Source organism: Marmota monax, unplaced genomic scaffold, assembly GCF_021218885.2.
Source record: "Marmota monax isolate L192 unplaced genomic scaffold, Marmota_monax_Labrador192_F-V1.1 WCK01_AAM20220418_F8-fsc00070, whole genome shotgun sequence".
In the NCBI taxonomy this organism is placed as follows: Eukaryota; Metazoa; Chordata; class Mammalia; order Rodentia; family Sciuridae; genus Marmota; species Marmota monax.
Window position 1 is genome coordinate 6037707 of NW_026692116.1, and position 144179 is coordinate 6181885.

General features: G+C 37.4%; 1 long non-coding RNA gene and 1 other non-coding gene across 3 annotated transcripts; both read left to right on the plus strand.

Annotated features, from left to right (window-relative positions):
* Nucleotides 1-13574: 13574 nt before the first annotated feature.
* LOC131424859 (uncharacterized) lies at nucleotides 13575-92485 on the plus strand. 2 transcript variants are annotated; one of them, XR_009228442.1, is made up of 4 exons: nucleotides 13575-13703; nucleotides 64357-64469; nucleotides 64732-64806; nucleotides 92028-92485. It is a non-coding gene; the product is annotated as an uncharacterized LOC131424859 (long non-coding RNA). The 2 variants fall into 2 exon arrangements; XR_009228443.1 differs by lacking the exon at nucleotides 92028-92485 and adding an exon at nucleotides 90918-91060.
* Nucleotides 92486-141814: 49329 nt separating this feature from the next.
* On the plus strand, nucleotides 141815-141921 carry LOC124105530 (U6 spliceosomal RNA). Its single transcript, XR_006855763.1, has one exon. It is a non-coding gene; the product is annotated as a U6 spliceosomal RNA (small nuclear RNA).
* Nucleotides 141922-144179: the final 2258 nt, after the last annotated feature.

The following is a 144179-nucleotide window of genomic DNA, read 5'->3' on the forward strand; positions in this document are numbered from 1 at the left end:
TGGACATTAGGTTTGTTTCCAGTTTTTTTATTATTACAAAAAAAGCTGCTATGAGCATTTACATATGGGTCCCTTATAAAGTTATGTTTCATTTATCTTGGGTATCACCCAAGACAAAGAATTGTGGGAATTAAGACAAATGTTTAACTTTATAAGAAATTGTCAAACTGTTTTCTGAAGTGGTAATAATACCTTATATTCTCACCAGTAGTATATCAGAATTCCAGTTTTTCTTGCCAGCATTTGACATTGTCACATTTAGTAGATGCATGCTAGTGTCCCATTATTTTAATTTGCATTTTCCTGGTGACTAACAATGTTGACTATTTTCATGTGTTTGTTTTTCCATTGAACATCTTATTTGTGGATCTCTCCTTTCAAATTTTCTGAACATAGACACAAAAATGGTAAATAAAGTACTAGCAAACCAAATCCAATAGCACATTAAAAAGAACATTCACCATGATCAAATAGGATTCATCTTAGGGATATGATTCAATATTTACAAATCAATAACTGTGATTCACTATATCAACAGAATCAAGGCCTGAACCATATGATCATCTCAATAGATGCAGGAAAGAAATTTGATAAAATTCAACATCCCTTCACAATAGAAAGTCTAAACAAATTAGGTATTGAAGGAAATTGCCTCAACATAATAAAGGCCATATATAATTAGCCAATAGATAACAGCATACTGAATAGGGAAAAACTGAAAGCTTTTTCTCTAAGATCTTGAACAAGATAATGATGCCGACTTTGACCCCTTTATTCAATATTACTGAAAGTCCTAGCTAGGGCAATCAGGCAAGATAAAGAAATAAAGGACATTCAAATTAAAAAAGAGAAAGTCAAATTGTCATTGTTTAAAGATGACATGATCATGTATATATCTCCAAAGCCTCCACCAAAAAACTATTAGAACTAAGAAATTAATTCAGCAGGCACAGGATATGAAATCAACCTAAAAAATCTGTAGTGTGGCTATACGTGAATAGCTAATTATCAACAAAGCAACCCCATATAAAATAGCTACAAAATTAAAAAAATAGGTGGACTATCTCTATGATTCTCTATGATGAAAACTATAAAATATTGGTGAAAGGGAGGGAAGAGAACACACAAAGTAATAGAAAGACAGGATTGAATGAATCAATATTGTTAAAAGATCCATACTATGCAAAGTGATTTATTGATCGGTTGCAATCTGTATTAAAATAACAATGACATTTTGCACAGAATAAGAAAAAATAATTGTGAAATTTTGTAAAGAAACAGACACACACACACACACGCATGCACACACACACACACACACACACAGTCCTTCAATAGCCAAAGCAATCTTGAGCAAAAAGAACAAAACAGAAGGCATTATACCACAAGACTTTAAACTATACTACAAAGTTGCAGTAATCAAAATAGCATCATTGGTGTAAAAACAGAAACATTGGTGAATGGAACAGAAAACAAAACTAGAAATAAACCCACACATGTATTGCCAACTAATTTTTGACAAAGGTGCTAAGAACTCACAGTAGAGAAAATAGAATCCTTTCAATAAATGGTCCTGGGAAAACTGAATATTCACATGTAGAAGAATGAAACTAGATGCCTGTCTCTTACCAGTTACAAAAATCAACTCAATTTCTTTTTCCTGTCTCTTATGAAATTGCTGTCATTCTATGCTATCATCACTAAATGCATTTTTACTATTATTTTTTGGAACAAAATTGTATCTTTTAAAATCTATTTGAGAATAAGAAAAGTGAAAAAAATCATTTTTATTCATATATTTCTTCTCTAATACTCTTCCATTCTTGATATAGTCTCAAGCTTCTGACCATTATCCTTTAGCTTCTTACTGAAGAACTTCTATTAACATTTCTTGCAAGGCAGAAGCAGTATAATATTATTTCAGCTGAATTTCGGTGACTTGTACATTTATAATGTGAATTTTAGAGAAACCATGGGAAAAATTTATAAAAAGTCTGTTTTATAAACTAAAAGAATAAAAACAAAAAATAGAATCCCATAAAAAGTTCAATTAAAACCAGAGAAAGCAAGAGGTAAAAAAGCCAGTTCAACATAGAGTTAAATAGTAATAATAATATCTGAAACTCTGAAAGTACTAGAAGAAAATATGTGGAAAATGCCTCAGATGGGTAAGAATATTTTTTTTGGGGGGGGGGAAAGACCAAACAACTAAAGCAAAAATAGACAAATATATCAAACTAAAAAGCTCCTTCATGGCAAAGAACACAACCATCAGAGTGAAGAGGAAATCTACAAAATGGGAGAAAATATTTGCAAAATACATATGTGACAAGAAGTTAATATCCAGAATCTTTAAGGGACTCAATATAATAGCAAAAACAAACGAACAAACAAACAAATAAAAAACCCACAAATAACTAGATAAAAATTGAGCAATAGATCTAAATAAGCATTATTCAAAAGAAGACATATAAAAGGCTGTCACCTATATAAAAAATGCTCAACATCATTAATCATCAGGGAAATTGATACCACAAAGAGAAAAAGAGAAATCATCTTTCTCAGGAAGAATGATTGTTATGAGGGAGGGAGGGAGAGAGAGAGGGAGAGAGAGAGGCAGAGAGAGAGAGAGAGAGAGAGAGAGAGAGAGAGAGAGAAATGCTGGTGAGAATGTAGAGAAAGGGAACACTTGCACACTGTTGGTGATGTCGTGAATGACAGCTATTGTGAAAACCAGCAGCCCCACCACTGGGTATATATTCAAAGAAAATAAAATCAGTAAATTGAGAGACATCTGTACTCCCATGTTTATTGCATGGGAGTTCATAATAGACAAGATACAGAAACAACCAAACTGTCATCAACTGATGAATGATTAAGAAAATGTGCTATATATACACAATGAAATATTATTCAGACATAAAAAGAATGAAATCCTGTTATTTGTAGCAACATGTATGGAACTGGAGATCATTATGTTAAGTGGAATAAGGCACAGAAAGACAAATATTCTCATTCATAAAAAAGTTGATCTTGTAGAAGTTGAGAGTAGGATGGTGACTTCCAGTAGGTAGGGAGAATAGAGGAATGGATGGGGAGAGATTGATCAATGTGTTCTAAGTTACAGTTAAGACTATACAAAGTTCTGGTGTACTGTGACACAGTGCAGTGACTATAGATAATGTTAACATAGGGTGTACTTCAAAAAGCTAGGAAAAAGGATTTTGAATGATTTTACCATAAAGAAATGATAAGGTTGAGTGTATCTCGATGTTAGATTGTCCAGCATGTGTGAGGCCCTGGGTTTGATTGCTAGCACTACATAAACAAACAAATAAAATAAACAAATAAAATAAACATTTGAGAAAATATATTTAATCTGATTTAAGTATTACAAATATGGACACATATTGAGACATTAATCACATGTACCCCATAAACATGTATGATTTTTATGTATGAGTTAAAAGTATTAAGAAAATCAGGTTGAATGCTTTTTTAAAAAACTTTTTTTTAGTTGTAAGGTGGACAGAATACCTTTATTTTTTTTATGTGGTGCTGAGGATCGACCCAGGCCTCACACATGCAAGATGAGCACTCTACCGCTGAGCCCCAGCCCCAGCCCTTGAATGCATTTTTATTATTGAGTTGTAACAGTTCTTTATTTATTCTAGATAAAGGTTCTTTATATTTTATGTCTCTCAAACACTGGTAGTCTTACCAATGGTCTTATTTATGCACTATTTTCTGTCTCTTTGTTATGATTTGGATGTGAGGTGCCTCCCAAAAGCTCACATGTGAGACATCCACAAGAAGGTTTAGAGAAGAAATGACTGGGTTAAGGAGGGCCTTAACCCAATCAGTGAATCATCCCCTGTTGAGATTAATAGAGTGACAACTGAAGGTGGATGGTATGTGGCTAGAGAAGGTGAGGCATTGGGGGCATGGCTTTGGGGTATATATTTGTATCTGGTGAGTGGAGATCTTTCTCTCTCTCTCTCTACTTTCTGATGATCATGTGAGGGGCTTCCCTCTGCCACACTCTTCCGCCTTGATATTCAGCCTCACCTCCAGCCCCCAGGAATGGAACCAGCCTTCTATGGACTAAGACGTCTGAAACCATAAAATCTTAAATTAACTTTTCCTCCTCTACAGTTGTTCTGGTTGAGTCCTTCAGTCTAAGCAGCAAAAAAGCTGAAATGTATAATTCTGTTAGGGAAACAATACTGAATTATGAAACACTTAAAGAATACAGAAATATCAAATGAACCATGAAACTGTTGCTAAGACTACCTATACAGTTGACATTCATCGGAAGAAAAAACAAGAGCAATATGACCTTCATGGAAAGTGTCTTGGAGACAAAATCTGAATCAGCATTTGAAGGACAAGAATAATTTCACGTGGGTTATGAACTCCCAGGATCTATGTTTATTACATATTTTTGATCATTTGCATTTCTTAAATATTTTCAACTTGTCTAATACTTTTACAGTAGTGTACTCTGATTTCCTAGTCTACTTTCAGAAAGTAGCTCTTGGAAGAAGGTTAAAAGTTGAGTATTAGCAATTTTTTTCTGATAGTGCATGCAAAGAAAAAAAAAGTATTATTGTATTAGCAAATGTATTGGTTGCAGAAATATTAATGATTATAGAAAAAGTAAATGTCTATTAATCTAAGCATTCTAAATTCTGAAGTAGTAATGGATATTAAAGCCAAATATTATGCATACTTTAAATATGTGTGATAAAATATAGTCCAATAACATTTAAACAATTCTTTTTTTAAAGATGAGATTAATTTCCTATTTGTTTTTCATTTTTATAAATGTCAAAGTATAATGTATTATGAAGAATGAAGAGAATAGAATTTTTGAAATATCCTAGAGCATTCATAATTTTTTTCAGAGCTGTCTTCCCCCCTAAACAGCTTGGTATTTTTGGAATAAAGCTATAAAAAGAGTATATTCAAGATGCAGGTAAAATGTTGCCTGGGCTCAGGAAGAAAGGGAGATTTGAAAGCTATATGACATGTCTCCCTGGCATTTTTCATCTCCCATTTTTGAACGTGCTTGCATGTCTGTTCATTCATTCCACAGATTTCTGCTCTATGCTGGACACTCTTCTAACGGCTGGAAATATAGTCATGAAAAAAATACTCCCGTCTTTATGTGAGTTTGTAGTCCAGAGGGCAGGCTCGTGGTGGAAAGACAAAGGGAAAACACACACTATGTTAGATAACCGTATGTACTGAGGAAAACTAATAAAGCCGGGAAAGTGTGACCAGAGGGGACATCCATGAGAAAGGGACTCCAAGTAAAGACTCAAAAGAAACAGTGTGCAAGGCAGGTGGTTATCTGAGGAAGGACATTTGAAACTGAGGAAATAGCCAGTATAAAAAGCTTAGGCAGAATCACGTTTGGTTTGTGGAGGAACAGAAGGAGGCCAGTTTACCTGGAAAGAGTGAGTTGGTCAATAAGATTTTCATCCACCTCCTCTCTGTATGTTTTGAGCTCTCTGCTGGAAGACACAGAACCTAACAATTAACATTTGCCTGCCTTCACTAGTGGTTCCAGGTTCTAGCCAGCTGGAAAAAAAAAGGCAAAATGTATTCAGGCAAGTGTTTACTTACTTCCTATTCCCCAAAAGAGTATCATTTCTGACATGAACTAGAATGAAATTAATTGGTCAGTCTATTCTTTGAGCTTGATCTAGAAGGAAGTTTTTAGCTGGGTACAGTCGTGCCCACCTGTATCCCAGCTACTTGAGAGGCTGAGGTGGGAGAATTACAAGTTTAAGGCCAACATTGAACTTAGGAGGATCTTGCCTCAAAATAAAAAAATAAAAATGGATGGAGATGTAGTTTAGTGTTAAAATACCCCAGGGCTTAATCCCCAGCACCACAAGGAAACAAAGCAAAACATACAGAAGAGAAAAATAGTTTTTGGAGAAATGAAAATCTGTAATGCCTTGATTAAATTAACTAAAATATTATAAGAAATTTGGAAAGCAAAATACACAAAAAAATTTAGAATTGATATTTTACCAACTCTAATTTTCTAGTAGACTTTTATTGAGATTCTCTAAGGTAGAATTTTAGTGCTGGTTAATTTTCTTAATTCTAGGGATTTTTAACCAAAGAGCCTAATAATCTGTCCTAATTATACTGTTTCTTGTATCTATTACTTTTCTCTGAGAGTCTTCCTTAACTTGCTCTCAATCTGTTTTCTTTCTTTCTCTTTCCCCCTTCCTCCCTCCCTCCCTCCCTCCTTCCTTCCTTCCTTCCTTCCTTCCTTTTTTTGTGGGGTAAATACCAGGGATTGAACTCAGGGGCACTCAACCTCATGCCCAGTCCTATTTTGAATTTTATTTAGAGACAGGGTCTCACTTTAGTTGCTTAGTACCTCACTGTTGCTGAGGCTGGTTTTGAACTTGTGGTCCTTCTGCCTCTGCCTCTGGAGCTGCTGGGATTAGAGGCATGCACCACCACACCCAGACTCTCAATCTGATTTCTTTGGAAAAAAACAAAACTATGGGAACCTTCTATGCCTATAAGAATTGATAGACATTAAATATTGTTCTCAACTGGTTTTGGAAGAACAGTGGTGAGATTTCTGGTGTTCTTCCTTAGATCCCTGTGTGAGGATATGGTTCCTCAATTCCAGTAGTAGTTTAATGTTAAGCAACTGAGCTTTCTTCTGAAGGAATTATCTAATTACTGTGAGGGATAAGAGATAACCTGTAACAGTCCTTTCTCTGACTATTATAAATACTCTGGTTCTTCTCCTTTTAATACACATTTCACTTCCCACGATTGACTTTGCTCTCTCTTTCGGCCAATTTTTGGGATTTCTACCCAATAGATTAATATGTGGGTACATTTTAATAGTTAAGCATTTTAATTTTAAAACTTTTAGATTTATTTTTTTAGTTCACAAATAAAGGTTATATATTTATCCTGTGCACTGATGTTTTGAAATATGTATCCATATTTCAAACTTTAAAAGAAAGTTTTATTTCTCAGAGTGGATTGGTGGAGATTGTCTGGGTCTAATGTTGAGTCCAGAAAGAGGGAGAATGTTGGGAATAGAAATGAGAGAGTATGGGCAAATAGCAGTTGTGGAAGTACCTTTCCCCTGGTATTGCTGTGCTTGGCTGGTGCAATCCTCATCCCCCAACTTGCTTCTCAAATTACCCTTCATAATTCTATGCATTACATTACAAGAACAAAGCATGTGCAGTATAGGTCCTTGAGCTACCATATCAAAGCAAATTTTTATTATTTGGAAGGAAATAGTTACCTACTGTGTATATAAATGATACAAAAGAGGTGCAGATTTATGATATTTAGATTTGGCTATGCTTTGAATGTTTATGTCCCTCCAAAATTCATGTTGAAGTTTAATCCCCAATGTAACAGCTATTAAGAAATTGGGCTTTCAAAATCAATCAGAAGAGACAAAGAAGATCACTTCTTGCTGAGTAAGGGAATCATTCAAGAACAAGATATAATGATTTAAAATATTTATACTCCAAATATCAGTGTACCTACATATGTAAAACAAACCCTTCTCAATATAAAGAATCAAGCAAACCACAATATAACAACACTGAGTGCTTACAACACATGAACCCTTCAGAACTAAAAAAAATACTATTAATCAAATGGACCTAACAGATGTATATAAAATATTTTATCCATTGACAACTGAATTCATTGTATTGGTGGCATATGGAACTTTTTTCCAAAACAGATCATATTTTAGGGTACAAATTAAATCTTAGCAAATACAAAATAATAGAGATAATTCCATGCATCCTATCAGATTATAATGGAATGAAATTAGAAATCAGCAAGAAGATAAAATAAAAGAAACCAGTTTAATACCTAGAGATTAAATAATGTACTTTTCAATGAGAAATGTTTCACAGAAGAAATCAAGGGAGAAATAAAAAATTCTTGGAAAAAATGAGAATAGAGATATAACATATCAAAATTTCAGAACAGTATGGAGGTGGTTCGAAGAGGAAAGTTTATAGCACTGAGTTTCTACATAAAAAATAAAGACACCAAATACATAATTTAATGTCTAAAACATTGGAGAAACCAGGGATAGAAGGAATTTACCTCAACATTATGAAGGCTATATATGACAAACCCAAAGTTGTCATCATTTTAAGTGAAGAAAAACTGAAAGCATTTTTCCTCTTAAATCAGGAACAAGATAATGACATCCATTTTCATCATTCCTATTCAAAATAGTTCTTGAAACTGTAGCCAGAGCACTCAGGCAAGAGAAGAAATTTAAAGGGATACAAATAGGAACAGAAGTCAAATTATGTGTTTGCTGATGACATGCTCCTATATTTAAAAGAACCAAAAATCTTCACCAGAAGACTTATAGAGCTGATAAATATATTTGTCAAAGTAGAAGGATATAAGATCAACATACATAAATCAATAGCTTTTCTATACTATAATAATAAATATACTGAGAAAAAATCAGAAAAACTATCCAATTCACAATAACCTCAAAATCATACTTGGTAGAATAAATCTAACCAAGGAGATGAAAAACCTCTGCAATTAAAATTATAGAACACTGAAGAAAAAAACCAAAGGAGTTCTTAGAAGACGGAAAGACCTTCCATGTTCGTGGATAGGCAGAATTAATCTTGTCAAAATGGCCATTCTACCAAAAGCAATATACAGATTCAATGCTATCCCAATCAGTATAGCAATGACGTTCTTTACAGAACTAGGAAAAACAATTCTAAAGTTCATTTGGAAGAATAAGAGACCCAGAATAGCCAAAGCAATCCTAAGCAAGAAGAGTGATGCTGGGGGTATCAAAATACCAACCCTCAAATTATACTATAGATGGGTTGACAAAAAAAAGTGTGTCACATTAGATTGGATAGAGAGAAATGATGGGAGGGGAGGGGAGGAGTAGGGAGGATAGGAAGGGCAGCAGAAATAGAATAGACATTATGATTGCTGTATGTATATAGGTGACTCTATGACCAGTGTGATTATGCAATCTGTACAATTAGAAAAATGAGAAATTATACCCCAATGATTCAAATGTATGAATTGCCAAAATTATACTATAGAGCTATAGTAACAAAACAGCATGACATTGTTGCCAAAACAAACAAAGACCAATGGAATAGAATAGGAGACATTAGGAGACATAGATATAAATCAACATAGATACAGTCATCTAACACTCAACAAAGATGCTGAAAATATACATTGGAGAAAAGATAGGCTTTTAAGAAAATTGTCTTGGGAAAACTGGATGTACATACACAGAAGGACAAAACTAGATCTTTATCTCTTGTCCTGCACAGAAATCAACTCAAAGTGGATCAAAGACCTAGGAATTAGATGAGAAATTCTGCAACTGTTAGAAGAAAACAAGGGCTCAACACTCCAACATATTGACATATACAATAACTTTCTTAACAAGACTCCTAAAGCATAAGAAACAAAACTAAGAATCAATAAGTGGGACAGGATAAAACTAAAAAGCTTTTGCACAGCAAAGGGAACAATTAAGAGCATGTAGAGAGATCCTACAGAATGAGAGATCTTTGCCACAGGTTCTTCAGACAGGTGATTAATATTCAAAACATATTAAGAATTAAGAAACTTAACACCTCCTCCCCAAAATAACAACCCAATCACTGAACAAGAAAAAGAACTAAATATATACTTCTCAAAAGAAGAAATACAAATGGCCAACAAATATATTTTTAAAATGTTCAACCTCTCTAAGGAAATGCAAATCAAAACTTCATTGAGACTTCATCTCACTCCGGTCAGAACAGCAATTATCAAGAATATAAATAATATTAAATGCTGGTGAGGATGTGGGGGAAATGTTATACTCATACATTTTTGGTGGGACTGAAAATTAGTAAAACAACTCTGGAAAGCAGAATGGAGATTCTTCAAAAAGTTAGGAATGGAACTATCATATGACCCAGCTAGCCCACTTCTTGATATTTAGCCAGAAGAACTAAAAGCAACATACTACAGTGATACAACCACATCAATATTTATAGCAGTGTAATTCACAGTATAAGTCATGGAACCAGCCAGATGTCTATCGACAGATGAATGGATAAAGAAAATGTGGTATACATATACAGTGGAATTTTACTTAGTCATAAAAAAATAAAATTATGGTATTTGCTGGTAAATGGATGGAACTGGAGAACATCATGCTCAGTGAAATTCGCCAGACTCAGAAAGTCAAGGGTCAGATGTTTTCTCTCATATGTGGAAGTTCTACCAAAATAAGGTGGATAGAATCCCATAAAAATAGAAGAGGATATTTAAGGGAAAGAAGGAGGAATGGGAAAAGGAAAATATGATGGAATGAAATTGACCAAACTATTCTGTGTATGTATATGTATATGTATATACTACAGGAAATTTTACCTTTATGTATATACACAAATTACTAACTAAGCAAACAAATATATAAAACAAAACAAATAAACTGTAAGTAAATAAAAGGAAGACCAATAGAGGAAAGGAAATAAGAGAGGGAGGAAGGGATGGAAAGTACTGGGGACTGAACTGAAGAAAATTATAGTCCATGCTTGTATAATTATGCCAAAATGAACCTTAATATTTTTTCTTTTTTTTGTTTTGTTTGTTCATTATAATTGTACATACTGATGGGATCTGTTGTTATATATTCATACATGCACACAATTCATAACATACAATATAATTTGGCCATTATAACTCTTCAGCACATTCCCCCTCCCTCCCACCTCCTACCCCTTGGTGCCTTTCTTCTACTGATCTCTCTTTGATTTTCATGAGATCTGCCCCCATCTTTCTTTTCCTTTTCCTCCCTAGTTTCCCATATAAGAGAAAACATATGACCCTTGACCTTCTGAGTTGACTTCGGCTTAAGAACTTAATGTACTTAAGTTCCATCTATTTTCCTGCTAATGACATAATTTCATTTTTCTTCATGGCTGAATAAACACTATTGTGTATAAACACCATGTGTTTTATCCATTCATCCGTTGATGGACACCTAGACTGGTTCCATAGTTTGGCCAGTGTGAATTATGCTGCTATAAACATGGGTTTACAAATGTATCACTGTAATATGATGATTAATTCTTCAGAATAAATCCCGAGAAGTGGTATAGCTGGTGAACCCCAATATTATGTATAACTCTAATGGAGAGAGAGAGAGAGAGAGAGAGAGAGAGAGAGAGAGAGAGAGAGAGAAACTTTCAGGAAGGGATTAGGCCACGAGGACTACATCCTCATAGCTGAGATTAGTGCCCTTACATAAATAAGACTTGAGACTCATGTTTACAGCAGCATAATTCACAATAGCCAAATTATGGGGCCAGCCTATAAGTCTGTTAATAGATGAATGGATAAAGAAAATGCAGTGTAATATACACAATGGAGTTTTACTCAGCCACAAAAAAAAAAAAAGAATGAAAAACTATGTCATTTGGGGAAAAACAAATGAAATTTGTGACATTAAATTTATCAAAATAAGCCAAACTCAGAAAGCCAAGGGTTGTATGTTTTCTGTCATATGTAGAAGCTACAGAGAAAAAAAAGGGGGATGGGGAAAGGTGGTGAAAGGATCTTATAAAAGTAGAAGGGAGACCAGTAGGATACAGTAAGGGGGAGAGAAGAAGGCAAAAGGGAGGAATTAGGGAATGAAATTGACCTAATAATATTAACAATATTATTATATTGTATGAATGTACACATATGTAGCAACAACCCAATATTATATATAATTATAATGCACCAAGGGAAAAAGTTCCTCAATTTGCCCTACCATTCTGCCATATAAGAATGAAGCAAAGTACCATCTTGGAAGCAGAGATTAAACTCTTACTCCAGTACCTTGAGCTTGGACTTTCCATCCTCCATTACTATAAGAAATAAGTTTGTATTATCTATAAGTTACTCAGTCTAAGGCATTTTGCTATAGCAGCCTGAATAGCACCAAACAAATTTGACAAATAGATGCTCTTATTAATGTCTATTTCTGTTACATGGAGGTGGAAAAAGGAAAGAGGCTCTTTAAAAATTAGTCTCCATTTTTCTTTATTTTTCTAAAAGACTAATTTTCAAAGGGATAATTTATATGTTAAACTTTTATTCTCACATATAAAGTTCTATTAACAACTATTGCTAAACTACCCCTGCTCTTTGTTTCAAACCAATAAATGTTTGAAACAGAATAGACTAAGTTAGATTTCAATAGGAAAAAGGCTATGTAAAATCATATGTGATCATCTATCTATTCCAGACCTCTTGCTTGATGGATGATCTATGGTCAATGGTTATCAGTAGGCAGGTTGGATATCTAAAAACCAGTTAAGTTGCAGGTCTCTGAAAAATTGTAACGTTAATTTCTCACTTTCTGGAATGCATGTTTCTAGGGCACTTAAAGGCCCATTAAGCACAATTTCATCAATGTAGTTGATGTTGTGGTATTCTGTAAAATGCCAAGATGATTATGATCTCTGTGGACTAGATTATGGCAAACAATGGAAGAGTTATTTCTGAGACAAGACTGTGAAGGTACATTGCTATTCCTGCCTGGTGAAACAAACTACTTGGGGTGGAACTTGCAATTCAACAGAGATAAAATGGCATTTTCCTGGTCAATAGCTATATACTAGGATCTCATTATAAGATACCATAGCTGGAGCAACTGCTGAAGCTGAAATTGTCACCTGAATAACTCTACAAATACCCATGTTCCAAATGACTTATATATAGGTTGAAAAGGAGAGTTAAATTGGACCCACCCTTGTGGAAGTTGTAGAGGAATATTCTAGAATATGATTTTGGCAATCCTGAATTCGCTTTCTGAAAAGGGACCCCAAACTTTGAGCCTAAGAACTTGCTTAGAGATGAACTGGGTTAAAAGACATGCTTTACTGTTGTGGTGATCCAAGTCAGGTTTCCTCTTAATTTAGTTCTTCTATTCACTATATAAATACATGTATATAATTTCTGGCATCTCATCTTGATTAAACAAAGTCATCTTTTAGTCCATATCTCAGATAATCAGCCAACCTATTGGGATCCTTCATAGTTCCTTCATTCTCTGGGAAGTTAAGTCATAATAATGTATTTGATTTGACCTAAGTTTATATTTAATCATATATATATATATATATATATATATATATATATATATACACACACACACACACACACACATACACACATATACATACACTAATCTGTATTGTTGAAACATTGTGATTATTTAGTCAGTATTGAAGACCTTACCTGCAGGTCAAACATGATTGTTCATTATGTAAATCATACTTGTTTTGTCTTCAGTGGTTAAATGCTACTATTTGGCTCCTACCTGTCCATTTTCCCCCCTAGCATCCTTAGCTTACAAAGACAGCCACTCAATACAGGATTATTCTAGATTAATGTTCCACCCAACATCTATCTAGATGCCTTAGTGAAGGGAGCATACCCTGGATATTCTCAAGGAACAAGGGGAGGGTGGGTAGTCAGGTTCTCTCCAACGTTCCTATCTTCCTAAGTTTTCTTTCTCGTTTCTGTCAAGGAGCTTCTGGAATCTCATCTTGATTGAACAAAGTCACCTTTGAGTCCATATTTCAGATAATCAGCCAACCTGTTGGGATCCTTCACAGTTACTTCATTCTCTGGTAAGTTAAGCCATAATAATGTATTTGATTTGATCTAAGTTTATATTTAATCATTCTGGATCTAATACCCTTAGAGTTCATTCTCACATCTATTTTCCAACTTCATGCCAATGTATATTTTCAACTTCTTGCTATTCTTCTGCACTATGAACTCTCTTGCCCCAGATATGCCTTGGTTATAGCCTCCCTGGAGCATGTTGAGGTTTAACTCTGGATACAGATCTTGAGGTAGTGACAGGTGATAAGGAGAATAGGCATACTTTTCAAAGGTAGCCATCTTATATGAGGTTATCACAAAGTATTCAAGTAAGGGGAGATGGCTGCACTTGAAATGTGGTAGTCATTCTGCTAGCAAGTGAGGTCTAGGAATATAAGATTAAAAATACTCAACCTTGTCTTCTTCCAAGTGTCAGGCATCCATTCTTTCCAAACAACATGTGAATTTTCACACAGAAACTTGGTCTATTTGTAAATTCATCTTATTATAATCCTGTGATTTACATAATTATATTATAGGTTTGATTTTTAGTCACTTCTCCCTTATGACTCCAATAAATAAGAGGTTCTTTTATGGGCACAAAGACACTTTCTGGTCTCTGTGGCTTGATCTCAGAAGAAAGTTCATCCCCAGTTCTTATAGTTGTACTTATTTCTGTAACTGTCAAGTTCTTCATCCACTTTGTCACTCAAAGCCTTGCCTTCAATAGACAACCCATCTCAAGCAGCCACAGGTAATAATTTAAGTCATCTTGATTCTATTGCTTGCTACAGATTACCAGGATGCCATCAGCCATTGGCAAGGAGATTATAGCTGTGTTCAAAGTTAAAGAGGTGAGCAACCCAATTACAGAATCTTGTCTTTTGAGGGTCAGTGTCTTAGCACTATTCATGGTACTAAGTATGCTATTAATCCAGGACCAACAAAAAACCATGATGGATATTTCAAAGGAGGACATTTATAGAAAGAATTGGCTACTTGGTGTTTTATTTATTTGTTGTCGTATACCTCAATGAAAACAACAAACATATATTATCTTGCAGTTTCTGAGGTTCATGAATCAGGAGGACTTTAGAATCTCTCATGACATTGCAATCAAGTTTTTGGAATTGGAGTCATCTAAAGACTTGGCTTGGATGTGGAGGATGTTATTTCAAGATGACCCACTCACATGGCTATTGACAGGAGGCCTTGATTTCTTGCTAGCATTTGGCAAAAAGCCTCAGTTCCTTTACATGCAGACCTCTCCACAGAGCTGTTGGAGTGTTCTCATGACCTAACAGTTGGCTTCCCCCAGAGTGATCTAAGAGAGAAAGCATGAAGAAGCCATGATACCTTTTATGACCTAGTTACATACTATCATTTACATCATAGACCGGTCATCAGAAGCAAGATCCTAAGTTCTCTCTACACTCCAGGAGAGATGAATTAAAATCCATTTTTTTTAGAGAGAGAAGAGTATCAATGAATTTCTGATGTATTTTAAAACTATAACAGAGTAGCATCAGATGTTTGAAGGGGCAGAAAGGAATGCTGATGTAAGTTCAAAATCAGTACCTGCAGATAGCAGGTTCCTGAAGGAACAAATGGGGGCTGGTATACTTAGCATCTCAGAGGGCTGATCTGTGTAGTTAGTGCTATGATTTTAGAATGGCATATATTATGTGGCTGTTGGTGGATCACTAAAGAAGGCTGCCACTTGGCTGATGTTCAGACCTCTGAGGGAAAGATGGTGTGAGACTCATGCTCTTTGGAGATGGCATGGTGTCACTCATACTCTGTCGCTGAAGGAGCACAGACAGCTGGTGGTTGTGCCTCTGGAAGTGTAGCTTCACTGGTACTGTAACTATTTTATGCTTCTGGAGAAAAACTAACAGGAACTACAAGTAGAAAAAATTCATTCTTCCCTCCCCCTGCCTTCCAATTTCACACCAGTCCCCTTTACTTGACAGAAGATAGCAGGAATCCATCTGGCAAGAGAATATTGAAAATCTAGTGCAAAGGAGCAGAGTATGGACGGGTTGGCTTGGTGCTAAGAGACAATAGGCAACCGACTGGTACAATTCTTTTATGTTTTGGAATTGGAGTCATCTTTTGCAGACACTTCTTTCTCAAATCACTCTTAATTCTTCACATTTAACTATGAAGAACATCTTACTTCTTCCCTGTAAGTAGCTGGTGCCTGTTATGAATTAGATACTCCAATATTTCAAAGTACACAAGACATGCAGATTTTTGATAAATAGATTTTAATGAAATGGAGACTTGAAAAGTTGAAATCATTTATTTCTTAGTTGAAATCTCTCTATTGCCCCAATGGCCAATTGGCTGTGTGGGAATGGAGAACATACATAGGTGGGATACCTAGATGTCTCTATTAGGTCACCCATTATGTTTTTTTTCCTCTTTTTTTGGCCTCTTTCCTAGTTTCTTGGCAAATCTGGTAAATATGCTCCAGTTTATAGTTGTTCTTTAAATTTGCTGAAGCCAAAGCTTGACCGCATGACTTTCTGGTTTGTGGCTTTGGAGAAGGTTGTAAATTGGGCACTCTTTTAGATCAATACTAAAAAAGTATTGTCACTATATGAATAGTCAAGAAACTCACCCTTCTCAAGATATTCTTTGAGTAAAGAGCCCCAAGTAGAAAAATTCTTCCCACTACCTCTGCCAAAGAGCCATCAGATCCCATCTGCTTTGGTATCCTGGGAAAGTTTTGTTCCCAGTCTAAACTCCAAGAACTGTATGCAGGAAATCTAAGGGACTCTGAGATTTGGTATCCAGGTGTCTATGGCCCATGTGGGTAGAGCAGCTTAAATACATTTTTGCCACATTAGCTCACATGCATTCTCTCTTCACATTGCCATCAGACATATCTTTAAAGAATGTTTAATGCTCAAATACATTTAGTAGACACAATCAAGAATTTAATGGAAAATGAATATTAGAAGCTAGTGGTCGGGTAACATTTTTCATTTTCTTCTGATTTATGATCTTTCACCTGGTCTGTCCTCTCATTTCCCAGCCAGATTATGAGGAAGGCAGAACTTGACTTTGCCTCTGCCTTACTTTAGCTTCAAGGGACTCTCTTTCTTCTGCTCAGGTGCTATTTTTTTTGTCCCACACTGAGAGTGCCTTTGGGATTGGATAACCTGATGGAATGCACACCTTCTCAGAGCATCTATTTCCTTTTTTTTTTTTGGCCAGTTAGCTCTTCTCCTTGGAATCTATCAGGGACATCACATTTATACATCTATAACACCCCAAACTGAGCTCCTAATCGTCATCATTGCTCTAACGTGCTCTCTCTTCAGTCTCTCCATTTCACTTAATGAAAACACCATCTTTCTTGCTTAGAGTCATTTTTATCTTTTTTCTTTCTTTCTTATTCTTTATCATTAATCTGTTAGCAAACCTATTGGTTCTACTATTGATATATATCCATAATCTGTCCACATCTCACAAATCCCACTAGGGCCACTGTGTGCATACCATTAGCATCTCTTGCCTTGATTAATGCAATAACCTTCTTCCTTTTTTATCTGCTTTTGTCTTTCCTGCACTTCATTCTGTTCTCCACATAGCAGCAGAAGAAGCCTCTAAAGTTTAGAAGAGCATGTCACTCTTTGGTCCAAACCTTTCATTTGCTTCTCATCTCTCTAGTAGTAAAATCCTGTCTTCACAAAGGCCACAAGGGCTGTGTGATGACCTGGCCCCGTGCTGATCCGCTGAACTTTATCTCTTACTTCTTTCACCTTTGCTCACCCTGCACTAAAAACTCTGTCCTTATTGCTCTTTTTCTTTTTGTAAAGAAATCAGACGAATTCTTGACCTTTATACCTTCTTTTCTTTCTGAATAAGATGCCTCTCTTGCTCAGAGGGTTGCCCAGTGTGCTGTTCCCTTCCCTCAAGCCTTCTCTTCAGTGATAACTCCTCAGTGAGGACTTCTGTGATCACTGATATTAAAACTCCTACCTGCTCAACTTCCTGTATAGCATATTCTATCCCTCCTCCTCATTATATTTGTATCAATAATACTAATTACCATTTGATATACTCAAGCAACCAAGTAAAAAATACATTTAACTTAGGTGTTGTTGGTTGTTGATGCCTCCCTAATACCTTGTGAACCATAAGAAGGCTTGGATTTTCATCTACATAGTTCATTCTGTGTCTCAAGTTCCTGGAGGAATGTTTGGCACATAGTAGGTCTTCAGTAAATACTGGTTGAATGAATGAATGTATAAATATACATAAAAATGAATATCTTAAATGTGATGCAAGAATTTGACTAGGCGATATTTATATAAATCTCCTTTAGTTCTAAATCTATGCAGATGAGTCTTGAGGTGGGGTCTTCAGGATGCAGTTGTAGGCTCTATGTTTAACATTTGGTAAGAAACTAGCACTGAATAATCAAGACTGATGTCAGTCATGAACAGCCACCCCAGCATTATTGATCACATATACAGGCCATACCAACCTGCTTCTACCTAGAAGTATTTGCATTGTAAAAGGATTCTTGTAATGATTCATAAGCCAAAGGTTATCATTTTCTAATAGAAATCTCTTAATTCTAGTGTGCCAGTAGTAGGAAATACTTGACAGCTTATCTCACTTCTAGAAAGTATGTCTATTCTGTACTTTCCTAAGTATAACTTTGAGTTTTTTGTAGATCTTAGAGATCTAAACTTACTAGGAATAGATGCTGTATGTTGTTTTCTCCCTGGGTTAGTAGAATTTCCCCCTGCCTTTGTTTATCTGCTGTTTGGCAGTTGAGTAGAAAAATAACACAGTTTTTCATTTTGAGTGCTTAAGAGAGTATTTAGAAGGTTGGCACTGAGAAGAAAGCCCCCAAAGAGTCTTCAGTAGCAAAAACAATTAGCCAGCAAGTCTGTCTTGTATCTGTGTCAGCACTTGATAGTAATATGATACATACTGCCCCAGCCTGCTTGCACAGAGGTATGTTAGGAAAAAAATACTCTGAGAAGGAGAACATAAACAATAGTGACCAGACCTCCAGTTCACTGAAAAAAAATGAGAAGACCATTTATTCATTCATTCAACAACTATCTATTGATTACTTACCCTATGCCAGATACTATAATAAGCATTGTGATACATGAAACTCCTTTTCATGGAGCATAATTCAATAGTTCACCCGCAGAAGGTTGATTGAGTGCCTGATGTGTACCAGATACCAAGGTTCTGGGTACATAAGATAAATAGTCTTGGACCTTGTCACCAGGGGAGATTTCTTTTCAGGAAGAAGAAAACCGGTTCTAGATATTTGGGCAAAGTGCCGGGAGAGGGCGCAAGGAAACTGGTGGGCAGTTCTATCTTAGGAGTCTGGGAAGATCAGTAAAGAACCCCCAGAGAAGGGGACATCTGCAATGAGTCTTTGCAAATGGTAGTTATCTGTCAGGACAGGAGGTTGGGGATAGGGGACAAAAGAATCCAGCAAGAGTAAAAGCAGGGAGCTAAGAGACCATAAGGAAGAGTCAGAGAGTTGTAAGGATTTTAAGGTCAGGACAACTGCTAGGCCAGATAATTTAGAGTCTTCTATGACACTTTAAGAATTTTGCTCTTTCTTCTGTAAACTACAGAAAGCCTTTGAAGGATTTTAAGAAGGAGAGTTACACAATCTCTCCTGGTTTTTAAAGATCGCTGTCACTTGGGTAGCACTTGGAGAATGAATTAGAGGAAGTGAGATTAGAGCCTGAGAGACAGTCAGGTGGCTACTTGCACGTTTAGAAAAAGGTGAGGCAGACTGAACTCTGGCAATCAAAGGGGGAAGGCAAGGAGGGAGCAGGCCTGAGAAATAGTAAAGACCTGGAGTCCACAAGGATTAGTTGGTGGGTCTGGGGGACAGAGGGAAGTAAAGTAAAGGGGGAAATAAAGAATGAGTTTTGCTTGCTAGCTTGAGTCTCTTTTACAGAGTCAAGGGAACATGGGGGAACAGATCTGCAGTCTTGGTTTGGTGTAGGTTCACTATGTGGTCTGGCGAGAGCTCTGCAGGCTCCCTTCACCAGCACAGGTGGCGCATGGCTCACCTCATAGCCCTGGTAAGCTCCTTCAGAAGGTATTCATTGGTGAGAAGAGTTTGGGGATTGGCACCATATTAGAGTCAGCTGAGGAAGAATCTGTTCAAATATCTTCCCTAAAGGACTTCCCAAAACTCTAACCAGAAATTAGTTCATCGCCTGAAATAGGTTTTCTTTCTTTTTCTTTTTCACTTAGTATGTTTGAATTGAGATCCCAAAACTGTGGTTCAAAAGAGGAGAATGACGTAAAATGACATAAAGTGCTTCTAGCCAGTCAATCCCATGGCTAGAAGCAGGGGGAGCCTTCTCTGGCTGAGGTGACCATCATCATGGGACTTGGGGCCCTGACAGGGGCTGGTGAGGTCCTGGTTGTCCTTGTCATGCCCCCTCCTCATTGGTAAAGACTTAGGATTGAAGCATTAGAACTTTATTCCTTGAACTTGAAGCTTTAACCACTAAGTGGTAGGGCTTAATGCTTTCCTCATAATAGATATTTTAATGATAACAACACAATTTCCATGACTTCCCTCCAAGATAATTGCTTCCATATCTGTGACTCCAGAACATTTGATTAACACCTCTATCTAATCTAACACTGCTGATGGTATGACATTCTCTATCAGATTGTGTCTCTAAGGACAGAGACCTCATCTCATTTGTCACTGAACTCAGCATCAAATATAGTAGATGTTCAGTTAACTTTTGAGTTAAATGAATTGCCACTTATGGGAATAGCAACGGATTGGCCTTTTAAGTTTCAAGCCATTTTATTTTGTTACTGTAATGTGTGTTCTCTTTGGAAGGAAACCACTTGATCATCCCTATTTAACACAGGAGGAGTGTGTCCCAAGTGACTTTATGCAGCTTGGAAGAGGAGGGACTAGAATCTGGCTCTTTTTATAGGGTCCCTCCCCTTCTCCCTCTGCATGGTAGATCCTTCCCAAGAAAGGGCTCTAAAAGGGGTGCAGACTAAAAGCACAGAGCCCTTCTGAGAAGTGCAGAGTAAATGAGATTTTGTCTCAGAACATGGAAGCTGGGAATAGAGGTGAAAAACTACATCTACTGCCAATTTTGTCTAGAGTAGCCTTGAAAGCTAACATTTTATAAAGACACCACTGAGCTCAGATTTCCACGGAGGGCAGGTCAGCAATAATCCTGGCATTATGTGCTCTCAGGCCTGTGACCACAGCATAAATGCCAGGGAAAGAAATCTCACAGTCCTTGTGCACTCCACTTGAAAATGCAGGTGTGGTTGTAAAGGGCCAGGGACAGAAGGGGTTTGAGTTACCAGGGTAGATGCTAAATATTCATCTTGGAAAAGCTCATTGGGGCTTAGAATCTTATTGACTACATTCCAGCTTTATTTTCTTGGTTTGCAGAAAGCTTCTGCAATTGTAAACTCCAAGTTTTAAAAATTTCATGTTGCAGGGAAATAAATGTTATTCCTAGTGGAAGTTTCATAAGCTTTTAATAAGGAATAAGTTAAGTGAGTTCTTAGAAAGTAAGTGGCGTGAGAGTTAAATGAGTCTAATGGGATATGCCCTGTATCATTTTGGGGGGAAAGAGCTCCTTCACTTAGGCTCTGTGGGGGTAGGATATAAAGATGGGGTTCAAAAGAAAAGGAAGGAGAAAAGAATGTTGCAGGGTCAAGACTTCTGATCTCTGTGAAATACATAAAACTTCAGCTCCTATGCCCATCTCCAAGGTGCTAAGAGCCATAGCCAAGTAGTATGATGCATGGCATTTTTGGTTGAAAGGTGACGCCAGCTAGCCATTGAGATGATATGATTATGTTAAGATCTACATTCATATGGATATTAGACCCCTGCTGTCCACCTCGGCCTGCTACGGGACTCCTGGAGAGTTCCCATTGGTTGGGGAAGTGCCATAGGAGGGAATTCCGGAGGAGGGATTTTCTGTTGGGGGTTCGGGAGAACGCTGCGTGTGTAGGTCGGCATTTTTTCCGGGAGCATAAGGGGCATTGGCGGCAGTTTCAAAAATAAAGTTTGTTCCTGCTTGAGTGGCTTGTGATTTTGTGCCCAGCCAGACTGCGGCACAAGGGAATGCCAACTCTGTTGCATGAATGCATTTGGGTGAGTCCCCTCCTGGTTCCCAAATACACTGGTATATATTACACAGTACGGTGAAGTTTTAAAAATGACATCATCTCAAGAATTGGAGCCACTCTGTTTTCTGGTGCTCACATGTATGCAGTGCTGGGTCTCTGGCAGGGACTATGATCTCTCTATTTGTATGTGTAACAGTTTATTGTGAATCCTTGCATTCACTTGTTCAGTTACATCTCTCAGGGCAGATGCTTTCTTGCAAAGTTTCTTTGGAAAAAAAAAGGAGTGCCAATATGTGCAGTCATTATCCCATAAAAGAAGTCGCCGAACGGTGTCACCTCATTTCTTCTTCCCACTGCCCTTGCTTCATCTCCCTGACGACGGTTTCCAAGCACACACCTCCCCTTGGTTGGTTCTTTCTTTCACTGGGGTCCCCTTCATTACTCACCAACAAGGAACAACAACAAAACCTGGGCATCTGGCCAAACGACCTTTCCACTTGTCTTATAATTTTTTGTCAGGTCCCATTCTATGACAGAATGGAAAATCCTTGAAGGCAGGTGCCATCCTTACCCAGAATTTATACTTAAAACCAGGCATCTTTTGGATATTTATTAAACTTTCTATATAAAGCACTGCAAAACTTTGATGGGATGACTCCAGAACTACTTTATCCTCTCTTTCTATTTTATTATTATTTTTCTTTTTTAGTGGCTGGTGGAAATAGGAAAAGGGAGGGTAGTCATTTAGGTGGGGAAAGACATTTCTCTAAATGTCAATACTTATGAAACGCCATTTTAAACCTTTATAAATGATTATCTTCCTCGGTACTGATGAGGCCGTCTCACATTGCTGCTCAATTTATTTACTCAGGAGACCAATTTATTTCACTACCTCTGTACTAACTGTTTGCATTGACATCTAGGTCTGCTTTGAGCAAGCAACTGTGACAAGTTGTTTATTGAACTGTAAACAGGTATTGTCTGAATCTAAACAATGGCTTTATCTAATTAGGAGACCCTGGGCATCATCTTAGCCCCATGCGGCTATTCTAACCCAGTCTCCGCATCTCCTGCAGATTTCCCATGCCTTTTAAAATCTTCTTGCTCACAGTGAAACCCTTCATCACAAAGTGAAGAATAATCCTTATTTTGTCCTGTAACTGTACAGACTTGGTGTTTTGTGCAAAAAAGGAGACTGACTGTAATAAACTATACAAGGGTGGTCCAATTTAGAATGGTTGAATAAGAAAAGGGAAACATGAATGAGATATAAAAAGACAAGGAGGATGAATAAAGATGAAGTAGGTCTGTTGCCTAGGCTGTAAAAACGCCTTGTATAAATTAGAAAACATTTTCCTACCAAAAGAGGGAAGTCAATGAAATGATGTTGATGTGAGTTTTCAGACAAAAATACAGGTATGATTATGGAAAGCATAATAGGAGAGCTGAGGGGGGAGAAGTTAATTTTCTGGACTTGGATTGAAATAGAACGTTGTAGGGAAAGCACTTGGAAAGCCTGTCTTCCCGCCATTGCTTTGTGTCTGAAGATGCTAATTGAGTGCAGCAATCAATGTCTTTTGTTTTCAGCTGTCAGCACTTTTCTGAAAGGCTTGGTCCAATCCTGGAGGGAGGAACTCTTAACCAAGCTCCACTTTGTGCTAGCTATTATTATTACATGTTCCTCTTGGAAGGAAAGAATTAATTGCAATTTTGGAAAAAAAAAAAAAGTGTCACCACAGTGAAAGTTTTCAAACATGAGGCCAAACATAGATATCTTTCTCAAAAAAATTGGCCCAGGGATGCTCCACCGGCATATACATTGAAAAGAAAGCTGCATACAAGTGAACAGGGCGATGTATTTTTTTTGTTGTTGTTGTTACTCTATAGGCACTATGTTTATTTTATCATAAAGCTGTATTTTCACATTCTTTTTGTCTCTCCTCAGGCGTTATGAGTTGCTTTCTTGGTTGCTTCTTTAACGGTTTGTGTAATTGCTTTCACTCACTGAGGCCCAGTTGGTGGGTTCATGGTGAGTGCCTCATGAAATATGAATCTATTTAAAAATTAATAGTAAATCAATATTAATTCAATAAAATATTTTAATCTGAGGTATGAATATTTTATACCTTCACACAGACATGCAGATTTCAAAAGCCATTTTCATGTTTCTGACAGGCTGTCCGGTTTTGCCACCGTGACATGGAAATTATTCCTCCTTGTGCCGTGGGGGCGGGCTCCAGGCTCTCTCAGCTAGAGCCGCCCAGGTCAATGGTTATGTTTATTCAAACTGCTGGAGGAATGCAAATGAGATGCATGCTGCAGAGGAACACGGGAAGGTTTACCTTATTTAATCGAGTTTATAGTTTCTCCTGTCTCGGCTTGGAATATAGTTAAAGGGAGTCTCACACAATCTTACAGGTTAATCCTTGTTCACACTGGGTTTGACTCATATCAAACCTGGCATGCTGTGGCACCCGAAGGCTTCCCTGACAAGGGGCTCTAAAGAGATGGACTGCCACCGATCTCGTGGAAATGAGCCGGTTGCACCTAGCTGATAAAACCAGAGATTTACTGGAGCAGACAGGCCCCAGCTTAAACAGGCTTCTGTCTCTATTGAAACCCCTTCTGTCACTTGAATCAGTCATCTCTCCTGTCAGGCATCATCAGCTAAAACAATGGAGTGGTGTCTGAGTTTAGTTGAAGGGAAGGCCATGTCAGGGAACAGATAGGAATGTGCCCTTCTGATCAGCGGGACAGGATCCACTTGCCTTTCCTTACCTGAATTCGGAGAAGGTGGTTGCTACTCCAGGTGCAGAATAAAGCCACGGGGAGACTTTAGAGCTCAAGTAATGCTAATAAATTAGGAAGGGGAAAAAAAAAATGGCTTCAGCCCTGATTCAGTACAAGAAGTGCTAGGTAATGGTTAAAATATATGTACCTCCTGTTGGGGGTTTCCACTTTCATTTGTCTTTAATATTTCTGTGTTACCTGGTGCCTAAGCTATATTGGTGGACAGAAATAAGCTCCCAAGGAAGAAAATGTAAGCTGAAACGCATTAAAAATTCGTTGGTTATGGCTTCTTCTTAAGGGAGCAATGGTAAATGAGGCGATTGAATTACTGAGTGTTTCCTGTGCATGGCTCAAGCCCTGGAGAACGAGTCTACATAGGTTAGAATAGCCCCAAACTAGGAAGCAGATATTACGAACACAGTAGAGGATTGAAATCAGATGCCTAACAGACAAGAACTGAGTCCTTCACATCTCCACATGTCCCCAGAGCCCCCCGAGTCTTGTATGTAGTAGGCCCTCAATATACATTTTGCTGAAGGAATGAATATGTATGTATTCCTTTTTGACATTTATTTAATTTGCCTTTGCAGTGTTCTCTGGACTCAGGCTAGGTGTATTTCAAAACTGTACCTAAGAGTGATATATACGCTTAACTTTTCAGTAAAATTTATTATTGTATTTTTCTTTTATAAGAGAAGGTTGCAACTTTGTAAATATGTACTGCAGTCGTATGTGGAAGTGAAGGGACTGTCACTGCATCTATCAGCCCAGAGCAGGGCTCTTTCCTCTGTGTGTGGGCGTGCACTGGCAATCAATGTTCCTTTGGAGGTATCCCCTGGCACCCCTATTACTCTCTTCTATTTCCTATTATTTGATAAGATGGTTTATTTCTGAGTGTTCCTGAGCGGGTTCTCTGGTCCCCTTTCCTAAACTTACTGAGTGGGAGGTGTGCATCAGTGCACACAGAGGGGGCACACGTGTGCTGCTGAACCAAGAGGTGTCCTCAAGAGGTTGATCAATTGTCCTGCTTGGCCAAAGACTTATCCTGGTGTTTGCACTGAAGTTTCCAGAACCTGAGACATCTCTTATTCCCAAGCAAAAAGAGACTGTTGAAAGCACTAGCCTAGGCACCTGAGATGTTATGTTTTTGACCTTAATGTTGTAGGTTTCAGGTGAATGCTGAATTTCTGGAAGTTATATGAGTTGGAAGATTGAGAAGGACTCTGATAGATATTATGATTTTGCTAATAATAATAATGGTATGTAAAACGACAGTTACATAGTTAAGAAATCACCCATCTGGTGGTCTTTTATACATCAATTTTCAATTGACATATACTAATTGTGCAAATTAATGGGATTCAGTGTGATATTTCCATATACACATGCACTGTGTGTTGATCATATCCAACCAAACTTCTTCCAGCCTTGCCTTTAGCACTCTTCCCAGTCCCTAAAAATCACTATTCTATTTCAGGTTGAGTTTTTATTTCTCTTCATTTTTTAGTTTCCAAATATTATTTTTGACATTTTTAGCAAGTATTTTATTTACCGTAATGTTCACCAGGTCCGTCCATTTTGTTACAAATGACAGAATTTCATTTTTCTTTATGGCTGAATAATACTCCATTGTGTATATATATTTTCTTCATTCATTCATCTGTTGATGGGTACCCAGCTGATTCCATTCTTGGCTATTATAAATAGTGCTACAGCAAACATGGGCACGCAAGAATCTCTTATATGCAGATTTCATTTTCTGTGGATATATAGCCAAGAGTGGGTTAGAGATCTATGGTTATTCTGTATTTAGTTTTCTGAGAAACTTCCATATTGTTCTCCATAATGGTCCATTCAGATTCACAAATCACACTTGGGACCAGTTTTCAACATAAATGTAGCTTAGAAACCACAGTTTGACTAATAGTGGGACTGGTGGCTCTGTTCAGTGGGAAGACAGTACAGCTCTGTGGAGGAATCAAGTTTCAAGCCTGAAATACCTGCTTCTAACCACTCAGCTGGGGGCCACTGTGGTTAACTGTGATGGAAAGGATCAATTTTGGTGTGCTCATTTTTTTGTTTATTAATGTTTTCCACTTGAGCATACCATCCTTGTGGGTAAGAATCGGGCTGTATCTAGCCTTGTATCTTCCCCCTGACTTTGTGGAATGGGTAGACTTTTAGCACTTGGGGAGACCACCTAGGCATTTGCTACTGGAAGTTGGTACATAAGAGCCTCACAGTTGTGATGCTTTCCTCCTCACTTTTCTTCCTCTCCATCTTCTACCTACTGTCACCTATGGAGTCTACTCTGGCTCTCTCCCATGGTAAGTGCATGGGAGGAAATGCACTCATTTCCATGGGGACGAAAAATCAATTCTTCTTAACTTTTTGTGTGTATGTGTTTGAAGGTTTGTGCATAGGTGAGGACACACATGGCCCTACTTATACTCCTATGTCTTTTCATATAGATCTTAACACCCGAGCACTTGTCTATTTCTTCTAAACCACCCAGATCTACTCAGAGAAAAATATAACTAATTGTCCCATGGCTTAAGTAACTCTTCCAGATGTTTGGAGAGAAGACATGTGTTAACATCCCAAAGTTATGATGCTTTAAAAGATAGCACTTTGATAATACATGTTTGGATTTCCAAGAATATAATTTCTTTGGAAGTTGGAAGCAGTATGGCATATTAGGGAAACCAAGAGTGGTACAAATGTTAGCATTTCTGTGATCTCAGGTGGGCCAATTAAGCTTCATGAATTTTATTTTTCCTGAATAGGAAGTTACATAATGCCTATTTTGTAGGGTTTTGTGAGGTTTTCTTAGAAGCGTTGTATAAAGTGACAGTATCTGGCACATCACCATGGCTCTATAAATGATAGCTATTAAAAGTAAGAAAAATTAGTTCAGCTTATGAAAGTACTGCCTAGCAAAGAAACAGGCTGCCTTGGGAGTGGGTAGGCTCCACATCATTGCAGGCATTGAAAACAAGGCTGGATCATTATCTTTCCGGGATACACTAGAGGGAATTTCTCTACAATGTAAAGATTCTCATTATTTAATAGGCCATATTAGTGGTTGAGAAATTCTCACCTAAACTTTTAATAAAATACTGAATCTAAAAGAACACTTTCCAATAGTTTTCATGGTAGATATGTGAAATCAGTGCACAAAGCTGAAAAGCATAGACAAGAATTTGTTCCCAGGCAGAAGGACAAAAAAAAAAAATGATGTTCCTTTAGAATAAAACTTAGTATCCCACTTATCAAGCCTGTCGTAGAAGGAATTGGGGAACCAAAGCGTAAGGAACCTGAATGTCTCTCCCATCTTGTCCTCGTGGTACCTTGACTTTTGCAGCTCTAGTCCCAATATTTTCTCTTCTGTCAGAGGGCTGGGGTTCCTGAAACTAACAGACTAGGATGCACCTTGGGAAGTGTGTGGTAATTCTGAGAAAGATAAGACTGAAAAACTTGAAGAGCAAGGAAGAAATAACCTCAGATGCTTGCATATGTTGAGAAATATTTGCCTTTTCTTTATTATGACAATTTTTGAGGGAATTTCCTTCTTACAAGGTGTTCCAGATGAATCTACCTTTGATGACCTTTGGGTGTTTTCATATGACATGAAACAAAGTTAATGTTTCTCTGAAGTTAGTTTGAAGAACATAGTTTTGCTAAATTTTAGTGTTCCATGTCTCCTGGGCTATAAGCTAAGGGACTGTTGGCTAAATACCGAGGCAGTTTTCCCTTCGGTTTTGATACCGGAAAATGTGAATTTCTTATAAAAGATGATTCTTTAAAAATTGTTAAGGGACATAAGACCTCAAGTTACATATGGGAGAACTTTAAAAATCTGAAATATAATTAAAAATTTGAAGTATAAAATTGTTTTCTTTAAAATACATGCGAGCCAGGCATCGTGGTGTAGGCATATAATCCTAGTGGCTTGGGAGGTGGAAGAAGGAGGATCGCCAGTTCAAAACCAGACTTAGCAACTTAGCAAGGCCCTAAGTAACTCAGTGAGACCCTGTATTTAAATAAAATACAAAAAAGGGCTGGGGATGTGGCTCAGTGGTCAAGTGTCCCTTGGTTTAATCCCTGGCATCAAATAGACAAATAAGTGAATGAATGAATGAATGAATGAATAATACATCTGGATTCTTAGGTTTTAGGAAAAAATTAAAGCATTTTGAGTTTGTTTGTTTTGCTGTTTGTCTGAGTCCAAAGTATTTGAAAACCATTTGGCATACACCTGTAATCCCATTGTCTCAGGAGGCTAAGGCAGGAGGATCATAAGTTCAAAGCCAGCCTCAACAACTCAGACAGGCCCTAGGCAATTTAGTGAGATCCTGTCTCTAAATTAAAAAAAAAAAAAAAGAAAAAGAAAAAGAAAAATTTTAAAAAGGGCTGAGAATGTGGCTCACTGGCTAAGCACTCCTGGATTCAATCTTCAGTACCAAAACAAAACAAAAGAAAACAACAATAACAAAAAAACACCATTAGATCAATATCTAATCTCTTTCTTCTTTAAATAATATCTTAATTTCTCTGATATAAGATTTAATGGAGTTTTAAGTCTGGGCTTTCTAATTTACCCTCAAATTCTCCTTTCTATCAATCTGGTGACTTCCATTTTATGATTTCAATTTCAGTAGGAATTTCTTTTTGTAAAAATATGAACTATGTCCACTTTTTCATAGTTTTAACTGTGAAAATATATAAAGAATAGGATTCCAAGTAGATGCCAGGGGTTGAAGAAGGAAAAGATGAATCTAATATCAGAGTTATAAAGCTAGTTTGCTCATGGATCTAAGATATTTAAGATATTATTTACTCTAAAAGATTTACTGGTAGAAGATTTTAGATTTTTTCTGGGTGTATCAGTTAGGATTCAGTCATGAAATATAATCCTCTAGATGTTTCAACAGAGAAAATTTAATATTGAAAATTGCTTCCACAGATGATAGAAGGGCTTAATAGTCACACAGGAGATATGGCTTCTCAGTTAGTAATAAGAAGAGAAAGTCACTGTTCCCAGGGCTGGGACAACAGAAGTTTGGTGTGACCAGAATCCAGAAACTAGGAGAGGAGGTGACAACACAGCAGGAAGAGTCTATGGAGTAGGATCCAGTTCCTTTAGGGGGAAGATTTAGTTCCTGAGAGAGACTCCATTCAAAAGAATCTGGGAAATGTGGTTTAATGTAATTCCAGGAAGAGGAGGAGAAAGGCATTGAATTTATTTGAGCACATTCAGGCGAATGACTAGAACAACGAGAATAAACATGTATGTTTGATGCATAAAGATACATGACCTTTTGGGTATCAGAGATAAGAGAGTTGGCCTATTATCAATGTGTACCTTAGATAGCACCTCCAGAATGGTGGCTGATTGCCCTGAATTACTCCTTCCTCACTCTCTATTTTGTAAAGGTGCAATGTAACCCATTCATAATGGGCATAAGATCATTAAGCAATTTAAGCCCAGGTGTCTGTAGTGAGGGAGTGTTGCATAAAAGCATAAGACACCAGATATTCTGCTCAAACTAGGTAAAACTCTATTCATCTCAATAATATGGTGCTTGAAGAATACACTGACTGGCAAGCACATTGATTCCTGAAAGATAGACCAGATAGATTCATCAGAGTGGGATGGATTGGGGAAAATACACAAACTACAGTTGCAGGCAAAAAAACGTAACAGGCATTCTGAAGAGAGATGGAGGAGGAAGTCTTGGATCTCAGTTCTTGTGGGGATCTGACCAGTTACCACAATTTGGAAGAGGAGAGCCAGAGATGCAGTTATTGAAGATGGAAAACTTCAAGTGCAAACTTTGAGCAATTACTTCACAGGGGCTCAGAAGTCTCTGATGACAGAAAACAACTCTTCCAGCTTTTGATGGTACAGAATGCAGAAGAGAATCTGTGGATCATTTAGAAAAACAGTAGAAATAGAAGCCTGCCATGGTGGTGCATGTCTATAATCCTAATGACTCAGGAGGCTGAGGCAAAAGGACCACAAGTTCAAGAACAGCCTCAAAAACTTAGCAAGTCCCTGTCACAATAAAAAAAAAAATTAAAAATTAAAATGGCAGAGGATGTGGCTCAGGGATGGGGATGTGACTTAGTAGTTAAATGCCTCTAGGTTCAATATCTGATACAAACAAACAAACAAACAAAATGGGGGTGGGGGGAAGAGGATCCAGATGGAATCAGAAAATTGAAATTTTTTCTAAAAGAGTCATTGATTCCTGTGAGAAAGGATAGGAAGGCAATGCCTGAACAATGCTGCCCATTTTGTTGTTTATATTTTAAAGATAATTTAAGTTATTCATGCATTATTTGATTTATTCATGTATTCAACAAATATTTATGAATATACACTCTGTGTTAGGATAAAATAACAAACAGGATAGACGTGATTCAGGCCTTCTGGGAGCTTATCATCTGGAGGAAGATTCAAAGTAGTGACCAGAACTCCAGAGAAACAAGAGATGCCATCACAGAGGATTTGAAGGGTCTAGGGGTGTATTTTGATGGATCACCTAATCCAGGTAGGGTCAGAAGGAAAGGAGTAAAGAAAAGCCAACCACAGTGAGCCCTGAAAGATGGGTGAAGCTAAGGGTAATTGGAGAATATATTCCAGGCAAGAGAAGAACATATACAAATTCTTATAGACAAGAAGAGCTTGGTGTTTTCAGAATCTGAAATAAATTTAAACTGACCAGTAGGTAAATGAATATGTACTAAGGGGTAAAATAAATCCCCTCCCAGTGGGCACTCTGCTGATGTGCAGCACAACACAACCTCTTTTAGCGAGTTTGTAGGGATAGGTCGAAGGCTCCTGGGAATGGCATTGACCACCTGAATCTGAGTCCTTTTTTCCTCATACCCCTGTCCTTAATCTTGCTGGGTTTACTTCCAGAATATTCTTCTATTTGTAATATTCTTGCTATTTAAAGTTCTCCCCGTTCAAAAGCTTATTTGCTTCCCAAAGATTTTGGATCATTTCCATTCTGCACATACAGTATTGGGTAACATATTGACACTTTAAAATGCAATTTTATGATTCTATGGACATGCACATAGGTTTCTCAGCATGCTGGCCACAGTGAACACATTTCCATAAGTAAAGGCAAGGTGCATGGACAGCCCAGATGTTAGCTAGTTGAAGAGACTCTCTAAACCTCAGTTAAATGACCTAATGTGCTACTTTGGAATTACCATAATGCCTTTGGGAAAGACATTTATCTAGCTATGTTTAATTTTCTAAGGCTATAGCTTCAAGAAAAAAATAATAAAAAATTCAAGGGAAATTTATTTGCTTAATACTTTCTGTGGTGGTATTTTTATTTTGTTTTAAAAATACATACTATATAAATTCAGTGCTTCTACATTTTATCATAGTTTAGAAATATTTAAAATATCACATACTATCAGCATAAGCATAGAACTTGTTTACTGAATTTCTTCCTGAGCTGAGTCCAGACACTTAGGACAAATCACACATACAAAATGAAGATAAAGTGCCAGCTTCCAGAGCAAGGCAAGTAAGTATTGTCATGAGCACAGCTAGCATTGAGGGAAGAGCACCAGGCCCAGAATAAGAAAAACTGGGTTTGCAACCCAACTTTTCTAATTAGTTGCAGTGGGACCATGGATAAATCTGAACCTTGCTTTTCTCATACAACTGGGACAATGGATTCATGCTTTACTTCCTTTTGTATTTGTTCATTTATGAATCCACTCACTCATTAAGCAAGTATTTACTGAATGCCTATTAGGGGTAAGTATTTTGGTGAGTAAGCAAGCGCAGCCCCTGTCCTCATAGGTTATTGTACAAATCAAATGCAACAATCAGACCAAGTGTTACTACTTACCAAGTTTTACTATTTACCAAGTGCCGTGGACTTTACCTTATTATCTCTGTTACACCGACATCATAGACTGACTGATGTGGGTATATGTGAGTCCTAAGTCAGTGCTCTTACAACCCATTTCAGGGAGTTCTTACCCTCAGCATACAACATGAGATAAGCAAGGTACACTTAAGAAACGAATCCAAAGTTTGATAACTAATAAGGGTCCTGAAAGGAATGTGAACCAAGGTGGGCCTGATTCAAAAGACCCAATTTCCCAAGGAAACCCATCAATTTGAAAATTTCTTTGTAAACATGAGGTGCCAATAGGGGAAAAAATTACTATTTCTGTTATCTCTATTCATTTTTGATCTTGTAAAAACAGACCAAAACCAAAACAGAAAATGAGGGTTTAGTCATGTTACTGTGGGGAGTCTTGCTATTATGCTCTTAGTTCCTGGTTTTGCACTTAGAACTTTCCATTCTCATTTTAGTCAGTGAGGACATCTGATGCCATTCTTTTTCTGTCTGCAGATCATGGATGAGATGTTGGTAAGCACATTATTTAAAAAAAAATGCAATAGTTTTGTCGGAGAATCACTGTGTCAAGGAGGTTGTGCACCTCTTTGATGATGAAAATGCCAATTTCTCATAAAAAGGCAAAACTCTTCATTTCAAAAGGTTGAATATAATGTTATTTAACTAATTTCAAATGGCTACCTTTAGGTCACTGAAAAAGTACAAATATAAGAATAGTCTCCGAGGGCTGTAACATTTTCATTTGATTCAAAAATGGCTATGTTTTAATTCATTTTAACCTTTTGCCTTTTGGTATTTGGCTTTTCTGACAGGAAGTGACTGTCCAGTCCACTGTGAGATGTCTTAGAAGAATGGCCCACTTAATCAGGAATCTATTTTCATTACATTCTTCAGAGCTAAAGAAGCCCCCAAGGTTTTGACTCAAAGAACACATACTATTTAAATAGATTCATTGGAAAATTTCTTGAAATATTAAAAAAGTATTATACAAATTATAAGTGTATTTTAACAAAATAGAACATTATTAGTACCCCCAAACTCCCATTCATGCCCTCTTTCAAGTGTCCCATACCCAGAGGTAACTGCTATTCTGATTTTATTATAACAGGTTTCTCTACTTAAGAACTGGAAATAGAATCATATAACATGTAGCTTTTGCATTCATTAAATATTATTATTTATGAGATTCATCCTTTTTTTTCTTGTATGGAAGAAGTGTGTTCATCTTTATTACTATCTTTAACTGTGTTAATATGCCACAATTTATTTCTTATTCATTCTATATTACATAAGTATTTGGGTTGTTTCTAATTTGTGGCTGATAAAATTAGTGCTGCTTTGAATATCTGTGCATATGTCATTTTATACATGTGTGTACCCTTTCTCTTGGGTGTGTACCTAGGGTCGAAATTACCAGGTAAATGGATATTGCTATTTTATGCTTTTGTAGACATTGCTAGTTTTTCAAAATGTTTGCATAATTTAAAATTCCCACTAGCAATATAGAAGAGTTTCTGTTGTTCTGTATCCTCATCAGACTTTTAAATATTAGTTATTCTGTTGTAGTGGTATATCATTTAAATTTATATTATCATTTAAATTTATATTTCCCTAATAGCTGAGGTTAGAACACTTTGTTGCATTGTAGTGACTATTTGTATGTCCTGTTTTGTGATATGTTTTATAGTAGCTAGAAAAATGTCTCCTTAAAGATGTCTACACCCTAATTTCTTGACCTGTGCATATATCAGATTGTATGACAAATAGGAATTATGATCACAAATGGAAATATGGTTGCTAATCATCCGACTTTAAAACAGAGATTATGCTAGATTATCTAAGTGATGCTGGTTAACCACAAAGTTCTATAAGAATGAAAGAGGGGATCAGAAGACAGAACCAGAGATGGTGGTGTGAGGACTCAGCCTCATGTTGTTGGCTTTGAAGATGGAGAATCAGGTTGTGAGCCCAGGAAAGTAGGCAGCTTAAGAAGCTAGAAGAGTAGAAGGAAAACAGCCTGCTAACACCTTGATGTTAGTGAGGGGAGACCCAGTTCTGACCTCTGGACTTCAGAAGTGTAAGATAATAAATATATGTTGTTGTCTTTCACTAAGAAAATTGTAACTTGTTTAAGTAACAATAGGATACTAAAATGTGTCTTCAAGTCTTTCGCCACTAATTCTTGCAAGTCTGTTCTTTTGATTTGCAGAGATTCTTGATATATTATGAATACAAATGCCTTGTTAGGTTTATTTAATATTTTGCATCTGTGTTCTCTATGGATCCTATATTAGTTCAAGTGTAATTGAGGAATAATTGATAAGTAAAATTATATGAATTTAGAGTATATGACATGATGCTTATATATATGTATACATTATGAAATGATTACCATAATAAAGTTATTTAAAACATCCATCACCATTTATTTATTTTTGATGACAAGAGCATTTAAGATCTACTCTTAGAAAGTTTCAAGCATTCAATACAATGTTATTAATTATAGTTGCCATGCTGGACATTAGGCTTCCAGAACTTATTCATCTTATAACTGAAAACTTGTAACATCTTCCTATTCCCCACCCCTGTTCCTAGAAACCACCATTCTGTTGTTTCCATGATTTTGACTTTTTAAATATTCCACAGACAAGGGAGATCATATAGTATTTGTCTTTCTCTGTCTGACTTATTTCTACAAGTTTTATCCATGTTTTTGCAAATGGCAGGTTATTGTTCTTTGTTTTGGATGAACGACGAAAATCTATTCATCTGTCAACAGAAACTGTTATGGTTTGGTTGTGAGTTGTCCCACAAAAGCTCATGTGCAAGACAATGTTGGAAGCTTCAGAGATGTGAAAAACTGGGTTAGGAGAGTCTTAGTCCAATCAGTGAATTTAAGCTCCTGATAGGAATTAACTGAATGGTAACTGAAGGCAAGTAGGGTGTGGCTAGGTCATTGGGGTATATATTTTGTATCTGGCAAGTGGAGTCTCTCTCTGTTTCCTGATTATCATGTGAGGCACTTCCCTCTGACACAGTCTTCTTCCATGATATTCTTCTGCCTTACCGTGAGCCCTGAGGAATGGAGCCAGCTGTCTGTGGATTAAGATGTCTGAAACTGTGAGCCCCCAAATAAACTTTTCCTCCTTTACAATTATTCTGGTCAGATTTTTCAGTCACAGTAGTGAAAAAGCTGACTAACATGGACACTGAGGTCATTTACACGTCTTTGTTACTATAAACAATGCTGCAATGAATGTGGGAGTGCTGATATCTCTTTAAGATACCAATTTTATTTTCTTTGGGTTTATACCCAGAAGTAGAATTGCTGGATCATTACAGTTCTATTTTCATACTTTTGAGGAATGCCCATCCTTATGTTTTGCATAATGGTTGTACAAATTTACATTCCTACCTGAAGTGCAGAAGGGTTCATTTTTCTCAGCACCCTGGCTAGCAATTGCTACCTTCCCTGCCCCTTACATTCACACTGCTATGCATTGAACCCAGGGCTTCATACCTACTAGGCAGGCACTCTACAACTGAAGTACATCCCCAGCACCAAATCTGTTTTAAATACCCATCTTAATTGTGTGAAGAAATGAATATCTCATTGTGGATTTGATTTACATTTCCTTGATTAATGATGTTAAGTACCTTTCATGTACCTGTTGATCATTTGTATATCTTTTTTTTTCAAAAGTTACTATTCAAATCCTTTGCACACTTTTTAATTGGGTTATTCGTCTTATAACTAGAGTTAGATAAATTCCCGACATATTTTTTTGTATCAATTTCTTTTCAGATAGATGGTTTGCCAGTATTGTCTCCCATTCCATAGATTGTCTCTTCTTTCTGTTGATTTTTTCCTTGGTTATATAATTTTTTTTTAGTTTATTTTTGCTTTTGGTATTAAATAAAAAAAAATATTATCAAGTCTTATACCCAGGAGCTAATTCCCTATGTTTCCTTCTAGGAATTTTATGTTTTCTAGTCTGACATTTAATTATTTAATCCATTTTGTGTTAATTTTTGTGCATGTTTCCATATGGGGTCAAATTTGGATATTCTGGATATTCTGTTTTCTCAACACCATTTATTGAAGAGACAGAGTAACCTTTCCCCATTGCATAGGCTTGGTGCTTTTGTCAAACATTATTTGACCATGTATGCATGGGTCTATTTTTGGAATCTTGATTCTGTTCCATTGGTCTGTGTGTTTGAATGGCAATATCACTCTGTTTTGATTATTTAAGCTTTGTAATATAATTTGAAATCAGGAAACAATGCATTTTATTCTCCTTTCTTAAGGTTGATTTGGACTTTGCGATATTTTCTGTTTTCTTGTGTCAATATTTTTCAGAGAAATTCACATAATCTTTCATTCTTGTAACATCCTTTGGTAACAAAGTTTTGCTGGCTACATTGAAAACACTTTGGAATGTAGTCTCTCATTTTTTTATACGATGAGTGTAAGATTGTTGTTCTGTGTTTCTCAAATGTTGATCAAGTTTACCAATAAAGAAATATGGATCTGGAGTTTTATTTCTGGTAAAACACTTTAGTTGCAGGATTAAATTTGTTTAATAGGTAGGATTATTCAAAATTTCCAGTTTTCTTATGCAAACTTTGATAACTGTGTTCTTCAAAAAAATTCCTTTTAAAATTTAAAATTAACTTGTATGCAGTTATTCATAATATCTTCTTTTAAAAATATTTGTGAGATGGGCTGAGAATGTTGCTCATATGGTAGAGCACTTGCCTAACATATGCAAGGTCCTAAGTTTGATCCCCAGCATAACGAAAACAAACAGTAACATTATGAAATAGGTAGTAATACATTTTTACAGTCTTGAATTTTGTAGATTTTGCACTCTTTCTTTCTTTCTTTTTATATTGAAGAATCATGTTAGAACTTCATCAGTTTTATTTTATTTTTTTTTAGAGAATAAGCTTTTGGATCCCTTGATTTTCTCTATTATATGTGGATTTTGTTTCATTATTTATGCTCTTTATTATTTCCTTCCTTCTAATTTGTTTGCATTTAATTTGATGTCTTCTTTGAAGAAGGAACTTAAAATTATTTAGTTGTAGTTTTTGTTGTCTGATACACATACTTTTTGAGGCTAAACTTATGCAATAACTCTATTTTTGCTACAAATTGTTAAGTTTTGATATTTTTGTTTCGTTCAGTTAAATTTTAAAAAATTTCCTTTGTGACTTCTTTCATTCACGGACCACTTAGAAGTACATTGCTTGCTTTCCAAATATTGGAGATTTTTGAGTTATCTTTCTGTCATTGATTTCTAGATTAATTCCCTGTGGAGTATATTCTTTTTGTTTCAGTCCTTTGAAATGTGTTGAGATGTGCTTTATAGCCAAGCACAGTGTCAATTTTGGTAAGTATTCATTTTGCATTAAAATAGTGTGCATTCTGCAGTTATTGTGAGCAGCATTTTACACATCTCAAACAGATCTAGTTGTTAAAACTATATTGTTTAAGTTCTGTGTCTCTATGATATTTCAATATCTTCGTATCTAGACATTGAAAGATATGTGTTAAAATCTCCTGTTAGGATCATAGATTTATCTAGATCTTTTAATTCTGTTAGTTTTTGTTTAGATTTTTGAGACTACCTCAATTGGACTCTTTGTCTTGTAGATTTAAAGGATAAGTTCCAGGGACAAGCAGAGGCTAGAGTAGCAAGATTTATTTAAAACAGAAAAGGCTCCCACAGAATGGAAGGGGTCTTAAGCAGAGATACCACTGTTCTCTGGGGCTTTTAAAGGCATATATGATGGCTCAGCACAGAAGACTGGTGGAGCCTCAGTAAATGAGGGATGGTCCAGTCAAGCTCTTCAAGCTCTGAGTTTAATAGACCACTCAGAAGTAGGCCTAATAGGTTATGCACATTCAATCATTTATTTACATTATCAAGAGGAAAGCCTTGGGATTGGATCCCTCTGTTGGTGAGAAGTATTTGGGGTAAGGATAGATTTGTGGTTGGCCGTTGCTAGGGGTAGCTAAGGAAAAGCTGTTGACGTTGAAGCTGTCAGAAGCAGCAAAAGGATGTTATCCAGGACCAATGTCTCCTAGGATGGCATGGTCTCCTTATCTCCTTTCCTCCAAGTCCCTTATCCTATCTGCCTATAGGGAGTCTACTTTCCTGTCTCAATATGTGTTAAAATCTGCTATTATAATCATAGACTTATCTAGTTCTTATAATTCTATTAGTTTTTGTTTAGATTTTTTAAGACCATATTAGGTACATATATTTATGTAATTATTTTATTTTCCTTAGGTATTGACTGTTAACATTATAATGTTCTTTCTTATCTTTACTATTGTTCCTTAGTTTCAAGTCTGATTTGTCTGATATTCATTTTATTATGTTTACTTTCTTTGTTTATATTTTCATGGTATATTGGGTATCTCTTATGAATTGTCTCGAATTTTCTTAGGTTTGCATTATGATTCTAAAATTAATTCTGATTCCAGAAGTAATTATACAGAAATAAAATAGAACAATTTCTTTCTAATATAAACATTTGAGGCTGTCTACCAGCTGGTCTTATTTTCTAGTATTACCAGGAAAACATGGCTAGTAATCAATACCAATATATAACCTAGTGCAGTTACTGAACTTGAAGGTTAAGAAAGTAAATGGGCATCAAAACAAAGTTTGTCATGTGCAGAGGGAAAAAGTATCAGGTGGCTTTAGACTTTTCCCTACACATTCAATATTAGAAAACAGTATCTATTGCATTCTGGTGGTATGATTGCCCTAATACTTTTCACATTAGCAGGTTGTCCCCACAGCAAAACATGCTTGTATGCAAGGACATTAGGAACACAAAACTTATAAAAACAATAAGTCAAATTTAACTGAATGACATAATTCACTCAACTAAGAGATGAACCAAAATAAAAAATTTTCAAACTTAGGGACACCCTTAGCAACTTGGGAGAGACCCTGTCTCAAAATAAAAAATTAAAAAGAGTTGTGAACACATAGCTCGTGGTAGAGCTCCCTTGGGTTCAATCCCTGATACTCTCCCAATTTTTTTTGAAATGAAGAAAATATACTAAAAATTACTAGTGATGAGAATTTCATTCATCTAAATATGGAACTGAAATTTGAAATCTGCCTCAATGAATAAAATGCAAATATTATAAACCTTAACAATAGACAAATAAAATAACAAAGTGATCAGAAGGAGAAGGACATCCAAGTGTGTCTATTTCATGCCTGCTTATAGCTGGAATCAATAGATTCCATCTAAAATTAAAACAACAAGATTAAACACTTTTCATAATGCTTTTAATTAATTTGAGAGATATTGTTAAGGTAATATTGCTTGTGCTGAGGAAACATCGGAGCTTGAACAATTTCATTTTTACTTCTTATTCAGTTAATTCAAGTATAATAAAAATTATCACTGCCTACAGGAAGAAATAGATGTCCAAAACAATGATCTCCAGTTATTAACCATGGCTACTTGGGGATGGTTGGATTATTTTTGTATGTGTGATTTCTCCTACTTTTCCATTGTTCTTTTTCTTATTACTTGACTTTTACTTTTCTTATAATGAACATGTATCATTTTTACAAAATCTATAAAGTCATTTTCTAAAAAAAGCTAAAAAGAGAGAGAGAGAGAGACTACCAGAGCCATCTTTAGCTAGAGGATTTTTTTTTCTCACCTTTTTCTAAATTACTTTTACAAAGAAACTTTATATCTTATCTTAAAAGAAACCACTGATTGAATTATTCTTTGTCATGGTGAGCCTAATGTGATCAATTTTTATTTGGGCCTCGCTAATGAAGAGTGAATTCTTTTTCTCTGCAACTCCTAGCATTCAGTATCACTCAGTATAACCTTTCATATCCCAGCCTTCTTCGTTTCAAGTCAAGTCTGTCATCTCTTCTTCTTAGATCTAGGAACAGACAGAGTGTCACCCAAAAGGACACTCTCTGAGGAGCAGGATGGTGGTGGGGTGTTACTGGTTTGAAAGCTCATCAGATTGACAGCCATTCTGCCAGGAACTACAACAGAGTCACAGAATTAAAATGCAGAGTCTCTTCTTTTATGATGGAAGATGGCCGAGGACAGGAAAAAAATCGGCTCACTTATTGAGTACCTCATGTATGCTCAGCTTGGTCATAGCAACCCTCTGAGTTATGTGTTTCTCATCTCATCATATATGTAAGGAAAGAAAAACTTGGAGAGGTTAGATTACTTACATGTGGTCATGTGGCTAGCCAGAACCACCCCCCGACATTGAAACCTCTGGGCCAATGTTTCTAGTGATGCTGTGGAAGTGTTCCTATGAGTTCTTTTTTTTTTTCCTATTTTATAATTTTATTTATTATAATTACAAGAATCTTACAAGTTTTACTTTTGATGCATGCTGCAAAATTTTGCTCCAAACTAGTTTATAAGAATTACTGCAAAGACAACAGAAGCAGATAGGTCTAGCTAGAATTGAAATTTAGTGGCAAAAGAAAATCAAACCCACAAAGAGTTAATTACTCTAGCACTAATTAAGTGTAGTCTTCTTGGGGGGGAAAAAAAAAAGCTTACTTTATCCTGGCAAGAAGCCTGTAAAAAAGGGACGATCTGTCACAGACTCACAGAACACAGTAATTAAGGTCTGAAACGCTTCCCAATCAAAGAACAGGAAGAGTTCACTCTAAGTTAACTGTTTAAACAGCATCCCTTGTGAAATGGCATTGCCACTGTATGTTTTTGGATTGAATTGATTTAATTTCTTACTGTGGCTTCTAAGTAGGAATTAGAGCCTCCATTAGGAATTGCTAATGTTGCCCATTCTGGACTCCCTTAGCCCAAGACAGAGAAAAGGGAAGGACTGACTAATCCAGTGTTCATGCTATATAAGCCACAGCCGGAGCTGGTCACAGGGCTAATTTTGCAACAGGCAGGAATAATGAACAATTAATGAACTCACTTCGTGCTTACATATCTAATTTTGAAACTAATCATTTATTATGCTCTAAGTAAGATGTTATGCTTTCACGGAAGCATGAAAATGCACAAGTAAATGAAAATATGTATTTTGTTCCAAAAATATGCTACATTTCACATGTTTCATTTCCTAGTAGGGGCTCAGTCAGCCGACACATTCATGGAGTGACACCTGTAATTCACACATGGTGGTTTAATTCAGTAACAGTTGATTTCCTTTCATAATAAAACAGTCACCTGAACTCAGCTTCACATATTCTTTCATTGTTCTTCCTTGCTGTCACTGTTAACCAGTATTTAAGCTTCACCCAGGACATCTACTCTGTCTAAAAAGCATAGCAAATGAACGAAAATGTTGAAATTGTCACTTTTACCATCATGTGAGAATTGTAATTTTTCTTACTTCCCCAGAATTTTTTTAAAAAAATATGCCCACCACACAGTTATTCATTATTTAAAGGACCAGTTTGGTGAATTATATTAAGTTGAATGTAGCTAATGAATAGGGAATTTTTATTCACTCATTAAAAAATGATTATTTCAGCTTCTTGATAAAAAATAATAGCTGATACTTGTTGAGATTTTATTTTTTCTGAGGTACTAAGCCCTTTTGAGGACTGGACTTCTAAATTATCTCAATATCCATATGAGGAATACATTATAATTATCCCCAGTTTTATACATGAGGGACCTAAAATTAGGTATAACACCTTGCCCAAGGTCAAAAGAGCAGAGTTTTATACTCAGGTAGTTTAACCATGAAGCCCAAGTTTTGATTTCAGTACTGCATATCCTCTTTGGAGATATGAGTGGCAGATGTACTCAGTCTTGCTCTATAAGAGTGTCTAATAACTAGAAAGGAATAGAGCAAATTTTAAGGATCTAACATTCCATCCTGGGAGTGGCAGATTAAGTAGGAGGACACATCTCTTGTCTGCATTAGCAAATGTCTAGATCACTTAAATCAGTGAAAAGAGAGAAGGATGCTTTGGGTTTTACACCCCACTTCTCTTCTCTGTTACAAATGGAAATCAAATGGAGGGATATCTTTTTTCTTCATCTTATACCCTCCTGTTTTGCTCCTCTTTTAAAAATTATTATAAATCCCATCGCCTAACTATGGGTTTACCATTTTCCTCACACAGGCAATTTATTTTCCACTGGAAACGGTTTGTCACATTGGACAAATTGTGATATTCAGTGAACCCAAACCATGATCCATTTTGTACTTCCTAGCATGATCCAGAAGTCTTTGGAGAAACTCTGGCCTCTGGCACAATATTTTCACTCAAAAGAGTTTAGTTTCCTATGATCTCAGTGGTATTTAACAATAAATCCTGAACTACATGTTTAGCAAAAGCAGTGGGAAAATGGATGTCAAGTCCATTAATCATAGATGAAGAAAGTTCTCTGGGTTGGAATGTCAACCAGGCATTAGCTGTGCCTTGCACTATGAAATCTATTCAAATGACCTCCTGATTCAGTCAACTGTTCTACTGCCTCAAGATATTTTAAAAACAGAGACTGGTAGTGAGAGTATCATAATCCTGATGATACTTTAGGCTGTGTGCAGAAGGTATCCAGCCACAAGGACAGCCGATGCAGATCCTGTAAAACGTTTCCCTCAGCTGTCGGTTTGACCAAATCACATACAAAATCGATATAAAACTGCATGTTCTGTAAAGTAAATATCTCCATTAGATTAGAAAGTATTTCAGGGTAATTTAAAATAGTCTGAAAACACCCATTTGTAACTGAAGGATTTATTTAAGATTGATTTTGGAGAAAGTAAAAGTAAGCCAAATGGTGTTTACTTCTTACATTCTAGATAGAGGGAAGCACGAGGAAAAAAAAATTCTGAATTGTACGTATCAAATGTGATATGGCAAAATGTGTGATGTTGGCATTTGTGACTAAATTGGAAATGGAGTGATATTAACTGCTAACCATTTGAAAGTTGCAAATGCCCATTTACGAATTCCTGGTGTAAATGCTCAGCCGCACCATCAAGTGCATTTACAACCTGTGAATCACTAAAGACTTGGGAGGCAGCATCTTGTCCCTGGCAGATGCTCTCCACATGCCTCAGCTCTCCCCGTGGCTTTCAGAAACAGGGGCTGCTTCTAGAGAGAAGAAGAATAAAGACTCCAAAAAGCTTAAATTAGAGTGGCTTTGAAATGAAATGCATTTTAAAAATGTACTTTAGTGTTGCTGTAAATGATGCTATTGTTGTGTTTGTCATACTTCTGTTAAAAATGAGGCCATTTATACAGCAGTAGAGACACTGAATGGGGAAGGAGAATTGGGAGATGTTGGAATGTTTGATGATAATCTCTTCTTTCCTGGGCACTGGGAAATTCCACAGTTGTCATTCACATTAGGAGAATGTAGAACATCAGCTGAGCAATGCCAGGGTGCCCTCATGGGAGGAACCAGGGCTACTTTGCCCATCCCGTTTACCCCCTGAGTGCCATAGTGATAAAGGGTTTAATGTGCTTGGAGGGATACAAAAGAGGAGTTATACGAAACTTCTCAGTGGGAGTAAGAATCTACAAAAATATGAGGGGAAAATCCAAAGAACAGGAATAACATCATGCCTAGGGACAACCTCTGTTGCCCCACAGTTGTACCACCCAGAAGGACATTTTTTTTTCTTTTCCTTTTTGTATATTCCAGTGTAAATGTGGGTACCCCGGAGACTGCCAGCGCTCCCTACCCTTCCCACCCCTTGCACTCTCCTCTGTGTTCCTTGTTGGAAGAAATCTTTGGGAGACAGAGAAACTGAAAAGATCTATTTGTTCATGGCTAACCCATTCAGATCTATACTTCCAAGAAATAATTTCATTTGTTATCTTCAGACTCATTTCTTTCAGAAGCCCATTTGTTTTTATTTCTAAGGTTTTATCTTGCATGGGTCCTGGAGTTCTTAAGTTTGAAGATGATTGTAGTTTGTATGAGTGTATTCTTAGTGACATATAATTTATATATTTATTTTTTAAAATGATGGGCATGTCCAATTAACCAGTAACTTTGCTTGGAGTGGAGAAGGAGCAAAATACAATCTCAGTCCTCCAGTGTCTCACACTATAGAGTTACAGTTAGCATATCTGTTTGCAAAACAGTATGTATAATTTCTCCTTAATTTCCCTTCCCCAAAATTAATAGGAAAAAATATGGAGAGTACTCTACCCTCCAATCTAAGGAACAGAAATAGAAGTATTTAAAAAGTTTTTGATTAAGAAAGGAGAACAGAAGTCCTTTCTGTAAAACAGCTCATGATTGAACAAAGACTTATCCTGTTGGTCTTAGAAGAGACATCACATTTAAAGAATATTAAGTCTTCTAGTCTAACTTTGTGTATTCTCTCTGCTTCCTTAATATACAACTGTGCTTTTCATTGACACTTTCACTTACTGATAATTTGCTTGAATTTTTCTGTTGATCCCCAAATCAAGAATGCCACTGTCTAATGGAGGAGAAAGATATAAGTAGACAATTTTAACACTTAATTAGTTTCTACCAGGAGGGGATAAAGAAAGTGCTATCAGAAAAAAAGAGGAGGGGAAAAATGAGCACAGTTTATTGAAGAAGTGAGAGAGTTCTTTTTGGAGAGAGATGGTAGGAGTTTTGAAAGCAAAGCAAGAGAATAACAAGCCAAGCAGAAGGAATAGTATAAGCAAAGACTCAGGATTTGACTGATCTTGCAAGGTGGAGGAAATGTGGCCCTTTGCAGGTCTCCTGGGAGTCCATTCCCAATGTGAAAAATGAGGTTGGGAAGCTGAAGACTCTGTACTCTTATCACCAAGTACATGAATCTGCACGTTCCTTTTCAAAGAAGGAATTATGGAAGGGTTTTGGCATGACCCAACCAGGGTCACATTATGAAGGGTAACTTTATAAAATGCAGAACACTGAGAAGAAATAAAAAGAGAAATAACATTTGTGCTTGTATACAAAGTTATGGGTGATGAGTTGTGTTTCCATGAAGGAACCTAGGAAAAGGAAAAGGGGAGCCTGAACAGGGCAGTGATTGTTTAATTAAAGAAGGCATATATGGCGGAGTACATGTGAGTACACGTGGGGACCAATTTGATAGTTTGTGTGAAGGAAGAGAGGGGAGACAAGAATGACTTTAGATTTATCAGAGTACCCAACTTGGTAGATGGTGGCACAAAGTAGAAAAATAAAAACAAGCAAAGAAACCAACCTGTTAAAAAGAACACGTGTTGGGGACAAGGTGATGAGTTTGATTTGGGCTGTGTTAAGTTCCAGGGGTCTGTGAGGAATCAGAAGCTTCTAGGCCCCTGGGGCCCTGTCACTGCATCCCAATACATAGTGCCTGTCAATGGAGAGCTGTCCTGCTTTCTGCATGCTTCTCAGTCGCCTCAGGAATTCTGGTTGGTTGGATGGGCACAAGAAGTAGAAATATCAGGTTAGCAAGGAGGAAAAGCTAACTACGGCCTCCTTTTGCTCTCAAACTGCAGCAAGTCTCAGCTAAGAGAGTCAAGAAACCACAGCTCTAAGTTGAGCTTAGACATTGACTAATAGACGATATTGGTCCTTTTAATTTCAGATAAAAATCTTTCAATATCTTCTTATCTGAGAAAAACAAGAGAATAGTTGGAATAATCTTCTAGCAGCAGGAGAAGAACTTGTGTGTCCCAGAAGAAATTTTGTGAGGCCATGGGTGGGCCAGAATGAAGCTGTGTTCCTATCACCATTTCTGAGACAGGAGGCTGCCCAGGGAGAAAGAGCAGGTCTCACTCTGAAGTTGGGATCACACCAACAGAAGAGGCCCTTCTGGAGGAGAAATTGCTGGGGGATAACAAATTCCACTTAGTTACAGATTTCACCTCATAATAATGGGTTTTTATGACTGTCTTTTCAGATTAGTAACCTGAGTTTAGAGAGGGAATCATTCCCCCAAAGTCACACAGCTAGTGTGTGGCAGAGCTAGGATCTGCACACTGTTGTGACTGATGTCAAATTCATTATGCCAACTATTTCCTAAATATTTAAAAATCATGACTTTTGAATTACAAGGACACTATCAATAATATCTAATACCACTACTGGTTCTTTATAAGAATGAGCATTTCAAAGACAGGGTTGGTTATAATCTGATGCTGATATTCAGAGTTCCACAAATAAAATCAGCATATGATTCAAGATACAGTAAGTCTTCTGTCCCAGACCTTTATATCACAGTGGTGCCTCCTGGCTAATGTCTACCACAGTGTGGGCCGGTGCTCAGCTCAGGGTCTACGGTCAGCTGGCAATCTGGAAGGACCTTGGTGACCTTCTTGTTTTGCAGTGGCCCGGGGTTGTCAGGGAGGCCCAAGGAGACTGACAGTTGTTTCCATCTACCTTTCGTTCACACTTCTTTTTAGAATTGAAAAAAAAAAAAGTTGTGACGCATTGTTATGAAAAACTCTCTGAAGAATAATTTTACATTTGGGTTCCAATTATGTACTGACATGACGATCTTTAAACAATGCATTCATTAGAGAAATTGAAAATATGTCTCTAAGGGTTACTTCACCTATTTAAAAATATGCTTAGAAGGGAAACCCAAAGCTGATTCAAGAAATGTAGGATTTGCTTGTCATTTTAGTTGTCATTACTAATTATATAAATAAGAATAAGGGCGTCCAATTAACTGAAAATAAGTGCAGAGGAGGTGAGCCATGATCTGAGAAACGAAGCTGTGGCCGACCTTCAGCAGCGGGTCTGTCATACCATTAGTAGGACCTTCCTCCCCCTCTCCCTCCTCATCCCTATCACCTTCCCTCCTCCCCCTTTTCCTCCCCTGCCCCTCTTCCTCTTCCTCCTTGACTTCCTTCTTATTAATCCAGTCTTCACTCAAGTTGTTATTTTGGATTCTATTTTTTTTTTTTCTGAGAGAAAACTTTTCTACAGCCGTGAAGATAGAGTTGCTTCTTTTGATTACTGAGATAGGAGAGCCCGGCCCCTGCCCATATCAGTACAACCATTATGCTGTTCAATTGGAAATGTGAGGCCGTAGCTTCCAATTGTTCCATTCTCTGGTCCTATGTCCATCCTCTATACTTACACACTTGCCAATGTCATCTTGTTCTAAAGAAGACTTTGTGAATAGTAGAACTTCCAGGTAAAGTCTCTTTCAAACAAATCTCTCTTTTTCTCTCTCTTTTTTTCTCATCTGAATTCATAATAAAATGAGGCTACTTTGCATGACATTTGCCCTGAATATACACCTGACCACCAAGGGAAGACTCTGTCATGACGTCAGCAATACTTGTTATTTGATTTCATAAATTAATTTTTTATTTGTAATCTCAGGTTTTGTTGACCTTAGAGAACCTTTGGAAAGAGCAATTGAAGAGCTGATTTCAGTGTACACACAGAACCATGGGGGGAAAAGAAATAATAAGATACTCTGATCAGCAAAATTTTAGATTTGTATTTAGAGGTCAGAAGTGCAAATTCCAGTAAGATTATTACTTAGAATAAAATTTCTTTTAAAGCAGTTTTTATTCATCTTTATCAGAAATCCATAAGATTATCTATAATCCAGAATATTTCCTATATTGGGAAAAAAAGTTGAATTATAAAATCAAATATTATATATATATATATATATATATATATATATATATATATATATATATATATATATATATAATCACACTAAGCTTCCATTGATTTTAATACAAAACAAGGGTCCAGAGGTGAGTAAACAAATTTGCAATTAAAAAATGCTTCTTTGGAAAAAAACAATGAAACAATATAATTTTGCTAACAGAATTTCTGCTAATCTACTGACATGACATACTTTTGGTTTTGTGTAAACTCTGGAATCAGAGTGTAAATGTGCTTGGGGAAACTTAGAGAAGGAATGAGTAAGGAAAGGGAGGAGGGAAGTTCTCCCCTAAGTTGTGACCTCCCTGCCTTGTTCTATCTGGTTCATGTCATCCGTGGACCTGGGTATTTAGGTGTGTCCTGCCTTCACTCACCTTCACTCCTTATCCCACAAACACATGCTTCACGAATTAAATCACTCTGTGATCTTGAGCAAATAACAGGCCTGTGTCTCAGTGTTCCAGTTTTCTCAAGGGCTCAGTAGTGAATTTCCAAAGCCAGGCAGGTAATAAAATGAAAAAAAATGAATGATATGGGTTGAGCTGGACTCAAGTCCTATAGCAAACCGTGTGGGGCATGCCTCAAGTAAGCCTTTTTATTCATTTATTTTATATTTCTAACTGGTCCTTAGGGAAGTTTTGCCATACCTAGATGAGATGTTCTAGATTATCTTTAGGACTGAGCTCTATGAATAACTGCAGGACTGTCGTAAAGCTTGTGTTTTATCCTCCTTTTCCCATTCCCTAACACTAAGTGGAGACAAGGAGTTCTGTTCCATTCTGTTTTACTTAAAATATTTATTTAAGTTGTTCTGGAATTTTGGTTAATGAGATTGAATTCTATTCTTTCAGAGAAATTCCTTGAACTCATAAAGTCTATACTAGAATTCATATTATTTGATCTGAGGCAGATAAGATTTGGGAAATATGATAAGTCAAAGTGCCCAGTGAGGTATTCAACTCTAGATGTCTTGACATTTAATATATATGTACATTTATAATATATATATATTATTATAGTTGTATTGGCTCTACCTTTTCTAGAATCAGAAACCAGAATATCACAAGATTATTGCTGCTTGATTAACTTTAGTGGTGTCATAATGCAAGAGCCAGTAAAGTGATCAACTCAAAGAGAACTTAATATCTGTTTATTAAAGATGTGTCCAGAATCCAATGATTACACAAAATGAGACTTGTCTATGATAAAAGTTATGAGATTATTTCACAAGATTTTGTAGTCTGTGAAAATTTTGTCCCCAAATTAGGTAGGGCTTTGTCATTAGGGTGTTTTTAATGCCATGAATAAACTTAGAATCTGGGACAATTAATTTTCAAATGAACTCTCTGTTTGTGTGTGTGTGTGTGTGTGTGTGTGTGTTAGTTCAACCAAGCATGACATTCCCTGCCTAACATCTTGATTGTTGTCTCCTGGTGGTGGGATTGTGTTTCTCAGTATTTTGTTTCCTTTAGAATAGTGACAATTTCATGATAGGCCTCCTGGTTTTTCTGGGTTGGATCAGGAGAGAGACACTTAAGGAGAGGGTATCAAAATCTCAGTTTCTGGTTCATAATCCTTAATTATGGACTTGCTGACCCTCAGCAACATGAATCTTTTTCTGGCCCAGGATCCCTGGGAGTTCTCGAAAGGATGTGTGACTGTTATTGTCTTCTTTGCTACCAGAAGTTTCCTCTCAGTTCTACTTCATTCTGGTGCACCAGCCCCTTATTCTGTAGCTCACACTTATCACAAGGCTGTCAGCATGTGACCCTGGCAGTGACTTCTGGGTGGCTTTGTGATGTCACTGACAATAGTAGAGATCTGCCACTTTCCATTCAATCACAGTGTGCTGTAGGAGGAAAAGGCTTCTTTTCCTTTGTGCTCATAATTCCTGGGCTTCAGTACCGAGAGGCTGTGCTCTCTGTATTCTACCTCTAGTCCTAACAGAGGATTCTTTCTGTTCATTTGGAATTTGTCACATTTTCCCTTAAACTGAGTTTTAGAGACAAACAAAAGGATTTTATATAATACCATGCACCAATCATTCCTCCCAACCCATGTTCCTTTTAGGGTCCTTAAGAGAGTGGAATCCTGAATCTTCCCTCAAGAATTCCCATCTCCCTCCTCCCTCATTTTCTTCCTTTCTTATTCCCGCTCTTCCTCCTTCTTTTTCTTCCTCATTCTCTCATTCTTCCCTCTGAAAACTTATGGACATGTGGGAAAAGACCACAGGAAACAGTTGAGAAGGGACCCTTGGCTGGGGGCGAGGGAGTGTGAAGAGAAGGAAGGTTTATGTGTTGACAGACAAGTGCTTCACAGTGGTGCCTCCGAGAGCTCTCAGGATTCTGAGACGGAGCTGGCAAGCATTTTACTACACCTCTTGCTGCTTGGGTAACCATGAGGCTGGGAAGTGGTGGTCTTGCTCCCACAGAAATGGATATAGCCCTGCTGGAACACACACTTGGGGAAGGGGCGTCAGTAGCAGGGGGTTGGGGTACCACGCTTTTATTTTATTCTACCACAAATCACTCAGAATGGGGCCTATAGTATAAAATGAGGATGTAGGGGCAAAATATAAACCCCAATTCTTAATTTATCTGCCAGTCTCTGTGGGTTTAAGTTAACCCTTATGAGGCAGTCCCCATAGTATTATTTTCTAATTAAAACATATATATGCCTAATGAGTTTTCAGAATAATAAGGCATTTATAATACTTTAATGAAGGGCATTCTTTTCATCTTTATTTACTTAGCAGCATAATCAGAACCAACTGAGAAAGGTTAGATGTGGTCAAAAGAAATTTATGAAGAGTGGCTATTAAGGGATAGAGCATATGTACGCAGACTGTGGTTAAATAACGGTAAGTAGGACGTGTTTATTAAAATGATGCAGGGATTTTATCCCTTCATTCTTGATGTCTCTTAGTACCTGACATTATACTGCTATGGTTTCCATGGAAACAGCACACACTCTTCCTTTCAGCTGACCTGAAGTTCAAGCCCTGCTGTTGCAATAGAAATTCTCAAAAACACTTCCACTTTTATTAAAAACAAAAATACCAAATCTATGCAAAAAAATAAAAGCAAAAAAAAAAAGAGGGCAAGAAAATCCATTGGCTATATTGCAGAAGAGAAAAGAGAATGCACAATATTTTCATTAAGACGGAATCAAGAAACAATTTACTATGCTGGAGGTTGAGAGTGTCTGTCATTTCCTTCCCCTAAATTACCGTAGAATTGATCCTCCTGCGCCTGCCTTAACATCTGCACCTTTCATTTCTAATTCAATATGTTCTACTATTTTTAGTTTTCTGGAAGTATCTCTTTTACTGATTTAAGAACTTGCTTTTCTGCCACTCACCAAAAAAAACACGTTGATTTGGTGCATAACTTGTATTTAATAAAGGAAGGTCAACTTTTGGGAGGAATTGTTCGAATAATACATTTCTCACACATAAGAGTGACAAACTGGGTCTCTTGTCCACAGCCCCCTTTTGTTTGGTTTATTAGATCAGATGCTTTCAGTTTTAAACAACAGAAAGCTCAACTTCCATTGGTCTAAATAAGAAGGTGGGTTCATTGGCTTCTGTCACCAAAGGATCCAGCATGGTTTGATTTACTGTGGGTCTGTTCCTCTGGGATTTTCTTCACTCTGACCTCTGTGTGCTTATCCACTCCTCAGGTTGTCTTCAGCAAAATACCTAAAGCAGGAGCCCAGATCATATCAGTCTGCCATATCAGAGCAAGAAAATAAGGATGATCTTTTTCAGAAATCTCTATAAAATAGCATCTTCAGTGTCATTGTTCTGGGTGGGTCAAGGATATACCCATGAGTCAATAACTAGGCAGGTCATAGGATGATGTTGATTCGCACTGAGCCTGAATCACATGTTTGATTTCTGGGCCAGGCAGAGTCAGTTTCCTCCAAAACATATGAGCATACAGGTATAGGCATCAATATGAAATTTGGAGAAATTACCAAGAGAAGAATGGATGGATGGTGGAGAAACAGAGATGTCCATTGTAAAAGGCAACTCATGCTAGAACCATGAGTCTCAGGCCAAATTTTCCATGGTGCTCAGCATTTATATATTTCCCTTCATTATCTGAGGGAGTCTCTTTGGAATCCAAATCAAATCTCGGATTTGTTGTCTAGAGTGCAATCCTACCTTCTTTCTTATTTATAATTTCACCCCCTCAATTTAACCTTATTTAAATAGCAGCCTGCCTTCCTAATCACATTATCTTGTCTTATTCTACATTTTCTTTCTACCATAGCACTTGACATTTTTGATCATAATATAAACTTTGATATTTGATGTTTATTATGTTTATTGATGAATCCCAGGCACTTGGTGAGTGTCTGGGATATAGTAGATGTTCAGTAAGTATTTGTCCAGTGAATGAATGAATAGCTGGCTGAATCTGGTCAGATACTTTGTGGCCATGTGCTAACATAATTGGGTCAACTTGTTTTTTGATAACTGGAGACTGTTCAGATCCCTTTTTCTAAATTAGCATTTTGCAGGGATTTTGTAACTGCAAGTTGTGCTTCTGTGGGCAGGCAGCAGTAGCACCAGCTTGAGATGGACATTCTGAGGGAGCTGTGTTTCTTGGCTCTTAAAATCCCTTTACTTGCTTTAGAAGGAGAAAGGTAGACTATATGAAAGGTAAAATTCTAAAGTAAGGGCTATAAATCTCTGCTTCAAAAGGCCAAGATCATTCTAGGCTTAAAGGAGTTAACTGTGCCTTAGAGGAGCTCCCTGGGGCCACTTAATATGCCTGTGGGAATCTGGGAACACTTGCCTTCAAGCCTCTTGGGACAATTTTGCAGTTTAATGGAAACCTGAAAGTAAGATGTTTTCCTCAGGTTAGGACAAAACCCACCTCTTTTCTGGACTATGGCTACCCAGCCTGAGTAGTGGGGCTCAAGGACCATCTCAGCAGTTTCCTCACAAAGCACACTTTGAGAGCACCACAGAGGAAGGCCAAACTGGGGAAGAGGCCTGACACATACATTTTCTTCTTTGGGCAGCTGCGGAGGAGGGATGAAAAGTCATATCTGCCCTCTTGTGAAAAGGCTAAAGTTTACAGAGCCACTTAGTGTCGACACTGCAAACATTTTGATTGTTAATTTTCATTTTGGCTTTGCTATGGTTTGAATGTGGTTTGTCCCTCCCTCTCCTGAACTCCTGCTGAAATTTAATCTGTATTGTGAGGTATTAAGAGGGTAGAAACTTCATCTAACGGATGGTGTTTAGAGGTAGGGCCTTTAAAAGGTGACTAGGATCCCAAAACATCATTAGCATGGACACCTCAGGATTGAATCCTAGAAGCTTTATAAGAAAAGTGAGAAAGACCAGAAAAGGCACATACTCATGCCCTCCCTGTTTCTTACCAGTCATCTCCAGATGCCACCTCAGTCATCACCAGATACAGCTCCTCACCGTTGAACCAGAGCGATGAGCAAAATAAACCTCTTTTCAGTATGACTTCCTCAGACTGTGGTAGAGAACAGATTAATACAAGCTCCTTTGATAGATCAAGCTTGTTCTGGGAGTCACACAGGGGGTTCTACTTCAACACTATGATTCTCTTATCCACCACAGGGTGTTGGAAGGAAGCCCACTGAAGAGTAAATCCCTAGCTCTGGACAGACCTCCATAAGAATATTCTAAATGAATGCCTGTTCTGTGGGCTCTCTCTCCCTGAACCCGAGAGTCCAATGGCTTCCAGAGATAACATCAGACTTGCTTAAAGTCACATATAAACCAATAATATGAATAAATATTGAAACTCCCAGTGATCAAATCTTTGTGTGTTGTTTCATGCAAGGAAATACAACCTAGAAACAAAAAGTAAGTACACATATTTGGAAACATGTTTTAGTCTTCCTGAGAAATGACAAAGAAAGTATATTTCTAAAATGGGGCTAAAGCCACCTTCTCTTTCCAGTGCTTTCTTTCTTGCTCTTCTACAAGCCACTCTATGTCCCTCGTATTGCTCTAAGGTATCCCAGGAACCCCTCATCACTGGGTGGGTGCAACAGCCTCCTTCCCTTGCTGAAAGGAATGCTGTGAGACTGTGCAATGGAGTGCAGGCAGGATTAAGAGAGGTTCCCAGGGATCAGGAAGTCTTGTCCTCCTGTCTATCAACATAGACCTTCTGATTTCCCACCAAGGAAGCACCTGAGCCCACTGAGAATTACAGTTCTTCTCTCAGTCTATCTGCTTTCCTATTGAGGAATCAGTTTGAGAAATTTCAGTTGAATAAAATTCTGAACCTCAAAGCACCTTATAGGACCTGGAGCCAAGACCAGACCCTAGGGTTGCTGGGCTCTAATGGACTTGGAGTGTATGTCTCATTCGTGCCCAGCACATTGTAAATGCACAGCAAATATTTATTGCATAATTTTAAATGAATAATTTAGGAAGAAAGGAATATCAACAAGAAAAAGGAGAAAGGTTTCTGTTCTCCCTTCCTTTCCTCTCTTCTTCATTTCTTTTTTCCCCCTACCAGAATGATTTAGATTGACCAATTACATAGAAGAGAATCCATTGATTGATCGTTCTATTCTTCGGTTCACTTTGGGCAGACCCTTTGTAATTTATTTTTATGTTCAGTGTCTGTTTTCTCTTCCTGTCACTCCCCGCTCCCCCTTTTCACTGTATGCATGGGAGTAATTTTCCATTATAGTGTTATTTCCAAAGGTCTCTGACAGGGTAGCAGTAAAATGACACAGCTAAGTGATACAGATTTTAATGACTTAATGCTATCATAATTTCTAATAGAAACATAAGTAGCGACAGGGGCGATGTTTTAAAAGACATAAAAATGGAAAGTGGATCATGGAAAAGATGGTCATGAAAAACTGCTGTGGCAGAGAGGGAAACCAGACAGGTAAGGGCAAATTTGGTAAAGGTGGGTCCATAAAATAGCTGCTATTAGCGAAGGGGAAAAAGTCACCAAGAGAAAAATAACATTTTGAAAATATGTCAGAAGGAAAAAAAATTTTGACAAAGGGAAAAGGTGGACTGGCTTCTTAATAGGGAAAAAGAGTGAATAGGAAATTACAGAAAAGGAAGGAAGGCTTGGCCTGTCTTATGAGCCAGGCTTGTGACAAAGGGTAATAGCAAGAAGAATACTTAAGGTAATAATAGTCAATGAGGGAAGACAGCGCAGAGAAGCAATGTGCCTCAGAATACCCAGCGCAGGAAAATCACTGTAGAGCACAAAAGGAGAGATGGAGGGAGTGCAGGCCAGCTGGCAATTATTTTTGAAATCTCATGGAAGACTTAGGTTCCTAGGAATTTGAAAAGGGGAAGGCAGTACAAAATTTTTATTTTTAAAAGTGGGATGAAAATGTGTTAAAAAGTAGGTCACGGAGCAGACATGGATTTGGTGGGCTTCCTTGGTACCTGGGTAAATCTCAATGAAACTAATAAAATGGGTGAGTGAGCAGGGCTAGGCCAGAGGCCCACTGGCTCAAAGGAGGGCCTCTCCAGCCCAGGTCAGAGGAACACCCATCACCACCGCCCCTCCCTTCTCATATCCCTTCACTTCTTATTACCAGGTTGGCTAAAAATCCACCTGTGGTGGGAGTTAGCCCCATTTGCTGATACTTTTGCTCTTTCCTTTCTCATACTCATGGGGAGGACTGTGCTTCCTCATACCTGTGAAGATGGGCAGGAGACTCTGGGTAGAGGCATCAAAAGGTGGAAGAGTGATTCTCCATGTTCCTTCTCACTCTGTGTCTTAAAAAGTGGAATGTTAGTAGAAAATTAAAGTGTACTAAAGCCAAAAGGTCAGGAGGTGATCGCCTTAGAAAAGATAGTTCATTTCTCGCGGTTCCCAGGAGAAAAGGACTTCCTGCTATGGGGGAGCCACAAGAGAAGCACAGGTGTGGGTCATGAAGCAAAGGAAGAGGAAGGAACTGTGAGCAAGAGCTTTTCTGTTCTTCTGAAAAGAAATGCACAAGGCCTGGTGGGCAGGCTGAGGGTTAGCTGCTACAAATGATTTTTTTTTTTAGAGAGAGAGAGAGAGAGAGAGAGAGAATTTAAGCGCCCCGCACATGCCAGGTGAGCACGTTACCGCTTGAGCCATAGCCCCAGCCCCTGCTCCAAATGATTTTGATGGGTTCTAGGGAATAGGGGTTGTCCCTAGCTTTGCCTGACCCTGGGGTGATTAGGACTGGAGTACACTGCCCCAGAGTGTGAGATGTGGACTCAGCTTTTGTTGCTTGGTAACAAATCTGTTGCTTAAAACTGTGCTCCTGGGGTGGAAGGATTCTTCCAGGGAGAACTGTGCATGTGTGTGCGTGCATGCACACATGTGCACGTGTGTTGGGGGCAGGATGAAGGAGTTATGGTCTGAATGTTTTGCGTCATCCCCAATTCATATGTTCATATCCTAATCTCTAGGATAATATTAGGAAGCAAGGTTTAGGGAAGTGATGAGGTCACAAAGGTAGAGTCTTCATGAATCAGGCTAGTGCCTTGTAAAAGATGCCCTTGTCCCTACTGCCAAGTGAGATTATAGCAAGAGGACAGTCACCTACCCACTAGGAAACTGGCCTTCACAGGAACTCCATCCGGCTGGCACCCTGATCTTGGACTTTCAGATTCCATGAGAAACATTCTTCTCTTCTCTGTAAACTACCCAGCTTAAGTGACTTTGTATAGCAGCTCTAATGGACTCATTAGATTGTGGGTAGGATGATGTGGGAAGCAGGAGGCCACGAGAAGATGACTCAGACATATTATTGTGTTATCCAGAGCAAGGAGTACCCAGCATATGCACATGGGGCAAAGGTTAGAGCATCAGGTTTACAGAGGCTAGAAACAGGGCTAATGTATCTTGCATCAGTTGTCTGTCATGGCTACACAGGCTGATAACAGGGTGCTGCATGATCAAAGAAATAAACTTTTGTTGTATCAAGTCACTACGATTAGGATTTTTTATTTTCACAGCATAACTTATCTGATCCTCACTCATGTCCAACTGCATCAATGGTGGGAATTTGGTGAAGTAACGCAAGTAAATCACTTCCTGACACACAATATAGTCTCAGTAGTGTTCATTAGTAGCTAATATTTGTAATATTGGCTAATATTTTTCTGCCTAGACAGCTGGCTTCCTTTTTATCTGATGACTGATGAATTCACACATCTCAAAAAAAGATCATCTGACTTGTAATATATAGCTATGTTCTTAATAATCCTGACAATATTTATTTTCAGAACAAAAGAGTAAGATAGTTATTAATATACTTCTCCTACAATAATAATTGACAATAACATTTTAATATTATTATAGAATACATTATATACCCTAACCCTAATATAATATTAAGAATAATCATAACAATTATTATTTTTTTAGTTTTAAAAGAATCTTTAAAGATAGAGAAGTTTTGTAACTAACCCAAGGTCATACAGTTGTCAGGTAGTTAAGACAGGACCGAATCCCAAGCCTGTCAGACTTGACTCCTAGTTCTAACATCCATGTTATACCACTTTTAGGATATTTCACATATTGGAGAGATTCAATACAATGAAATATTTAACAAAAAATATAAAAGTAAAGACTCTTTTTGGCACCAGAAATAGTTTTCTGCTAGCTTCAGTTTCTAGCTAGCATCTAAGATTCCCCCCAGGCAACTTACTCTCTACCCTAACCTTGGGGAAAATCTAACATTGACTGTGCTTCTGGGACAAGATGGCAGAGTCATTCTTCCCAACACAAGGGCCATATTTCAATATGATGGCTTCAAGTCCCCTCTCCTTCAACCTCCTCCCTCCCACCTGCCTTCAGTCACTCCCTTGAGTCCTACTGATTGACTACTGTCTTCTTTCATTACTATTTCTGCTATAGAGGTGGAATGTCAGATAATTCCTTGCTCAATCTCCTTGAGAACTAATGGTGTCCAAGAAGCAGAGGAAGTCTCATGAGGGGCTTCTGGGAAAGATATTTTACTTCCTCTTGAAAGAGACAGATGCAAGAGGGGACAGCTATGATAATACCATTTTCCCCTTGTCTTTACCCCGAAAACAGATGTGATACCTTGAAGCACAACAATCATCTTGCTACTATGAGGCAAAAAGTGTGATTATTAAAAAAAAAATTTAAAAAAAGTGAAGAGTTGTCGGTGACAGTAAACCATTAGAAAGGCCTGAGTTCTGATGTTATCACTGAGCAGCTGCACTGAAAACTGTGACCTCCTGCCTACTGGGCTTTTTGTTAGGCATGAGGAACAACCTTCTCTTTGTTGAAGCCATTACTGGTTGAGATTTGTCTTATTTTAAGCAGACTGTGCTCCTAAGTGAAATATATATATATAAAATAAAACACCAGAATTGAAATATATTCTAATTTACATATCTTAATTTTGGATAATTTGGATCACAAGAACATTTTCACCAATATAAAAAAGTTTCGTGTTGAAATCTTCATATATAAATACTTTTCCATATTTATAATTATTTTATTTACTCTGGAGGAGTTTCCTTAGTAATGTAAGGCTATGAATATATCTTATCAGAAGGCTTTACAAAAAGTTTACACTGATTCTTGGCATTCTGTCTCATTTTAAACACTCTATTGTGCAGACCCTATTCTTGCTTCATAAATGAAGGAAGCAGACAACCTAATCAAATCAAAATGAAACTCTGTCACTCTAAATTTTATGCATTTTCATCTCAGAAAGAACTGCCTTGATATGTGTTTCAATTTGTTTGACAAGTATAAAAGAATAAAATCTTATATAAAAATAAGGCATCACTGTTATATAATAGCTGTATATAAATGACATTTTTCTTGTATTTACCAAGGTGCATGCTCTGGTAAGGGTTTGCAGAAGTTTTTATATGAATAAAAGACTAAAACATAATCATATAGCTTCTGCATTGGGACAGATCTTAGGACTGTATTTGTGACACACTGGTGCAGGGTACTAGGGTTGAACGGTAGGCTTGGGATAATGTACCTGGTGCATAGACCTTCAAGAGTGTTTCCAGTATGCCATCTCACTTTACCGTTTGAATTATCTCATCACTAGTTCCATTTTACAGATGAAAAACACTGTGGCTTGGCAACATTAAATACCTTGAGTGAGGTTGCAGCGAGAGTTTGTGGCATGTCAGGGATCCTGTTGACATCATGTTGGATTTCCACATCTCTGCACTTTTCATGCCTCCCCACCTATAAAGACAGGTAAAACAGTGCATGGAGAGGTGCTAGTGCTTTCCCCATGCAAAGATGGGTCTAGAATCCATGTATTCCATGCCTTGACCACTCAAGGGAAACAGTGAGGACATAGTGAATGAGAACTCAGCAAAGGAAGCCTTTATAAGCCTGTCAATTCATCAAGTGACATTGGTGCTGCTGAATATGTGGTCACATACTCCTTACCAAGTTTTGGGGGACAGAGACCACCTGATGAAACTTCCAAAAAATCTTTGTGGTGATGAAGGAGTTTTTCAAGGCAAGGGTATCTCAGGGAAGTACTGTGAAGCTGAGCTTTTAAGAGCAAAATAAACCAAACCCCCAAAACCAAAGGCTGAATGTACTGTCTGATAAGCAGATGCTAATCCATAATGGCAGGGAGGAGAATGAAGGAATTTTGGATTGTGAAGATGGGAGTGAGGGGAGGGGAGGGAGTGTGGGGATGGGAAGGATGGTGGGGTAAGAGGGACATTAATACCCTATATACCTGTATGATTATACTAAAGGGGTGACTCTGCAGTATGTTCAGCCAGAGGAAGGAGCAGTTGTGCTCCATTTGTGTACAACGTGTCAAAATGCATTCTACTGTCATATATAACTAATTAGAACAAATTAAAAAATAAAAGAACAAAAAGTACAGTTCTGAGTCTAACACATCTAGGCTCAAATCCCAGACCCACCTGTGCTAAACTACCTCATGTAGAACTGTTACAAAACCTTGCTATGTCTCAGCTTTCCCACTTTAAAAATTGATATAATAACAGGGCCTACAGCATAAGGTGTTTAGGAGGATTGAGACCCAAAATGTGGCTTCTGACATATAGGTGGCAAGTACCTATTAGATCAGAAGAGTCCTGTGTGGTAAAGGTATTGCCAATGGATCCAGTCACTTCTTTTTCCTTTTAATGAACTTCTCTTTACTGAATTTCTCTGACATTCTCGGGTTCTCACTGCCTCTCTGAACTCTGGGACTCTGGGTTCTGCCTAGCAGACTGAATGGAACACAGCTATTCTGATTCTTTTTACTATAAGGGTGCTGTTTCAGAAGTTTTAAAGGAGGTAAACCTGGTGGACTTCTAATTTGCCAGGCTCCACTTGCATTGAGTTGGGGCTGACCATTTCTGGCTCATGAACTTCAAGTAGACATGACATGTATGCTTCTGGGTCTGGGCAGTTAGGAGCCAATTAGTTTCCTCTCCCATCTGTCTCTTTCCTTGTTGAGGTAAAGCCACACATTGCAGATGGTGTAGCTACAAGATAGACAAGGCTTTTCCAGATCAAAATCACATAGACTTTCACATAGAGCTCAAAAACCAAAACAAAAAAAACTTCACTGTGGCATGTCACTCAGAATTTGGGGTGTATATTTTACTAGATTAAGATAAAGCAAGTGGTTCTCAAAGTGTGGCCCAGGAACCCCTAGGTGTTCCTAAGACACGGTCAGACTGTTTACTAGGTGAAAATAATTTCATAGTGATGCTTTGATGTTCTTTTCTTACCTCTCATTGAGTCAGGCCATACAACAGTTTTCCAGATGCTGTGTGAGGTGTGATGACATCCTTGCTCTCAGAGCTAACAGAAAGTATTCTCATTCTTCTGTTTTAAAAATTCTGTTTTAATTTATATGTGTTAAATATTTATAGATATAAACCACAATAACAAAAGCTCTTTGAGAATCCTCAATAATTTTTAAAGGTGTAAAAGTATCTGGAGATCAAAACACTGAACTGGTCTAACTTGCCTTTTACAGAATTGACATGGGCAGAAGGAAGTGGGATGTAGTAACCCTAGATTCTTTTGTTTTAAACCTAATTTTAAAAACATTTTTAATGAGGGAAGTACAGAAGTACAAAATAAGACATGAATGCATTTTTAATTTAACAAGTTTTTGGTTTCACTTTGGCTGGAGGTGGGTGACTGAAAGGGATTGGGAGTTAATGGAATATTCAGAAGATGGGTACAGAATTGAAAGCCCGGATCACAGGTAAATTAATAACACAAAACAAAAGAAATTGTGTAGTGGCACATTTTATTGCTGATCATGGTAATCAAATGTTGGTTGATAATTTCTACCCATAATATTAGCAAAAATTTTAGTGAATAAATTATGCAAACATGAACAGATAAGTTTAGGAAACTGGTTGTGCTCTGTCTTTCCTAATTAATTATTAAAACAAAAGGATTATGATTTTGTAAACACCTGTTTTCTGCTGTATCCTTTATATTTTAAGGGTATAAAAATATCTGGAGATCAAAATATTTGAGAAACATTTAACTGGTCTACCTTGCCTATTATGATTAATAATTGCTATTAATCCTTATAATCCATATAAATTTCATTTATAATCTCCTTTAAATATGAAACTGACATTCACTATCAGAACCAGAATTTTATTTATTTATTTTTTTCCTAAGGTCCTTATGTTTCTATAATGCCAAGCTGATTTGATGAAATCAAGTCAGAGACAAAGAGATGTGATTATCATGGAGGTGTGGTCATGGAAATTTTTCTGACAGTTTGGTTTTCAACTGTCACCCCCACAATACCATTTCTGCTTCAGAAGTTTAGTGCAATATTTGAAATAGATGTGTTGCTCATTTCTTTCTTCAGATTCAATTCAAACACCTTCAGTGGTTTCTAATTCTGTACCACCATTGATGGGTCTTCTTCATTCATTTAGTCACCAAGTATGTACTGAGTTCCTCTTACCTAGGTGATACTGTTCCAGATGCTGGAGATACAGTGTTAAACAAAATCCATAAATGTTCATGCCCTCCTGGAGCTTACAGCCCAGAGAGAGCTGGGAGTAAATAAGATAAGTGTATAACTTACATATGTTAGAGTGATAAGGACTAAGAAAAATACATTTTAAAAGGAGATTTGTGGGAGTCAGAGGAAGAGTGCAGAGTCCAGTTCTAGGCAGGATGGCTTCAGGAGGACTCACTAGAAAGGGGAACATATAAGAAAAACAACTTAATAACTCAAGAAGCTGCTTGGTTATCCAGAGGAAGAGCCTCCAGGAAGAGTGGGTGATAAGGGAGAGGGTGGGCACTGCAAGGAGCAAGGAGCCTGCCTCTTGCTGAATCTGAGTGAATGAGAGCTTGCACGGCCATTGCAAGAATTTGGGGGCTCTGCTGTGAGCAGGATGGGTGCTGCTCTCTTAGCATTTTGAGGAAAGACATGATCTGACTTGCATTCTAATAGAATCCCTCTGGCTTCTGGGTTGGGGATCCTGTGTGCAGGAGAGCAAGGGCAGAAGCAGAGACCTACCTATGAGAAGTAGTTAAATCTGGGTTGTACTTTGAAGGTAAATTATATGAGATTTTCCCAGCACTTGTTTGTGGGTATGAGAGAAAGAGAGGAGTCAAGGATGAGCCCAAGACTGAGGCTCTGGAAGGAAACAAACCATATGGGGGAAGATGGAGAAGGAACAGGTTCAGCAGAGAATACCAGGACCTTAGTTTTAGTTCTTGTTCAAAACTGAATGTCTGTGCCCCCTCCAAAATTCATACATTGAAATCCTGTTCTCCACCCGCCCAAGTGCAATGGTTTTTAGGAGCTGGGGCCATGATTTGGTCACGGTGCATGAATGGGATAGTGCAATCATGAGAGATTCCAGAGAGATGCCTCTCACCTTCCACAGTGTGAGGACATAGTAAGAAAGCACTGATCAAGAATTACACTGTCACCAAACAGTGGATCTGCTGGTGCCTTGATCTTGGACTTCCAGACTTCAGAATTGTGAGAAATAAATTGTGGTACTCTGTTATAGCAGCTCAAACAGACTTGGAAAACACTTTGATTTTGTGATGCCTGTCAGGCTTTGGTATAGATGGTATGCAGGCAACTGGATAGACAAGTCTGGAGTTCAGGGTATGCACTGGAATTGTGAGATTGGAACTTATCAGAATAAAGACAGTATTTAAAGAATGAGTAAGATTATTAAGGATGTAAATGTGAATAGAAAATGGAAGCAGTCCAAGGACTGGGCTCTGGGCTGCATAATTTAAAGGTTTGGGTTGGGAGGGAGAGAAAATCTGGAAAAAGGAAAAGAATCTAAGAAGGTAAGGGCTCAACTCATCTCTCTCATAATCTCACCATCCTATGTATGCTTCCCTAGACTGTGTGAGATCCAGCCACCTGGGTCGTATAGGACCAGCTTTTCTTACCTTCTTATCCACACTGGTATAATGCCCCATGTCTACTCCTTTCTTACATTGCTTTGTCCTGGTCCATCTTTAAGGAACATTTTCAATGCCTTTCTTATATCCCCAAATCTCTCCCATGTCTTTGTACCTATTAGCACATTAATTCCATATGACTCTCAACTATAGTCCTTTGTGTACCTATTTGTTACTTGTCTAAACTGCAAGCTTTTTGTACGTAAGGACCATGCCACTTTGCAGAATGCCTTGCCCACTCACTGTGCAAACTTGCATTTCATGGAGTGATTGCTGGGAAGGTATAGGCAGGAGGAAGTGAAGCAAAGAAGCAAAGAATGTCTTACACTAAGTCATAACTTCATTTGGATCAGAAAAATTATGTGTTGCTGTGGAAACACAGATCTGTTATTATATTTTTATAACAATAAGCAATATTTTAAAAAAGGATTCAACTCCTTTGGGAATAAGATTGACATCACTGCCCTAACTGCTTTTTTTAACTTTTAAAATTCTCCTTAAAATTGAATGATTGAGAGAGAATAAAAAAAAAAATCCACAACAAATAGATATGATACTGGAATATGATAATTTTAATAATACAGGAGATACATTATAGTTATTTGCAAGTATGCCTATATAATATCATAATATCAAATATGCTAGAATAATATCATATGCACATGACCTGCAGTCTAAAATGTCCTTGCAGATCTGCATTTGCTTCGTTGGCAGGGTCGTATGCCCTCCAGGGTGACGACAGGGCCTGTTTCTTACTGTTTTGTTCAGGGATGCTTTAAACATTTACTTTACCTGCCATAGTACCACTGTGTTTCCCAGCTCTATTTATTTATTATCCCCAGTTCAGCCTAATGTGCAAAGTGGTGTGGATGAACCATGACTTCTGGCTGCACAATGCAATGGGCAGTCTGTCCAGCTCCAGAGGCATTTGAGTATGTGACTGTGGCTCAAGTGAGTAAGTAACAAAAAAGTCATTTCAATTTTTTAAATCAAGCCCTATCATTGCCTGGTAAATAATGTACCTTAAGTGTTAGTTGGGTTAGGAAAACCACTAGTAATGAAGAATAGGAAGGTTCTGGCCACACGAAGGCGGAACCAAAACAAATAAATAAAAAAAGGGTGAGTTCTGTTAAACTTCAAAAAAGGGCTTATTCAGGAATGAAAGTTTTTATTTTTGTTTGTTATTGACTGGCTTGATTTCCTTGTTTCCACTTTAGGTTCTTTTTTGCCCTGGAGACTCAATGATTTTATGTCTGGTGGTTCATAAGTTACAAGATATCTGGAATTAGGTGGTAAGTATTTTTCTTTCTTTAGTGTGAGCCTATAAAACCTCAGCAGTTTGTATTTTAAGGCAATCAAAACTAAGTGGAGTCTTGCATAATTGGCTCCCTTTTTCTAATGTTTCCATAAAAACAAAATACTATAGACAACCCCTGAAAATATAGAGACCTTTTTTCTTTTCTGAATGTAAATGGAATGAAAATTAGGTTGAGAATAATTGCCCTATATGTGTACTCATACACATATGAAAAAATAACACCTTTGAGTCTGTTCACATATTATAGAGTGATTGGAAATTGGAGGAATATTTGGAATAATTACTCTTCTTAAAGATGAAGTACCAAAAAAATAACTTGGATTGCCTGAGCTTTTAGAGGACCAAGCTGATGATAATTTGTTACTATTGTGTGAACTCCCTTCAAAATATCTCTGAAAATGAAAAGGATGAGAGATAAGACTAGTGAAGCCTCAGAACTTTTTATTAAATCACCCATCTTTTCATTTCTATATCTTAAGAAGAGTCAGCCCTTTCACAGCTAGCACAAAATGACCCAACCAAAGTGTGCAATGGCTTTTTTTTTTATCCTTTTATTATAAGAAATATCTCCCTTTCCTTTTTACCTTCTGGAGGTCTTTGGGCCCTAGAACTTCTAGAAAATTTGGAAAAAAATACCTCAAGGAATAATTGAAACTGATTTCACAGATCTGGATGTTGATCTGGACAATAGGCTCTGATGTTGAGTTAAGAAAGATTAGTTTGATGGAAGATGTTGTTTTTAGGATTAGATATGGTACTTTAGAAGAAATGGAAGTATAGCATTTGTATCCTAGAGTGTTGCCACTCTGATGTGGCCAGGCCAGGGCAGCATTCAGGAAAATGAGGGCTAGAGAACATATCTGGCAGGAAAAGCAGCATAGTGAACCTCCCAGTAGAAATGGGCTTACGGAAGGTAGTTGAAGATGAAGACTGTGGAATCAGGGTAGGAGATTATTCTAAACACTAGTAAACAACCCCAGATATGGCATCGAATAGAGAGCTGAGAACTTAACAGAATTTGCTTCAGGGAAATAAAAAAGACCGAGAGAAAGGTCAGGTGTGATCTGGTAGGAAAGAAAATAAGGACAAATGTGAAAGTGAGAAAGGATTTAAAGAGACTGACCAAGGGGAAGGGCAAATGGAATTAAATGACTTGGAAAAATTAATGGCATAGCCTTATAGAACTGCTCCTCCTTGTTGGATGTATACGTTTCCTGGAATTCTGTGCCAGACAGGGAAAGCATAATGTAAATTAGGCTAACATGCATGTTCTTGGTTATTAAGTAAATTAAAAACCCAGAAGTCCTGATATGTGACTTAAGTGACAGGAAGTATTAAGATTGTCATATATATATATATATATATATATATATATATCTTAATACTTCCATATATAGTGGAAGTATTAAGATTGTCATATATATATATATATATATATATATATATATATATATATATATATGTATTAAGATTGTCTCCTTTGTATTCTATAATACAAAATTTGGGAGGAGGCTCTGTATGGAAATGACTAGAATAAATTCAATTCACCTATGACTTAAATATCTGGAAAAGACACAAGCAAGAAAACTATGATTTTTGAACTGGTCAAAGCAAAAAGCTTATTGAGAGCGAGGAGGATTTTCCAATCTGTATTTTGGAGTGAGATTGTTACTAGTATCTGAGAAAAGCTGGAAAGTAGCTAAAGGTGGAACAAAGAAGGAGAAAAGGATAATTTTAAGTGTAATAGGGATATGTAGGATTCAGCTATTAGGGGAGAAATTGATAAAATTCAATCACATGTCTATAGCAGAAATAATAATGCAAATAGAACTTAATTGCCTTAATTTAAAGGTTCAAATGGGCAGAGAATAACTGTAGAACACTTTCTAAAATGAATAAATTTACCATAATTTCATACATTAAGCAGAAGAATTTAAAATTAACTAAAGTGTGACTTATAAGGCCTGAAAATCACATTATTCCATTTGCTTATTATAATTGGTAGAAATAGTTCCTGTCTAAATAGGGGATGGAGTAGAACATACAAGGCCCATGGAGCCAACCAGAATCCATTTTTCTCACATAGTGTTCATTTAAATACATTAGACCATTGGTATTTGCAAGTGTTGAAATAACTTCACATTATATTTGCAAACCCCTTGGTATTTGTTGCATTATTCCTTCTCCTCCCTCATTTTAGGAATGTTTCTAGCAAAATTTAAGATGAAAAGGTAGAATTTAATACTGAAAATTGTGAGTAAAACTTTATACTTAAGATGATTAATAGTTAAGATTTAGATGCTATTCACATGGAGATATTGAGAGATGGGGAAAAACACTTGAGATTTCATAATACAGTAGGAGATTTTAATGACTCCACTGCTATAGAAGATTTAAATTTTTCACCATCATTAACTGAATTAGAATAAGATATACTCCATGTTTGTATAAATATGTCAAAATATACTCTACTGCCACATAAATCTAAAATGAACAAATAGCTGGGCATGGTGGTGCATGCCTGCAATCCCAGTGGCTCAGGAGGCTGAGGCAAGAGGATTATGAGTGGGCTCAGTAACAGTGTGGTGCTAAGCAACTTAGTGAGACCCTGTCTCTAAAAATATAAAATAGAGCCAGGGATGTGGCTTAGTGGTTGAGTGCCACTAAGTTCAATCCCTGGAACCCCCCCCCCCAAAATAACTAATTTACTAAATAAATACATAAATACAAAAATAAAATGAACAAATAAAAATAAAGTAATTACTGATCAGGAAAGAATGAAATAAATTTAATTAAAAATAAGCACTCATAAAAATAATGTAAATAGTTATGGGTTTCTTCTAAGTATGTGTTTTTCAATTTGCTATTAGTGCTCTGAATGTGCAGGAGGCTAAAATGCTGTTCACTGGACATCCTGTTGAAGGGTCAAACATTTAAGTTCTCCCTGGTATGCCTCAGGCAACTTCAGTCACATCCTGAGCTCTTATGTGCCATTTTCCTTTGTCCTGGACTATGTGTGGCCAGTCTCCTTATCGTGTCACTCTTACTCCAAACTGGAAGCTAATCCACTCCATGCTTTTTAGAACTAGTAATGGAACCATTACTAGTGGTGAAAGATTAGGTCAACTTTCATCCTTAAAGAATATCACAGATGAAAGGCAACGGGGGATGAGAAAGAATGCAGAGGCTGCTGATTAGGAGAGACATTCTGGGTCTGCTCATTCTGGCTCTGTCCACCCCATGTAACGTACATCTATGTCACTCTGCCCCCTCCCACAGTTTCCCCCCATTCATTGCACTTAGTTACACCTGGTATCACTCTGTATGTGTCTGTTTATTCATTCATTATTGTCTCCTCCCCCACTAGAAAGTACAGTCGTCCCTTCTTATCTGCAGTTTTGCTTTCCATAGTTTCAGTTTCCTGTGGTCAACTGCAGTCCGAAATTAGGAAATGGAAAATTCCGGATGTGAATAATAAGTTTTAAATCATGCACCACCCGAGTAGCAGATAAAGTCTCATGCTATCCTGGTCTGACCTACCCAGGATGTGTGTCATCTCTGTCTTCAGTGTATTCTTGCTCTCCGTGCCATCCACCAGTGAGTCACTTAGCCTTGGTTATGTTGCTTTTTAACAAAAGCTCTGAGGACCCACCTACCTAGGAAAGCAGCTTAACAAGGACACTGTGGTGACTTGCACAGTCTCCTGTTCTTCTCACTGCCTCTCCTTTTCTCCTTACATTTCATTCCAAGTAGCTTATCCAAATTTCTATTAACTGTAAACCATCCTCTTCCCATCTTCCCAGGGATGGGATAGGGTCCATTATCAACTGGTTCACCATGTAGCTGTTTATCTTCGTTCTTTAACTTAGGAATGTCTTTAGTTCTGTTGTGTGGGAAATGAGTTAACTGCAAATATTTAGGGCTAAATTTTAGGAGCATTATTAGGTAAAAAAAATTATGAAGTGTGTTAATGTAGAGTTGACAGGATGCATTTTTATTTCTTTGCAATGTAATCATGTAGGAGCCAGTGGCTTTAGTGTGTGATGCAGATTATTTCATTTTTATCTTCATGATGTCCAGTGTGCAAGCAGCTATCTCTGAATTGCATACGAGGCAACTGAGGTTCACAAGGGTAAGAATTTTCTCAAGTTCTGGCACTGATAAGTGAAGGAGTCAAGACTGACCAAGACCAATGCTCTTGCCACTGTCCAGTCTGCCTCAGTGTGAATTTACATTCAGTGGCAGGAATAACTGGCAGAGATGGACATAAAAGAAGTAAATGTATCATTGAGGAATGAGTATAGCTGGTACTATTCAAGAATTGCGTGACTGGAACACACCTTATTTCTGTCTAGTAGCTTCCATACCACACCTAGAACCATTTATATGTTTTGAAATATTGAGGGATTACTGTGATTTGAGCACCATGCCTGACTTGGGGATATGGCAGTGCAGGAGGACACAGAGCTGTTGATATTCTACATCTTAAACCTAGTCTTGCCACTAAAATAGAGCTTTTGCCTTCACATGGTCTTACCACCCTTATAGCCCCATAAATACACCACATTGGATGCCTCTCCTCCATCCCACCTTCCATTCTTCCGTCATTTCTCCTATATCTGGCTGGCTCCTGCACTAACCGAGGCCCCTAATACACATTGCATTCCTCTGGGAAGCTCTAGGTAGAACCACATAATGAATTCCTGGGTCCTTGTTGCTTCTGCCTTCAAGGGCTCCATCCTCCATTAAAAACAACAACAAAAATTATAATGATTTTTTTTTCATGATTGCCTTGGTATCAAGATGAATATATTAACAGTACATGTTAAAAATTTTCTTTGACCTAAGAGATCTTCTTTTGTTTTTTTTCCTGTTTTTAAAATAAAGTAAAACCTTTTCAAGCACCCTTAAAAGCGTTATGGGAGGGCTGGGGGTGTAGCTCAGTGGTGGAGCACTTGCCTAGCATGTGGGAGGCTGTGGGTTCCATCCCTAGCACCACAAAATAGGGGGGGAAAGTGCTATGGGGCCTTAGGTTGTGTATGTACTGTGTCTAATGGATACATTGATTGTGGGTCTAGGCACCATCTGGCCAAATCTATTGCTGAGAGAAAATCAGACAAAATTAGGAAGATATACCCTCTTTGGTTTATTATGATCTGTCTGTTAGTGGCTTTTCTGGGAGTTTAAGACTTCTGCCCTTTTGCTTTGGCTGCTATAATCATCACTTAGCTGTCACTTGGTAATTGCCTAATTATATTATTTGGTGATAAGTGAAGTTTTTAAGTGACAAACTCTTCCAAACAGCTGCGATTGGATTTGCTTTTGATACTTTATTTAATTTACAATTGCATTTGTAAAATCATGGTCTAATTCATCTAATGACCCCCATCACAGGCTGTAGAATATTTTCCAAGGGTGTTTTTCATCATACACGAATCAACACCATAATTTTAGAGGGTTCCAGAGAAGTGGGCATTCACATAATTCCTGCCATTGGTTCCCAGCCAAGAAGTAACACACTCCCCCCCCACACAGTAAGAAAGTCATTAATGAATACAAAATGTTTTACCAAAAGGTTGAATTCATCTAGTAATTTAGAGATATATCTTTCTCTTCAGAAGTTTTGGAATCTAGTCCTTGACCTTTTCTATTCTGTGCCCAGTATAAATGTATTTCTTCAGATAAAGTTAATGATGTTATAACTGATCCTGAACAAAAGGTTAAGTTCCTATAAGGGCCACAATTGAATTTTTGGTTAATCTTATAAAAGTGGTTTTATCTGTGTTTTGTTTTTCCTCTAAATTTAAGTGTCTCTCTTAATCAGCTGTCTCTTGGAGAGAATTTGTGTTTTTTTTTTTTTCTCTTTTAGAGAGACCATGATGGTGACATTTGGAAGAATCTGAGTAGGGATGAGTGATGCCCGATTGTGTTTTTCTGCTTCGTAGCAGGTCAGAGTTCTGAAGAGTCTGGGTTGTGCAATGAGAAGTTTGTGTGCTTAGTGAAATGTTGTCCAATTGGCCAATCCTCTAGGTCTTGGGAAATGTCCTAGAAGTTTGGCAAGAAGTTGTTCTCAAGAGAGCACAAATGCTGCCAATTTCCAATTGGCCAAGACACATTACAAGGACCACCTTCTCTCCAAGCAACCTGGCATTTCTATTCCAGGGAAAAAGCAGGATGAGTGAACCTAGATCTATTTTTATACATATATACAAAGCATTGAACCTGACTGTATGGTTCAAATTGTTGCTAATAACATTTAGATCTGCTGTGTGAGGCAACCTGCCTGTCATATTGGCCCTTGCTCAAGTGGCTCCCACCCCTGATGCATATTTGGGAAATGGTGACAGCTGTGCTCTTTGCCTGGCTGCTTCCATTTATGAAAACATGGGGGTAAATGGCAGTCACCCCCACAGGCCCCTTTACTGCAGATCTTCTTTTCTAGCTACAGCCAAGAGTAAAAGCCCCCTGCAGAATTGAATAACAGTCATTCAGAGCCTACCTCAAAGAGGACTAATTTGCTTTATACAACAAAGATCTCAGGAAATTAAAAAAAGAATATATTTCCTTTATTGGAATTTATTAACATTTTTGTGTTTTTAAAACAACTCTCATGTTATTTTAAACTCAGCCACTGGTGGTAGTTTAGGTAAGCAAGACAAAAATAGTCAATTATACCAAGTGGAATTTCCCACCTGAAGTTTATTTCCTGGGTGTGGCTGGGGAAGGATTAGAAAGCTTGGAGCCCACTATATGCCCCTTTGGCAAATCTGGCCTCATTTTATCTTTTAAGCATGGTCAACAGTGTCACCTCTGAAAACAAAGTCTAGTGGCCAATTAGCTGTTACGGTTCCTTCAGAGTGGGTTAATTCATCCTCATTGGTAGAATGCTAGGTTCCTTCATCACCATGCTCATCAGTGCCTGGATCTTTCAGAGTGCTTCTGGAGTTTTGCTCGTTCTTTGTCTTCCCTTCCATATGCACACAGCATAGATGGGAGCCAAAGAGACTCTAGAGCAAGCCCACCACATTCCCCAGGTCTGTCCATGTTCCTATGATCTGAAAGCTATCCTTTGAAAACTTCCCCTGATTCTATTTTCCACTCACTGCTACATTCTCATTTCTGTAAATCCCTCAGCCACAAAAATGTCCAGCTAAAGGAGCTTAAGTGGGTGAAAATGGCTATCAGATGACTGGAGAGGGAAGTAGAGGTTTTGTGTGTTGCTCCTATCAAGTGTCCTTACTCTGTGACCAGGCATATAGCTCTTTTTTTTTTTTTTTTTTTTTTTGGTACAGGATGCCTTAGGCAGTACTGTTTTTATATGTAATAAATGATGAGAGAATAAATAAAAGAAGAATGCCAACAGACACCTGCCTAACCACTTTCACACCTTCAGTGAACACCAGGAGACTTTCTCAGATTGTCCCGAAGCATTTTGTCATACTCGTGACACGTGACTTATTTCCATTAGCAAATATTTTTTGCCTGTGTTCCAGGCATTGTGTTCAAAGTCAACCTAAAGTTGAGTAATTCTGTGGGTCAGACATCCACAATCCACAATCAACTTGAAGGTATGGTGAACTTGGTAGACAATTTCAATAGCAGGAGAGAAGTGTTTTACCAAAGATGTCACAGGAGTAGCATGCAGAAAGAACACCTGACCATGATGCGAGGGTTTAGGAGAGATGTCATTTTAAAGTGAAAAACTAGTTGTCATTTTTATAGTTAAGAAAGTAAAGAAAGATAGTACAAAGAAGAGAGGGACCAACATTTTGAAGGCATAGAGACTTGAAGCTTGAGGAACTAAAGGCAAATTAACAATTTTTTATTATGTCCAAATCAAAAATTTACAGTTTGTTTTCATTTATTGGATAGTCTTTGGAGATGTAGACTCATTGACCTGTATTTTTCATACATAAATCAACACATTTTTGTGATCAATTTTGAGCTCTATACTTTAAGAAGAAGATGTAAATGGTGGCTTTTGCTCAGAAGAAAGAAAACAACATATGCAAAAACTTAAGAGTTGAGTCAAAAGGCAAAGGCCTGACCTGGCTGCTGCTGTTTGACCTGGAGAAATGACAACTTCAGGGTCTTCAAGTCTTTGAAGGATTTAGTTGAGCAGATGCATTAGTCCAGATTTGACAATTTCTTATGATGCCACCATGTTTTCTATCAGATGTCAGTAATTAACCAAGACCTTTGTTTCCTTCCAGGACCAAGTGTGGCCTCATGACCTCATTCAGCATAGTGCTCTCAGCAGTTATTTCTGTGTAGAAAAAAAGATTAGATTAACTTAAAGTTCATTGTCATTCTTAGATTGGATGGTCTCTGCATGCTCCCAAGGGTTCAAATGAGACCAATAGGGAAAGGATATAAGGATTCAGCTTAAAGCTGTCAGAATAGATCAATAAGGGAAGAGGTTGCTCCTGGGGTTAGTGAGTTTCCTAACATAACAGATTTTTGAAGACATACACTATTTAATATATCAAAATTTTAATATGTCCATTTTTGTAATGGCTTTTCTCTCTCACCCCTAGCCTCATGGAAAAGGGCAAAAGAGATACTTCCCCTGAGAAGCAGCAATGTCAGAGATACCCCAGGTCTAGAGTCAACAGGGGTCTTCATTGGGTCACAATGTCAGCACCAGGATTGAGGTCCAAGGCAGAAGATGCATCAAGGAGGCTGGATCCCAAGCAAAGGGTCTCTAGTCTCAGCACTGTATTGCATGCAGGGCACAGAAGGGAAAAGCATTGCTTTTTCCCAGACCATTGGGAGTTTTAAAAACTTGTGATGTTAGGGGTCACTGTGACAGGCTGAAGAGTAATAGCTTCCACCCCTTAAGCTTCCTGAATTCTAAAGTGACCCTGAGAGGTGAAAGGGACTATAGGAATCCTAACAAAACATTTCCTGTGAGTCCAACAGCCATGAGCCTCAGAGTCCGATTTCATTTTATTAAAATGAAAAAAAAAAAAAGAAGAAAAAAGATTTGTTGCACACATGCTTGTATTTGGGGACTGAGGTTTAAAACTGCTATGATATAACTAATGCTCATTGGCTAGGGAGTCTTTGAGGGCATTCAAACATTGGAGCCAGGCTGGACTAGTTAAATTATAAAGTCACTCTCAGTTCTGAGATGTTATTCTTTTTTGATTCATGATCAAAATGTTTCCTGACCTCTTTCTTAGGCAGAACAATTCTCATTCCTTTCACCACTGTATTGTCATTTCTTGTTCACTTATTGGTTTTTTTTTTTTTTTTTTTTTTTTTTAGGAACTGGGGATTAAGTCTAGGGCCTCGCACATGGAAGGCAAGCACTGTTCCATTGAGCCACATCCTCAGCCCTTTGTTTATTTGATTTTGAGACAAGTTCTAGTTAGGTGACTCAGGTTGGCCTCAAACTTGCAATCTTCCTTCCTCAGTCTTCACCTTTTGTTCATACAGGTAACTTTCAGGATAATTCCAAATTATTTTTTTTCAAAAATTTGACTTGGTATTTTTTTTAATATTTATTTTTTAGTTGTAGTTGGACACAACACTTTTGTCTCATTTATTTTTGAATGTGGTGCTGAGGATCAAACCCAGGGTCTCGCACGTGCGCTGACTTGGTATTTTTTATTTTATTTATTTTCGTGGTGCTGGGAATTGAACCCAGGGCCTCAAGACTATTAAGCAAATTCTCTACTATTGAGCCACACCCATAGCCTCTCCAAATTCTTTTAAATGTGTGATTTTCCACATCTAATACTAAGTGTGGCCTCAATTTCTGCAGCTATGAAATGCAGCAATTAGCAGCACCTGTTCAGGGACAGATTCACTGTGAAATTAATGATGCTTCACCTTTGGGTTCCTCTTACATTCTTTGGGCCTCTTCCAAAGCCCTGGGAGCAAGGTAGATAGATTTAGCAAAAACAACAACTACAACAATAAACCCCCCAAAGTGTCCCAATTTTTGTATGAGACATACTTATGTTAAGAAAGTTGTTCATTGTTTATCTGAAATTTGAATTTAACTGGGAGTCCTTTTCTTGCCTGCCAACCCTACTTAGGAGATTCCCTTGTCATAGTGCACTAGTGATTCTATATTCTTTTCAAAGAGGGAGCCCAGATTGATTAAGCTCTATGTTCCACCAAACCTGGATTCTCTCATGAACAGTACATAGTTTTTTAACTTGAATCACTTATGTTGCTATTATTGAAATGATCATGGTTGCTGCTGTTGTTTTATTAGAACTATGCCTTGCTAGACAGGGGTTACAACAATTTATGGCCTTTGCTGACATTTTTTAGCTTATGATGAATCAAGACCAGCAACTTTTATTTTTCTTCACTTGCGTTTAATTGTTTTTTTCTTGTGTTGAAAATTCCATTTGCATCAGGACCTCTCTATTCACAGCATTTTAATTAATCCATAGCATGTTCTGCGTCACCATCTTTAGTCATTGCTTCTCCTACCAGTAAAGAGAATACATGCAGCTTAGAGTCAGAAACAGTATTGTCTCATTCAAGCAGAATCCTATGAAAATATTGAGCCAGTCTCAAAAAAGGAACCAGAAAGGAAAGTCATTTTCTTCTGAGGCCAATCGTCTGCTTTCTTCAATGCTTATTTTCATGATTTTTGGAGTAGTCAAAGAGGTCCTTTCTTCTCTGTTTTTAACCCACTAGCCATTTGTGAAACCTGAATCTATTCACATCACCCTAGGCTCTAACTCTCTGAATGTTCATTCCTGACAATTAGCCAAGGTCTCCTTGGATGCTTGGCACAGGGAACAATAGGACTCTATTTTAGCCAAACTTGTGTTTACCTTGACACCCTCAAAAACCATTCACATTCCTATCAAAACCTGATAAATCCCAGGACTACTCAATAGGGCATGCCAACCTGTAAGGTTAGGTAGATTCTATTCCTCAGCATCTGGGACAGGCAGGACCTTATAGAAAAAAATGTGCTTAAGAATTAAAAAAATATAAATAAATAAGTCTCTCAAGGTTGCTTTGGCAAGCAACTAGGGAGAAGGCTTGTAATGTTTCTTACATAGTATGCCTGATATCACTAAGGCAAAATCAATTATCTCACCATCATTTTAAACACTGTGTGAGAAGTACAAGAGTTATACTAATGGTTCAGAGAATACAGTTTGCCCCCATTGGAAACCGTGCTGCTTTATCACTGATAAGTCTCACCCTGTGCTTAACCTTGAATGATGTTTTTTCCCCTAATCCATATCCCAGTACCATGTTGTCACACCCTGCTTTCATTTCTGTATGCCAGCTCTACATTGGTGGAATACTCTAGGTCCAGTAAAGTCAGCCTGTTCACCAGAACATTCTCAGCTGCTATTATCCCTACATTGACCATCAGTGTTTTGCTCATCATCAAATCCAGGCCAAAGTAAGCTGTAGACAAAGTCAGGCATTGTCATTCACCGTAAGACACGGAGACTCTTTTCCATGACAAAATATTTTTCCAGGACCAAACTGAGCTGCTCTTTCAGAAAGGTCCCAGGACAATGTCACATTCTGAAGATATATCACGAATGAGTACTGAGAGTTTAAACTTGCCCCCCGCCCTGCCCCCGCCGCCCCTTACAGTGAGATAGAGCACCAAATGATTCTGGCATTCAGTACTTTTATGAATGATGTTTATTATAGTAGTTAATATATTTGGAGGGCTTTTTGCATGGCAGGATTTACAATATGGGATTACTACATCATCTCATTAAATCCTCACCACCCGATGAGATGTTAATAACATTTTTCCAATTCTACAAATACAACACTAAGTGGTTAGTGACCTTCTCAAAGGCATAAAGCTAGTGCATTGTGGGAAGTGTGGAAGATAGGTCAAAATAGATTTGGTGGGCTCTGGATTCCAGCATCATCTAACCTAATCCATTCTTGGACCAAATGCAAGACTACCTATGATTAAACCTTGGCTCAACAGCTCTCTTAGACTCTTTCAACTCTGCCTCTTCACTGACAAAACAGACCAAATAACAGTGTCTATAGTTAAGAGATCTAAAGATGAAGGGGATCATAATAACATTAACACTTAGGCATGTTCATCCTGTGTCACTCACTGTTTCTGAGCTCACTGAATATATATCCTTATTTAATTCCTACTACAAATTTCTGAAGATAAAGAAGCTGAGGTACACAGAAAATGAGTACCTTTCCCAAATTAATAAAGAGAATATTTGGTATAGTTGGGTTATGAATCCAGTCATACTGTTCTTTGATCAACGTACAGGCCATAGCTTTCAGTAATGCAATAAAATCAGCACAGTGTCCTGCTGCATGGTTATCAATCAACAAATAATTAAAAAATAAAACAGAGTTTTGTGCCAGACAGCATACTAGGTACTTTGTGTATATTATTTAAAAAATAATAATCCTCCTGACCACTATAAGGTGACGATGAATGCAATTTCATATATGGGGGCATTAAAGAGTAAATACTTCGTTTAAGGTTACATGTCTAGCCCCACATCACATTCCAAGTGGGCGACTGCATTGGGACATGGGCCCATTGTCTTATTTGAATGCCCAAACCTGGGGTTTTGACAAATCACATTTGCTCTTTTTAGGAACAATTCCAGATAGTGGCATGTAATTACACAAGCCTATTACATTTTCTCTATCAAATGGCTTCCATGTAGTCCTTTTGATACTTGTTTAGGTTTGATTTCACGGCAAATCAATTTCATGATCATGTTTTACTATAACTCGTTTTGCCCCCTCTCCTCTCTGTTCCCACATATAATGACTCCACTTTCCCTGGAAGTCTTGGTACTACAAGAACCATGTCACATTCTAGAGCTCTGCTGTACCTCCGTACCTCACGTTGGGGTGATATATCAGACAATCAGTCACAGCAAGATGCTAAATGCCAGATGCTACATTTCAGCTAGGATCATCCTTTGAACATCTGTCTCTAGTCTTGAAAGGGGAAATGCCCTAATGTGCAGAGCATCTGGGCTGCTAATTAGTCACCAGGAGTGATCCATAGAAATAAAGTTACCCCAAAGGAGACTGGTCACATCCTGAAAATTCAATGATGTTTTCAATGGGTGAAGATGGGGATGGGTACGCACTGTAAGGAAAGACTTATTTGGTGCTCTTCCCTTTAGTCTCAGTGGCTATGTGAGTTTTCATAGGGTTTTATTCATTATTTGATAAATGAAGTAATGTTTAGAGAAAGATTGTTATGGGAAAGTCACTGGGCTATTTACTGTAGAAGACTGTTAGCATAGGATCAATGCCTTTAAGGAGTTATAGTTAAACACAATTTGGCCTACTTGTTTGTATAGTTGAAATGATCTTGATTCATTAATTTATCAACCTTTATTTTAAATTTTTGTATGGTGTTATTAGTATACCTTTAAATTTAACTACAATCATAATATTGAAATAGGATTTTTTTAAAAAATGTTGCTTTAGTACATCAAGCCTAAGGATTAACCAGGGAAAATATTGCCTTGTATTAGTTTCCTATTATGCTATAACTAATTACTACAAAGCTAAAGGGGGAAACAGGACAAATATATTGTCTTATAGTTCTGGAGGTCAGAAGTCTAAAATGGATCAAAGTCAATCTGTTGGCCAGGTCACAAAACCTCTGAAGTTAGGAACCTGCTTCTTTATCTTTTTCCAGCTTCAGAGGCCTGCTGTGTTCCTTGGTTGGTAGCCATTTTCTTTTCTTTTTAAATTGGTGACCAATTTCTCTCTGACTCTGGACCTCTGCTTTCATGATCACTATCTTCTGATTTTTATAACTCAGATTCTCTTGCCTCCTCCTCACTGGGACCCTATGATTACATTGGCTTCACCCAGATAATCCTTTCAATCTCAATATCCTTAACTTAAGCATATCTGCAAAGTACCTTTTACCATGTGTATTAGTTTATTAAGACTGCCAAATCAAAGATAATCAAATTATTTAGGTGGAGCACATTTGGGAGCTTAAAGCAACAGAAACTTATTGTCCTGCAGTTCTGAAAGTTAGAAGTCTGAAATCAAGGTGTCAGCACAGTCATTTTCCTGCTAAGACTCCAGTAGAATCCTTCCTTGCCTTTCCCTAGTTTCTGGTAGTAGCTGCAAAGCTTGGATCACTTGGTTTGCAGCTCCTTGACTCCAGTCCTGCCTCGTGCCATCATGTGAAGTTCTTGTGTGTCTATTTTTACGTGGCTTCTTCCCCTTCTTATGAAGACACCCATCACATTGGATTGGGACCAACGTAGTGACTTCATTTTAACTTAAGTACATCTATAAATAACCTAGTTCCAAATATAAGGTACCAAAGGGTTAGGACTTCATCATATCTTTTTGGGCAATACAAAGCAATCCAAAACACTATGTGAGTTACTACTATGTGAGATAATCTCAGGTTTCAGTGAAAAGGACATGAATGGCTTGGATCCTAGGTCCACAGGACACATAGATTCTTTGAACCCTGCTTCTATTATACATTCTACCACATGTCCCCAGATTATAGATGATAAAGTTAATCCCACAGTCTGAGGGGTGTTCCTGGGTCTGACCAAAGGTCTGAGCTGAGTCTATGCAGACCTGTGGCCTCAATAGTGTCAGGTGAGTCCTTGGATGGAAATGCGCAGAACCAGTGTTTGAATCATTGACACTGACAAAGATTTAGAACATTCAATGACTATTATTAGAGAATGCCCTGGTCTGACTTTATGGCCTTGAGAAAATCACCTTTTAAAATTGACTTTGGTTACCTGAGCTTTGAATGAGGATTATTACACGATTCCAAAAAGAAATCATCCTAATGACTAATTAAAGGATCCTGACAAGCCATATGAGCACTGAGAGTTACAAAAGGCATAAGCAGTACTTCTGATAAAAGCTTGACTGGTGGACTGTGCAGTCAAACACAGGAGCAAGACAAAGGTATTGCTGGCTGGCCCCTCAACCCTTTTTCTGCATGTCAAAACACTTAAAAGATAGCTTCTTTCCGATCATAGCATTTAAAATCTAAAGATCATATTCCTTCTTAAACACCAATTACTTAAACTAAAAAATAGAACATCTCAGCTATGTTAGCCCTTCCTACAGTTCCTCTACTTTTCATTAGTTCTTAAAACTCTCCTCTTCTTTTTCTTTAATTAATAAAAAATGTATGAATACTTCAGCAAATTCACACACCCCATTGTGAAACCCACGTTGTGGAAAGGTGAAAAAATTAAGGTATGGAATCTCCCCAAAGCCTAATTAGGGCAAGTGGTCCTGTGTTTCAAAGAAAGGGTCAGGGAAACTGTCTTCACAAATCTGCATTGAAAGAGATTGGGGATTTGCTAATGCTTTGGGTTAATCCTGATGAGAAAGAAAGGGTTGATGTTCCTGTTGCTTAAAACATGGGCAATAGGAAAATTTGGAAATGTGAGCATGACGTTTTTCCTATTGTTATATCACATAGATGAATTGAGGAGCTCATATTTTCTTTTTTTTTTTTTTTTTTTTTAAAGAGAGAGTGAGAGAGATAGAGGTAGAGAGAGAGAGAATTTTTTTTTTTAATATTTATATTTTCTTTAGAAAGCTTTTCTGTGCAAAGGGGAAAATCTGTTATACAGACTTATGCACTAAGACCTGGACACTCAGGCATAATCCCACCCAGTGAAGCCCTCCCCCTTCTTCCATTTCCTGTGGGATTGGGGAATATGTAGGCCTCCCTTGACCTAAGACTTCTTGCCTAGAAAGAAAAGATTGGGTATGTCTTTAAGGAATTTACCATTATAAGAATCTTAAATAATCTCTTCATTACCATTTGTAGCTATACAAATTCAGGGGCATCTGTGGATAATTTCACTTCTTTGTGTGCAGTAGTTCACCATAGCTTTGATACCACCTTGTGGGACATAATGAGAAATATATGGCATGAAAGTTGTTTAAGAGAGGAAGTCTGAATCCTCTGCATAGTATTCCAGGTTGAGTCTACCTCCTAAATGATTCGTGGTATTAGGGAGGCAGACAGTGAGAATCCTCAGAATTTCCCAAAGTGTGTTCTCAAGAAGATGAATTCCAAAGGATGTAGTGGTTATGATGCTGTTTTGCTGCAAATAATGGAAAACTCTATTATCTTGCTACCCAATGTGTGACTCATCAGCCAGTGTAAGCATTTTGGGGGAGCTGGTTAGTAGCTAGCTACAGCCCAGACCTTCTGAACTAGAATTTGAATTTTAACAAATCCCCAGGTAATTCCTATTGAAGTCTGAGACAGACTTATCTAAGTACTTATCTAAGACATTGCTTGTTTATTCTGTAAGGGCACCTGCCTCACAGAGTTCCAATACTTATTGTCATAACTATGACACACGTCCAGGTTAGACACTGGAAGGCCGAACTCTAAAGTATTTAATGTTCTCTACAACATAGAAGTCGAAGGGAAAGAAAGTTTCTCTTGGGTGGCCAATCCACAGTTGTTGCCATATGTTTTAATAGATGTTGATGGAGAAAAAATGGCCGAAGAAGTTTGGAAAATAAATCTACACAGGTTTCTCTTCTATAAGACTACTTCAACTTTCTAATATGCCAAGCTGCATTATAAATCTCCCAGATGGAATATAGTATGTAGTGTTTGCACTTATCTGATCATAGAACACCTATTTTTAAGAATTGGTTTTCTGCAAAAAAAAAAAAAAATCAAGTGACAAAATATTTTTTAAAAATTACTTTGATAATATGCCCCTGTCAATCACTCAACTCTGCAAGTAGAGTGCAAAAGCCATAGGAAAAATGTTATGGATTTATTTGGCCTTCAGTGGAGCAGATTTTTGTCCATGGGCCAGAATTTATTGACCTTTGTCTTAGAGTGGGCCACAACAAAAATAAGATTAATAATAATACAACCAGAACAACACTTACCAATATTCATATGGTAGCCTAGATTCTACCAAATATTTTAATGTTAATATATTATCTTTATAATATTTTTATATTTTATATCTAATGAAGATGTACATAATATCAAGTATATTAGATAAATATGTATATGCACAGTCTCTTCCGATTCTAGCAAACTTTTGAGATTATCACTGTTATGTGGTTCCTGACAATCTAAAGTGCCATGTTCGAAACTTCCCTAAGAAGAGGAAGCAGTCACCAGATTGCACTTAGCTAATTATGTGAATACCATAGTGCTTTGAATTCATACATTTCTCTTTCCACCATGCTTAGAGAATTTCTTCACTTTTCATTTCTTCAATTTGTTTCAGAGCATCTTTTTGTTTAGATGTTTATGCATCTTCTTCTAGAAACAATGGACCCAGGTGTGTTGCTTGACCCTATATTCTCAATGCCAAGGAGAGGCCATGACAAATGAATGCAGTTGAATGAGGGTTCTGTGTTAATAGCAGGGTGGGAGCAGCGAGGGGACAGCAGGGTGACTTCACAGCTGCAGGGCTGCTCCTGGGGTTCCCGGGGTTAGCATCTTCTGTACTCATTGACACACCATCCTCACCACTGCAGTGGGCCATCCATTCTGACTCTGCTGGCATTTTCTGTCATGTCACAGCAATGAGAACAGATCCCAAGGCGACCACAAGGATGTACCTGTGGATTGAGTTCAGGCCATTAAATTGCCATCATGCGACCCATCTAATGTCATTATCGTCCAGCTTCAGCAAAGCAGAGAAATAGAGAAAAAAATGACACAATTACCAATGTACGTGTTTGCAGACTTTCAAAAGAGCCTGAAGGAAGAAATGTCTGTAATAGATAGAAGGCACATACACACACACACACACACACACCACACACACACACACACACACACACAGAAACCCTCAGAGAGGAAGTTTGTAAACTGTAGGAGGAAGGGAATTACTAAACTAAGGCTTCATTTGGGTGTGAGTCTGTTCACTGTCTCCGGAATCCTCTATAGCGAAGTCTTTTTTTCCAAGGACTTATGGAACAAATTGTGCAAATTCAAAAAGGAAATGTTGAAAGGCTGAAGTCCTAAATTGTGCTGTGTTGTTATCTGTCCATAAGGACTTACACTCCTTGTATTTTACTTCTGGATTAAAATAAGAGAAAGAACAGCATTGTTGGACCATAAATTTGGTTAGAGCACACACTCAATGGTGTATAATAGGCTTCTACATAATTTTGTATTGAATGCACTGCATCTTGGATTTGCTAACTGTAAAGTGACTCTTGGGGATGTTGTTATGGCAGTTTTGATGTGGAATCTTTCCCCTGAAAATGTGCTTTAGGGTTGTTTGAAAGATTTCTTACCCTTGCAGGTTTTCCAAGTTAACACCTTTGCATGAATTATTGTATTGATCTCCTTTTGTAGTGTTTATACAATTTTTGTTTTTGTTGTTATTGCTTTTGTAGCTGTTTGAGGTTTCATTTCTTAAGGAAAGGCTCATACAAAATGTCCACTTTTCTTGACTTATTATTCAATATCACTCTCTCTTGTCATCTAATCGTGCAAAGATAGGCCTGAGAACTTTGGGCATCTCTGTACTTTAATATTATTTTAAAAATGCCTCCTATCTTCTCTCTAATTAACTGCAATCAGGAAGGCTAGTTGGTGGACACATGGTGTTGTAGCTCTGTGAAATGCTGCCTGATGGCTATAAACACGGCCATATGTTCTCTGTGAAACATGACTATGATCACCTGCAACAGGGACAGCTGATAGAAGAAGAAGGATCTTTCTCTTTCTCCTGTGTTATTCGAAAATCCGTGAGGTACAGATTGGCTTAATATTTTCTCCTACCCATCACTGCTTCTGCTAAATTCCCTTTATGTTTTAGCTTCAGTTCTTTCCAATATATTTGAACTTGAAATGGCAGTTATTAAAGGAATATGTTTAGTACTTTCCCCTTTAACATCACAATACTTTAATTAGGACCGCTCTCTTGAAATCCTGCAGTACACATGTTATGCAGGTTTCTAAAACTAAGTGGTTATCAAGAAAAAGGATAAAACCATCAAAATTTTCACAGTGAATGAACAAGAATTTCTCAGCAAAGTTCAATAGATTTGCCCTGAACTGGTGCAGCTTATAAAACCCTTGAGCCTAATTGCTTTCCTGCATTTTGGCAAGAAAAATAGCTGACTCGAAATGGAGTAGAAAGAAGAGGTTTGGAAGAAAGTGTCTTTTAAGAAAAGCTTCCAACGAAAATTTCAATCAATATTTTTAATCCCAGAAGACGATATAAAATATGATATTATGTTCCTTGCACTGAGAGATTGTGGACAGGAGAGCAGTTTCAAGAGCAAAGCTGCCGCATGTCCCTCCCACACTCTGATGAGGACAGTGAGCTATAACCAGCATGCCAACAACACCTCATCTGGGAGGCTGCAAACAGGAGCCCTCGGATGCCACCTCCTCATTATGCCAGGGTGTATTCCTGCTTTCACAGCTGGGCTGCGAGGCACAAATGTCTGGTTTTCCCATGCACGTAGGTGACAGAAACCATGTGTGGGACGCATTATGTACACTACGTCTCTCCACTTAGTGTCAGTGACTGTTTATTAAAGTAACCTGGCAAAATTGAGTGCAGAGTAGAGACACTGATTGCTCTTAAGCCTCCATTTTCCTATTTTAAAATATTTGAGATCACTAATTTTGATATTAAGTTTTCTACCTCTAAGATATATATGTATATATGCAATATAATAATGATAATATATATTACAGAAAGCCTGTTTTATTGCCTCTTTGATGCTTTGGGGGCTTTGTTAAATCAGGACTCTCACCCTTTACCCTTTTTTTGCTTTTTTTTTTTTTTATACCTTGTATGTACCACAGAAGCTATTAAACTGTGTGCAGGTGATTGATCTCTTTAATAAAAGCAAGTTCTTTAGTAAGCAAAGAGTGATAAAGATAAACAAATGTACTGGTTTGTCCAGTGCTTTGGAGATTATGGTAACACGAGGGCATCCAGAAAGCCTATTAACAGATAAGTTAGATGAAACACATCAATTCTGATTTCAGGGAGTCAGGAACCATTTGCTTTAAGTTAATTTTATCCATGTTTTCTCTTCATTTGTAATACTTTGTGGGTTTTAACAGAAAATATTTAATAGTGTGCTGTGTAGTCCATAGATAAACGATGTGGGCAATTTCTCCACCTAACTGCTTGTCAAGCCCTTTAGCAAGGTACACAGCGCCCTGCAGTTTATCATCTCGATTTCTAGATTGTTTTGGAAGATCATTGAGAGGACTGAGACTCCCCAGAGGACTGTGCTCTAATCCTGTCATATTTCTTAAAACGCTGGAAAGTGTAAGGTTCCATGGTAAGATGATTTTACATAGGCATGTCTTCAGCTCCTCTCGATAGTGCTCTCTTTCCATGGTAACACCGTTTCCATGGCGCAGACTATACGCCACTCCAGAGCAGCGGAGGGGCTTTCTGAAGATGCTTTCCCACCCACAAGTGTGAGCACACACTGCCCTTCTCTTTCTGTCTGTCTCTGTCTCTCTCTCTCAGGCACAGATTCAGCCCACTGTTTATGTGAATTTCAGCACATTTTCTAACAGAAATTCACTAAACCAGGCAAAGTTAATTTTAAAATTAAATCTGCTTTTCTGCCCATTATGTGATAAGATGAATAACCCACTGATGTGGCCTTTTGGAATAGTCTGGAAATATAACAAAAGCTGGTACTATCCTCAATGACATGGATTAGCAGGATAAAATCTTGGAGACAACATTTGACAGGGAAAACAGTCATTCCTGCACCAGATTTTTAAAATTTATTTCTGTTCTTTAGACTCAGAGCTCAGTCTGTGTAGCTCGGCATCATGTTAGATGCCGTGGAGCATAAAAGAAATTTATACCCATGGGGAATCTTACAGTTTGGGAGGCTTGGGGAATGAGATTTAGACATGTGCAATAATTAGAAAACAATATAACACTGTAAATAATCAAAATATATTGTTCATATTGGATTAGACCAACATTTGAGCTTTGGGGGCAAACAATGCCGCTGGATTTCGGAGGAGGGTGGATTTTTCTCTCTATCTTTTTTATTCCTAGGGCTGGGTGAAACAGGACATTTTAGGAAGATTTAGCAGCTTAGTAAATGTAACAGTGGATGACTTTTTGAAGTGCTATCTGCTTAATTTTCAAGAGTGAACAGCAGATATATATATTGTTACTGATTTCATAATTGGTATCTCATCCTTTTCAGCATAGTGGTTGCTTCTGAATTACCTTCCAAATGCTTCAAAATATAAGATGTGGAGCTTTCACCTGGTCTGGAAAATCCAGTTAGACCAGATCCTCATCTGAATGACTATTCCCATATTATTGTCTTGTAGCTTTGATGAAGTAGGACAACTAGCAGAGAACAGAGAGAGAACACAGCTTTGGGGTTAAATAAATACATTTGAGTTCTGGATCCTTTATTTTTATAAGCTTCATGGCCTTCTTTAAATTAACTGACCTCTGAACTAGAGCAGAAAAATGGCACTGATACAAGGGTACAAATATATATCTGTTAGGGAAATTCAAAGGAGATATTGATATGCTCAATAAATGGTGGCTTATTTATTCATTTATTCAACTAGGGCACATTAATTTCATGCTATGTTTCAGGCATTATCTTGATATTGTGACTATAATAGGGCCAATTTCTGCCCTCAAGGATTTAGAGTGCACACCCTAAAACAGCAAAATATAATGATTGATGTTTGATTCACTGGAATGTAACCCCATGAAGGCAGGTTGCTGGGGTTTTTCCTTCTTATTTTGTTTACTGCAAAACCCTTAAAAAAGTGCTTGCACACTGTAAGTATTCAATAAATATTTGTTGAAAGATTAAGTATTATGATAAGAGAAAAATAGGAATATAACCAACCTGGAATATAAAGAAATGCTAGCCAGAGGAAGTGATATACAAAAACTTCCTCAAACATAGAGAGTTAGCCTGCAAACACAGTGGGATTTAATTTTGCAGATACAGGAGACCCATTTTTTTTTTTAACTTGGTTTAGAACTTGTGTACTTTTCCAATGATGTCTCATGGGTAGATTCTTGCAATTTTATTTGTGTTTCTGACAAATTGATGTGCAACAAGTAAGGAACTGTGCTCCAAAAACTCATGTATAAGACAATGCAAGAAGGTTTAGAGGAGAAATGATTGGGTTATGAGCTTAACCCAATAAGTGGATTAATTCCCTGATGGGATTAACTGAGTGGTAACTCAGGATGTGACTGGAGGAGGTGGGCATTGGGGGTGTGCCTTAGGGGTATATATTTTGTATCTGGCAAGTGGAGTCTCCCTCTCTGCTTGCCAATCATCACGTGAGCTGCTTCCCTCTGCCGCACTCTTCTGCCATAATGTTCTGCCTCTCTTTGTGCCCTGAGAAACAGAGCCAGCTGTCTATGAACTGAGACTCCTGAAACTGTGATCCCTCTGATAAACTTTTCTTCCTCTAATGTTCTTAGTAGGTATTTTAGTCACAGCAGCAAAAAAAAAAAAAGCTGACTAAAACAGGATCTTTACCAGGCTTTATTTCCCAGATGAAATTCCTAACTAAAGCTAATACCATCCCCTTGCTTCTTGGAATCTCCAGAGGTTGCTGTGGCCAGGTCCTCAAATGCTTGCTCACTTTAAGGTTGTATCATGCAGTCATTTAATGTGTTCCATTCATTTATTCATTGGACACATTTTTACTCAACAGTCAGTACAAGCAAGATAGTAGCTGTGCACTAAGGTGGGGGTAAAGATTAACCCCCCAGGTATTGAATGGCTCCTCTAAGAATTTACAGTTGCATAAATTTTTGGTTTGTAGAGGGACTGAAGATAGGTGGAGAATGGGGTTTCCAAAATCAGTGGGCAGTATTTATTTAGTTAGCAGCTATTATGGGATAACATTTGTAGAAATTAGCATGCCAATCATACAGATCTCCCCTCCTACCTGAGTATGGCTCTTGGTAATTGTTCTTGGTAAAGAAAAGCATAAGTAGACATTCTCAATCCATCATTTATTTTTCAAGGAACATTTATTTTATTCCCAAATGTGCCTAACACTTTTTGCATTGAGTTTTTTTTTCCCCCTCTTGGAGTGGGGGGAAGACAATTATGTGAAGCATCTAAGGAAGAATTTAAGCCTAGAGGTCCAAATGGAAATTAAGATATAAGAAAATGTTATAAAAGTGCCATGTTTTGCATTGTTCTTTAAAATAATGACATCATAAATAATAACAATAATGAAAGGTGTGGGTAGGTTGAAAGGAGCAAGGGTGACAGAGAACCTACATGTGTAAAGGATGGAGGCAGAAATGAACCTTAAATTATACTAAGTGAAAGAAATTGGAAACAAAAGTCCACATATTATATGTTTGCACTTATATAAAATTCCTGGAGATCACAAATTCATGGAGTGGGTTGCAGGTAGAAATGAAGTCTAGCAGCAAGTCATGAAGAATATTCCTGAAGTAATAAAACTATTCTGAAACTGTATTATAGTGATGGTTGCACAATTTGGTAAACTTACTAAAAATCAGTGAATTATGCACTTAAAGTAGGTGATTTTTATGGTACTAAATTATGTTTAAATAATGCTTTAAAACAACCACCAAAAGCACTGGGTGGTTTATGAGTAAGGGATGGTAAAGATATTAATATGGATTTATCTGTGGAGCCAGAGTCTCCGCAGAGAAATAAATGAACTAAAGTCATACAGCCAGTAAGAAGTAAAACTTGGATTTGAATACAAGATGATTTGACTCCAAAATGACGTTAGATCAGTGAAGTGGCACCAGTTTGAGGACAATATTAGAGTAATGAGAAGAGAGTAGACTTTACATGAGATGATACCTGGGGTATTTCTGCCTCCATAACAAGGAAGTATCTGAAAGTCACTTTTAGAAAGCTTAATTTAGTGAAGAGAATTACAGGTGGAATCATTTTATAAAGGTCAGATGTATAAATGAATATAATTGTCCAGGTGAGGTGGGCTTAGTGGAGAGTTACGGGAGAGAAAAAGACAAGAGACATTTTGAAGGAAGGGGAGAGTCAGTTCATGGAGACTGATCCCACTGGGTTAATTTTATGTGGAAATGCTTTGTCACTCACTTTATCCTTGGGCATACTGAATGCAGTCAACAAATCAGTGGAGAAACTCTGGATGTTGGAGAAGAAAGGGCTAAGCATGGGAATAATATCTTTGAGAGGATTATGATATGTCATTATGTGTAGAGAAGTGAGATCTTTTTCAAGGAAGGTGGCAAGTCTTTCTGGGACTGTAGAGAAGTTATGAGTAAGGGATGGTAAGGATATTAATAAGGATATTAGTAAGGATAGTAATATATTAATATTAATATAACCAAAGTGTTGGGTACCATGCTTAATATTGCAGATGTTTATTAGTCAGAGATTTTGGTTGACAAAAACCCAACTCAGACAAACTTCTGACCAAATGGAATGTATTGCCTCACAGTATGGAGGAGTCCGGGGATTGTTGCTTCAACAGTGCCTTTAAATCTCTTAGCTTTACTTTCTTCTTTGTTAACTCCAGTTTTAGTCTGGCTCTGTTTTCTCTGTGGCAAATATAACCATGGACAACTCCAGATTAACATATTTCTTATTCTGAACAGTCCCAGAAATTACAGAATTTCTTTCCCAGTAACTGTCATAAGAGCTAAAATATGGACTCATGGGTCCTGTGTGGGTCATGTTTATGAGCCAATCCATCTGTCAAGGGTACTGGTTCTCTTGGTCCCTGGGCCAGACCTTTGTGTCCCATTCCATGGGTACTGCTATAGTTTGTATCTGGAGTGTCCTCTAAGGCTCATTTTAAAAGTTTTGATTGCCAACCAGCCTGTGGTACTATTAGGAGGTGGTTGAACCTTTGAGAGGTGGGACCTTGTAGAAAGAAGTTGGGTTATTTGGTGGGGTGGGACTTGAAGATAATATTGGAATGCTAGTCTCTTCCTTCTCTTTGCATTCTGATTGATATGGGATGAGCCAGTTTTCTGCCATGTGGCATACTGTGCTAAAGTGACTATAGGCTGAAACCTCTGAAACTGATCAAAAAATAAAGCTTCCTTCCTTCCTTTAAAGTTGATTTATCTCAGATATTTGTCACAGTAACAGAAGGCTGACTAACACAGGGATAATCAGCTTCATCAAGTCAAAGACTTTGGTTTTGTAAGTACTATAAGAGGAAAGAACAACAAATGCCCAAAATGTGTCTGCTCTCTATAATTGGCTTTATTGTTTCCATTTTAGACATGTGGAAACTAAAAAATGGCAGTTAATAAATTTGCCCCAAAGTATATAGCCATGAATAAAATCATAAAGGTGATATTTTAACTCAGGTCCATGTGTTCCAAAGTTTAATCCTTTGGAAGAGAATTGTTGATGTGGAGCAAATACATATTGAAATGAAAAGGAAAGAACTTGCAAACATCTGAGATATTAAATATGGAAACATCCATTTGAATCAGGAAGCCATGGAGGTGGAGGTCGCAGGAGAGGATTGGTCACAGGTAGTTCAGGATTGGGGAGAATATCCGCAGTACCCACTTCAGATTAAGAGCCAGGATTTTTCTGAGACAATAATGAGCTTGCCAAGTACGGGGAAAGCCAAATTGTGTTTGGAGAACAAAATCTTATACTAAGCCAGATATTCAAGTGTAGGGTTGTTTTAGGAAGCTCACTATTGCCTGGAACAACACTGAAGTAGAAGCAGCAGACTTTTTCCATGGCCAAACCAGCAAGCAACTCGAGGAAAATACCACAGACTTGGCTGTGTATTAGCTTCTGATCCCAGAGGGTAATTTGGCAGGCACCACCTGGTCATGTTGTGGGATGGATTGGGAGGCATGTTTGGATGGCTGGTTTAACGCAAGTTGGCTGCAGACAGATGTGGGAGTGGGTAGAACTCAAGTAGATGAATGGGGAAGTGGCATTAATAGTAAGAAAGTTTGAATGTCCCGCAATATGGTGAACAACGATGTGTGCTCCAAAGAGCTACTGGGGAGGGAGAGTGATAGGAAATGTCAGCAAAACTAAATTCTGCTGATACTTATCTGATTGAGTAGGTGAAGATAAAACATGGTGAGGGAAGTGAAATAATCTGACACAAGACAGGTCTTTTTCCAGGTGAGGAAGCTTTTGATGGATAGAGGAGTATTCTGACCCCCTGATGATGAGGAGTATAACAAAGAATGAGGATTTGGGAGACAGCCAGACTTAGGTCTGAATGCTACTCTACCACTTGCTGGTTGTACATCCATGAGCAAGGAGCAAGGTATTAGTCCTGAGTGTAAGTTAACTCATCTATAAAAGAAGATAAGCATACTAATTGTGGAAGATAAATAACACAGTGTGTGTGTGTATATATATATATATATATATATATATATATATATTATATATATAATACACATATATATACATGTAATATATATATATATATATATATATATATATATATATATATATATGCATCTCTCTCTCTCTCTCTCTTTTTCTCTGAACTTTCTGAATCTTCATGATATTCTGGCTTATTAGAAAAAGCTAAAAGGAGCCAGTGAAAATGTGTAGATACCTAAAGCTAATCTTTTAGAAATAGATTTTTGAACTTAATTTACATTAATGGTGACTTATAAGCAAGTAGGATAATGGGAAAAGTAGGACACTGCCTATCATGTATAGATACTGTATGACTGATAACTAGTGATAATAACAGCAAACTTTGTGATAGTTTGCTTTGAAATTGTTGAAGACTTATTCTGAAGTAGATAGAGAATAAAATCCTGTGTTCTGGTTTGATCTGAGAATTCTAAAGTGAGCCATTCTTCAACCAGAAAAACAAGCTCAAGTTGTTTTACCACTTCTTCACTTAACCTAAGCTTTACTTAACATATCTCTAACATAACACAAATTATCCAAGCTCCCTTTAGATTGTGGAACCCTAAATCAGGGTGCTAGTTCTGGGAGAATCATCTCCCCAGAACTTCGTCATGGGTTTTCTTGAGTCTTGTCTCGCAACCTATGAATTCTCCTTAGCTGTGTTTATAAGAATAATTGCTGCTTTGGATCTTATTTGTGTGTTAGAAGTATCCAACTAGTCTTTGCTCTCCTATACCTTATTGATTTATGATCACTGTGATAAGAAGTATGAGTCATTATTTGCACAATATATTCACATGGATAAAAGAGAATGACATTCGTTGAGATTCACTTTTTTTATTATTTATTCATTCACAGGACAAAAATTTACTGAAACTTTCTGGAGCAAAGGACAACCAGACGTACACCTGGAAGGATACGTACTTCAGGGCCTCATGGAACTTAAATCTACATGGTGTCTGTAGGAATTTAGGCCCTGTGCAGCAACTGGGCAGATGCTCCTCCCTTTAACAGGGCTCTACAGTGTGTCTGGAGCAATCCTAGCAGTTCTTCTTGCCTTTACCAACTTAAGAGGATAAAAAGTCATCTAGGCCTCCCTTTCCCTTCTTTGATATTTGAGATATTCTCAGAATGATATTTCACTGCCCTTTTGTAGAATGGCTCACAAAAGCCAAATAATACATTGTGTAAACTACAGCTATCTCTCAAAGGGTGTTTTTGGAATTTTTGACTCAGCTTACATTAGGTCAGGTTACTCAAGATTAAGAAGGAATTTGACCATTTGCAGAAAATTCAGAGACATTTGTTATAAGTATAGAAGGATTAAAAGAAATTATAATTAACCAGTTTGTGGAGTCTTTATTTTGTGAGACATATTCTCCCAGTTGATTTATTCTTCTTCTTATTTGTTTGGAGTGGATGGTGTCATCCAGTTTTGCATTTCTAGTTCTCTGAATGCTATGGAGACACACTGGGAGGAGGTCTCTTTTATAAGTTTTCTCACATCAGCCTGAAGGGTTTATTGAGTGCACAGAGTTCAAATGCACTAAGTGCTGTCTCTTGTTTTTCACTGGAGGAAGGTCGAGGCTTGGAAAAAAACAGAATCCAGACTGAGGTCACCAGCTGACTTAGTGGCGGCGTCTAGACATGAAACCAGGTCTTCTGACTGTTTTATTTGACATTTTGGAGCTCTTGTTTTAAATTTCTAGCAATTTACAGTTTATGTCTTAAACGATGGATGCCCTCTGCAATACTGTGAGTAGAATCCTACTTATTTTTCATTCTTCTACTTGCTTACAAGTCACCATTAATATAAATTAAGCTCAAAAATCTATTTCTAAAAGGTTAGCTTTAGGTAACCCCAAATTTTCACTGGCTCCTTTGAGCCCTTTCTGTTGAGCCAGAATTTTGTGAAGGTTCAGAGCAGGAATTCTATTAATGATTGCAAAGTTTCACTTCCTTCCACCCCTGCCATAGGGGACTGTATTTTTCTATCACAGTGATATTGGATTTGACCGTGTAATTTTCTTTGTCCAAGATATGTGATATGAATGTTAACAACATAGAGTACCAATCAAATACACTTGCTTAATTTGGTTTGATTCTGTGCTCTGCCTTCAACCATGAGAAAACATACTCTGGTTAGCTACTGGTCCCAGAATGAGAGACATCTTGAACAGATCTGAACCTAACCTACAGCCTAGAGTTGGTCAGCTGATCCTAGCTCAGTCAACAGAGCCACTCTAAGCAATCTACAAACTTATGATGGAGAAAATTGTTGCAGGCTATTAAGATGTGGGGTTATTTGTTATGCAGTATTATCATAGTGATTTCTGACAAAATTTCTCTGTGCCTCAAATTCCTAAGTCCATAACACAGGACAATATTTGTACTATAAATATTTCCATAGTGTTATGAAGATGCACTGAGTAATTATCTATAACATGCCTGTCACACTGCAGAAAGAGTGTCACCTATTATTATATTTTATTATTTAGCAAACCATGATCTCCCCAAAGCAAGCACATGAATAGAACAGGCACATGTATTTAGCTCACCTTGATATAATAGAATAAAACCTTCCAAAGAAGGAAAAGCATAAGCAAATGCTAGGAAAGAGCTGAACTCATTACCATTGTTTACACCTTTCTCATAACTCCCCAAATCCTGGCTCGGATAATGGAGAATGTGAACCCCTTGATGGGTGGTGGATCTCTTCACTCCATAACACATCTTAGCTCTTCTTCCTATGCCTGTGTCCAGAACTGATTAAGAAAGTGGTATTGGTGACAAGAACAGGTACCTTTGATGCCCCTCTGATAGGAGTTTTATACACATTAAACATGTCCTACCTTGGATACTTGTATGTCTCGGCTCTAAGCCTTACAGCCCCTCTGGTGCCAGGGAAGTTTGCTCAGCATCCATGTAAGACAATGCCTTTGGGATAGCCCAGAAGCCCTGGGAAACAGGGGTTGGTGGATTAGTACTTGAACCTTCCTGTCTCTTCATGAGACATTTTGAGGAATATTTTATTGGATTCCAGCAAGATTAAGCCCCAATTTCCTACAATGGCAATGGAGTCATTGCCATGCCTGTAAGAGAAAGCAAACTATTTTTCCTTTACTACAAATAATATTCTTATATTTCATTTCTGATGCCAGATATGGGAGTATTTTCCCCATACCATAAAATTCTCCGACACCAGCTGTGTATCCTTCATTTTAACTCAATTCTGACCCTGTCTACATCAAGACAGTATCAGATTTTACAGGTTAAGCTCAGTTCCACAAGACTACCCCCACTTCCAGATGCCAGCTGGAACCAAAGTTCTCCAGGTTCCCCATGAATTCTGTTCTACTTGGCTCAAATCGGAGGTTTCCACCACCTCTTCCTTGGGTTTGAAAATTTGCTAAAACAGCCCACAGACCTAAGGGGAGAGGTTTTCTTCTCTTGTTGATTTACTACAAAAGATATTTTAAAGAATATCAATGAAAAGAAGCTGGCAAGGTTCTCCTGGACTTTGAGATGCATTACCTCCCTTGCTTATGGATGTGTTTTTGTTCACCAACCCAGAAGCTCCAGGACCCTGCAGTTCAGGGATTTTCATGGAAGCTTCATCACATAGACATGACTGATTATCCACTCCATTCCCAGCACCTTTTCACTTTTCTGAAGAATAAGGTAGAGCTAAAAATTCCAAGCTTCTCACTGTGACTTCTCTTCTGGTGACCAGTCTCCATAAGATCCCATCATTCCTGTCTCATTAAAACAAAAGATTCTCCTGACACCCAGGAAATTCCAAGGGATTTAGGATCTTTGTGTTAGGAACCAATGTCTAAGACCAAATATGACTGTGATTCACTTAATGTCAGGGATTCATTCATTTTTTTCCTTTTCTTTCTGTTTTTTTTTTTTTTTTTTTTTTGTGGTGGTACTAGGGATTGAACCCACAGCCTTGTGACTCTGCCAACTGAGCTATATCCCCAGCCCAGGGATTCATTCTTGAGAAATGCATTGCTGGGTGATTTCGTCATGTGAACATCAAAGAGCATACTTACACAAACTTGGGTGGTAAAAACCTCTTGATGCAATTAAGAGTCACTGTAAACTTGAGATGTATATGGTTGCTGCCAGTGTACCACAGATACTGTTTTATAGTAAACATTTTTATAGGTAGGAGTACACTCTAAAATAATAATAAAACGTACTGTATAATAAACACTTAATCCAGTAACATAGTTGTTTATTATCATTATCAAGTGTTATGTATTGGACTAATTGCAGTACTGTACTTTTATACAATGGCAGTGCAGTCGGTTTATTTACATCAGTATCAACACAAATGTGAGGAGCGTACTGCAGTATAATATTAGGGTGACTGACATCACTTGGAAATAGGAAATTTTCAGCTTCATTATAATTTTGTGGCATTGCTCCTACATATGTGGTCTGTCATTGCCCTTCTTAGGTACCTGATTATATTAGAAAAAAGACATTCTTTGAGCATTTGTATTTGAAAGGGTTTTAGGAACTTTGTGTCAGGAACTGGCAGTAGAGACCACCATATATATTTCATTGTATTTCACAATACCCTTTATACCCTTTACTGGTTTTTCTCCCTTTGTTTTCTTTTTGCCTCATTTTCCCTACTCTCTTACTTAATACTTCCTTGGAGACCATCCCAAATAAACTACCTGAACTCATTCCCTTTCTCGGGACTGACTTTGGTAGTATCAATCTCAGATAGTGGTATTTCCCTATTGTCTGTTTGTCTCACAGGGTACCATGGAAAACATCTACACATGTACAGAGAAGCTGGTGGTAAGTTAAGTTTTTCCATAATTCCATTGAAAATAGAAACCAATGGTTTTATCTGGGCAGGAAGGATTATTGAATCAGCAGAAGGGAGCTAGTTTCCCTAAGATTATGTACACCCCAACCCCCAGGGCTCATGGATCCAATAACTGGCTGACTTAGGGGTTCAAAGCTGGATCCCTCATCCCTCAATTTGACACAAATTGAAGTGAGATTTCTAGCTTCAGAGACCCTCATAAATTGGCTGAGGCTTCTGATACAACTGTACAATAGTTCAACTTCTCTTTCTGTTCCTTCTTCTTTATCTTACTCTCCTACAGCCATTATTCCCCAAAATATTTCCCAGCAGACCTCTGTCACTGAATCTGTCCAGATGATGCTGAGAATGGTTCTAGGTGCTGACCTCTGAAATGGAATTTTGGAGCTCAATAATGCAATGATCAGTTGTCAATGAGGACTCCATCACAGAGAGTAAATGGAGTACCATTTGCCACTGGCTTGCTATTGTGATGTAATTGTTAAAATCGATGATGACTTCATGGGATATAAGTGGAAGGAAATGCCATGGCTGATGCAGTATCTCAGATTCAGGAGGTAGAAGGGAAATGGTCATTGTAGTCTGTGGAATCATATAGCTGTTGCTTTCAACTGTCCCTGATTTAATCAATGAAACAGAAGAGAGACTCCAAAAATGGACTTACTCTTATACAGTCAATTGGTTTACAACAGAGAAGCCATGGCAACTCACTGGAGAAAGAGCCTTTAAACAAATGGCTCTGGAACACCTGATAATATAGTTGGATAACCTTTACCTTGGCTCTATCTCATACTCTACACAAATTTAATTCAATATGAACATTAGACTTTAATGTGAAATTTAAACTACAAAACTTTAAGAAGATAATACAGGTAAGTTATAGGACAGGTGTCTTGGTCTTGTTTTGTACTGCTATTACAGAGTACCTGGGACTGGGTCATTTATAAAGAACAGGAATTTATTTATCATAATTCTGGAAGCTAGGAAGTCCATGGTCAAGACTCCAGCTTTGGGTGTCAAGTGAGGGCTTTCTTGACACATCCTCAAACAGCAGAAGGTAGAAGGGCAAAAAGGAATGAGCTCTCTCTGTTAAGCATTTTAATAAGAGAATCTAATCCCAGTTATGAGGGTTTCTGCTTTGGGAATCAATCACCTCCCCAAAGCCACACTCCCCAATATGATTGCTTTGCGGAGTAAGTTTCAGTGTGAGTTTTGGAGGGGACAAAATCATTCAAACAATCACAGGCAAAGATTTCTTAAACAGGATAAACAAGAGTAATAATTTTTAATAATGGTATATTATACTTCCTCAAAATTAAAAAATTTTGCTTAGCCAAGGCATGATAGTACATGCCTGTAATCCCAGCAGTTCAGGAGGCTAAGGCAGGAGAATTGTGAGTCTCAAAAATTTACCAAGGCCCTAAGCAATTCAACGGGACCCTGTCTCTAGATAAGCTATAAAAAAGGGCTAGGGATATTGCTCAGTAGTTCAATGCCTTTGGGTTGAATCTCTGGTACAAAAAAACAAAACCCCGAAACCAAAAAAGCTTCTGATTATGAAAAGAAAACACAAAGAAAATAATTATTTAAGATTTAAGTTACAGATTGTGGTTATAAATTTGTGTTACAAATTTATATTGAATAAGGACCTGAAATCCAGAATATAGATACATAATTGTTCCCCCCAAATTTAAATAGTTTAAATCCTTCACACAACAAAAATGGTCAACAAGCACATGAAAGGCCACACTGACATCATCTGTTAACAGGGAAATGAAAATATGAGTCACAATTTGATACCAATCCAATCCATATCCATTAGGTGGGAAAAGTCTAAAGACTATCCACACTAAATATTGGCAAAAATATTTTAAATTCATATACATTGTTGGGGGGAGTGTAAAATGGTATAACCACCTACGATATAGTTTGGCAGTTTTTATAAAGTTAAATATTACCTCTGTGACTCAGACATTATACTGTTAAGCATTTGCCAAAGAAAAGTAAAATATGTCTAAAAAGACTTGACTGGAATTTCATAGCAGCTTTATTCTCAATAGCCAAAAGCTGCAAACAACTCAAATTTTCATCAAGAGGAAAATGAATTGACTATTTTTTATCATACAATACTACTCAGACATAAAATGAAAATATTGATAGATGTAGAAATATGGATGGATCTCAAAAAAATTATGAGGGAAAGTGATCAGACACATGAGACCATATTGTGATGAAGATCTACAACAGGAAAAATTAATCTACAGTGGAAAAGATCACAAAATAGTAGTTTCTTTCTTGATGGAAGTTAACTGGGAACAAGCACCGGAGAATGTTCAAGAAAGATGGAAATATTTTGAATATTGATATGGATCTCATCATATGGATGTACTCATTTGTCAATTTATCACACTATCACACTTAAAACCAGAGCAATTCAATATATATAAATTATATTTCAATAAAAGAAAAGATGAAAAAATACCTCAGGGACTTGTTAAAAATGTGCACGTAGTACTTTTTGAAATAGACACCCACCTTCTGTTTCTTTTAATTATTTGTCTAGGAAATGATCCTAGTGAAGAGTTATTTTTACATGAACAAAGTGTGACTAAAAATGACTAATCCAGAAATTCATTCTAAGAAAACAATTAAAAGTACAAACTAAAATGTATATGCAAAATTATTTATTGAAGCTACATTTACATTCAATGAAACAAAAAATGTTTAAAAGTTATGGCACATTTACATAATGAATAATTTCACAGATAAAATATTCAATGGCAAGTAATGAAGAAATATTAATAATAAATAAACATTATTGAATAACAGAGTATAGAATTGTAAAATTAGCATTATTTCATCCATGCAAATAATATATGAATGGGAAACCAAGGACAAATATATACCAGATTGTTACACATGGAAATTTCTGGGATTGTGACTTTTTTTTTTAAATTTCATTTTCAGTATTTTCACTTTTTTATAGTCATTATATAATAACTATAAAGTTTTATAGTCAAATAAAAGTAAAATTTAATCAAATCCTTGCTTATTTTCTTTGTTTTTCCTATAGCCACTTGACTATGGACATTTCATCTGTAGAAGCCTGTGGGAAACCTACCAAGCTTCTTTGGAAATCAGCTGCTCAGTTGTTGCAGAAAGAGGATACCAAATTAGATTCTCCCTCCTTCCTGTTGAAACCAGTTTTCTCTCTTTGACTTCCTCCCCCATCTCTTCTCTATCCTGCTCCAATTCTGCTAGTCTGTGAACCATGAAGAGCAGTGATGCTCTTTAGGAGATTCTAGCAAACACTGATATCACTAACATCCATGCCATTCTAGAAATACATTTAATTTGGCTCCATTTCCTAGTCTGAAAACTTGTTTTAATCAAAATTGGAATCAGTGCGATAAGAAGTCAGGTACATCTCAGCCCCACTATTTGGTATTTTGCTAAAATTAAGTGAGTTCAGGATCCTGTAAGCGATCGCCCCACTGTAGAAGGGTGTCTGTAAGCTTGCAGGCATTGAGAACAGTGATTACTGCAGAAAAACGATTTTTGACAACAAATCATTTAATTAAAACCAAGGCAATGAATAGTTGCATGTACAAGGACTTGCAAGAGAGTGAAGGAAAAAGAAAAAATGGAAAAAAATCTTTCCATGGGGTTTTATTTTATTTACCCAAAAGCAAATCCAAAGGTTGCTACAGGACAGTGCACATAAAACAGGTCTGCAAAGGGAATCTCCTACAGAAAATGCCGCTTGCCTGCTTCACTGGCAGTTGAGTTCACAGTAGAAATACATTCAATTCCACATAGTAATAGTGCTTTAATAACAGATGAAAATATGTTTTATGGTGTGTGTTGATAACTAAATGCTTATCCTATATATAGAAATTCAAATAATTGGAATTTCTCATAGCCAGCATCCAGTTGAGACCACTGGAGAATACCTTGATACAGAAGGTTAAAATCAATAGACTGTGTTTTGGTTATTTTTCAGAAGATGTCTGCTGTATGTTTAATATACTATATTTGTATTATGGGCTCTGGTTCCTGTAAATCTGAGGTCTCTCTTTCTTGAATGAATGAGGAGATAAGCAATTGAATTTGAAAGATACTTTATGCAACAGAAAAGCAATTTTGTTCCTGGTTATCAGAGGGCAAGAAGTGAACTAGCAATTGAATGCTAAATATTTTTAACTCTTGGGAGTCTAGTCTGCTTTGGACTCATGGAATATTATATTTTTCAATCCACCTCAGTTATCAGGTTTCATATAGTGGAAAAGTAGTTTGTTGATAATTTTGTTGATAAGGGATAATTATTTTTACTCTTAATGGGTGTTGATTTTATGCTTCAGAATCTCAAATTTCCATTTTTTTAAAAAAGAAAGGAAAAGGGAAGTATTTCCATTTCTACTCATGACGATCCATGAAGAATGGAATACTATTTTGCTTTGACTGCGGTTACTTTGTAATGGACTGGTCATGGCTTTCACCATTACTTATCGCCTATGAAGTTCTTGGTGCTCACCTGGTAAAATAAAAGAGGAAGGCATTTTATATCACATTTCATAGTGAAAACCTTTGTCCACTTCCTTTTGTGGTTCCCCAATATTTTTAAGAGCATGTGAGTTAAAAATTACTTATTTAAAATTCTTCGTTTCTAAAGTATTGAGAATAATAGTATTACATTCTGGCACTGTTTTTTTTGTTTTTTGTTTTGTTTTTTTTTTTTAAAAAAAACAATGTTTCTGAAAATTGTGACATGACAAAACGATGTTATTTTGATTATTATTTTATATCATTTGTGGTAGCCAGCCCCCATATGGGTCCCCATGATCTTCACCTTCTGAAGAAAATGTCATTATAGAGTCCAAGTTGTTCTTTGTGAGAGGTAACATGCAGCAGACATGCCTATGTGTGTCTACTAAGCTCCATCATGTATGCCTTGGCCACAGCTGGCTTGTTCTCTGGGATCACCTACAATATCTTGAAAACACTCATTCTTATGGAAAGTTCCACGAGACAATGAACTGAGGGAGGCTTCTGAGAACAACCAGCCATAAGAGTGAGACATCTTAGAAGTGGGTCCTGCAGCTTCTGTGAAATCTTGTAATGACTGGAGCTATGGCCAACATCATGACTGTAACTTCATGAAAGATCTTGAGCCAGATCACTGAGCTAAGTCATCATGCTCAGATTCCTGACCCATAGAAACTTAAAGTAACAAATATATGCTGCTATTCAGCATTGTTAAGTGTTGGAATAACTCACATGCAACAATAGGTAACAATACAGCAAAGAGTCTATAAAACATGATCACTTAGGTTTTTTTTTTTTTACTTGAATAAAATTTTATAAAACCATGTTGAAGATGAGAGTAACTTTGGGAGCTACATTTTATGTTGTAATAATGCATTTTAAAATCAATTTCTATAATTACATTTTTTATTACCAACAAACGTAATCATTGGTTTTAGTATATTGGTTGCTAAGATCAAAATTCTCCAGCACTGGTTGCTGACATAACCCTGCCACCTAGCTTATACAAGTATATTTGCCTCAATGTTTTAATAACTTTAGAGAGTGATCCTGACTCTAGCAGTCACTAGAGACAACTGAGTATTGAACTGAGTGGTGAGATCCTGACATAGGAGTTAGAGAAAGAGGAGCAAAAATGACACACTCTCTGAGGACTAGTTATGTAGGAAGGATAGGCTATCGTGAGTAGTGTCTGCTTCCCAAATTGAACTCTCCCAAAACTGACAAGAGCTTTTCCTGCCTGGATCAAAGGTAACCTGTCAGACTTAGAATAAACAAAACAAGAGGCAATACATATATACATACCCACTCAAAAATATACCTGTCACAATAGCTCAACTGAGTATATTATGGAGTCCTTGCGGTATGTAGTCAGTCCACTTTGCTGTGAATTCCAATTAATAGAAGACAGATTTTGTTTCCTGGTGCACATTGTTCTATCAATGGTAAGACTCTGATGAGCAATCCACGAGACAGAAGCCTTACAATCCCTGCCTACCCTAAACCTACCTCTAATTTAATATGCTCTTAGATTTCTGAGTTCTTACATAGGTCTAAAGCCATCTGTTTAGAGGCTTGCTCTAAGAATGTATTAGTGGTCCTGCCACAGGATTCTGTTCCCAATATTGATCACTTGGTCCTGTCTTCCTGGTACTCCTTGTTGGAATGATCTGCCTATTGTAATTCTTTAATTACTGGTTGGCCTCTCTCCTCCTTAGATTTCTATTTCTAGATTGGTTCATTGAAGTAAATTCTATTAATAAGACAGGGTCTCTACCTTAAGCAGCTTATAGTTAAATAGAGCAACTGATGTGACTGAGGAATGCACAGGCTCTGCATTTTGATCCCTGCTTATCATAGGTATAGATTGTCCGTGAATCATCTCCATTTTCTGTTCCTCTGGCACTGGGGCTTCCCTTGTGGGGAGAGCTCTTGGCTGCCCCCTTATGGGTCCCAAGAGCTAACTACAGCTGCAAATCAATTCATCAGACTTAGTTTGTTCAAAATTAATTGCTTATTTTTTTATACCTGGTTTCATGAGATTTACAGTTTAGTTAAGGAGATAAAGCCAGGTAGAAATTCTTTTTTTAAAAAAGGAGGTTTTAAAACTACAGTAATTGAACAAATCTTAGGAGACACAGAACGTGATTTTTACCAAGTGATACATGGACGTTGATTGTCATAGTATACAAAGAAGGTAAGATTTCTTAAGATGGATTACCAGAGAGGGATTGTCAGAGACAGTAGCATTTTCAGCTTGGTCTTAAATGCCACATAAAGTTGGGATAAAGCTGGGCATAGTGACACACACCTGTGATCCTAGTGACTTTGGAAGCTGAGACAGGAGTGTTACCGCTGTTGACCGGTGACGAGTTCTTGCTTCCCCAATGTTGAAGAATAACACCAAAGAAGCACGCCGAGGCAAGGTCAGAGTAGAAATTAGAAGTTTATTAAAGGACAGCAGAAAAGACTTCTCCCGGAGGAAGAAGGGGACCCAAGAGGTGGAATCCGTGGAAGTGCGGTTGTTTCCCCTTTTTATAGTTTTGGTGATGGAATGTAGGTGGGAAGGCCCGAGGGGTGGGGCACAGGTGGGCCAAAGAAGTAATCTGGTCAGGAAGGACTTCTGAGTCAGCACCTTTTTGCTGGGGGCTGTTCATTAACATTTCTTTGAGGTGGACTTTGGCCTAGGGCCTTTTCGGGACTTCATTAACATTCCATGAGTTGTCCTGCGTTTCCCGGAATCATTGCCAGCATGGCCTCCATTTTAGATTTCACTCGGCATTAGACCCGATTTACCTAACTACACTGACTACCTAACTTTAAATCTGGCTTCAGGAGGATAACCAAGTTCAAGTCCAGCCTGGGCAACTTAGTGAGGCCCAAAGCAACTTAGCAAGACCCTGTCTCAAAATTAAAAAAAAAAAAAAAAAGACTAGGGAGGGGCTGGGGTTAAGGCTCAGGGGTAAAGCACTTGCCTAGCACATGTGAGTCACTGGGTTTGATCCCCAGCACCACATAAAACAAAGTAAACAAAATAAAGGTATTGTGTCTATCTACTACTAAAAACGTTACAAAAAGAGAGGGAGGGAGGGAGGGAGGGAGAGAGAGACTGATGTAGCTCAATGCAAAGTGCCCCTGAATCCAATCCCCAATATGATAGGAGAAAAAAATTATAATAGAAACCCAGTCGAGGGATAATTTGAATTATAAAAGCACAAGGAGACAGTGAGTACAGAGCTTGGTAAAAGACCCTGGCCTGGATAGAAGAGAGTTGGGGGCTGCAAAGACAGTTTGAAAGCAGTCGTGAGCATCAAATGAAATGATCTGTGTAGAAGAGTCCTGTAGACTTCAAAGCACTATAGAAATTTGAGAAACTGTTATTATAATACTATAAACTATGGTGAAATAATAAGCTTCCAGTGAAATAATATTTGACTTAGGACTTTGTATTGCTTTCAAAGATTTCTGAAGATCATTGCGTTGAATAGTTCTTATCCGTGTTCCTTTCCCTGTAGCTATTTCTCTCTCTCTCTCTCTCTTATTGACTTCTTTCCAGCCATCTTGAGTACAAATGGTGAAAGTGAAGAAAAGACTTCAATGCTTTGCTCTCCACTTCTTTTAAAGTTTCCTCATCTCTTTAAGAGTTTAGACTTCTTTTTTTATAACTGTGTCAGCTCAACTCCCAGAGGTCTTGCTAGCCTCAGGTTTGTTTACCACTCAGCAGGGATTTGTTTACCACCTAGTAAGAGCAGAGTCAAGAAGATAAAAGCCAATCAGGAAAGTAGAAAGACAGCACCAGGCAGAAAATAAGATTAGAAACATCAGGCCCAAGTAGGGTTGACTTAAGCAATATGGTGACCCAGGGAAGCCTGCTGAATGCACATGTTAAATTACTTTATTGTGTAGGTTGTTAGAGATACTTCACATCTTCTAAAGCTGTCTGTGCCTGCTGAACATGCAGCACCATTTGGAAGTTTTATGCTTAAAAAAAAAAAATCCCAATCACTTAATTTTTTTTAAAATCCCCCAATTATGCCTCTTTCTGACTCTCTTCATTTAGGTTGGCTGGTCAGATTGAATTTGGGGATGTATTTTTGTGGACTGATGAATGGTTAATAAAATATCATCATCCATCCTTATGTACTAATATAAGAAGATTTTTCTTTAACACATTTCACATTTCTTTTTCTTTTCTTATTTTTCTTTTCTTTCTTTCTTTTCTTTTCTTTTTCTCTTTTTTTTTCTTCTTGGTACCGGGGTTTGAACCCAAAGGTGCTTAACCACTGAGCCACATCTCCAGCCCTTTATTACATTTTATTTAGAGATAGGGTCCCACTGAGTTACTAAGTGCCTTGCTAAGCTGCTGAGGCTGGCTTTGAACTTGAGATCCTCCTGCCTCAGCCTCCCAAGTTGCCATTTAATATATTTCTTAATAATTGAAGTTCATATTGTCAAACCTGAGATACTATGATGTCTTAAACATCTGTAGAGATCAACTTATTCTAAGCCAAGCATAAGTGTATTTTATTCTCTTTGATTATTGGTGTTCTGGTTTTGGTATGGGTATGATTATTTTTCATTAATTAGAATAGCCAATTAACCAGAAATTCCAGTTTTCAGAGTCTGAAAATGCAAGGTTTCGGTGCAGGAGTATTTTTTAGGTTAATGCATGTTATTTATAACTTAAAAATGATGAAGATGGTTGAATTATTTTGCTCATGAAATTAATATGTATGCTTTTATAATCTGTTTTTAGTCATTCAGAGCCCCTGTGTATACTTCTGATTTTGCTAATTGGCTTGAATATGGAATAAGATAAATAATTTTTAGTATTGAGAAAGAATTTATAACATTTTATTGAATTGGTTGTTTGTAGCTAGAAGCAACTGTTTCTTAGAAGTTCGGTATTTTGTGTATGAATTATACTGAAAAATGAATAGAGTATAAAATTCAGAATAGTCTAAACTGAAATTTGCGACTATCCAACAACATCAAAATATATTACTGAATCATTAATTAAGTAGACATTTATTGACACCTACAAGTATTTTTTTTAATAACCATGTTAGCCAAAGGTATTTTTCCAATGTCAGCATCTAGAAATTAGGTAGAGAACAATAAGCTAATTGCTACATTTTGAGCAGCAGGTAGGTAATTATCTTTCTATAAAAGTAACACAATATTATTTGTATTGGTGGAGGGGAACACTTCTCTTTATTGGGAGTTCCCAATAAATGTTATTCAGATAGAGAATTAAGAGCAGTCTGGGGCAAATCATGGAGAAGGCAGGCTGACCTTGAATACAAGGAGGGGCTCGCGCTTAATAATTCTTCTCAGACTTTTATAAGCTACCACCACATTTCAAAAGCCTGACAACCCTTGGGTAAACTGTGTGGATATCTCAAAGATGCCAGGTAGAATGGGCAGAAGGGTGGTCATATCCTGTGGAGCTTATGTGAGGAGGTTGGGAGGACTATTTGAATTTATTAAATAACCTAAGAGATTTCTTCCACATCTTTCTTAGGGACTGAATTTTGCCATTTACTCCTCACTGACCCCTTTAACTTTCAGCATTTTCTCCCCTTCAATTCACATTTATTGTTTCTACAGAAAACCATATTACTGAGTTTCTACTTTGACTAAAATATAAAAATGCCTTCTCCACTACCCTTCTGTGAATTTGACCCTAGGCATCTGAGTTTTTTCCAACCAATTTTCATTGTTTGCCAGTGATTGCTACTCCTGCCAAGTGGACAGGACATGCCTTTTCTCTGCATAGCTACGTACCTCTTGTACCTGGGGAGTAATCCGTTCATTCTGCATGGCTTGTGGCTAACCAACTTTCATACCATGCTGGTGCTAGTGGTGCAACAAACATAATTTAGATTCTATCAATCTTGAAGAGGAACCCATAACCTGCACAGAACATAGACACACAAATAATTACAATACAAATGAGGAAGTGCTGTCATGCAGGTATGATAAGCCAGGGTGTGGGAGACCCAAGGAGGAAAGTATAACACTATCTGGGGGAATCTGCAGAAGATTTCGCAGGAAAAGAGATGTTGAGCAGCATTGAGAGAGATGACTATATATTTTCCATATGAAAAGAAAATGGGGGAAATAACAAAAAAATAGCATGAGACATGATTTGGTAAATAGTGAATAACTTGGTGAAGTTAGAGAGCTTGTAGTGAGAAATGAAGCATGGGAAATAAATTCAGAGATTCTCTTCAAGAAGGTAGAATGTGCTGATATACAAGATATATAAGAAGTTCCCAGTCAAGCCACAGAAAGGGAGTGTTTTAAAAGTATCTTTCTGAGCTCATGAACAAGAAAAAAATCTTCAGTGCCAAAGATGAAAAGGGACCCAACATTGGTGAGTGGGACTTGAACTGAATGGGACTTGCTGCTCTGGGAGCAGGTTGGGGGTGTGGCCAGGGTGTTTCCATTCTTTCCTTGTAACCACAGCATACAGTTATTATTTTCTGTTATTAACTTTCTGTGACTAATAACACAATACCACAGACTTGATATATTTTAAAGAAAAGAAAAACAGGCTTATTTTGGCTTACAGTTCTGGAGGTGCAAGGTCAAGGGGACACATCTGGCACAGTCCCAAGGTAACACAGAGCATTATATATGGTAAGAGACAGAGAGTCACGTGTGTAGTTGTGTGTGTCTGATCTCTCGCTTTCTTGTAAAGCTGGCATCAATCAAAGGGCTTGTACCATAATGACATTTTCTAATCCTCCTCACCTCAAAGGACCCACCTCCAAACATCATAGTTGGATTGAGGTTCCACCCTAGAGGGATTAAGCTCCAGCATGAATTCAGGGCAAACTATGTTCAAACGGTAGCACCCTTCTACCAGTTCTATGTGCAGAATAGACATTCTGTGTGGAATAGCTACAGTTGTCTGGCAGTCTCTCCATCATTGTCTCGTCTCTGTGTGTGGCTTTTGTTGATGATCTGTTCCCACTTACTTTATTTTTTATTATCATCTACAAAGCCCAGTTTTGGTCACCTTTATTCTCTCTACATCACATATTCCTTGGATTTCTAGTGCTGCTTTGAATGCATTTGTGTGTGTGTGTGTTGATTCTGTGGGTTCCTTGGAATTGTTCAAGGTGGAAGGAGTGAATATATGTCTAGTTCAGCTATCAACTATCTATTCTGTTGTCTACTTTATATCCCTGATCCCTTTAAAACCTAAGCCACTGATGAAAAAGTAAAGTTTGCTTTAATTGCAAAAAGGGTAGGAAACTCTTGTTTTCACATTTATCTGGTATTCAAAGGTAACATTTGCCCCTCAGGTGTAAACTCTGGAATATCATTTAGTGCTTGGTCTCAGAGATTCCATCAGTTAATAAGCTGCACCCTCCCACACCTGTCATTTTCATGAGGTACTGCAAGGATAGCTTTATTGACCATGACTTATGATTAATTTTGTCAGTTTAGCAAATGGAGGGTTTTCTTTGTAGCCTAGGAGACTGTTTTGATTTGTGTAGTTGGGTCACACAATGCTTCGATGCTTCTTTTTCTGTTTAAGTCTGGGGTGGGGGTGGGGAGATAAAAGACACTACCTGGAGAACTTTATTAATGGATTTTAGACTCTGGGATCCTGCTATCTGTAGTCTGCATAGGGCCATTTAAAAAGGGCCCTTGTCGACTAGTGCAGTGGCACATGCCTGTAATCCCAGCAGCTGGGGAGGCTGAGACAGGAAGATTGCAAGTTCAAAGCCAGCCTCAGCAATGGCAAGGCGCTAAGCAACTTAGTGAGACCCTATCTCTAAATAAAATACAAAATAGGGCTGGGGATGTGGCTCAGTGGTCAAGTGCCCCTGAGTTCAATCCCCAATAATAAATAAACAAATAAATACCTCCATACACCCATACATACAAGCGGCCCTTGTCTGGGAGGTTGTCCTGCAAAGACTGAAGGGACCTCAGTCAAGAGCAGCTTTCATGTTCTGCTTAAATGCAGAAGCAGAGGTGAAACTATGAGCAGCCAGCCAAAGGGGACATGCTGCCCACAGGACACATTCAGCAGAGTATTTGGAAGAGTGAGCTTCCAACATCAGCCAGGGCCAGAAGAAACCACTATCAGAGTTCATTAGTGTCAGTAAGGTTTCCTGCAGCACCCCTTCTCTCCTAACCCTGGTGTGCCACTGGCTACCCAGAAGAATTTCTAGGCAAGGAAGTCACCCATGCCCTGTTCCTCCACTGAAAGCTTCTAACCTGAAGTCAACCTGAGCTGAGGAAATAGGGAGATGCTTCAAGTCTCAATGTAGAACTGAGTGTGGAATAGTGTCTGGAACCTGCTGAGTGAATTACTGAAGGCGGGCACCCTGGAGATTCAACATCCAGCAAACGTCTTAACAGACACTGTGAAAAGAGTGATCAGGAAAAATTAGGGGTCCTGGCTGACATTTCTTCAAGGCTAAGACAAAATGTCAGCCAGGACATTTCCTGAGTGTACCTTTCTTATTATTGTAGTGTTTAATTTGCTCAAAGAAAGATTATTATGGGGCAAATCCCATCCCTCCCTTGCTTTGTTTTGCTGTATTGATGAAGACTAAACTAGATCTCTCTGGAAAGAAGTTTTCTTATGCAGAGTCTGAAGCACTGATAATCCAGAGACTCTGAATCCCAGCCCTTCTGTGACCTGTTGTCACAATTCTAAACTTAATGCTTTGTCAGTCTCATTTATTCAGGAACTTGAGCTATTTGTTGTTTCTGTAACCTTAAAACCTAGATTTAAAAGAAGAAAATGGAGAACTGGACTTCAGTAGATTTTTAAAGAGTTCTCAGGGCCAGAAGGATCAGCATGATCAATATGACCTGGTTATAGCAGCAAATTTGCAGATTTACTGAATAAAAAAAATCTGGAGCTGAGAACGGCAACCTGTATTTTAATAAGCCCTCCGAGTTATTCTGCTGCGTGATAGTGTTGGAGTACCATAGATGATCAACAGAATCTCATTTTATTAAGCTGTATCACAACTTTAGCACTTGAACTTTTTTTGTACTTTTTAATACTGAGGATATGTTTGGCACAGTATGAATCATTTGGGAAAACTCTATTGCATATGACTCCTTTCTTATTTTAGATGATGTTATTAAAATACCACTTGGTTTCCTTGAGTACAGATTGTCTGAACATGTTGCTTAAGGAGAGGTAAATCTCTGCCTCTCTGAATTGTAGATGGAGTAGCTCTGAGCTGCAATAATAAGCTGGAGTCCCAGCATCAGAGAGATCTGTTCAAGTCCTGTTTTTACTTTCATCTAATTTTATGACCTTGAGTAAATTGTTTAAAATATCTAAACTTCAGTTTCATAAATTTTGACGTTGAAATGACAATGAATGTGCTAACCTCACAGGACTAGTGGAAGGGTTTCTAAGTACTATACTGCATGTGTATTGTGAGCAAGGCCTTGAATTCAGTGTTTTGGGCACATAATCAGCTTGCCATGGATATCGATGTGATTATAGTAACAGGGTGTCCTCCATAGCTTAGCCTGTACCTCAGGTCTCCTTGTCTGCTTCCAAACAGAAGGTTTACCATAGACCCACTACAAGGCCAAAAAGTCCACAAATATAGTAGTTTGTTCTTCCCCAAGGCCACAGATATCTCAGTTTTCCTTAGAACTCATGAGGCTCTTCTGTTAGAAATTGATACTGTTTTTTTTCTGTAATTTTTATTATTTTGTGACTGAATAGAAAGCAGCCTGGGCAGTCTTCTGTCCCTTGCCAATGGCTGTGAGCTATAGGGTGGCTGCAAGCCTTCTAGCCTGTGTAGATAGACTATCCTTCAATACAATTTTTTTTTTTTTTTTTGCTCAAAACCAGAAACTTCTCAAACAATAATTTTCACGAAACAAAATGCTTAGTTTCTCCATATGAAATCATCTAAACCTGAGTTAATTGTTTCAGCAGAGTTTTCTCTTAGAATAACAAGTACCCATCGCATTATGTTTGTGTTACTAAGTAGATCACGTCCATTGATTTTTCTCAAGAAAAAGGAAGCTTTGCCCTCCTTTATGAGAAAAAAAAAATGTTTTCCTCCAGCTTTGAAATGAGCCCTTCTATCAGTCCCATCAAGGTGGGAAATACAGCAAAGCTACTATAGCAGAGAAATTCAGAGCAAGCACTGGAAAAGAACTGTGATGACATTCAGTTCTGCTTCATGCAGCTTGTGTGATGGTGGGATGTTATTTAGGCACTCTCAGCCACCACTGCTTCAGTGACAAAATGAAGAGTGCGCTGGGAGTAGTTCCTTCAAGGTGTTGAGATGGTCATGTAAGAAATCACAGGTAGAACATTCAGCCTGGTGTCTAGTACCAGGAAAGATTCTGAAATTTTATCAATTGTGTTGAGTCTTTCAAGAAGGAGATGTCAAGACAAAATTGGGCGTATATGAAGTTATTGGGGGATATTCATGTGAAGGATAGAGGCAGGAAGTAAGTGAAGGCAGGGAGAGACTTTGGACTTCAATTCTGATCAGTACTGAGAAAGGACAGGGACCAGGAGGGTTGGGCAGGGAGACTCTGAAACTGCGCCTAAGAAAGTTTTGGCCAGGCTGATGGACACTCTGTAAGCCAAAGTTGTCCTTCAGAAGAGTGCTCTATTCCAGGTGAATGGGCTGGCCTTAGTACCTTATCATGCTTAGTCATAGCCCAGAGCAATCAAGGGAAATCCCGTTTTGACTGAAACAAGCCTGGTGGATCCAGAAGGAATCAACTGAGGATGTCAGTAAACTATGCTTCTCACTGGGTGAGATCAGAGCAGTATATGTACATGGCTAACAGCGCTGTTTATGTTGTTACTCATGATAGGTCAGAGCTGTCTCCCATAATTTGGGCAGACTGAATCTTGCATATAATAGTGGTCAAGGGGTAGAAAAGTCTGAATTCAATTCCTGCCCCTTGCTAAGCTATGTACCCATGGAGCCGGTGCCTAGAAGATACCTGTCTAATACAGACAAAGGTGTATCTGGGAAGAGGTCTCTGGCCAAGGCACCTTATCCTTCATTAAGAAGTCGTACCTTTCAGGATAGTAGTCTGTATGGGCGCATGTAGAGTGCCTTAAAGAGTGAACGGCAGGGGGCGCTCCAATAGAAATCCACTGGGAGTTGATACTGTTAACTAGGAGGCCAATTAGCACAGCATTAACTCATTCTCTGGAGGAAGAGGCAAGGATATGGAAGGTCCCTTTTGAGCAAAACTGTGAGTTTTTGTAATTAATCATTTGAATATAAGAGTGTTTCTTTTATTGAAAGCAGTCAAACCCATCACCTAGTGAGAAGGGCGAAGTTCTAAAGACTTCGTTTATCTCCGTGCCTTTGTACTCAGCAGTGTCTGTGCAAATTGCCTATCAAGTGGATTGCAGGAGGGAAAGGCACATGGAAGGTTCTGAGGAAAGCTTTGTTTTAACCCTAGGCATGATTCTCCGTTTATTATCAGAGGGAACTATATCAAATAGTCCTATACTGGAAGCACTGATTAAAAGCATTTTCCATTTGATTCTAAAAAACGTTAAGCATGTAAGCTGTTACCGAAACAAAACAAAACGAAACAAAGAAAAACAACTTTGACTCCTCCCAAGTTGTCCAACCCTCGAGAAGCAGATGGCACAGCACTTGAGGATGTGACTCTGGGTGCTGACTGTGGTTTTGTGGACCACAGACAACTGGAGTGGGTTTGTCTGTGATGTGTTCACACCATGGTTGTGAATTAGTTAACAGTCTACATAATCTTCCTGGGCTGCTGCTAAGATTTCAGGTATTTTAAATCTAAATGAAGGCACTTTGCTTATCCTGTGTAAATGGAACTTACAAACAGAACTGCAATTTCATTTAATAGCTATAAACCATTACTCTAATGGTTTGACAAATACCTATGAGGATAGACTGCAATATTTCATCCAAGAAAGGACTGAATATTAAATAAATGTAACCTCCCAATGGGTTCTACTTTAACCCCCTACTAATTTTGGAGGGTGGATTTAAAAGCTGAAAGCATTTTAGAGTAAATGTTAGGGGATGGATGTAGTAGGTTCTGTGGTACAGATTAGCACTTTATCCCAGGAACCACAAATCCTTTCGCATCCTCTATTATCACTTCAAACTCATCACTGTAAAGTGCAGAACTTAACTCTTAAGTTGGGAAAACCATTGCTTCACATCTGGCATCCTGCTGGGGTATTTAAGCAATTAACTCTATTCTTTGTTCATACTTGCTATTATTATTATTATTATTATTATTATTATTATTATTATTATTTTGAAAAAAACAAAACAAACTAACACTAAACATTTTCAGACCTCACCTAGGTTGACATCTTTGGATTCAAAAAAGTACATACTGCAATAAGCTGGGAAGATGAATCCTCTTTCCATAGTTAGAGAACATATCAAAGGCACCATCTCTTAGATTCAAAGAATAAAGTGTCATCGAGGGATTTAAAATAAGAGGGCTCATAAGTTGGAAAATTTGAAGGTTGTGTAAAATCAGAAAAAAAATGATTTCTGTAATTAGCTTTTGTAATTAAAGATACTTTTGATGTTGGCTGACTGTAGAGTAGGAGAAAATAGGACAATGCCCCAAGGACAGATGTGTTCAAGGAAATTTCTGATGAGAAAAGGACAGTTCTCATTCTGAGTATAATAAAGATTTAGTCCCATTTGATTCATAAACTTTGTTTTCCTGAAGACATATCACTTGTATGTACCACAAATGAATATTTATTCCGATGATTAGTGGGGGGAACTACAGAGGGACCCACAAAATTGATCTTGTTGATAATAACCCAAGCAAAATAACAGCAGCTACGCACCCTTTAATTATAACTGACTTTAAAAAAAAGATCTGAAACTACTTATAATGGTTGCTTTCATTCTGTAGTTTTGTTTTGTGTTTGACAAGAGAAAACATGTGCTGAAAGCTTCTGATTACCCAATAGCAATTACCAGAAAACCAATCAAATGGCAATTTAGAGTTTTAGAAAAGTGTGACTTATCAATTTTTCCAATAGAGTTTTTCTTTTTTCTTTCTTAGCTAATTAGATGGTAGTTTTTAAAAAATCATTTCATAAGAACAAAGTTTTTTTAACTGAAAAAATAGACCCAACACCAGACCAAGAGACATGACTTTCACTTTCAGAAACATTGTCCCTCTCATTACACCTATTTATTTCCTAAGACTCTTCTTGGTTTCCAGATTTTCTTATGTTCGGTTGCTGCACGTGCAGCATATCCAGAAACTGCTGTGAGGAGACTCCCCTTTTTTTAACAACAAAGCAGGCATGGGGTGCAGCATTGTGTTCTGATGAAAAAATAACATCCCTATGAATTTTATAAATTGCATAATGTTTCTTCAAATGACAGGAAAAGGATACAAATACATTTAATGAACCAATCTGAGGCAGAAATTAGGCCCCTTTGTAGAAGGATGGGAATTTAAAAGAAAAAAGAGTACACAGAGCATGAGCTTCCATCCTCTCACCTTCCTGACCCCCACCTGTCCACCAGACACATTGCATCTGTCTGCAGATGGACCAGCAGCCACCACCCATAGAGCTTATATTTTTATATGGCATCCAGGTGTTGAAACAGTTTTGCTCCCCCAGAGAGCCTGAGAGTTGTGTGTGCACATGAACACTTGCACAGACATGTGTACTCACAGGTGCATGCATGCACACAACGGGGAGAGCCTGTCTCAGGTAGAAAGTGTTTCCTTCCATTTTTAGAATGGACTAGCTATAATAAATTCCCTGTATTCAAATGTGTAAATCATAATGGTGAGGAATTACATGAAAAGAGGTTTGTGTAATGCCTGAAAGTTGAATTATCTCTATGTAAAAGGAAAAGAGAGAGAGATATATAGAGAGATAGAGATAAAGATAGAGATAGAGAGAGGAGCCTCTGCTACATTGAAACTTGCTTTTCACTGGAAAGATGCTGAAGGCAGAGGTGTACAATTGCTTGCCTTTCAATATTCCATTTGCAAGAACATCTTTTCATTGATCTCTGACTATATGTCCTGAAAGTGTATGGTGTTAATTTGTTTTTTGAGATATAGATCACATCATGTCGCCGACACTTAGGCTTCCCATTAAGTTTCTTTATAATGGTTTATTTCGACTTCTTGTGCAGCAAACTCACATCTGCTATTGTAGCCAGGACTCTATACAAATCCAAACAAACAAAACGAAACACAAAAACCATTTCCGATGAATGCAGAAGTCCTAGTACCCTTGATGGCAGTTCATTTCACAGTGGAAATATGCTTTGTTCTGACATGTAGGGATGCTGGAGTAATCACTGAAAGTTTCAGAAACAGCTTCATGGTGGCAGATTCTTACCCCACCTACAACACTCAAAAGAAAAGAGAATTTTCACATCGATATGCATTGCTAAAATTTAAAATGTGAGGGGATTTTTGAAACTAGGATTCCAATTCCTTATTTATTCAAGTATGAAGAGTTTTGATAGACCAAACTGTTTTCAAGATCTTTTTATTTAATTTTTTTAATTTTTACGGTTGCCATTTTTGAGTACTTCTTACACACTACCAGTATTAGTACAAAGAAATTTATTAACATTGGTAACTCTCTCAACAGACCACCCAGATATATGTTTCCCCTTTTGCATATGTAGTAACTTAAGCTAGGAGAATTTTGATGATTCTTCTGTCATCACAGCTGATTTAAGAGCCTTTCCATTGGTTTGGTATGTATTCAAAATAGTGTGAATGTGACAGGTAGCAGAAGGTCCTGATTTGGGGTTTCAGTGGGTTGATATAACAGGCGCCACACTGGGGGTTTACATTACTATTTCTGTGGTCTTGGAACTTCTTTTCTGACATTTTGTAGCTTGCCTTATTTTGAGGATGAGTCCATTGTAGAGTTTGATACATATTTAAACAAGAAACAGGAAATTAAAACTTAAAAGATCGTTTATGTAAGATTAAAGGAGCTATCTTAAATACACACATGTGGATAAGGGAAATGTTAACTACATTCCAAATTTGAGTCAGATTGTCTTCCTGCTTGCTCTTCTCTGAAAAGCTTTTCAATCACCATTTTTTTTTTCACTGAGGAAAAAGGCATTTGGCTCATCTTTTCAGTAGGCCCTGAAATACTGCTGATATTAGGCAAGGTGTAAAACAGTTATTTAAAGATGTCCATGGAAGGTATTGATGTTTGAGAGCTTTAGAGGTACCTGATGGATACAGGAACATTTCAAAGACATATATATATATTTTTTCTTTTTTGCCTACTGAAGTATGTCTCAGACTTTCAAAGCAAGGTACAACAGAGAAAAGGATACTATTTGTAGACTGCCTCCACCTCCCACCCTGCTTCTCTCCGGCTATTCTAGGCCCTGCCCGGCTGCCCTGATGACTCGTGGACCAGAACATACTCATAACCCTTTAGCTGTGGTCCTATCCGAACTTGGATGGGAAACTATGGCTCTCTGATAAAGAAGACTGGTTTTCAGGAGAGCAGGGCAGAGATACCTAAATGACAGCTTGGCCTTTTCAGGGTCCAAATTTGTAGAATTCTCACTCAAATTTACCCAGATCCTTCCTCTCACATCCCTTCCCCTCTCCTCCCCTCTTTCTGGCCTAAGGCAAGAAATCTGCCTACAGTGGAAGCACTCAGTGATCTGCTTAGGGGACTCTAATCTGAGAGGAGGAAGGAAGATCTCAAGTTTGTGTGAGTTTTCTTTAGAATTACTACTGCCTAACTCTCACTGGACTCTTTGTCTGCCTTTTATTAAACAATGAGACTTATTTTACCATCTCAGTGCTCCGTCATGCCCTGGTCCTACATGGAACAATGCAAGGAGGAACCAGCAATAGCAGGGGAACTTTATTCCAAATCTTTCTTTTTTTGTATTTGGTATTTTTATTTATATTTGTGGTAAGGGATTGTGGATGCAGAGTAACCGAAGTATGGCAGAAAAGTTAGAATAATAAAGTTGGAAATAACATTTCCTTTTTTTGTCTTTGCCATATAGTGAGATATTTTTTTCAGGCTGAAAAATATTTTTTCTATAATTGTTAAGAGTACATTTACTATGGTAAATTTATAGTAAGATATAATAGTAAAATTCTCCACCCATTGTTTTAGTATCAATTATTGTTTTAACTGTGATGATATGGATGCAGATTGGTTATTAAAAAATAAAATAGTCTTTAGAATATTACATACCCTATAGGTGCCTTTTCTTGGGCTGAGGGTATAGCTCAGTGGTAGAGCATTTACCTAAAATGTGCAAGGTCCTGGGCTCAATTCTCAGTAGTGAAAATAAACACACACAAAAAAGGTGTACTTTCTATATTTTTCCTCCTTTTTGTTAATTTCTGTTATTCTGGTTCTTTAAATCTGGAGGTTTCAACCATAAATTATTCTATTTCCTGTGCTAAAATGTGTGTGAGTGTGTGTGTGTGTGTGTGTGTGTTTTCTGGGGAGCAATCAGCATTTCTGCAACTATTAAACAGAGCTAACCTGAGCGTAAGGTACACTCTCATTTTCTTAGGTACTGATTTCCTCACATATCAACTAGGTAACTCTTAAGTACTAAACCACTTCTGCTAGATGTGGAGAAAGGACCAACCATTGGAATACACATTGTCAGTTCAAATGGCAGAAATACTAACATGTATAAATAGGACATTAAGTGATGTTTTTTGATAAGGGCAAATAGAGATATAATCTGACTCTATAATTAATAGACATTTACTTATATGAAATATTGCAAATATTTATTTACTTTTAGATAATTAAGACAAGTCTGCTCTGACTTTGGTACTATTATAGACAAAAAATGAAAAAAAAATTGCTATGCATGGTGGTGTGAACCTGTAATCCCAGTAACTCAAGAGGCTGAGGCAGAAGGATCACAAGTTTGAGGTGAGCCTGGGAAATTTAGCAAAGCTTGGTTTCAAAATAAGAAATTTAAAAAAAAGGTCTGGGGATGAGGCTCAGTGATAAAGGGTTCCCCTAGTGTTCAATCCCCAATACTAAATAAATAAATAATAATAATAACAATTATTATAATAATATAATAATGTAATATTATAATAATATAATATTATAATATAATATTATAGTAATAATTATTATTATTCTTGAGATAACCAAGCTAAGTTACTCTGTATTCCATTAATTCATTTATTTAAATTATATTTATGATATGCCTGGCTTAAAATACTTATTATGGTATGATTGTTATTATGGATCCAGCTCTAGGTTATACCTTAAAGTTGTGAGAACTAATATGATAGCCAGTAACCATATGAGGCTATTTAAATTTAATTTAAAAAAAATTTAATTAGTTGCAATAACTGCATTTATAGTGCTAAGTAGTCACTATGGCTAGTGGCTACCATCCTAGACAAAACGGATATGTAACATTTCCATCACTGCAGAAAGTTATATTGAGTCACATTGTTCTGAACTTAATGATGAATAAAAAAATCATATTTCATGCCCTAAAGTACAGTAGTGGAGGAAGACTTTTTTTTTCTCAAAGACAAGACATAAATACTTATATTGTAGTAGAAAAGAAATGCATAGATGTTATAGAAAGAGAATAAAGGGATAGAAGGGAGAAAATCTTTCTCTGGAAATATTTAAGCTAAGACACAAAAGAGGAGAAGCATTCAGTTGAGCAAAGGTATTATCTCAGGGACCACTATGCTATAGCTATGGAAAGCCATTCCCTGTTTTCTGGTCACTGTCCTGTGTTACCTCTCTCCATTGTCTTTCTTGGGGAAGTGGATCTGATTTATGTGAGGATTCAGCTATGACATAATATCTAAAATCTGAATTACTAACTTAGGTTTGAGAAATATTGTCACCCATGACTATGTCCCCTGACTCCAAAACCCATCCTCCTATTTAGCACATTCAGTGCCACTGAGAGACTATTTCATTTCTTTGTAGCCCCACAAGTGACCCAAACTTATTTACATCTGAAAAATGTTCTTGAATAAGACAGCAAGTGCACTAGATACCCGCCCACCAGCCCACATGCAACATGCAAAAAATGAGTGCATAGGCCTTCAGGGAGATCATCAGGACCTCCCACATTCTTCATGACCAGGCACCACCAATCTCTTGGCGTCAAAGGGTTAAAATATCAGTCTTGCATACTTTCTCCTCATTCTGCTTGTCTAATCAGTCATTGAGTTTAGTAACTCTCTCTGCCACTGTGCAATCCAATTTTGACCACCTTGTGCCGCATACTATCTTTGTTTCCAGATTCTTTGCCAGTTTCACATGTCATATTTCTGCACACAGAACCACTATGGCTTCCTGTTCCCCATACTCAACTTGACATTGCAGGCTCCCAACATCCCTCACTTTTTCTTGTTGACCTCATTTCCCTGCTCCCTGTTCATAGGATCATCAGACTAACTCCTCATCCCACTTTCTCTTAGCTTATAGTGTGGTCAATCTTGATTCATTTTTACTAACCATATTCCTACAAACAGAAGCCATTTGTTCATAAGCCAATGTTTATTAAATGCCTTCACTCTACAGGCATTATATTAGAGGCTAAGAACACAGTGAGCCATACAGACACACTCTGCTCCCGGGAAGTTTGTGACTCATTCCCTTCTCTCATCAGTTTTGATCCTATTCAGACATTGAGCTCTATTTACCTGCGTGAGGCCTTTGGTACCTTTGCTTTCCCAGTTCACAGTGAATAACTTTCCTCTGAATTTCATCAGTGTTACTATTCTCGTCTCCTATTTTGACAGTTGGTTTCATTCAGTCAACGGACTTTTTGTGAAACATTCACTGCATGCCAGAGACTTTATTATTTTCTGTGATGAATATGAACTTGTAAGATACACAGTTCCTAACTTTGAACTACCCACAATATTCACATAACTGACAACACTAGCAAGTGGTGGCATGTGTCATAGTGGATAAGGGTGGCAGTCAGTACAGGGGCTGTACATGGCTAGTATTTTAGTCACACCCACCGACATGCAGCAGGCAGTAGAGCTAGGATTGGAACTTAGTCCATGTGACTCTATAGTCTAAGCTCCATCTTAACATATTCAGGACAGCCAGGGATTTTACTTTGTACTCCCCTGACTACCTAAAACATATTGACACTTGAGAAATATTTATTGCATAAAAGAATTCCATCCTGTCTTCATGTTATCCTGGCCCAAACATCAAACACACCTTCTCTTTGGAAGTGAAGGAGGTAACATGAGGTTTGGAAGATCTTCAGAAGGTGCATTGACTAATGAAGGATGTTTACTTACTTACTCAGTAAAGGATCCTGGCAAAAGACAATTAGAAAATATCATGTTCAGTGCCAATTATAGGCAATCTAAGTAGCTGAGATCTTGCTATACAATGGCCATAAATTTAGATTTCCTTCTGGCTGAGGCGTGCTACGAAGAGTAAAGTCAAGAAGTAAAACACAAATAATCTGAATAATCTGAGACTGGAAAAATGCTTTCTCTTTTTTCTTTTTGATTGTTTAGGATGTAAAATTTTAAAAGATCATTTCGTTCAATAAAACAAATACTGAGAGAGTATTTACTGAAACCCACAAACATACACTCTTCTAGGCACTTTGAGGGGGTTTGGAGTGAACATTAAAAATAAATAAAACATGTGGTCGCATAGGAGAGACAGCTACAAACAAAAATGCTTTCCGGTAATATAAAGTAGGATGTAATTGAACTGTAATGGGAGTACAAAGATGATAGGAGAGTATTTAGGTTGAGAAATTAATTTCAGCTAAGGAAAGCTTGGATTACTTAATGGACAAGGTAGGAACTTAAGTCATCATTAAATATGGCTAAATATGGAAGGAAAACATTACATGAAAAGGCATGTCAGGTAGAAAACAACCAGAACAAAAGCTGGAGCAATAGCGTTCAGGGAAGAAGGAAAGTGCTTTTGGAAAACACAGCTGCAAAGGTCAAGAGAGGCTCCCTGCAGGAGGCCTTGCATCCAGATCATCCCAGGAAGTGGATCAGGTTCTCTTTGTGGAGAGTTCTCAAAGTTGAGGGTCCCAAACTAAAATGACGTTAAGATAGAAAGATACTGACAATTGATGAAGGCTGAATGTCCCCTGCATTTAGGGGAGGAAAATCTTGAAAACCCCATGTTAGAAAGGGCGCAGCACAGAGGCCCAACCTCCAAGGGTATTTGGTGAACTCCTAGTGTGCCTTTTCATTATTGTTGTTACTGTTAAAATACGACAAATGTTTCCCAAGGTAATTTATTAGTTCCTCTCAATTTAAACTTTCCCATTATTTTTTTTTGCATTTCTTCTTAGCACCCCTAAAACTGTGAAAGATGGGCTTTATTGTATTCATTCATATATTAATTGCATTTTATACTCTCTAAATGATTTACAACCACTAATACTTTGTGATGAATAAGTAATCATTTGGAACCACTATTTATTTTTAGCCACACACGACATAATCAGAGTGAAGAGAAATTTTTATTTTCAACCAAAAAGTTTCTTACACATAGAAATCTCTTTAGGAAAGCGACAAGATGCCAGCATATAAACCAACTTTTCTATCAGATAAGAGTTAGGGAGGTGACAGAATGCTTGGATGCCTTTTTCACTAACTAGTTATTTGATTAGGATGATGTATTTTTTTCTTGATTTGCAAAAATGATATTTGGTCTGTTTTCTCGACTCTCACCTTTCTCTTCCATGGTATACTAGCTATACAAAGATGCTCAAGGTTGAGAATTTAATATTCTTTCATGAAGAAAATAACACATTTTTTCACTGCCTGTAATATTTTTGAATTAAGTCTTATTTTAAACATGGCTTGTAAAATATAATAGCTCTAGCCTCTCATAGTTCAGCACAGAGAACTACTGAGGTTGCAGCTTCACGACATGAACTTGACTTGACTCCTTCCAATAAAATAAGGCAGTTGTGCCAGTCACACCTAAGTTTATATCATTAATTCACCATTTATTAGTTTGGGGGGGAACAAGATATATAACCCGTATAGACCTCAGTTTCTTTATCTGTCAAATGGGGACAAAAGTAAGTCTATGAGAAGATTTATCAAATTAGTGGAAATAAAATCAGCAAAGTTTTAGGACAGTGTTTGTAACAAGCACTTTGCTATTACCTGCTGTTCTAACATTTACCTGACAATGCTGTGAAACTGAACGAGGCATGGTCCCAGCCCTTCAGGAAAACAGCTTGGAGACGAGGCATGTTAAAAACATGGTTATTATGCAGGAAAGAAAAGTGCTATTGTAAGAAAAGTGCTAAAGCGGCACAGATAAGAAACTGGGACTTCAGCTCTGCATGTTTTCAATTTAGGGTTGTGCCATCGACCTTCGACCAGTCCTCTAGTGGTCTACTTTCTGATAGCTTTATGTTGTCCCTTTCTTCTTGTCCACCAGAGGCACATGAGAAGATACTCCTTGGTGTGCGATTGGGAATAGCATGCCAACCGGCTCCTCCTTTAACTTCCCTGGCCATTCTGTTCTGTTTATCATAGGCAGGAGGTGGTGAGGGCAGGGATATTTGGAAGAGTGCAGGTTACATCCTCCCAAGGACCCAAACACTCTGCCATTAAAAAGATAGCTAATAATATCACATTATATATTTCAAATCATTACGAGAGTATTTTGAGGTTTATACAACAAAGAAATGATAAATATTTAAGACAATGGATATGCTAATTGCCCTGATGCGATCATGTCACAGTATATACATGTATCAGAACTTCATTTGTGCTCCACAATCACATACGATGAACCTATGTACAAAAAAGATAGTTCTTTGGAGAATGGTTTTGCATCTGTGAGACTCTCTCCTCTCAGAAAAGTATACTTTCTTTTTCTTTGGTTCTAATATAAAGAAGGTATGCCATTCTTTTAATCACAGCTTGTGTGTATGGGTGGCAGGGGAAGGAAGGCGAGCCCTTATACACTAAAATATATAGCATTTCCAATTTCAAGAGTGTTAAGATGTTCAACACAAACATGAACCTAAAAGTTGAAATATAATTTGTTACAGGACAGGGAAACCATTAGCGCATGCTGCATTTGTATGCAGACTGAATCTAAAGTTTTGTATGCATGTATTCTTTTGTTCAATAGCTATTGACTGAGTGCTTGGCATGCTATCTTCAGGACTATGAATGAGGTGGCTTATGGTTCCTTCAACAGGAGCTCCGAATTTAAAGAGTTGTACAATGATGACATGGTGAGTTAAGTACTGATAGAGACGGTACAAGGGGTACGTTTCAGTTTGGGCATTAAAGAGTAAAGAAGAGGGGAGAAAAGAATTATGAGCTAATATAGAAACACTGTTCTCCTTCCTCACTGGGAAGTTTCAGGATTTTATACTTTGCTTGACCTATAGTAAATTTAAAGGGGTGAAGTTGAAAAGAAGAGGAATATGTAATTATACCCTGAACTTCCTGGCACATAATATTCTATGAATGTTGTCTTCGGTCTTGAGTCCTTTGAAAGGCAGCTTCTGTCACAGAAGCTCAGTTGTGCCCAATAGAAGTCACAGGAGATTCCTACCATAGTGCTGTTCAGATCTGGCCTCTGGAACATGCCTAGACGACCAGACAAATAGTAATTTCACATTTTTTAATGGTTTCATGAGAGAGAGAGAGAGAAAGTAAGAGGGTAGGTAGGCAGGTAGGTAGGTAGAGTTCTGGATAAGGGAAAGCCATAAAAGAGGGAGAGATAAAGAATGATACTGATAATTGTCCAACTGAAATTTTGTATACTTTGATCAAATCTTTCCAATCTACCCATACCTACCACCATTTTACCTGCTGCTTCTACACATTTGTTTTTTTAGATACTACATGTAAGTGAGATCATACAGCATTTGTCTTTCTGTGCCTGGCTCATAACACTTAACATAATGTCATGCAGGTTCATCCCGAGTGTTTCAAGTGACAGAACTTTCTTCTGTCATTTGAAATGGTGGTCTCTTATATTTATAGATATATCCCTTTTTCTTCATTCATCTGTTCACAGACACCAAGGTTGATTCCATAGCTTAGCTGTTGTGAATACTGCAATGAGCAGGGGCATGCAGGTATCTCATTGACATACGAGTTCCTATCCTTTGGATATATACCCCCGAAGTGGGGTTACCGGTTCATGGGGAAATTAGAGTTTTAAAATGTTTTCTCTGAAATTTTGGAGATGACACATGTACTTTTATTGGATAGAAGTGACTGAAATTTATTTCAAGTCAAGGAATAATTTAATCATAGGTCCCTAGGATCAAAGGAAGAGACATCAAGTTCAATTAAAGTAGCTATTGCTAATGTTCAATCCACCCTTGAGAATCCCTAACAACTTGGTATCTTCAGTAATAGAGAACTCACTTCCGCTTAACATAAGATATTTTATCTTTTATGGCATTAAAATTAGAATCTTCCATTTTATATTGCATCTAATTCTATTGAGCAATGTTTTCATCTACTTATCTTCAACTTCCACTTTGTAGTCATGAGAACACATCTTTGTCATCATGTTTGGAAACTCTCAGAAAGTTTCATGAAGTTTACTTCATCAACTTCTTTTAAATGGGTCTTTGGAGATGGGGAAAGGAAATGCCTAGACGACTAAAATTCAAATGCACCTATCATCCCATAAGTGGTATTCCTATATTAATTTATGGATTTGGTTACTTCTAAATTAGTTTCATTACTTCAGAATACTTCTATATGCATAAAAGAGATCCATGTGGAAGATGGATACTTCTTCTTTAATGGAACCATCATGAAAGATCCTGACTCAAAAACAACTATCATTTGTGAGCTGTTGAAATTCAGGGAATTTCCAAGTGGAAATTACTTCTTTGGATTAGATTCCATAAGATGAAAACTTATAAATGCCTTGCCCCAAATTGGAAGTGGTCAATTGCAACCGGATTGTAAAAGCAGACTCCTTGATGACTGTATATGTCTATTTTGAATATCTGTATCTATCAATCACTGGGATGGGTTAGGTACCTTTCCTAAATAATTACCTATGCAAAAGTATGCATTAAAAATAGCTTGTCAAATTGACTAAGAGAGAAATTCAATGTTGCTTGGTCCATCTCCCTACACAGACACATTTTGACACAGTGTATTTGAGTGCTAATAATGACATTAGAAGATGTTGGAAAGAGATCTAATTCAGCATGCAGAAGTGACTTTGCTGTCATCTCCTATTTTCTGTGCAATTGACAGCAGATACTTGGGGCTGAATTTTTATTTCAGGTCAAATTTCCAAGGCATGAGGCTGTCTGTTAGGAACAGATAAGACCAAAACCAATACGAGAGCACTTGTTGGAAGTGTCAGTGGTGCTGAGAATTTGAAAGGGATGCTTCAGTTTTCTGTTTAGGACATGACATAACAACATATGTTTTAGCAGCAAGAAAAACCAACCAGCAGCTTCCTGTCATTTTTCTATGGTTCCTACTGGGAAGATTTCAGAAAAGAAGTCGGATTTCTTTGGGAGAAGAGATGATATTTTCAAAACACACATAGTGTCTTTTGTCATTTTATTTTCCCCTAGCCAATATTTCCTCGGACATTTCAAACAAATGCAACTAACTAGTAATTTTTTAGCAGACTAATAAGCCATAGCATATCACTTTTATAGTCAAAGACCAAGTAGAGCTACACTGCTGTATCTAACGAAAAAAGAAAAGTCAGAAATCAATGATGTTGAGGGATCATAAAATCATTCAGATGTGCTGACCCACTGAATTTAAAAACATAAAAATGTGTTTTTAAAGTTCCTTTGTAAATGTTCTGCATTAGCTTCTAGATGACCAGTGTTCACTTGGATGTGAAAGTTAATATTTACCCAGTCAATCTGTAGTTAGTGACACTGTTTCATTGCTAAAAGCTACAGATATCCTGGTAATCCTTAGTTACTGTAAGTTTAAATTTGTACTACTTCCACCAAAATGAAGGGGTTGTTTTACCAACAAAGCAAAAGCTATACCATCAAAATTAACATTTTGAGCACGTTCACAATCTTAAATGTGACAAAGTTCTCTCTTTCCTAAACAGAACTCCCAGTACCTAAAGACATCTTGTATTTTCTACATACACTCTGAAATAGAACATAAGTATGTTTTTGGTTTTCTTTTGTGTGTGTGTGCCTGCTTTATTTTTATTAGAATTACTATTTAAACATTTTTTCATGGCATTTGAATTAAAATTTGTCATTTTATTTTTCTCCTCAAGAAAGAGTGATTTGAAACTCAACCATGCACATAAAGATATTATGTGATGTATTACCTTCAACCATTCATCATTATAGATGGTTCACACTTTGAAACAGAACCTTTGGGGAGCTCTAAATTCCAAACCTGAAACTACCTTACAGCAGACCCGATTTGCAGTTTGTAACAAAAGTGAACCCTCCTGAACTCATTAATCTCAAGAGACTCATGTCTCATATTGTTCTCATTTTCAAGCAGCCTGGCCTCTGGGATGAGCACTTCTCTTTGCATTTGCTTCTGTACAGCTAGATTTCTTTGCAATAGTCTACATAAACAATGGGTTTTACAACATTTTTTTTTTTTTTTTTTGCCACAAGGTCTTTCTATGAACAGAGTCTTTCAAGAGTCTGTGAAATTGTCATTGCTTTGGTCTATATATATTCAACTTGCATAAGCTAAAAATATAAAGTTATGGGGATTTTTTTCTTTTAAAAAAGCAGCATAGCATTTTTTTCTTTTAAATAAGCAGCATTTTTTTTTTCTACAACCCAGTATTGCCTTTCAAATGTAATCTCTTTGAGAAGCTATGTATTGATTCCAGGTAGTTACCATTGCTCAAACTTTTCTAGATATTTCTCTATTTGAAAGTTTCATTGTTTTGAAGTTGTCAACTTACTAATTTGTAGTTACTTACCACTGTTTGCCAATATTGTATATTGTTATCACTATTATCCTTTGCTATTGACTGTGCAAGTGTCTATCCATTTCTAAACAGTAAAACCTGCCACCGAAGAAAAAGAATGATTCTCTTATGAATTGTTAAAATAATAAATTTCTGTCTCCACATGCAATTCTGAAAGTGATTCAAAATTATTTTAATGTATGGGATAATCATCAGAATAGGGGCATTACATTTAATGGTTCTTCTTGAGTCTAAAATTGTGTAAATTATTAGATAAACTTTGTATAGTCATTTAGTAACTGACTTGCAATTCATATGTAATACAATATATTTTTCCCTGATTGGTCATTTTTATTTTTTACTTTTCAGTTATTACTCAAAGATGTTAGGACATTACGATTGCCTGATTTTCTCAGTTTCATTGTAAATGTCTTCCATGAACCATTTGCTCGTTAAATAGGTCCAAAGAAACATACAGACATACACAACAATCACTCACTCATTTTCTAAAATTTTCTATTCATCCGCAAACTCTCTGATGCATTTTTCAGCAATTTTTTCATTTTCATGGAGCTAACACCTTGTGTCTTTGATTTACTGTGGCCTTTTTTCTGTTCTGGAAGGAGATTTCTGTGTACAAGTAATGCAGCAATCAGCAAATGGCATGTTTATCATTGAAGGATTCTTCCTATTCAAGAAGCTTTGTGTACACATTTGCAAAATGAGCCTTTATCGTTTAAGACATTTTATGGTACTTTTTAATAAGTGGTAGCTTGAAGACAGTACAATCTGCTCTTTTTTGAGAGAGAGAATAGAAAGGTGGAACAGGCTTCATTATGTGAGGCAATGGCTTACAAAGCATTCTCCAAATAGTTAACAGACTCTTCTAGCTAATGCATAAAGTATAACATGATCTTCCTCTATTTTTTCCTCCAGGGTTTGGTAAGGGAGGAGGGGCAAATTAATTATTCATCCGACTATGATTATTACCCACCCCTTAGCTACAAGAAGGAACAAGACTCATATAGGTGATTTGTAGGCATTGCCAAGTCATCTTCTGACTAAAACTCTGAAAATCTCTCGCTGTCTTAAATTGCTGAGCCAGAGATTAAGTCAGGAGGGATTCCTATGCACCTCAGATTCAATACTTGGAGATATGGAAGGGATGAGCCTAGTAATAGGAGAAGTGTAGCTGGATGAGGAAAGGTCAGATATTCTTGGATGAATTCATTCTATGCTGCACATTGTCCATTGCTACTAAATTTCTTTGTATTGCATAGAATTCCTGATACCTTTACCCTAATATTAAATCTCTGAGAAAAACCGATTTAGTTCACGAAACACTATTGCCCGTAGAGACACAATGAAAGCGTAAACATTAAACAATTGATGTCATTTGTGATTTTTAACCAGCTAGAGTGGTTTCCTTCAAAAGTTAATATTTATCTTGCCATAATATTTACCTTCACATGGTAAGTGCTGCTATTTTCCCATGACTGCAATGAAGAATTGTGGTAAGATAAACTCACCTCTATAAGATAAATGTCAGATGTTTAATGAAAATCACTGGATGAGCATCCCAGGTTTACTTTGAATTTTCTGAGGGTCTGGCCCTCCGGTCAAATTTAACACAAAATTTTTTTCCAAATATGAGTCTCTGTGTTCAAAACCGGGGATTATAAGAAATGGATTCTGAGAGGGCACATACCGTAGGGAAAAGATGGCGGATCTAGGTATACAGAGATGTGAATTCTCCACCCTGTTCTGTTCCATACTGATTAAGAGAGTCTCTTGGCCTCAGTTTCACCTGTAAAATGAGTAGATGTAACTATATCCTAGCCTGTTCTAAGATTCTGTGTTTGTGCATGAATATATGATCAAGTTGAAGTTAATTATCATAGTTATTGTAATCCAACTTTTCAGATATAAGATATTGGATCTGGTTTTGAGGACCAAAGAAATTCAAAATATGTCATCTACGGGCAAGAAATCACAGCATATTTGAGAGAAGAGGATAGATATATACAAGGATAAGTGGGAACCTACTTTTACTTTAAATTTAGGCATTTTCCCAGAAGAAATTAAAAACAGATGGGGTACTTGGTTGGTACTTCACAGATGATTTATGATCACAAATATTTAGGCCTATTTTCCATAAAGAGCTTCATGGACTCTCATGACTCTCTATGATGAGGTATTGTGGAGTTGTACTTTTGAAGTGGAGTGAAGAGCCTCTCACCCCAGCATCAGGAGGACTACTCCACTGTTTTCTCTCTAATGTGTTGGGCTTCCTTGTTGTCTTAGTTATTTCAGGCTATAGCAAAGTACCATAGACTGGGTGGCTTAAACAACAGAAATTTGTTTCTCATCGTTTGGGAGGCTGAGAGATCCAAGATGAAGGTGTCAGGAGAGGTCATGTTTGGTAAGGGCTCACTCTTATGTCCTCAGTAAGGGATAAGAAAGGTGAAAGGGGTGAACAAACTTCCTTGGGCCTTTTATATAATGGTTGTTAATCACATTCATGTAGTCCCTGGCCTCATGTATTAATCACCTTCCAAAAGGTCTCATTTCTTAATAGTATTGCTTCAGGGATTAGGTTTTAACATACAAATTTATAAGGACATAAGCACTTGTCAACTTTAATTAGAAGATAGGCCTACCTCTCTAGAGAGTCTGGATATCAGCAAGAGAGTGTCCACAGGACACCAGGCCAGTATACATAGACAATATGCTCCAGATCTACCCAGTACCAAGTCAGTCCTTGGAATCCTATCCTCTAGGCAAGCCCGTGTAGCCCTATGCCCCAGCAGACCCCACGGGCCAGTCCTGACCTATGAACACATAGTAGACCCTGCAGTGGGCCAACTCCCACAGACCCAGGCTTTGTGTCCACCTCTGTTGACCCAGCATTTCAGCCAGCTTCCAAAACCCCAGAGCCAATGCTAGCTCTTATGAACCTATCATCTAGACCAATAACCACCTACAAAGGATCTTGGTCAGCCTTTGTGTACTCAGTCTCCACCAGTCCCAATGGCCCTAGGATCTAGGCTAGTTCCTCTGAATCCGGGTACCAGGACATGCCAGCATCTGTGATCCATCTCCATACTTGATCCTATAGACCCAGGCTCCACATCTGCCCCAGGGGGGGTTTGGAGTTGTATCTTGTCCTAATGGCCCCAGGTTCTAGCTAGCTTGCCTGAGGCCTCCAGCAGCAACCCCACCCAGGATCCCTGGACAGGATGACTGGTGAAGGGATTTTCTATAAAAGGGCAGACTACAAAGTCTTGAACAAGTCCCTGCTTTTTCAAATGTGTTGGCACCAACAGCCACAAGAATCAAAAATAATCAGAGAGACATGGGATTACCAAAGGAACAATAAAGTACCACCATTCAGCTGAAAAGAAATTGAGATTTATGAAACCTGACCAAAGGGTACAAAATAATCATTTTAAAGGAAGCTAAAGATACTTCAAAGACATTCAGAAAAATAATTCAAAAAAATCAGGTAAACAAAAATTAAAAGTGATAAAATTTAACAGAGAGATTAAATCCATGAAAAACAAATTCTGGATCTGCAAAAGGCAATTAATGAAATGAAAAACTACCTAAGGGAATATCAATAGAAGAACTGATCAAGCAGAAGAAAGAGTCTGTGAATTCCAAAACAGGTTATGTGAAAATACACAGAGAAGAAAAAGAAAAAAAAAAGATGAAAAGGAATGGAGAATGGTTATAGAACTTGTGGGACAGCATTAAGAAAGCAAATATTTTAATTATAGGAGTATAAGAAGGAGAGAAAGGATCGGAAAGCTTATTAGAGAAATAATAGCAGAAAATGTTACAAGATCTCGAGAAAGATATAAATATCCAGGTACAGGAAGTTCAGAGGTCTTTAATCAGATTCAATGCAAACAGGACTACAGCAAGATACATGAAAGTCTGTCAAAATCAAAGACAAGGAGATGACAATAAAAACAGAAAGAAGAAAAGAAGCATGCCATCTATCAGGAAGTTCCAATAAGGCTATTGCTAAACTTCTGAGCAAAAATCTTTCAGGCCAGTAGAGAGTAGGATCACATATTCAACATGCTGAAAAACAGAAACAAAACCAAAACTCAATTAAACTAAACAACAACAACAACAAAAACAATCACACACCTCGCCCCCACCACCAGTCAACCCAGAATGTTGTATCCAGCAAAACTTTCCTTCGGAAATGGAGAAGAGATAAAGTCTTTCCCAGAAAAGCAAAAGCTGAGAAAGTTCTCGGCATCAGACTTGTCTTACAAGAAATGCTAAAGGGAGTTCTTTAAGCTCAAAGAAAAAGAAGCTAATTAGTAACACAAAAACATACCAAAATTTAAAACTCATTAGTAGAAGTAAGTACATGGTCCAGAATAAATCAATACTGTAATAGTGGGGTATAAATTACATATATCTTCAGTATGTACGTTAAATGACAAAACATTAAGAATAATAAATAAGTAATAAATAAGTACAATAATTTGTTAAGAGATAAACAATATAAAGATACACTTTGTGACATCAAAATCAAAAAGTGTGGAGTAAAAATTTTTAGGTTTTTTTAAATACAAGTCAAATTTTTATCAGTTTAAAATAGTCTCTATAACTAAGCCTCATGGGAATTGCAAAGGAAAATTTATAGTAGATACACAAAAAATTATGTAAGGAACCAAACAACATCACTAGAGAAAAATCACCTGATCACAAAGGAAGACAGTAAGGGAGAAAGAAAGGAACAAAGAAGTCACAAAACAACCAGAAAATAATTAACAAAATGGCAGTAGTAAATCCTTATCGATAAGTGCCTTGAATGTAAATGGATTAAATTCTCCAATCAAAAGGTACAAAGTGACTGAATGGATTAAAAACAGACAGCTCCAACAATAACAACAAAACACATACACACACACACACACACACACACACACAAAAGACCCAATTTTATGCAACTGACAAGAGATTCACTTCACCTTTAAAGACACACAGCTATTGAAAGTGAAAAAATGTAAAGGAATCCATCAAAATAGAAATCAAAAGCCAGAAGAGAGATTATACTTATTTCAGAGAAAATTAACTTTAAGTCAAAAACTGAAAAGAAGCAAAGAACACTGTTAAATAATGATATACACATAATTATATGTATATGTGCACCCAAAATTGGAAAAACAAAATATATAAAGCAAATACTGGTGGATTTGAAGGAAAAAAAAAAACAGACTGTCATACAATAATAGTGGCTGATTCTAATAATCCATTTTCCATAAAATAAAAAAGACTGTACCAAAAACTCTAAGAACTAATAAAATACTTTGGGGAAGTTACAGGATGAAAAATCAACATGGAAAACTCAGTAGATTACCTATATGTAGCAACAAACTATTAAAATAAACAAATTAAGAAAATAACCTCATATTTATGAGGCACAATGAGATTTTCAACACATATTTACATTGTGGAATGATTAAAGCAAACACACTAACAGACCCACTGCCTCACATAATTCACATGCTTATCATTCCTTTATGGTAAAGACATTTAAAATGAATTTGTTTAGCAATTTTAAAATACTTATTATATCCTCTATAGCATTACTTATTATAGCCCCTATTCTATGTAAAAGATTACTAGAGCTTATTCCTCCTTATTCAAATTTTGTGTCCTCTCTCCTCCTCTATTGTCAAGTAATCAGCATTTTACACATTACCTTTTTTGATTTCACATATAGGTAAGGTCACATGCTCTTTACGTGCTTGGCTTATTTTGTTTAGCATGATGTTCTCAGTTTCATCCATGTTGTCATAAGTCACAATTTCTTTACAAGGCTGAACAGCATCCTGTTGTGTACATATGTATCACATTTTCTTCATCCATTTATCTGGTTATGGACACTTAGTTTGCTTCCATATCTTGGCTACTGTGAATACTGCTGTAATGAACATGGAAGTGCAGGTCTCTCTTATGGCATACTGATTTCACTTCCTTTGAATATATATCCAGAAATGGAATTCCTATACAATATAGTGATGCTGCTTCAAGTATTTGGAGGAATCTCCATACAGTTTCCATAATACCTGTACTAATTCACATTTCCACCAAAGTGCATCAAGTTTATCATTTCTCTACATCCTCCCCAATATTTAAAATTTGGCTTATATATTAATATGTGTGAAGTGATAGCTCATGGTGGATTTACCTTACACTTCTCTAATCATTAATGATGGATCACAAGCATTTTTTCATCTCTCTCTTGGCCCTTTGTATATATCCTCTTTCAAGAAATTATTATTTTGGATCTTTGACAATTTTTAAAATTGGGTTCTTTGTTCTAGCTACTAAGTTGTTTTCCTTATATGTTTTGAATATTAGTCCCTTATCAGATGTTTGGTTTGCAAATGTTTTCCCCTATTTCTTAGGTTGCCTCTTTACAGTCTCCTGTGCAGAAGCTTTTCAGTTTGATGCAATCCATTTTTTTTCCTATTGTTACTTTTGGGGAAGTTACAGGATGAAAAATCAACATGCAAAACTCAGTAGATTATCTATATGTGACTTGGGAGATAGAGTCAAGAAATCTTTGCATGGATCTATATCATAGAGGTTTCCCCTATGCTTAATTATATTATTTTTTATTAATTTATTAATTAAATGTAGGACCTCTAGGCCTTATATTTAAGCCTTTAATTTGTTTCAAATTGACTTTTATATACGGTATAAGGAAAAGATCCAATTTTACTCTTTTGCATGTAGATACCCAGTTTTTTCAGCCTCGTTTGTTGAAGAGACTATCCTCTGTTGTACGTTCTTGGCATCTTTATCAAAAATCAATTGATCATCAATGTGTAAGTTTGTATCTGATCTCTTTCTCATGTTCCATGGGTCAATGTGTGTATTGTTTATACCAGTGCTACATTGTTGAGATTATTATAGCTTTGTAATAGATTTTGAAGCTAGGTAGTGTGACACCTATAGCTTTGTTCATTTCACTCAAGACTAATATGGCTATTAAGGGTTTTTGTATTTCCATAAAAATTTTAGGATTTTATTTCTATTTTCTTATGAAATGACATTGAAATTCTAATAGAGATTATATGAAATTTGTAGATTAATTTGGATAGTATGTAAATGTAACAATATTAATTCTTCCAATTCATGAACACTTGATACCTCTCCATTTATTTGTACCATCTACTAGGTCTTTCAACAATGATCTATAGTTTTCATTATAAAGATCTTTCAAGCATGTAATTAAGGTTAAATTAAGTCATAATAGTGGTACCCTGATTCAATATTAATAGTATCCTTATTTTAAACAAAAAGATATTGAAAAACTGACTATGTGTGTGTGAGTGTGTATGTGTGTTTGTGTGTGTGTTCTTGTATCAAGGAACATCTATGTGGGGACACAATGAGAAGTTAGCTGTCTATGAGCCAGGAAGAGTGAAGCCCTCACTGGAAACAGAATTAACCGAATTTTAACAGTGGGCTTTCACCCTCCAGAAGAAAAGAAAAATTCTGTTGTTATACTATTTTGTTATGGTAGCCCAAGCTAACTAATATCCAAATACTAAACCAGACCACACATGGGAAAGAGGTTTCTATTCAAATCATTTTCTAGGCATATATTTCCTCTAGGATAATCAGTTCAAAATGAAGAGTTCAAATGAAAACAAAATGCATTATACAACTAGCCAATAGCTACCACTTATTATAGTATTTATGTGATGTTGTGCTAAGCACCAAGTTGTTAGGAGCAGGCTCAGGGAATGTAAACTCAATAGATATAAATAGCCATATAAAGCCCTCTGATGAATATGCTGTGTGTGTATTAGCTCACTCACACACATTCACCAGCATATTGTGGGATTACACACACACACACACACACACACACACAACTCAGCAATATAAAAATTGCTGAGAGGTAGGTGGCAAAGTGTTATTATCATCACTTTATAGAGGAGAAAAAAGTATGCTGCTGAAAGGTCAAGTATCTTGTTCAAAGTGACAGAGAATAGCAGAGTGGAGCCCTAGAATTATTAACTTCTATTTTCTAATCTAGTGGACCTGAGGTTATAGAATCCAACTAGGAAGTTCAGGATATCAGTTTTATGTCATGAGACAGTTATGCTACATGGGTCATTCTGTTCTTTTGTCCCCTCACCTGGGAGCCACTTGATGACTTCAGCCTAAGCAGCTTTCCCTATCCTGGGAATCCTGAATCTCAAACCAGAACTATATTAAAAATAAGTACTTGTGACTAACTGTGAATTTCAGATCTCCTACACTCCAGGCTACCCAATATTTTTATCTAATCAAAATCTCCTTTGGTTCCATCTGTGTTTCCTTTGTCTGGGAACAGCCTAGTGATCTCTTCAGAAGAGTAAGGGGCTTCGGGTAGGGATACTGGAAACCTGGCTCAAGATCAACCATCAGAAGCAATCCTCAGGGTCACTAAAGCACACTTTGGATATGATTGGCTCTCCACACTCTGCAGAGCCTACAGTGTCCAAAATTCTGTGTGAATGTTTAGATCTACATTTAAAGGAGAGACAGGTAAATGATGCCTCTTGAAGAGGACTGTGTAGTAATTAAGTGACAGTCATTTTTGCTTTTCTCCCCAATGTTTTGGCACTGTTGACTCTGACTCCCTTCAAAATCTCCTATTGTTGGGCCCAAGAATCATACAATTAACATCTATGTTATCTGCTCCCTTCCTTCCTTCATTTCTGTCCACTATCTATCAAAGGTAGAAGGGATTCTCAAGGACAAAGCTTTATGAAAATTACAAAATGATGTTGAGAACGAGACTCAAATCCTGATAGCAGAATATCATGCCATTTTGCTATCAAGTTAAGTTAGGCAAAAACATACACATAATAAAATGAAAAGCATCATGGTGAAGCTGTTTCAAATTTCACTTCCTTCTTACTAGAAATGTGATATGAAAGTGTATCTTTGTGACTAAGGGAATAAATAGCATTTGTTCTGGTCCAACTTTGTGATTATTCTTTTTCTAGAGTTTGATAATCTCTTTGGTGTGAACCTTTACATATTTTCCTGGAATTTGTTGCCTCTCCATTTCAATGCTTTTACTACTGTTTTTAAATAGTTCTCAAAATCTACATTAGGTGGTCATTAAAAGCTAAATAGAGAACTGAATTCCTCTCTCTTTCTTTCTTTCTCTTATTTTCCAATATCAATATCCTATACCAATTAGGTGTCCCATGGTTTAATTTTGACACTAATTACCTGAAAATAGAGCATACTATACAGGTCAAGGTGTTCAATTTCACAAGATTTACCCCACTTCACGTGGGATGTGTGTCCCAGACGTCTGCAAGGCAACTGTGCTTGTTTCCAGATGACTACAAATTCAAGGGTTTCCATGACCCCACTGAGGTTTCATAATTCACTGCAAGTATTTGCAGAGCTTCAGAAAATGCTATACTTACAGTTTTATTATAAAAGGTACATCTCAGGAGTACCATGTGGAAGAGATGCACATGGCAAGGTATGGAGTTGTTAGTAAAGCACAGAATTTCCATCCTCATAGTTCACAAGTTTCTATGGAGGTTTTACTACCCAGGCGTGATGAATGAAATCATTGGTGCTAGTAATTGAGAGATTGGTGATTGAACTCAAACTCCAGCCCTTTTCTCCTCCTCCTCAGAGTAGGGGTGGGGCCCAAGTTATAGAGGAATTCACATCATTAGCATTACAAAACCATTCCTGTCACTCAGGATATATCAAGTGTTCTAGGAGTTTTTATGCTAGGAATGGGAATAAATTGTTGTTTTATTACATCACCCTCTCAATTGCTCTTTTTCCATCTTATGTGCTTAGTACACGGAGAGGACACTTTTCTTATGGCCCTCAGTATTTTTGCTCCAAGGAATATAATTCATATATAGGGACTTCTCTGAGTATGAGCAGGATCTGGAGGATAGGATGAGATGTCATTCTTATGATAAGGTGATATTGTATGGCAGAAAAGTGAAGGGATTTTGCAGATTACTGTGCTTCATCAGCTGACTTTGTACTAACTGAAGAGTGGTCTTCCTGAGTTGGCCTGAATGAATCAGGCCTCAAAGAGATCTTTAAGGAGAGTCTTTAGGGTAGAATAGAGATGGTCTGGTTATATAGAAGAAGCAAGTTAGCATGATTTTTTTCAAGGAAATCAATTCTGCCAATAACCACAAGCATTTAAAAGAGGACTGACCCTGAAATCTCAGATGAGACCATAGTCTCAGCTTCAAATATGAGGGCTAATACTTGATGATAAGAATGTCCTTTACTATCTTCCTAAGTTTCCTGACTTCCAACCATCTTTCAATTCCATCTGCACTGCTGATCAATTGATTTTTTTTTTTTTTTTTTGCAGTGCTTTGATGGAACCCAGAGCTTCATGCATGCCAGGCAAGCACTCTCTGAGCCACATTCCCATCCAATCTTATGTATTTTTAAATGAAGACTTATTAAGTGAGTACTGCAGCAATCCAATGGAGCGATGTTCATGTTTCATACAAGAGTGAAGGACTGGAGTGAACAGCTGTGACTATTCAGGGTACAAATGGATGACACTGAATATGAGGGAAAAATCAGTTAAGAATGACTCCAAGGTTCTGGGCTGAGAGGCTGGAAGGGTGGCATTGCTACCAACCAGTATAGGAAAAGCTGTGGTTGGATTAGTTCAGAGAGTGGGGGATACACATAGGTAGATGGTGTGTGTGTGTGTGTGTATAGGGGAAGATCAGAGTTCCATTTCAGATATATTAAATCTGATCTGATATCTGGATATGCACATCTGGAAAGAGGGCAGAAGTTTTGGCTGCAGTCCTATTTTTTGAAACTTGGTGGCAAGTACATTTTGTTTAAGTCTGGGAGATAGATGAAATTGCCAGAGGAATAATGATACTGACAGAAAAGAAGAGGAAGTCTAGGGACTGAGCCCTAGGGAAGAGAGAAGAAAGGTAATAGTGTAGGACCCTGAAAGGTAATAGTGTAGGAGGAGCATTCAGGAAACCTTGATTTTATGTAGGCCAAGAGAAGAGACTGTATTGAGGAAGAAGTGATTATCTCTCTAACTGTTGCTTCATGGGTATAATAAGTGAAGACCAGTTTTAACCACTTGATGAAAGGATGAGGATGTCATTGATGATAATTATAGAAACCTTTTTTTGGGGGGGAATTGTAGGGCAAACGTTGATTGTAGTGACTTCAAGAATGATAGGAGAAAGAAAAATCTGAGACAGGCATATACAGTTGTTTGAATGAATTTTGTTTATGAAGTAGTAGCTCCTAGAGAAACTGCAATAAGGAATGCTTAATACTGACGCTTAATGAGTCAATAGCAAGACCTTTAAAGTGTTAGTAAAGTTTGCTTCAACTGTATTCAGCTGCAGGAATATAGGGTTGTGTAGGCGGGAGAGCTGTCTTTAACCAGGATTGTGGTTTGGGTAAGGATTTATAGCAAAGCAAATGAAAAGGAATGGAGTCCGGGTGATTTACAAAGGACCAGGGAATTCAAAGTGGGCAAGGAGGAGAGTGAGAATGTGAAGAGTTGATGGTCATTGAAAGATTGTAGGAGGATAAGGGTCAGGGGTCCTGTTGGGGTTGACATGCCAAAAAGAATGAACTGGAGAGATTGCAGATGGTCAGCAGAGGGAGGGGAAGGTGACTGGGATCACTGAAAGACTTTGTTTATTTAGATTTTATTTAGAGTGTGACCATACGAGAGATCAGTGAGATAGGGGAGAATACAAGTAGTACTGGAAAATTCAGAACACTGAAAGATTAATTTAGTGGTGGTGTTACCAAAAGTTTGGTCCTTGTTCGTGATGCCACTTCAGTCAGGAGGACCCAGTTCTAAGAAAAAGAAAAAAAAGAAGTTTCATTGCTTTGCTAGCAGAGAAGAAACACAGGGGACTCCTGTCTCAAAGGCGGTGATTCTGCCCATCAGCAGGAACTGGGGGCTTTTAAAAAGGTGATTCAAAGGCTGCATTTTATGAGTCCTCTGTTGGAGTCTAGTTCACTTGTTAATTTGGGAGATAGTCATTTTTGAGATCTTCTGGTACCATCCCCAAAGTCTGGGTTACTTCATTCCCATGATGGGTGTGTGCTCAAGGGCAGATACCTTTGCTTAAACTGGGGAAGAAAGGTAATCTTGTTTCTCCTGAGATGAGGGAGTGAGAGAGATTAGGGAGGAGCAGAGAGAAAGGTAGAGAAAGAAACATGTCCATTTAAAAAATAAGTTGCCAGTGGCTGAGCAGCAAGGGATACATCCAAAGCATAATGTGGACCACAAATCCCATTACAGAGGGATTGTTCACATAAGCACTGAAAGCAAGGCAGGGTAAGTTCTAGAGTGAGTGTGAGCCAAGGATGACATTTTTTTAGAAAAGAGGAGAAATGCACTGGGTGGGAGTGTTGGGGGATGCCAGTGGACTATAGGGGTAAAGAGCCTGTCATGTGGACACCATTTGAGAGGTCTATAGGAGAGGCAGCATCTCTCTGGGAAGGGCCAGATTCTAGTTAGAGTAGGAATGTGAAGAGACTTTTCAGAAAACAGGTTATGATTGCTAACTAGTTTTCCTGGTGACTTTCCCTATAGTATCCAAGTAAAATGTTCAGCATTATCAATGCATTTACAAAGCTATCATCCAAAAAATTGGATATTTCATCTACTATTTTGTCTGTATTCATAATATTAGATGCAAGAGAATATCCTCAGGACATTTTCTTCTTACACATTCTGGCTGAAATGGGCCGTGGAAAAATGCTGTTTATTTAGCTAAGATTTTGACTGTGCAAATGATCTTTAACTACTTAATTGGCTTCGATAGATCAAAAGTAGGGAAAGCAATCTGCATGCTGGGCTAAGACTTTATAGGCTTATATATTTGAGAAGTGTTAGTGGGGGAGAAAACTAAAGCGTGTAGATTACTTATCATTACCAATGTCAGAAATAGAAATTGTGAAGGAGTAATGGTCTTATAAACCTAGAAGAGTTTCCTGAGCTGTTGAAAGTAGTTTCCAAATGAACAAAACAAAAGGAAAAACTAGCCTTTCAAATTGTGGGTATTTGTTTATTTTTGTTAATTTCCTTTGTGTAATAAAGTGGCTTTCATTTTGTTAGCCAGTATTTAAAGTTTTAGCTTTCTTTCAATTGACAGGCCACGGGCAATAAATTATACACAGTGCTCCTACAAACAAACCAGTTAAAGGGGGAAAGAAAGCAATAATTACCAAAGACCAGAATTACAGTCAACATTAAAACAGATAATGTTGGCCTACAACTCTTAGCCTGCCTCCCTTACTACCAAAATGGCAATTGGTATTTACAAGCTACATAATGTGCTCCAAATTTTTTGGCTCCACTGTGCTAAGAACTTTGAAGAAAGTACAATGCTGGAAAAGAGTAGGCGACCCCCTTGCCCTTCCCGTGTCCTGTAGTCCAGGCCTCTAAGTGTCTTGTGCATGATTTCTTTCATCCTACCCCCAGTTCATTTCTCTCTAGCTGAAATATACTATCCCCACCTTCCAAAGTCCATGCAGGGATAACTCCCTCCCAGCACTTTATTCCTCTGTTCATTCTTTATTTTGTCAAGAAGTCCAAAGTGGAGCATGTGAAAATAAAATTGGGGTGAGTTGCAAGGTCGGACTTGCCTTAGATGTGGGATGGTGCTGGAGATTCTGCGTTTTGCTCCTTTGGATGGAGCTCTAGGGCAGGTGACACCTTCTCTAAAATTCTGCATTTACTCATCGCAAGTAGAGGTAGTTGTATTTCCTCTTCTTTCAGGGTACTTTGACTGGTTCCATTGTGATTAGGGCACAGGTAGGTAGTTAAGAATGAGAGTCTTTGCCTTTTACCTATGTGTTAGAGGAAATTATTCTATATTTTTATTTTTCTTTTCTTTTTCTTTTTCTCTTTTCTTTTGCTCCTCTTACTCTGTTAAGAACAAATATACACATATAAATGGTCCTTTTGGCACCAAGAATTGAAAAGACTTCTTTTGGAAATGTTTGTAGCAAAATACTGTGATGCCAGTAGAAAATAATATAGGGGCCCTATAAAGACAATTACCAAATTGTCACCTCACCCTTTGCTTTCTCTCTCTTGTCCTGGATAAAGGAAAAGAGGAGGTACTCTATTTGGAAGGGGTCTCCTTGGTTTTGTGATCCTTAGGAAAAGTTTCCTTCTTAAACTGAGCAAGACATGATACAGAGTGGTGGCAGTAGAAATTGTGAGGTAGTTAAAAAACTTCCAAACTATTTGAGTCTCCATGAAACAAAGGATTTGGGGTGTCTTCAGTTCATTATCCTGACACCATAGAGAGATTAAAATAATGAATGTAGAATTAAAGTGACACATTACAGGCTCGAGGGAGGGTTAGCTGTTCTGAAATCTAACAACCCTAATAGCTATACATCAAAACTACCTTTGAGGTCACTAGAAGGTCTCACTTCAGAACGGATTTAACATGAAAACTCTAATAATAAAATTTTGGACACCTAACCTCTGATAGCGTCTGAGGTCCAACTTGGGGGACCTTTTCATAGAAAACTTCAAATAAAAAAAAATGTTGAGAAAACAAGAGTATTTTAATACGTGGGTCACTTCTCACTCATCATTTCAAGCAAATGATAGGTGAATGTCTTTCCTTAAGCTCAGCGTCCATAACAGAATCTTGACTTGACAATTAATTGTAGCTCAAGGTCTCGGAGTAATAATTATGAGCATCCTTCATCACTGGGGATACTGTAGAAGCATAATTGTATCCTTTCAAAGAGAATTTCTTCTACCTCTATTGATGGTCATTGAGGTTAGGGCAGTTCTTTATAGCCCAATAACAGATAAAAACATTGCTCTGAATATATTCAAGTCTATAGCTTCACCTCTTCCATTTTTTCACCTCTTTCATTTTTTTAAAAAATCACTGACATCACTTTGTTTTTTTATCACCTATACTAAGTTCCAGAGCAACTGTTATATTTACAATTACTGTAGATTTTTAAAGCACATGTATAATGATTTTCCTGTTAATAGGACGGGAACAGATAAAATTTCAGAAGGAAGCTCTAAGGGAGGAAGAATGTAATAATTTTGTTTGTTAATATAACCATATGGCTTCTCATACAGGGAAGTTGGTTGTGACCATAAAAGATTTTAGTAAATTTTTTCCATAATCCAAAGTTAATTTTAGGAGAGCTACATCAATGAGCTTAACATAAAAAATAAACCACACTATTTTCCATTTATTTTTATTTGAATATATGTGAACACAGATGTAAATTACATGCATGTAAAGAAAAATGGTAGTGCTCGCTTCAGCAGCACATATACTAAAATTGGAACGATACAGAGAAGATTAGCATGGCCCCTGCGCAAGGATGACATGCAAATTCGTGAAGCGTTCCATATTTTTTTGAACAACCAACAATAAAAAATTAAAAATAAATATATAAATAAATAAACAAACAAACAAAAAGAAAAATGGTAAAATCATCTGACTTCATAGATAATAATCTTTAAATTGTCAAGTAATTTGTTTAGTGTCTTTTTGGCATCCACTTCTACGCTAGGTACTATGGAATTACATAAGGTACATAAATTGTGGTTTTTACTCATAAGTGGGTCTTATTAAAATGTAACATGTACACACGAAATAGATGCCCTACAACTACAGATGCTAAAAGTGTCAAAACTAGCAGACTATACCCCCCAAATGTGAAACTAATAACGAATCACCAGGGGCTCTTGTTAAAATGCAGATTTGATTCTGTAGGTCAGAGACAGGGCCTGACATTTGCATTTCTAACAGATTTTCAGGTAGAAGGATGAAGGCCTGTGGACCAGCATTATCCAACAGAAACATAATTTGATCCAGAAATGTGAGCCACATATGTAATTTAAAATCTCCTGGTGGTCATAAAAAAATAATAAAAAGAAGAAGGTGAAATAAATTAAATACTATTTTAATTTAAGTCAGTATATTAAAACATTTTATTTTAAACTGTAACAATATAAAAATTGCTGATATATATTTTTTTACATTCTTTTCACTTTAAGTCTTCAAAATCCAATGTAGTTTTACAGTTATGGAGCATCCTTATGCAGACTGGCCATATTTCAAGTGCTCAATAGCTGCATGTGGCTGGTGCCTATAGACTGGATAGAACAGATATACAAGAAGGGGAAACAAAGATTAAAGGACATATAGGAGGAAATGGCAGGAAGATTGGCATCAAAAGCTAAGTAAGATTTGCCAAGAAATGGTGTGGTTGAGAGTAGAACAATTTCAGACCAGAGTGTATTTGCTGACCTTTGCTTGTTCAGAAGTTAGTGATATCCCAAATTCAAAGCTTTATGTTCTAACCAAATCCCCACTAGGAGTGTATAATTTTTTACCTTATTTCTACTTTGATTTGTGGATAAGGCAGGAAGAAAGGAATGGTGTCCCATTTGTTGCCACATGAGTGACGGAAGCTGCATTTGTGGTTCAGGTTTAAATGCAAATGGGAAGTTCATCCAGCTATCAACCACTCGTCAATACTCCAAGGATGTTACTGAAGTCTTCTTGGTTTGCATGAAGCTATTCAGGTCCCTGCCAGACCTGTGAAATTCTCTTGCAAGTTTTAGAGCATATATTTTTAGAAAGAAATAGGTTAGACTGAGGAATTGATGGATTCTTGGCTCTGTCAGTGAAGGTGGTGTCACTTAATTTGAAGGTCCTCACATAGATATTAGGAGCAAAGAGCCTGGCACATAGCCTATGGCCAGTAGGTGACTGCTGCTCTGACTTTGATAATTCTTTTTTTTTTTTTTTTTTTTTTTTTTTTTAAATTTTTTTTATTGGTTGTTCAAAACATTATAAAGCTCTTCACATATCATATTTCATACATTAGATTCAAGTTGGTTATGAACTCCCAATTTTACCCCAAATACAGATTGCAGAATCACATCGGTTACACATCCACATTTTTACATAATGCCCTATTAGTAACTGTTGTATTCTGCTACCTTTCCTATCCTCTACCATCCCCCCTCCCTCCCCTCCCATCTTCTCTCTCTACCCCATCCACTGTAATTCATATCTCTCCTTGTTTATTTTCCCATTCCCCTCACAACCTCTTATATGTAATTTTGTATAACAATGAGGGTCTCCCTCCATTACCATGCAATTTCCCTTTTCTCTCCCTTTCCATCCCACCTCATGTATCTGTTTAATGTTAATCTTTTCTTCCTGCTCTTCCTCCCTGCTCTGTTCTTAGTTGCTCTCCTTATATCAAAGAAGACATTTGGTATTTGTTTTTTAGGGATTGGCTAGCTTCACTAAGCATAATCTGCTCTAGTGCCATCCATTTCCCTGCAAATTCTATGATTTTGTCATTTTTTAGTGCTGCGTAATACTCCATGGTGTATAAATGCCACATTTTTTTTATCCATTCATCTATTGAAGGGCATCTGGGTTGGTTCCACAGTCTAGCAATTGTGAATTGTGCTGCTATGAACATCGATGTAGCAGTATCCCTGTAGTACGCTCTTTTAAGGTCTTCAGGGAAAAGTCCAAGAAGGGCAATAGCTGGGTCAAATGGTGGTTCCATTCCCAGCTTTCCCAGGAGTCTCCATACTGTTTTCCAGATTGGCCGCACCAGTTTGCAGTCCCACCAGCAATGTACAAGA